General features: G+C 44.1%; 1 protein-coding gene across 1 annotated transcript; it reads right to left on the bottom strand.

Annotated features, from left to right (window-relative positions):
- Nucleotides 1-9,980: 9,980 nt before the first annotated feature.
- ADRA1D (adrenoceptor alpha 1D) lies at nt 9,981-61,525 on the bottom strand. The gene is made up of 2 exons (XM_009471677.2): nt 60,467-61,525; nt 9,981-14,529 (listed from the first exon to the last, which is right to left on the bottom strand). The coding sequence occupies exons 1-2, from the start codon at nt 61,431-61,433 to the stop codon at nt 13,961-13,963; spliced, it is 1,536 nt and encodes a 511-aa protein (XP_009469952.1). The 5' UTR covers nt 61,434-61,525; the 3' UTR covers nt 9,981-13,960.
- Between the last annotated feature and the right edge of the window lie 82,654 nt (nt 61,526-144,179).

The raw sequence follows: 144,179 nt of genomic DNA on the forward strand, positions 1-144,179 counted from the left end.
CAATGAAGTGTCTTTAAAAAATGTGCCCAGCCATCTCTGAGGCTGTTTGAGGGGTGTACATATGGCTGCTCTGCAGCCTGATAAGAGCTGTTTCTTCTAAGGCTATTCAGAGCCTCTCATCATGCCCTCCTGTTGCTTCTCTCCAGAACAAAATGACCGCTGTAAAGCTCTGCATGTCATGGAAAAAGGATGGCATTTCTCACTGGAGCCTCAGAGGAATTTAGCCCAACACAAAACGTAGCCTACAAAAAAAGGGAAGAGCTGTAAGCCTTACACATATGTGATCTATTTTCCACAGGACTGTAGGCTTGAGGAATAAATGAGGTTGAAGGTCTCTGTTTCAGCCCCTTGCTCAACATTGGGCCAACCACAAGGTTGCTCAGGGTCTTGTTCAGTTTAGTTTCAAGTACGTCCAAGGATGGGGGCTGCACAGCCTTTCTGGACCCCTGGTCCAGGGCTGCACTGTACTCAGAGGAAATATTTTTTTCTTTGTATCTAATGGGAATTTCCCCTGTTGAACATTGAGCCCATTCACCTCTGAGCGGAGCCTGGCTCTGTCTTCTCTGCAACCACATTAGAGCAGTACAACCAAATGCCCACCTAAAACCTTCTTTTCTCTAGGCTGGATGAACCCACCTCCCTTGGCATCTCCGTGTGTGCGTGCTCCAAACTCCTGACCGCTACCGTGGCCTCCTCTAGTCTCGCCTGTCCAGGTCCCTTTGCATGGCAGCCCGGCCTTCCAGTGAATCAACAGCCCTCCCCAAACTGCTGGATCCCAGGGACATCTCCTAGAGATCTGTCGATGCGTTGGGATCAATGCCCAGATGTCTCCCTTGGATGGGGAAGCAGAATACTTGTTTAACTTTTCTTTTCCTTGATTATTTATTTGCGGCCTATGCAAATTTGAAGGTCAATTTTTTTTTTCTTTTTACTTTTTTTTTCCTTTCCTTTTCAAGTAGTGATGATATTCTGGCTGCTCTCTTTGATCTAAGACTCTCAAAGCAAGAGGTTCATCCAGCTCCTCTTCCAGCCTCTCTCCCAGTGAGTTGCAGAGCAGGAAACCTTTTGCTCCTTTGTTCTGCGCTCAGCCGAGAGATTCCAATTTCATTTCAAGGTATTTCCAAATCCTTTTTCAGTTATTTTGGTACCTGATCCCTCCATTAGATACTACCTCTTGAAGTGACCTAGGGGTTAAAATATTTTTAAGCTACATTAGTTATTTCTAACCTAGTGCAATTATGGATTTTGCTTTTTCATATTTACCCAAATTATTAATAGGAATAAGCTAGTTCATGCAAAGCCTGAGTTGTATCTGTTCACTGCCCATGACTTCTTTTTTCTGTGCTGCTAATGGTGTTTTTAGGAATACATTGGCACAAGCACCATTTTCTTGTTTAAAATAAATACACGACCCTTTTACTTTGCAATTGCCTGTCACATTGACTTTTGCTATTAGGTTATCCATTGCTCCCACGGAAAGAAGTATTTGAGCTAGTGAAGCTGGCATGGGACACATACTGTACACAGTATCCATACACTAATGGCCTTTGCAAATTCCTCTTGAATGATATCATCCGTTACTCTTCCTCTTTTTCCCATATAGTCAATATTGCCTTCTTTTATGAAGGTTTCATAGTGTTTACAGTCTTGTGTCTAATATTCAGCAGTCTATCCTGAAAAACTTCCTACCTCTCTAAGCTGTCATGGCATAAGGTAAAAGGTCTTCTGTTTTAGAAAAAAGTATGATTAAACAGTCATTTCTCACAGTGGAGGAAGGCTATTAGAAATTTTCTTAAGGTAGTGCTGGGTCCTGTAATAGTCACTGTATTCCAAAAAGATCTGGGAAAACGTGTAAATAGGTTGGTGACAGTTTGCTGACAATCCCTCATTATTCAGGGTAGTCAAAGCTAATGCTAAATGTGAATATTTGTGGAAGAGATGTCATGATATTGGATTAGCAGGTGGTGAAGTTAATACTGATGAATGCAAAATAATGCAGATGAGGAAAAATCTATGAATAGGTGGTCATGCACTCCGGTCATTAGCATTCAGGAAAGAGATGCTGAATCTTTGTGCGTAGCTGAAATGGGAACCTCAGCTCTGTGCTCAGCAGCGGTCAAAAAGGCCAATAACATGTTAGGAATTACTAGGAAAAGAATTGAGAATAAAGAAAAACATCATTATGGCATGTGCATGATGATGTTATGAACTTAATAATATCCCTGGTGGAACTACAGCTGAAACAGTCAGGTTAACTTTGGCCACACGCTCTGAAAAAGGATATAATAGACCTAGAAAAGTTCAAGGGAAGGAGAGCATTGAGAGGTCTGGAAAAACTTCATATTCAGATATGTTAAATAGGTTAAGACTCCTTCACTGGGAAAGAGATGGTGAGGAAGGACATGATGGTCTACAAACCCTTAACTAATTACACCCATCTACAGACAGCAGACAGGGAACAGTTATTCATCTCATGTCAGAGTTCAAAATGGGGAAGCCCTGGGCAGCCTGTCTACAACGGACAGAAGTTACTGCCACAGGGTAACTTGGTCACTGAACGTAGAGGTGGGATAAAAAGGGGATTAGAAAAATTCACTGACCTGAGGCCCATTGGTGACCAATTCTTTACATGCCCTGAGTGTCAAAATCCAATTCCTTGGCTTAAAGAGAGGACAGATAGAGAGAGAGACCTCTCAGGCTGTCAGTCAGGTTCCTTTCTCTGCTAATAAATCCCTCCAAAATAAATACCTAAATGAAAAGAGTAAAAAAATAACTTCTCTGGTGAATTTCCACCAGCTAAAAATAGCTGCAGGGGCCCTTGATAGAAAAATGTAATGCAAAGAAAATGGACGCTAAAAATAAAGTAAGAAATAAACAAATTACCCAGCCAGAGGAGAGGAGAGGAGAGGAGAGGAGAGGAGAGGAGAGGAGAGGAGAGGAGAGGAGAGGAGAGGAGACCTTTCCATCCAGGTTCCTTTGGGTCAGCAGCAGATGCCTCAGCACAGTCTATTTTCTGCTTTCAGTAAAACAGGTGCAATCTTTGGGCAATATTTGGAGCTCAGCAGGACTTGCCAAGTCAGGCAGAAAAACATTTATTTTTAAGGCCAGACAGCATATTTTGATAATTTAGCCTGACCTCCTGTATAAGCAGGGCAGGAGAGAAAATTTTTACATCAAGCCCATTACTTCTCCCTGAGCCAGAGCGTGCATTATAAAACAATTCTCTCTTTTCTTCTCTCCTAAGTTTTGCATTTCAAGAACCTCTCACATTTTTGCGAAAATACGCTCCAGTTGTTAATTACTCCCCATGATAACTTTGTTTTTAATTGTAATTTGCCTAACCTCAGCTGCCTGCCAGTGGATTTACTTGTCCTTTGCCTGTCACATGAAGGTGTCCTGCTTATCCAGATCCCAAGAGGTCACTGCTGTAGATGTGGTCTGCAGAGAGAGGAGCTTGGTTGAAGCATGTGTGATTCTCAGGAATAGCACTGTGCCAGAGGAAGGATGATCGTTTAGAGGCTAATAGAAGAAAGTGGAGACTGGAAAGAAAAGCTAAACCATGTCTACTAGTAAATTAATCAGTGGGGAGAATGTTTATTCCTTTTTACAGGCAGTTTGTTAGCACAAGCGTTCATCCTTGCTCAGTTTTAAAAGATGGAGGTGGGGTTAATACCCATAGTGTAATCAGCAATAGGTAGCCAATTCACAAAACTTGAAAAAACCTTTTTCTAATTCCTCAGGGGTAGGGTAGGGAGGAGAACATATGGAACAGTATAGAATATGGAATGATATGGCTCATAGGAACCTCAGAAGGCTTAAATTGCCCCACCACCTGCAGCAGGATGTGTCCTATCTAAAATGCTACCTAAGACAAATATTTGCCTGAACTCCAGTGATGGAGAATCCACATTGCCCATCTGGACAACTGATTTCAGTAATGCAATATTAGAAAACTCATTATTGATTTCTGTGTCACCCCCGTGGTGATTCAGCAGCTGCACTCAATGTGCTGACTTTTGGGTAGTAGCTTCTGGCTCAGGAGGACATGGGACACAGCCTGGGTATGAAGTTAGCCACAGGCAGAAGAGTGCTTTTGCCAAGAAAGCACAAAAAAATATTTGAAGGACAAAATCTATACATATTTATGTGTGTATCTCTGTATATCTATGTAGACATATTTATTTATACACACATATAAATATATACCTATATAAAAACATATTTATACTCTGTCAAAACTCCCATACCCTAAAGCTTTGAGAAGTAATGTTTAAACTTGCAAGCCTAGAACAGGTTAGAAATGAAAGCGCCACAGCAATCAAAGTTAAATTGGATTTGTCCTGTGAATCATCTGTTGAATAAACATGCATAAAACAATGGCAATTTACTCACAGATTAACATTAGTGCTGTCAAGGTAGCAAGCCTTTTAAACCCATAAAACTACCTTGCTGGGATAAAAGCAGGGTTACCCAAGGGCATTCCCTTTTCCATTAATTTGTTGAGAAATTCCAATCTGTGTCAAGGTGACTTGTAAATGACAAAGAGCTTTTGGGATAACTCAATGTAAGTATAGTTTTGGCTTGCATGTTCTAATCGGTACATGCTGGGCTTTGGGCTTTTTGGGGTCTTGTGGTCCAGTCAGGTTTCTGTATTTCAAACACCTTCTGTGAAACTCTGGAACTGGAAACTCTCCATTTCACAAGGACAAAGGCTCTTGCAGTGGTATTCCTCTCCTGACCGTGCCACCTGAAGCCTCCTGGCCATGAACAGGGACAGGCTTTAGGACCGTCTCTTTCCAAAAACACCCTCCTGCCACAAGAGATTTCTGATCCCTGTGTTATTCTATCAGGCTTTACAGCAACCACAGGTCTAGGAGGCAGCAGTGGGGTTTGAACAGGCGATGCTGTGTCTCTGAGCAGTAATGCTGCTACTTAATTATGGTCAGATTTCAATGAGATTTCAGAATCAACTACAGCGCAGCTGTGGAGGAAGGAATAGTAAATATTCATACCAGGAGCTGGATTGGGCCTTAATTTTTTATTTTACTACCCAAATGCTTTCTTTAAGGTCTTAGTGATATTTTTTTAACATTGGTCAGCTGGACCTATCATGGGCAGAGTCCCTGCCTTGCTTCAGTCTTTTTGAAGGTAAAGGAAAGAAGTGCAGAATTTCCAAACTATGTGAAATGTCCTGCTTGAGGCTGTGTTGTGAAAATGAAATTGGAGAGCTGGGCATAATAAATGGAAGATAATGGTTCCAGAAAATGCATAAAAATTATTTTTGATGTCTACACCCTACCCTCCAAACCCCAAGACATCTATTATCCACCAGCATTGCACACAGGAAATCTTTAAAGTTAGATAAGTTTGGTTTATTGAACTGAACAGAACTGAACATTTTGCTCTAACCCCTTTTTTTCTGGCCTCTTGGGACTTCAAGATAGGTTACTATCTTTGACTTGTCCTACCCGCACTCTTGGCAGGACTCTGTCTTCCAGGCTGCCACAGGGACTGGGTGGTGTGGTCCATCCTGCAAGTCAAGCATTGATCTGACTTTTGATGACATGTTAAACCACAGTAAATATTCTGTTCCGCTGGGGAAAAAGCAGGGATCAAAACTTCAATTTCTGCCTGTTCTTTGCACAACATTTACTTCTCTTCCCAGCTTACAGATCAGGTCCTTCTGCCATGTTCCTGAGTCAATTTTGCACAACAGGTTTTATGTCTTATTTCCTGGCCATGTACAGGTGTCTTGGATAGCCTAGGATGGCTTAAATGGCGTGAAACACCTATATTCAGCAACATTTTTTTTGGCCTATATCTCCATAATGGCATTTAAACATCTGGCTCATACATGAGCACCTTATTGGAGCGGAGATGTCTTAATATGTCAGTTGAATCCCACTGAAGGTACCTAGGAAAAGCAAACCTACCTGTCAGTGGCCTTAATGTCACCATGCATGATCTGTGTCTCCATGGAGGGAGATTCAGAGGTCTGAATGTGGAAAAGAAATTGAAACCTTTGCACAAGATGGCTGAAGTTTCTTGGGAAATCTCTGGGTAACTCCTGGCCCCAGCTACAAGCCTGTCCTCTGTGGAAAGATCTTAAAAGTCAGCCTGTTCAGGAGGTGGTTTTCAACTTCTGAGTGGTGTTCAGCAGCAGAAATTTCCCTGTGGGAACTGGTACACAGCGATGGCAAAATGGTATGACCTTGTTCATCTAAGGTGCATTGGAGACTGGCCTTGAGTTTTCTATATATATATTCTCATTTTAGCTTATGAGCAGAGAAATGAACGATGTAACTGTGGCACTGATGGGCTACCCAACATCCAGATGAAGGGCACATACAAATGGCTGTACTGGTTTGGAGCCTGGATCTTTCTAGCTGAGTCACCACTCTCTGACAATGGAAACTTTGGGAGGGATAGAGGGAAAGAAAAAGCCTACAGTGAAATATCCCTTGAAATATTCTCCCAGCTGATAATAATCACTGCCTCAGGAACTTCTCAGCTCAGAGATTATATATATGTTTCCAACAGCCCTTGATGAACTTTTCTGTCGTGAAGGCACTTAATTGCTGTTCTAACCCCTGTAGACTTCTGGCAGATGCAATATCTCGTGGTGATGAGTTCCACCATTTAAGTATGCACCATGTGAAGAATTACCTCGCTTTGTTCATTTTGATAATTGGGTTTGATGTCGTTTAGTTCTTGTATTATGAGAAACAGTGCACAGTCATCCACTATTCCTCTTCTCCCTGACACTCTTGATTTTATAGACCTCCACTGTGTTCCTTCTCAGTCATTTTTGTTTTCCAGGAAAGTGCCCTTTGATTTAATTGTTCTTTGGATGGAAACTATCCCATATCTTTGGTCATCTTTGTCAGCCTTTTCTGAACCCTTTCTAAGTCCATTTTACCCTTTTTGAGCTGGGCTAATCAGAAAAGCAAACAGTAGTCAAATTACAGGTATGTCATAGATTTATTCAGAGGTGCAAAGATATTTTCAGGGTTATTCTCCATCTCGTCCATTCTCTGTCTCTTTCCCAAAGTTCCCTAACATGCAGTTTTCCCCTGTGACTGCTATCAAATATTGATCAAATGTTTTCATATTATATCCCCTTTTGATTTTCCCTTTTGCTCTTCCCTTTCCTGTCTCAGATATACAACATGTATATATTTATATATCCCAACAGGTGATCCTCCACAAAGCCTCACCGTCATTTTTGGTAAGCTCTTGCAAGTGCTGTGCTGTCCCTGGCAGGTTTTCCTGGTGAGGTTCCCATCTTGTGACGTGCCAGGCTCGGGGTGTGCAGAAAACCCCGTAGGAGGGTGTTGGGGCAGGACCACCTGGCTTTGATCAGCGGTGTGGCAACCCTGGGCTGAAAGCTTCCTATGTGGGGTCAGGCAAACAGATCTGTGGGACTTAAATAGGCAAAACAGCTGAGCAAGATAGAGAAAAAACCCCACAGACTTCGTAGGGTGACATGCTGGCTGTGAGGCTAGCCAGGTCCAAAGACAACTACTGGAGGAAGCACAGAGAGAATAAGATGAGATGAGATTGAGATGAGATGAGATGAGATGAGATGAGATGAGATGAGATGAGATGATGAGATGAGAAAGCAGAAGCTCCCTAGGGGTGTCCAGACATCCCCCCAAACGGGGATGCAGAAACAGAATAGCCAAATACATCCAGGTACTACCAATGCCCAATTTCTAACAATTTGGCTTTTTGCAGTATCTGTGGGCTATCTTCTTTAGCTACCATGTGTCACTGGTAAGGCAATACCCAGGCTATGCGTTAGGCTGGAGTGGGATCTGGAAGAAAGTATGCTTAACTTTTTGGGGAACTTGGGTGGTCAGGCACAGATCACAGGGCCTAGTGTGCTCGATTGCCTTCTCTGGCATCAGCAAGGGTGCTAAATGAAGGAGCCATCCCCAAAAGTATGTTGGTGCTCCCACCTCCAAGGCAGTGTTCAGGCTGTGCCCAGGTTTGGCTCCAGCACGCTGAAACCCAAATACAGCAGCTCAGTGAATGCTGAGCCTCAAATGCTGACAAGTCCATCACAGAGCCAAGAGCAACTGGAATACCAAGTGGTGGCTTCCCTCAAACCTGAATAAAAATGAAAAAAAGAAAATAAAAGTAGTAATGAACTTAGTCAGACAGTTATCACCAAGCTTTTAGGGGTGCACTTTATTGCATTCACAATCAAAGAACACATGCTCCTCATAACTGACTGTTTTGGATAGTGGGCAGCAGTAGGAAGGTGCTTTGCAAATCACCTGCCCACTGGTCACCCACCAGAGCAGAAGAAAGTCCCTTCTGCATCTGGAGGTTGTCTATAAGGGCCGTGACATGGAGAAGGGACACCAAGGCCTCAAGTGAGACAAGGAACTGAACTCCTCCCAGGATCAAGATGTCCCAGCACTCTTCCCCCTCCGAGTGGATCCGTTTGTCTTCCTGGGCAATGTCCAACCAGCACATGGAAAGCGTGAGGAGTCATAGAATGGATTTTGGTGGAAATGAGGAACAGATTTGGGGATGCATGGGGCAAGGAAGAGAAGGAGGCACTGGGAGTTGCACAGGTCACATATGATCATTGCAAGGCTGCATTAATAGATGCACGGTCTTTTATGGGCTGCTGTGAGATGAACCAGATGAGCACCAGCCCAGGCTCTGGCAGACACCAGGACTGCGTAGCCCTGGCCCCTGACCCTGTCTGCATAGCTCGGGCCACACAATGTTCTCAATGGATTAAACTAGGGGCGAGGAAAGATGCCAAAAGCAACATGCCCAGCCCAGCCTTGTGGCTCTGAAGGCTCATTCAGTCCTCGTGGCCACAGCATGGGTCTTTCTTATCATACCTTTGGAGAAGTCAACAGCAAAGCACCTAACGCTTTCTTCCTGGCATCCAAGCAGGGCAGCAGCCTGGCTTGACAGTCATACAGAAGGGAAGGAAATACTTTTTAAAAATGTGAGCAGCATCAGTCAAGAGCATCTTTTGTTGTGGGCTCGCCAGGGAACACAGCATCCATCCGTATTCCCCAGCATCAGTCTGACTCAACTGCACACGAGCATTAGCAAAATGCACAGTGAAGTCATGACAACCTTTCCCTGGAGCTGATGAGTTGCATTTGGTGGCTGCTCGCTTTGCCTCTGCCTGGAGCCATCCCTGAAGCACAGCCAGCCTTGGGCCGTGTTTGGTCATTTGTTTTGCAAAGAAATATTTCTGGGATACTTGTTGTTGGATGTTTTCAGAGCTCTGTTTCTCACCTCGCTACGTTTCAGACTCCGCTCTATGATATTGCTTTAGCGTCCTAGAGGTGAGGCAGGTGTTTTGTCTTCTTTTGCCTTTCTCCCCTTTGGGCTTTCCAGCTCAGAGTCCTTGCATGATACCCAGCCCTGAGACACCACTGCCCAGTAGGTGCCATCAGGCTGCATTTTAGGAAATGGAGTACCTGGAGTGAGATGGGAACATAAGAAATGCTGTTTCCATTTCACTGCAGGTAGTGGTTTTGTGAGCGATGCTGGAATTTTAACTTTAGAAGAAAAATGAAAATTTTCCAGAGAAATCTTCAATGTACTGCAATTTCAGTTTTCATTAGAAAACCCTACTCTGATGGAAATTCTTTCACCAGAGCTTCTTCCTGACCACCAACCACACAACAGCCTTCTCTCCTCCTTCCCTCCTCCACTCCCATGGGTCATGGCTTCATCCAGACTCCTCCTGCTCCAGGGAGCATCCCAGAGACGACACGGTTGGTGTGACCCCTTCATCCCTGCATGGCACAAAGTTGAGAGAGCCCTTTTCTAACTCTTTTTATCATAAATTCTTACATGTGGGAGCAATTATTCTTGTGAAATTACAAAAAAGTCTTTGAGAAAAAAACAACGGCGGGAAATTTGCAGGTTTTTCTTCCTCCATCCCCCATCCCCTACAACCCCTGTTTTAAAAATCAGACACAGCAACAATTCACAGCAACGTTTTAGACAGGTTTGTGCATGTATTTGGTACAAACAAACAAAAATATGTGCATTCTGTTTCATAGAGCTTACATCAGCCTGACAGAACTTGATTCACAAAACAGAAATACTCTGGCTAATAAATACATCTGGGGATGAAAAATAAAAATCTATACATAAAAAATTTCAATGTCTGCTAAAGAAAATGTACACTTATATACACACTGTAAACAATAGTAATGCAACCCAACTGCAGTCCAGCTCAGGCTGACAGGGACCTTCCTTTCCTCTTACATCGGACTTGTGAGAGTCTACTGATGTAAAAACTGCTGTTCACCACCCTACACACTCGGTTTGTCGAAGCAGCAAGGTCTGATGATGCAATAGTGACACGAAGCCAGTGCGATGAGGTGAGAGCTGCCGGATAACCAAAGTATCGGTGCTTTGGAAAATGGCCTGCTTGGCAAATTTGGAGAAATGGGACCATACCCTCAGCTGGTCACACCCTTGTGGGTCCAGAGAAGTCAGTGGGATCAGAACAAATTTACCTCCTGAAGGTCTGTCTGAGCCCATTTTTCCAAACTTGGGAGAGCTTGGAGATTAAGGGAATCAAAGAGAAATGCACAATTTTAGACACTCATGTCATATTTCATACAACATCATTGTCCTTCCTCCCCTGCCAGCAAAGGCAGCCCTGTCTATGCTAAATGAAGTCCTATATGTAGAGCCTCAGAGTCCAGTCCTGGCATTGCCTCTTCTGATGCAAGCTGCTAAATGAAAGGGGGCCCTTGGCTTAGGAGAGAAACAAGTATTTTGCCTGAATGCAGCACAGCAATGCTCAAGACTTTCCTACAGCACCTTCTAGAATATCTCTCAGGGCCTGATCAAATGCAGGCACAGCTGCAATGGAGGAAAATAAATGAGCCAAAGTTTGGGCATTTATGTGTGTGTATGCAGATGTGCGCTTAAACAGATTTTATCCTCATTTCCTCCCTTGTAGGTCTGTAAAAAATTGGGATGGAGAGGCAGTGACCCCCCAGCCTAATCTTTCTTTCCTTTCTGGATGCTTTCAAGGGGCTGGAGGCAGTAAATGTAAATATTTCAAAATTGGAAAAAAAAAAAAAAAAGAAAGAAGTATATTTAAAAGGTCAGGGAGAAGTGTAAGCAATAATTTAAACTCATTCTTGGAAATGAACTGCTTGACAACAATTGCCAAAAGTCCCTGCAAAGTCTCCATTTATAGGAGAATGTCTGCCATTTTGGAGATGAAATTTATATATATATATAAATGTAGTAAAGTGTATATGTGTATCTGTGTGGTTGTGGATGCACACGTTACCATGTGCTATGAGTGTCTGGCTGCGGAGACACACCAGAAAAATCTGCTCCTGAGCATCAGAGAGCATTTAATGGCAAATGTCCATCTTCCCCCTTGACTAGACTTTCTCTTCTGATGATATGTGTATCAGCTTGTCCTAAAATGTGCCCCCAGGTTGCTTACATTATGCACTTGCGTGTGTTAGGCCTGCAAAGCAGTGTCACCAGTGGCCAAAAATGCAGGGCTGGGTGCCTTTACTCCCTCCAACAGTGTCATGTGTGCACATGCATCCCAAGAGGTAGGTGGAAGGCAGGATAAGTAACCTTCCAGGAGGACCTTCCAGGCATCTCCGCTCTTCAGTGACTGCCCTCTCCCTGATGCCTTCTCTGCTACCTCCCTGGTGCCAGCAGTGTGCTCTCCCATCAGGATCCCCAAAACACCCAGGAAACCAGTGGCAGCTGCAGTCTTTACACTGCAAAATGACTTTCTGTGTTACCCCATCTTCACCGTAGGGTCTTGCTTCCCTTGAAGGCCAAACAAATGGGGAAAAAAAAGATGCATCTCCCCACAGAGGTTCCCATGGGACATTGGGTCCTTGCTTTGGTAGGGTTGAACCTCTCAAGCTGGCAACCTCTGGCTGAATTTGCAGACACTGGTGAACGTGCAGGCAGTAATGAGTCTGGGTTCAGTGTAAGTGCAATGCTGCCAATGTGCCTTGGTGGGATTTGCTGCTAGGAGGAAAGTATTTGGACAAAATCTGCATATCTTTGTGCAGTAATTTGTCCAGTTCAGAGTCTTGCATTGAGCAAAGGGCAGAAGGGTGTTAAAGGTGTTGAGACAGGGCCAGTTACAGATATCATGTCTCAGTATGCACTGTACAAAAAGTAAAAAATAAAAGAAGTCCAACTTTTCCTCTGTTTCCATTTCCTTTAAAGCAAATGAACAGCAGAAAGAAAGGTGACATTCTCTTTGCTGTGCCTACGAGCCTTTCATCACCTTTGATAGCCACCCTTAAGAGGATCAGCTAGATGTGCTGTAGGCATATTCATGAAAGACTCCTAATGGGTTTGGGGAACAGTGCTGATGAGGATGAGTTTCCATCCAGGACACGTTCAGTGTCATGTCTCCACCCTTTGACTTCATGTTCCTGTTCTTTACTCACCTGGCTTGAGACCCTGCACCTCAGATCCAGACTTTGCCTCCATCACCTACGTGTCTTGTCTTGTGCCTCTCCCCACAGCTTAATTTAATGATGTCTCTTTGTGGCTCCTTGCCTGTCTGAAATTAGATAAAACCAGCGCCTGAAATACATGGCCAAGCAGAGTTTGGGTGACCATTTTTCTGAGCTGCAAAGCACAAGGTGTGTGAGCTTGTCTGAGGTGGGCCTGTCATGGCTCCAACCTCCCTGTGCTCCCTGGTGGAGGCCACGGTGCCCTCCTGAGGGGAGCTCACACTCTGGGGCTGTGAGAAGAGCAAAAAACCCCCTTATCAACATTGCTTTATCATGCTAGCAGACATAACAAAGGGCAATTGTTGATAGCCACCAAAGGCTTTGATGTATTAGGCATGTGGGAAGCCACTTGGGAGAAGAGTCATGAGCATGGCTCTGACTAGGGAGAAGATGCATCTACACGAGGGAGCTCCAACTGCATGTCAGCTCCGTTTTAGCTTTGACTCTATGGGTAGTAGAAATGGGCCCCAAGCTCAGCCATCCAACCTTTCCTGAGCCACAGCGCAGGTTGAGTATGGACCTGAGCAAAGTCCCTAGGATATGTCTTTATTCCGTGTTGTTTGAGAGAGACAGCAAGTAACAGCAAGAAGGGGAGAGAAAAAGGCCAAGGAAGGCTGACACCAAAAGGAGTTGCTTTCTCTCTGTATCACAGAGGTATGCGCACCAGAGCAAGGTGGGTTGAAAGTGTTTCATTGGAAAGTGAAATGAGAAGTGCATCACTGGTTGGACTTCAAGAAGAGAGACCCACACACCCATTGGCATCAGTGTACACATCTGGACTTATCCTCTGGCCTAAAACCAGGTTACGTGGAAGGGGAAAAGCTGTGGTCACTGCAGACATGATGGCTGAGAGCCAGGATCCCCCCACCCTGCTTGGGAATACCACAGTCTGCTCACCCTCCAAAGCAAAGGCCTCAGCTGGAGGTCCTGCCCAGCCCTGTAGACCTACAAGTTCCCAACCTGTTATCTAAAGGATCAGCTGCCAGCTACTGCTCAGCAGCATCCTTTCTGGGTGCTGCCTCTGGATGGAAACATGATCACATGTACTAAGGCGGGGTTGGCATCTTTTGGGGTTTGATCTTTCCATTAGATTTTGTGGTGGTGTTTTTAAGGCAAAGGAGTTTCCCTGGTTTCCCTTAATTGCACAGCTTCTTCCAAAGTCAAAGATAACCACCCAATGGAGGAAACAGCTCTTGTTCTAAGGCCATATCCACCCCACATCTTCCCCTGCTGCCGTGGCTCGTTAAAATGGGATATGCCATTGGCTCTTATTTGAGGAACCCATAATCCCAGAGAAGGGACTGACCTCCATGTGGGGGATGCTTGTACAACCTTTGGGCAACTGCATTTTATACCTGATTGCTGCTTCCAGTCTGCCTGACAGACCCACAAATGGTATCCCTTCAAGTTTCTGCTAGATACCTCAAAAGAAACCATTGACAGTGGCTTCAAATATCTGTTTCTCGCAGCCCGCAGCAGTCTGTTAAGTCATAGGTTTGATAGTCGATGGTTTCCGTGAAGTCATGAGGGATCCCAATAGAGACAGACTCCACCTCTGTTTTGTACGTGGCTGTCACCCCCGCTTTGCTGGAGCCACCCCGGATTTTATTTGAAAGGCTGTTCATCTTCTCCTTCAGCTGGGTGGATGCTGGTTTCTGGAAAGGAGTGAGCATTTTCCAGCCCTTGAAGCTGAGTGTTCGTCTCTTACTGGCTCTCTCCTGGAAGGAGGAGTTAAATAGGAATGAGCTGTTCAGGGTGTTAATCCTGGGCCTCAGATCTGTCTCAGAGTCTTGCACTGAGCTGTTCACGGAGGCCCCTCGCCAGTGGTGGTCGTAGACACGCCAGATGGGCCGTCTTCTCCGGTGGCATTGGCACTTGAGAAGCCTGATGAAAGCTCGCTTGAACTCTTTGCTGGAGCACGGGTAGATGATGGGGTTCACGCAGCTGTTGAAGTATCCCAGCCAGAAGATGACCTTGAAGACCATTTCGGAGGGCTTCAGAGATGGGAAGAAAGAACCTTGGAAGAGATTAAAAGAAATGGTTAGAGGAAGGGGAAGGGTATGGCAGTGCAGGGTAGCAAGCGTGGCAGTCAGCCCAGTCTGGAAGAGGTGAGACCTGCAGAAAAGGCTGAAGGTGTGATTCTGCTCTTAGATCCTTGGCTAGCAATGCCGTTGCAACCAGACTGAAGATCTGGCCACTGCAGGACTGCAAGGCGTTGACCCTAAAGTGATAATTATGGATAATACTATGCCTTTGGCAGGAGCCTCCTAGCCACCACTGCAAAAGGGTTCCTAGCAATGGACCCAGCACCCTCAAACGTAGCTGTGAGCCATCATGGCAAGCCCACACATCTTGGAGGGAGGCTGTTAATTGTTGCAGGAGCTACACAAGTATGAGAGGTGGTGGGGATGGAGGATTTTTCTTACACCTCTCTCTAGATAACCATCCAGCTAACCCCACCCCCCCCCCAAATCCAGCATGCACTGTGTTTTGAAGGTCATCTACTCCAGAGGAGAAAGTCCTGGTGCAGGAACTCAACAGCACAATGGACAAACCTGTTTACCTCACTGTGGATTCAGCCATCCTGCTCTGAATTGATGCAGGAGACTTGCACCCAAGAGGTGTCTTTCATACCTGGGGGCCAAGCTGCTTTCTGAGGCCCTATAGCAAGGGCTGAGGGCATCATTTTGGGGAACAGGTTCAGTGGTCCCCCTGCCTTCCTGCTTTATCAGCACAAGGCAGCCAGGCCCTGTCTCATTCCAGATCAGAGAAAATTGTTGCTCGGCTGATTTGCATGGATTGGTTCTTGGTGCCTGCCTCTTCCTATGTGTTGCACTGAACAGCTCACCACTGCAACATAAAAGGACAGATACAGCCCTGTCACCTGCCCTGATGGAAGACCAACACCCCTTCACCTCCTACACTCACGTATTTCGGGTCATCAGTGTCACACACCTTCTGTTCGAATTTTGCAGTGATGCTAAGGTGGACACTTAAAGTGGGCTCAGACAATATCCACCACCTCAAGCTTGTACCTGCTACTTGAAAAAGCTATTCTGTCCACCCCAACCCCTATTTACCCTTTTGTGCTGGAGGTTCCCGTGGTTTTCTTGGTGAAAAAGCTGGAGATTTTTTTTTTGTAGCCAGAAGATGTCAGTGTTGCTCCCACATGGCCCCATCACTTAGCATTCCCTGCTCAGATCTGAAATAACTTTCTGACTCAGCCTTAATTTCTTTTAATTTTAGCTCTGGATGACAAATCGTGCTACCATGTGACTGAGCGTTAATTTGTATTTTAGTAAATAACATTAGCTCTGGATATCATTATTATTGTCCCTATGCTCAAAAGCCTGGTGTCAAAACAGTAAAACAGGTGCCAGGAGCCAGAAATTTGGGACTGACACTACATAAAAGCTCCCCAAGCTGTTTGCAGGAGAAAACCAATCATCCAGAAAACTCAGAGCACTGGTTTCAGCAAAGCTTTCTTACACCTATCCCTAAAAAGTGCAAAAATGACAGACAGACTCAGCATTAGGTACGTGGGCTACTCCATCACGGGGACGTGGGAGAAGAAAGACAGATCTCAGCATTTTCTGATGGTTAGGCAGGGAAAGCACAGATGCAGCCATGCAGCTTAAATATCTGCCGACGGCCAACCCAAGTCGTAGGGCTGGAGTACATGCTGTTTGTCAATATGTGCTGAAGGAGGCAGTGAATAAGGACAGTAAGCAGGGCTGACATCTCTGCGCTGGAAAGACCTGGGGCCTTCATGGAAATGAACGGCATTTGCAGTTTAATGAGAAGCCGCTGGTGTCATAGCCTGAGGTTTTGAACAGAGCAATAGCACCGGGGTTGGGGGTTTTCAGAGGCAGTGCCCCTACCTTGGTTGGTTTTGATTAAAGGGGTTTATTCCTTCTGGGGCAGTGGTGAGCTTTATAGGCTGGCGCTGGGCTGCTTGAATCACCACATCCAATTCTAACCACAGCAGAAACACCACCCCTGAGTGTTTAGCCATGAGCTTTTAAACACCACAGTGGTGCTGGGGACAATCCCTCTTTGCATTGCATGTAGCATCTCCTCTGTTCTCCATCTGACCACGGCTTTGAGCCTTCCCCCTTTCTCACACTGCCCCCAACCCACCACCCTGGACTTAGAGGCACCATCTGATGCTTTGGGCAATGATGTGGACCAGTGGTGGGTTTCCAAGTCCAGCATCAATTCTTCTCCTCAATCTCAAGTCTTGACAATAACAGATGGGTCTCTTTTCCTGCCCGGACTCACCCCCTCTCCACCCTGCCCAGGGATCAGCCTCTACCCAGAGTCCCGTTCTCTCTGCAAGAGGATCCCTGGCTGTCAGCCCTAAGATATCACGTTGTCTTAGCTTGACCCTGCCATCACTCAGTGTGAATGGTTGGGGCCAAGACAGATGAAGGACTTCCTTAAGCCTGTAATCCTGCTCATACTCTTGTTGGGGAGAGGTTCTGTGCCTCAGTTTCCCCACTGCAGAATGGGGCTAATTACCATAATCTCTTTCACAGTGTTGTTGTGAACCCTGTTTGCAGTGTGCACTGGGTTCTCAGAGGAGCTGCAGCTTTATGTAGCATTTTTTAACTTTAAGAAAGAGGAAAAGAAAACAAAAAGCTATGGTAACAAAGCAAATAAAAGAAGGGTCTCTTTAGAAATGAGACTAGTAATTACTGCTAGAGCCAGGCTACTTAAAAGATTGATGCTTGCTTAAAGAGCCTGATGGCTGTTAAAATATTAATTTATATCTAGTGTCCAGTGGTTCACTGCACAATGCAGTTTCTGTACTACATGGTTTGTCTTTTGCATCCACATAAAAATACAAATTAAGAAGGAAAAAAAGCTATGAATTCCCTGAATTTCAACTTTGGCTGTTTTTCACCCACTAGAACCTTGTGTACATCTGAAGACAAGAGACTCATTACCATCCTCATTACCATGCAAATAAGCGTGCCCCTTGGAAGAGACGTGTACTGAGTGCATCCATAGTTTCCTCTTTTGATCCACTGGGGTGAACAGAACTAGGCAGGGAGTCCCCAGAACAGGCCCTTGGCTGGTAACTTCGTACATGCTGGAGCATCAGACTCTCCTGATAGGCACTGGGAGGCTGCACGTAAAGAAGAGTTGTGGGGTCTTATTTAGGGAATGAGTGAAGTATGGAAGAAATTAGCTCTTGCTTTCACGCACACAAGTATGCAACAACATTTTGAGAGAGGGAGGGTTTTTGAACTGGGCTTTGTAGTGGTTACTATATAGAAGCATGGATGTTAGGATGCGTGGAAGACAGTACTGTGTAATGAACACTTGAAGAGCTCAGGAAACACAGTCGGGTGCTTTCAAGGTCCAGAAATAGAAAATGGGAGTAAAACATCAGCTATAACAACACAGAGTGATGCGCCAGCACTTTAGCCTGATATCTCAGTGTAAGAGCACTTTTTGATGATCTAGCCCGAAAAGCATCAAAGCCAGAACAGGGCAATATCAAAGAACAGTCAGCCCAAATATTGCAGGACTTGTGTCACAGTACAATTTTGTGAAACCTGGTCTTGTTTCAAAGAGGAGCTCTTCCTAATCACTCAAAATCAGGCCTCTGGACACCGCTCTTGGGCATCCAGCTCAACACTTCCTGGCACAGCTTGGTGTACTTTCCAAAGGAGGAGGTGCTGACACCCACCGTGGGGACATCCACCCATGGGGTGGTCTTGGTGTGGTGAGCAGTGACACTGTGCGCAGTATGTGTGCTGGGATCCAGCGACACCCTGTCATGCTGGAGCATCTGGGACCCCAGAGCCCTCACAGAGGGAGGACAACAGAGACTTGGCTTGCCCTTGCTCTGCTTGAACAGGACTTCTGCTTTTGGGGATAGTGCTCTCAGCAGGGAAGTCTCCATCCAACCTAACCAAATCCACATGTGAAACACAAGGACAGCCTGGGGAGTAGGGACAGACCTCTGAGGTGCCCCTTCTCCACCCTGACTGCCTACCCAGCGGTACTCGCTCTCCTGGTGGATGGAGGATCCTTGTTGTATCTCAGTGTAGGATGTGCCCAGGTAGGGTGGGATGCAGAGCCTTGTCCTTCATATTTCCCACTGCCTTGTTGAGAAGGCTCCATGTTGGCTTATGGAGATCTTGCTGAGGACTTTGTCTTCTCCTAATAAATAAAAATTTTGTAATAATATTGCTGGGAGGCTTGAAAGTCCTTTTGGGGCTTTATTCCTTTCAGCATTTTATGAAAGGTCATTCCATGTCTTGCAGAGTCTGAATCCTAGTGACAGAGCTGGATCTGAGCAAGGACTGCAGGTCCTGTTGTAACCCTAGATAATTATCTTCAGGATCATTAAGAAATTAAGAAATCTGCCAGTGAGCTCAGGGAAAGCTGCCCCCACCATGCAAAGTGACTGGACTCAGTCTAAACATGATCTGAAGATTCAATTTCATTTTTTTTGGTGGTGCAAAAGTTGAACCAATAAGTTATGTGTTTTGAAGTGAAAGCAAAAAAGTAATTTATTTGGTGTTCTTACAATGTGTGTGTACGTGTGTGTGTAGGACGTGCATACGTGTTTGTATGCTGTATGTGCACCTACACATTTTTTTCCCCCTGTGTAAAGTCACCCTGCTCATATCTGGGAAAAAAACCCAGCCAGCTACAAATCTCTGAAGCCATGGGCATGCTCCCCAAAGCTGTGACACCCTGTGTTGGGTGGCTAGTGGATGCAATCTGCCCTCCACACAGCCAAACACATATTGCATTTTTTTAGGTTGTTTGAGCAAGCACAACCTCATGATCTTTCCTCGTCTGTGCTTCTCCACCCTGCCCTCCCCATGACTCACTCGAAGGTGATATCACTGGATTGTTTGGAGAGTTGCTGGTCCCAGTGTTCAGCGCTCAAAAAAATAAAGCAAAACAAGAAAAAAGACAAATGCACAAATGAAAATGGACCCAGTCCAATCTAAATTCTGGCCCTGGCTCCCAGTATGCAGCCAGAATCTGTGAGCAGGCTTGCTTTCTGCCGCAGTTGGCAGGGGCATCTTTACTTTAAAAGGTCCCTGCTTTAGACCATGTCCTGAATAGTCCAGGGCACAAAAATGCTGCAGATGTGATAGCAGGTGGGAAAAACAAAGTGCCAAAGTCATGCCTCAATGCCGTCCCACCAGGAATGGGAAATGCAAGGACCAGCAGGATTGTTCACGCTGACAAGGGGTCTCGTTGTTGCTTGGTGTGGGCTTCGTATGAGGAGTGGCCCTGGACAAAAATAGCTTCTGGAGAGTCACACCTTGCAGGTGTTGGTGGAATGCCATGGAGAAGGTCAAGAGGAAGCTATTGTTCACTGCCTTTTCCACTACAAGGAGCATCACGGGAGATGGAGACTAGTGGGTGGTAGGTTAAAAGCAAAGAAGAGGAGACGGTTCATCTCACAGCATGTTGCTCAGCTGTGGATGTCCCTGCAGCAGGAGGCTGTGGATGATAAAAACTGACTGGCCAAACTCATGGAAAAGAAAAAGATCTACCAAGGTGCAAACCCCTCTGTTCCTGAGTTAGGAAGCTCCAGAAATCCATATATAGGATTAGGCCCGTGGTGGGGACATGTGCCCCAACACCTGAGCTTCTCCTGGATGTGGCCTCACAGGTCAGGAAGAGTCTGAGGACTTCCTAGGGATGTGTCAGAGCAGCAAGTAAAGAGAACTGGAAGTCAAGGAAAAACCCTGATGTAGGAGGTACCATAGCTGCTGAAGCTTACTGTGGGCTCTCCGGGCCAAAGAAACAGACAATCTCTTCCTTCTTTTTTTCCTGGCTCTCACAAAGTAAATTAATTAAACCTGGTCCAAAGTAATAATGAGCTGCCACTTTCTGCTCATTCCCCAGCTTGCATCCCTCCTTTCCAGCTCCTTCCTGGGCCCCCATGATGGACAACCTCCCTGATGTGGCTGCCAAGCTGTGGGAGAATGGGCTGGATATTAGCGAGAATTTCTGCCTATGTGTGGGACTGGGAGTCTCAGCTTCTGACCCATCTTTCTCAGCCTTCTCCTCCATCTGCTATTGACCACTTTCACTGGGCATCTGTAGGCGTTTTAGGGTCCCTAGAGGGTTAACACCTCCTTGCAGCTGGTGGCCTGTCATGGAGTGATGGGGGAGTTCACTGCCCTCCTAGGACGGATCCAAGAACTGCTTGGCGTAGAGAGGAGGACAGCATGTTCGCAGTGACTCCGACATTCTCCCTGGAGGACGATGGCGTTGGGATATCGGGTGGAATTCCTCAGGCCTGTGAGCCTTCCAGCTGACCCCATAAACAATGTCACAGATAAGTGACAGCTTCCGTCACGCCAATGAAAGCCCTGACGAGCTGTCTGCGTGCCTCTCTGTACATAGGCATGACTGCTTGCTCCAACTTCTGCACCCTGATCTGACTGGGAAGAAAAACAGGGAGAAGCCACTCCTCCCCTGCCCATTGCTGATCTTCTCAGCAGTGTTGTATTGTCCCAAGTTGATGGTTGGAGAGGCCGTCCTGGAGAGCCCCCGGCAATGCCAAAGCCCACGGTGGGGTGTGCATATCTGGCATGCAAGGTCCCCATGGGGAGGGAGGGCAGCCTGTGGTGTGGCGGGGCTCAAGGAAGCATGGTTTAGGCTGGGGGTGGTGGGGAGGTTGTAAAGGCAGGAGAGGCCAGCCTGGGGGCAGTTGAGGGCTCCGGAAAACACCAACACTCTCAAGCAGGATCTCAAATTTGAGGACTGAGTGTGGTTTGCCTGTCAACAAGAGAAGGATAATGCAGCAGAGCCTTGTTCGGATAATTTACTGGTCTAATTCACAGTGCCCAAAACTGTCCCCTAACCTCTAGGCAGTATGGTCCTAGTGATGTCTCCAAAGTTTTCCTCTGAGCTGCAACACATCAGTAGGACTTTGGTTGAAATTGCCCTTCATTCCCCTCAAAGCTCACATTGGAGCTTTTCTCAAAGAAATCTCATCAACCTGGACCCCTAATGGGAGTCATTGCCATGAGGATGTTTTCGAGGCATTAAATTTCCTGAAAATTGTGGGTATCTTCTGTGAATCACTTAACTGAATTTAAGTATTTCATAGAATCATAGAATGGCTTGGGCTGGAAGAGACCTTTAAGATCATCTAACTTCAGCCCCCCTGCCATGGGCAGGGACGCCACCCACTAGATCAGGTTGCTCAGGGCCCCATCCAAACTGGCCTTGAACACTGCCAGGGACAAGGCGTCCACAACCCCTCTGGGCAACCTGTGCCAGTGCCTCACCACCCCCTGAGGAAAGAGTTTTTTCCTAACATCTAATGTATTTGAAGAGGTCCCTGGGCTCATCTTACAGTCAATGGTTTAATCAGTAGACTCTGTGAAGAGAAGGCAATGGTACATCTCATCCTAAAGCATGAGCCCATACTGGACAGGTGTATCACACAAGGTCGCAGATATGGACGCAGACTCCTGGCTCATGGGCATCCACATCATGGGCATCCAAGGTTACTTCTGATGGATTTCACCCTCAATGTCACTGGCATGTGGTGGTTTTCTCCTCTCTTAGAAGCAGTCTCCAAAATTTCCCATGCATCAGTTTCTCTCCTGTGCAGAACAAGACTTTCATCACTGAAAGAATTTCACCAGTGAGCACCCCATAGTGGTGAAGGGTGGCAAAGTGAAGAGCCACACAGGTACATCTACACTGTTGCCTAACAGAAAGCTAATGAGTAATTTCAAGTCTTGGATTGTGTGCACAGTGCTAGTTTGCTTAGCATGGTCTGGCTAGACCTCTCCAGATAAATATGGTGCAGGGAACAGTTTGCTCCAGACACCATTCCCAAAAGGCCGTAAGGACTTGACTATGCAGTCCTCTAACATTGCCCCAGCAGGCTCTGTACCCTTAATTACCTCCATATGTCCTCATGCCACATCAGAGGGCATGCAATGCAAAGCATCTGTTTCAGACTGAAGATCCACTTTGGTGGGCTGCCACACAACACCCCCTGCTCTTCCAGAGATTCACAACTCCTGCAAGAGAGTAATTATGTCATAGGACCACTGGGGCACTGCATGGGGCCCAAGAGAGGCTTTGGGCAGGTGCTATAAAGTACTTAGTCTGCTCTAGTCTGCTCTATAGCCCTTGATTGGTGGGCTAGTGATGATAATCTGGGTTTGTTTTTTTTTTTTTCCTCTTTTTTTTTTTTTAGCAGCATAGATGACCCTTAGTAGTTAGCTTGGTTCCTGAGAAAGTTGTAGCTAAACTTGTCATTTGCTAGATATCATTGGGAATGTGCTTATGTGATGCTATAGACAGGCGAGGGGGCCCAAAGAAGGTTCAATACGCCAAGTTTCTTGGGAGGGCACTGACCCTTCATCTGGGGACACACAGCTGAAAGCAGTAGCAGAAAATCCCCAGAAAGTCATCACATTCATTGCATTCTCCTTCCAAGGACTCGGATGTGCCATGCACATGGGGTTTCATGGCCCTGAACTGAATATCCTGCTTTCCATCTTTCATTAGGGATCTATAAAGAAGCAAGTCGTGCTCCAGATAATAAAGGAATAACTAAGAGATTGTGGTTTGATACTGCACAGGGGATGATCGATAGATATATAGAGCACTGGGTCTGTAGAAGGGTCAAGAAGGGATTCCCTTGTTTTCCAAGTCTGTAGCCCTGTGGCATGATGACAAAACCATCCTTTTGAAGTATATATGTCAGCAGGATGAGGATTGAGAGTTTTTCCCTACTTCTTGATTTTTAACAGGAGCTCTGTGGACCCTACTCAGGCAGGACCAGGCAGAGGAAAGGGAGAGAGATTTTTGAAACCACACCTGGGCTTGGATACTGCAAACCAAGCTCACTCTATAACGAAGCTTGTAAAATGGTTAAGGCAATGCTTTCACAAGCAAATGAATAGCAGGACCAAATATCTCCTTTGCATGTTGTGGAAGACAATGTTGGCCCATCAGCTTTCTCATGCCTGTGGTGAAGCCAGGACTTGGGCTGTGTCTGAAGACTGCTGCTGACCATTAATCCTGGGCCACCTGATGAGCTCATCCTCATGAACTCTTTGCTTGCTCTGTGGTGAAGAGCATGGCTGGTGCAGTGTTGAAAGAGGACTGTATAGAGGGCCTGGTAGTCCCAAGCTTGATATTAGACATTGCCCTCTCCATGCCCTCAAACCAAACTGTCCATTAGCTCATCTCAACACTGCCCTGCCCAGGAGTAGTCTTCTTAGCTGCTTGGTTCATCCTCCAAGAGGAAGGGCTGAACAGAAAATGCCGAACACAGCAGGGAAGATGGGCTTTGAAAATGAGTCACAAAATTAAAAAACACAAAGATGTAGGCTTTCATCATCCAGCTTCTAGCACAAACTCCCTTAAAGGTGATGTTTTTGCAGTGTTTCTTATCCTTGGGAAAGACATATATGTATCTAACTGTCTATTCCTTAATGATTCACAGATAATACCCTGACTCCAGCCCTAAAGGGGACTTTAAAACAAATCTTAAAATCATGAGACTCAGCAAAAGGAAATAAATAAAATTAGGAAAAAAAAAGTCTGGAAGATTGGCCAATCTGGCAAATCCAAAGGGAGATATCAGGAAGGTTCTTATTTGCCAGATGCAAATCAAGAAAAAAAATATGTCTCCTGAGAGAAGGAAAAAGTCAGGGTAACTGAGTCGCATGTCAAGAGCTCTTGTCTTGCTGTCTGAGCAGGAAGAAGACTGGAATCCACGTGTTGATGTTAGAGTGAGCACAGCAGAGACCACAGAGCGATTCTTGCCTGGGTGGTTAAACAGAGGAAACACGCTTGGGGCAGTCTTTGAAAAGAAAATTTCCATCTGGCTCAGGATCTGAATCGACACAATGGCCGTGCAGGGTTGCTAGGTTTCCTCCAAGGCAATGCAAAAATCAGTGTGTCATTCAAAAGAGGAGCGCTCCTGTGGCTCTCCATTAAGCAAATGCAGGAGCATCCTGAGCGTGAAGGTCCTGCTGCATCTGCGCCTGGGAGCCTCTTCTCTGCATGACAGCAGCTTGGGCACACTTCTGGGTAATGCAGCCAGTATGACCACCCCTCGGGGAAGGGAAGCATTTATGGACAAGCTGACTGGCTGCCGAATGCAGCAGGAGTAAGCCGTAGGTAGAATGTGTCATGGGCAAATATCCAATCATAGGCACAGGTTGCAAATAATAATAAACAAAGATGCTGCTTAATCAAGCCCTGTGACTCAAACAGTATGATGGCAAATCACATAAGTTCTCGGCCATGGATAACTTTGTCCTTAACTAATGGCTTACATAATGCTCTCTTTCAGTGGGCCATAACTTTGCAGTAGGAGGCTACGTCCTTATCTTCCTGATGCTTGCATTGCTGTCTCACTGGTGTGACTCGGTTCATTAAACATAGGAGGCTAGCATCATTTTAGACACCCCAATGTATCTTGGTCTACTGCTAATGTTTCAAAAGAGTGTGGGTCCTCTGTAAATTGTCTCATATCAGCCAGGTCTGTGCAGGTACCTCAGAGACCCTGGGGTGGTTCAGGTAGCACTAGAGACTGGTGTTTAGGCTACTGAATGGAGCCCTGAATGTCTGGCTTTTAATCTGGCACCAAATCCAGCTCAGCAAAAGGGATCTCGTATGACTGATGACAAACTACCTTGGGTTTTGACCTATCCATCTCCCAAGCAAACCTGTGTTATGCCAAGTCAGTGTTGTGGCCACAAAGACCTTTAATCTGTGTTTTTATGCATGGAGAAGCAAGGGAAGTTGGCTACCATTAACTCCTTGCTTTGGAGTCTTGTGGCAGGTAGTTTGGGAGTGCAGTACGACACAACCACCCCACCACAACCCAAAAGTCTTTCTCTCCTCACTCTGTGACATGAAGGATTGCCTCAAGTGACCCTTTTTTAGGAGACACAAGCAGAAACCACCCAGCAACACAGGACATCACTATCATCAGTGCCTGCTGCAGCTTTCTGTTCCCTTCATGATGGGCTGCAAGATTAGTCGGGAACATAAATTCTCACATGGGATTTCTCAGGAGTGGAGGCAAAATTCAACGTGGGGTTGGTTAGGAATGTGGCCTTCACATTCCTGTCTGTCCAAAGCCCCCTGTAAAAGGAGGTGTGTGAGTTATGGGGGAATGTCTACTTCTTTTGAGGCCCCAACCAGCTTCCATTGGCAATCCAGTGAATCTGTTTTACAGTCCTTTGCCCAGGCATCTCAATGGCTGACCAACCAACCAGCTGAGATAATATCCTGATATACCCTGAAACCATCTTACAGGGTTTAGCTTTCAAAGCCTGAGATAAACAGAGGGAAGAATTCATGCTCTCGTCTGGGTGGTTGCAGACTGTGGAAGGGACAACTGTTGGGAGAGGTTCCCAATAGACCTCCCACAAACGTAACATCTAATCGATATTATGAAATATTGCATGACCTTCTTTGTTAAGACAATGTTCCTTTCACAGACTATTCTAAAAAAATCAACAAGAACTTCATGACCATCAGCTTTGTTATTTAGAGAAATGAAAATATTGTATCTAGAAGACAGAGAACTTAATGAAATACATACTGAACTAAAAACAGTCGCCAATAACCAGGGAAGAGAGGCACCAAAAGGGATTCTGGAGAGTTAGTTGAAGATTCATCACAATAATCTACTTGAGGAAACCCTAGGTATTATGACAAGAGAAGCAATGACAAACTTCCCAGCAAGATGGACAAGTTAGTAGAGGCACTGCTATGACTTAGCCCCGTGATAACTCCTTTGACACATATTTCATGGCATGTCATCAAAACTTTTCTTGCAAGAAAACTGCAAAAATGTTTCTTCAGCCCTTGCCATAAAGAGCTCTCTGCTTCTATATCTATAAATAGTGAATGGACATAGTACAGCGTTTTTGACCAGTGGTTCTTCAACTTTTTTGAACCAAAACCTGTTAATCCTCATTGTTTTTTGCAGACCAGCTGGATCCCTTACAAACTGGTTTTCCATGAACCATTTGCCAAGCCTTCATGGGCCATCAACGTCTGGAGACCATGATTTGGGAACCACTGTTCTAGACTACTGGTTCCTGCATTTATTGGCAGACACAATGGCGCTTTGTGCTGAGCACTCCAACTGGCTTCTTCTATGCAACTCCTTTTAATAGCTTCCTTAAACTTCCCTTTGCAAGTAACTGCTGTTCCTCTGTGGCTACTGCAAACAGAAGCCTGGCTTCAACTCACCTCCAAGATAAAATGTCCCTTTCTATCAAGCTGTCTTCTCCACTCTGGTCAGAAACATTGAGAACACATATTTTTTCCAACTAAAGAGCAAGCTTGGGAAATCCTGTAGAAAAAGAGTGGAGGGGAATGATTCTCAAGCAAGTCATCCAAGTCTTGGAAAAACCACTGTATTTGCTGGGTCAGACCCAAGACTACTCTTTGTTTTTCCAACTCAGAAGTTCTTTTCTTTGCACTTGGTTTTCTAAGAATGTGAACTCACCCGCCCTGTCCTGTTTACAAGCTCGTAAATATGTAGATCTGATTTGGCTGCGGGGTGGGCCATGGAAGGGCTGAATCCTGCTGGGAACACATGGCGTTTTATGTACACCGAGGCCAGATCCAAGCTGCACAAAGGAAAAAGGCAATTTTTCACTGGGCCCAACCCAGGAAAAAATTCTTGCCCCAGAGCAAAATGCGTAAGCCCTGACTTTAATTTACAGTGTGGGGTGAGCAGAACTCACCTTGGGTGTGTGACCATCACCAGGACCCAAACAGAGATAAGACCATTGATCTAGAAGGATGCTGCAATGGAAGGTTTACTTAAACTGATTGTTGGCAAAGCTGGTGGCCCTGAATCTGGAGAACTTGCTAGTGGCGGGACGCCAGTGTTTGGAAAACACGCTATCAAGGGAGGTGTGGGAGCTTCCTCAGCCCATTTCCACCACCCCGGTCCCAAGGACATTCTGTTTATATCAGAATTGGGCAGACAGCACGTCACCGGCCATGGAGCCTGGCACCGCAGCAGTTGCAGCCCGTGCCCCCCCTCCCAATGTCGCTGGCTGTGAAGGATGCTGAACGTCACCCTCCAGAGAGCCGCACCACTGGACCCGGGCGCCGTCACTTTGCAGAAGAAAGGGTGGGGAAGAAAGGCTGGGGGAGGTTGATATTTTCAGCTCTGATGAAAAATCGAGTCTGGCTTTGCAGGCTCGGGAGGAGTTATTCAAGACCAGCCAGCCAACTTCTTGTTTCTTTTCAGGCTTGGAGGGGAAAATCCTCCAACGCCTGCCCTGTTTCCGCACTCAGCTCCAAGGCACAGCCCTTCTTGTGTTAGATTGCATGGAAAAATCTGCAGAGTTTCTCATCGCTCGCCTTCTCTTTCTTTCTGGTGTTTTTTTTTTTTTGTGACAAGAAGGGAAATTAAAAAAAAAAAAATAGTATTTCCTTTTTCTCCCCCAACCTGGAATTATTCAGGGGAGATAGGAAAAAGTTGCTCTGTCTCTCCCCGGCCCTGAAAGCCAGCTTTCATCTGATACCAAGCTCTAAAAATGTTGTACTTCAAAAAAAGATGTTTTCCCCCTCTCAGAAAACAATGGGTCAGTGTAACAGGGCTCCAAAAATATAACAGAAATGCTGAGATAACAACATCCTCATTGCTCCTGACAGTTCCTGAAGCCTTTAACTTGAAGGGATAATGCCTCTTGTTTAGAGCTACATTGGTTGCCTGTGAAGGATCCCTCTTACTCCTTTGCCCCATCTCCACGGGGAGGGTCATGTCATCTGTCTGAGGTGACCAGCTGTACATCTCTTATCTGGTTATTTGGCAGTGATGCACTTAAGCCATATCTCGGTGGGTACAGCAAACAGGGAGAGGATAAGGGACCAGATTTCAACTGAGGGGCACCCAGGCTGTTAGCATGGACCCTGGCATTATTTTGGCATGGACATGGTGCAGTGGGTAGCAGAGACGAGGGATGTATCTGCATGCAGATCCCTGTTTGGGAGGGTTTAGCTGTGGCAATGCCAGACACATGACTAACAAATTGACCCTTATCCCTTTTATTTGCTAGCACTGATGTGATGGGGGGACCACACTTTGTGCTTGGTGCTGTACAAACACAGAGTGCTGGGAAAACCAGTCCCCAAATGGGACTAATGCTGAGCAAGGGTTTCCTGCATGCCCGCAGTACACACAAGGTTTTTACCTCAGGGTTTGTGATCCACAGCAATATGCCTGGCATGGTGGATGGGAGAGACTGCATGGGCTGCACCATGTTAGGAGAGGAGAGAGCTTGCGATGCCTGAACTAGAGCAGGCTCCAGAAAAGCTGGCTCCCTGCTTCACTAACCTGGTCTCCTTCTATGACAAGGTGACCCGCTTAGTGGATGAGGGGAAGGCTGTGGATGTTGTCTACCAGGACTTTAGCAAAGCCTTTGACACTGTCTCCCACAGCATTCTCCGGAGAAGCTGGCTGCTCACGGCTTGGATAAGCGCACTCTGTACTGGGTTAAAAACTGGCTGGACGGCCGAGCCCAGAGAGTGGTGGTGAATGGAGTCAAATCCAGTTGGTGGCCGGTCACGAGTGGTGTTCTCCAGGGCTCAGTGTTGGGGCCGGTCCAGTTCAATATCTTCACTGATGATCTGGATGAGGGGATTGAGTCCACCCTCAGTAAGTTTGCAAATGACACCAAGTTGGGTGGGAGCGTTGATCTGCTGGAGGGTAGGAAGGCCCTGCAGAGGGACCTGGACAGGCTGGATCGATGGGCTGAGGCCAACTGTATGAGATTCAACAGGGCTCAGTGCTGGGTCCTGCACTTGGGTCACAACAACCCCAGGCAATGCTACAGGCTGGGGGAGGAGTGGCTGGGAGACGTGGTGCTTAGGGACAGGGTTTAGTGGTGGGCTTGGCAGTGCTGGGTTAACGGTTGGACTCGATGATCTTAAGGGTCTTTTCCAACCTAAAAAATTCTATGATTCTATGATTCTATATAACCATGCACGCAGTGTCAGGACCTCTCAGTGGGAAGGGGTGACAAGCCCAGAAAACCCAGACTGTCGATAGTTTTTGTCACCTGAGCAATCCAGCTAGATGTCATAGCTAAATAGAAAGTAAAATGACACAAGAGGCAAAAACCGGCTGCCTGGTTGTCATAGCCATAGAGCAGAGCCTGGGATAAGCATGAAGACAATGCTGGGAAGGACCAAGAAATGTAGCAGCAGACCAACCGTCTCATCATGGTGGTTTTGTTCAAGCTTCACAGCCACATGGAGTTTTAAGGAGACATTTCAGGAGAGTGAATGCAAGAAACTTGCTGCATTGCCTGGTTTAATTTAATAGGGCAATGGGATCTCTGCTGAGAAGAGATGAGTGTCTCAGAGTGCCTTATTATGGTGATGAGGCTCATTCTCCACTGACATGCTTCCTGCTCCATCTCTGCCCTATCTCTATTTCTTTCTTAATCACTGATCCTGAAGGGAAAGGATGGAAATTTGCATTCAATTTTCATGGCAATTTGAGTACCTCCCATGAGATATGTCTGCCTCTCTCTTGCCTTTTCGTTAGATAAACAAGCCTTTTTGCCTCCTGTGCTCTTCACTCACAGCTCAGAAGTAATAGACATGGGATCTGGGGTGCACTCCCTGTCTTGATGTGGCCTTGACTCCTAATTAACTTTTGGATATGCTAATTTTGCGTATTCATTTCTCATTCCAGGAAAGTGACCCTAAGTGGACTTTTCACCCCTCCTTAGGAAAGTGCTGCTTTTGTGGACAGCCCCTGTCAAGACAGGAATCATCCTAGGTAATTATTATCTCCTCTTCTTCCATCATCACCAACTAGTTTCTGACTTGCCACCTCCCTCTTAGGAGACTTTGATGGGTCCTCATGTCAAGGGAACAAAAACCCGTGCCATATATAACTTGCTTTGCTTGTGCACTTCCACCAGCAGTCTTGTCTAAAGGCAGGGAGTGTGGGGGTCCAACAGGGGGGCTCCCAGTGGGTCCCCAGGATGTCTTGGTCAGTAGGTCTTCAAGCAGAGGTGTTCAGTCTTGTCTTGTGCAACGAATCTATGGCTAGGTAAAGAGACTCTACATTTGCTGTGAGACAGGACCCAGCTTCCCTACAATGCAGATCCCCTATGAATTGCCTCCAGATATTAAAAACACTGAAAAGGGCAATTTCCTTGGCAACTGAAACCATCTGTCTCAGGCAACACCAGTGATATGCTTCTTCAAGACTATCAACTTGTTTGTACCTAGAGATAAATATCTTGTAATACTGGGTGAAGCTAAGCCATCTGATGATCCCTAATATAAATGTCATGGCACAGATTTTAAACTCTCATTAGACTCCTGGGTATTAAGCATGAAAATATCTTCTGAACATGAGGGTTCCCAGTATTAATCTCAGTGTTGCATACATTACTGGTACTGTCAGTTCTGGATCAGTACTCGTGACTGCCCTGAATAGTAGCACATTGGAACATTTTGGTGAAATGGTTTGTTAGAGGAATATCTTTCCTTCCAGTAACAGTTGATGACTTGCTCTTACAGCTACCTCCCTCACAGAAAGGCTGTCAAGGCTGTTGGCAAAAAAGCATGTGTGATCCACTTAGGACTAGCGTTTCACAGACCGTTAATAATAACAACGCAAGCTCAGATCATAAAAAAGCCCAAGCCAGGAACAGATGAACCAGACCAAGGAAGACTGAAAAATGGAGGTTGCTCATATGGAAAATCATGTCCCATTTCAGTGCCCACAGTGCAGAAAAGAAGCCAAGGAGACAGAAAATGCTCTAGGGAGCTCTACGAGACAACACAAAGGTCTGGAAAACTAGGCTTAACACATGAGATTAAAGGATCTTGATTTATTGGCATTATCCAGGAGAAATTGAAGCAACCTGCTCATGCATTGCGGTGAAATACAGGGGAAGCCATTTCTGATAGCAAAAGTATCTCTAATCTAGGCAAGAATGGTAGACAAGTTTAATGGCCCGAAGCTATAGCTAGATAAATTTACCCTGGAAAGAAAGCAGTCATTTATAATGGCAAGGATATAAAGCAACTGGAAAAAGCATAACTAGAGACACGGGTTCTCTATTATTTGCAGTCCTGAGTTAATGCTGAGTGTCTTTCTAAGGAGAAAACTGTTTTTGAGTAATGGGGGAGTTGAAGAAATTATTGAATGATAAGGGTTGCAGTCATCTGTAAATCACAGCAGATAGCCGGAGCAGTCCCTTCTCACCTTGTGAACTATGACTATGATTAGCAAACTCCATTCCGAAATGCGGTAGGTCTTGAACATAGAAGAGTTGTAAAAAATCATCATGTCACAGAGGGTCTTCAGACATGGTAAGTGCAAGAACTGTTTTGGAAACAGTTGATCTGTTCCAGAAACTGCTTTAATTGGGAATAGCAGTGGACCTTTATTCCCTGCTGCAAGATCTTTCCCTGGGTTTGACACACTTATGCTGTGATGTCTGCTTTTCTATGCATTTGATCTTAATTAGAGAGACTGACAATGAGTCAAACATCTGTGTCAAGGGGTTTAATAGAGTATAATGAAGGTTTTGCTTGTTGGGGATCATGTCACCATTTAATTAATTACGTTGAGCTACAATGTTGGTATTTGAGACCAGTTCGTCTCTCTGCACTCTCACATCCAGAGCTAATATCCTTTGGTGTGCTGGTAATTACCCAGAGCAAACAAAGCTGGGAAGAAATAAGCACCGCAGAGCGCTTTCTTGGTCCTTCCTCTCAAAGCAAGCTGTGAATGCCATGAGCAGAGACCTGAGCCAGCTTTGAATAGTCATTCAGGTCCCAGCAGCATTAAAGCTGCATTTTTTGTGCTGCTGAAGAAATCAATGTGTGACATGCTAATACGGCTTTGCAGCTCTGGCAACAGCCGGCAGGAGCAGCCTTGGGTGTTCTTGCACTGTGCTGTTTGGTGCCTGACTGCCTGCTCTGCCTTGTGTTTGTGGGGCCCACAGCTCACATTGCAGTGGTTCTAAGGACCCCCAAAGGAGCTGGAAGAGTAGATGCATTGATGTAAAACTCCATGAAAAAGAACGTTTCCAATAACACCCCTGTGTCCTGACCTGTGAGCTTTCCCCTCTCAGTCCAGCAGAAAATGTATAACCAAGATCAGGAGAACAAAAATCCCTCAAACAACCAAAATGGCTTGTTAAAAAAAATAACTCCTGTCTCCTTCCTACACCTTGTGCTTTCTCTGTGGAGACTGTCCTAAGGGCCCCAACAAAATATGCCCTGTTCCCTGTTGGGGCAAGCAAATGGCCTCTGCCAGGGACTCCCTCCTGTGCCTTCCGCTCCGTGGTTGTGTCTCACTCTCGCAGGGACAGGTGCCAAAGGACACACGCTCGTTGCTGGCCATGCCCAAATGAGGAAAATCAAACCCAGGGCAGCCCTGCCTGCAAGCACTTGGCAAACTCTGCTGGTTGCTCTGTGGCGCTGGACTCCTGCACAACATCAGCACTAGAAGTTGGGAGGCTTTGCGTCCCCGCGCTCCCATCACCCTGCATTGCTTCTCCTCTTGGTGGTGGGTAGGTGACTGCCTTGTTTCTCCATTCCCTCTACCTGGTTCCTCTCCCTAAGGTGTTTCCACCTTATTTCCTTGGCTTTTTGCTAAGGTTTCCACTTCATTTCCTTGGCTACCCTGTTCAATGTTGGCTGCCTGTGGCCTTTTCCTTTGCCATGCCCCTGCCACCCATAAGGAGTGAGGTAGACATCTACTGAGAACCTCAGAAAGGGAGTTAGCCATGCCAGAAACCAGCCTAAGTCTTCAAGGTAAGCCACAGGGACAAAAGCAAGTGATAGGATGGCATCACAGCTGCTCTCATATTTTTCCAGGAATATACTTGTTTCCCTCAATGTGGATGTCTCAGCCCCATGAAGGCAGGTCAGGAAGAAAGCAAGGAAGCTGTCCTCAAATGTCTTCCCAGGGTGAGTGCATCAATCCCTTGCATGCCTACCCATGTAGATCCATGCAGAAGGAGGTTGTTACTGTTGCTTTTGTCACCTTAGCTGAGTCCTTCGACTCCAGGTGTCAGATACCTTGTAGGAGATATGGGCTTTCCCATAAAAAGATCTCAAATCCCATGACTGTAGCACAGAAGCATCTGGGATATTATTTTCTCCACCCTGCAGGTGTGAGGTCTGAGTCTTCACTAATCACCACCTTGCTTCCATCTTTGAGAGGTCCCTTTACCTCCTGCTGGCCCAGAGGAGAGGGGGCTGCTCTCCTCAGTGACCCAGTTGGGGTGAATATCACCTGGACTTCTCTCTGCAGGATGCTGAGGGAAATCCTTGAGAGATGCCACTTTCAAAACCTGACTGCTCTTCTGGGCTCAGACTGGGCAGCTAGAGCTGGTCCACTTTGCAAAATGAAATTAATATTAGGAAAATAATAAAAAAAATAATATCTCCGATGAATTGGCCAGGATGCTTTTTGGGGTATAGAAGAGACAGGCTGAAAGCCTGAATGTGAATGTGGAAAAGCAGCGGCTGGGACCTGAGACTCTTACGTCCCTGGGAAGCATGTCAGCATAAGACTATGAGAGAAGGGGATGGCTCTTTTTCAGCGAATATCTTGAAAAGCACTGCAGGCCAACAAACACATTTTTCTCGGTGCTAGATCTCCAGCTGGATCTGCAGTGCTGGACTTGTCCTGGATGGCTGGAAAGGGGGGTGCACGAGGCTATGAAAAATCACACCTGTGTCTCAACACTCTTCCTTTCTAGGAGTCAGATCTGTATGTCCTCCTGGCACTTTGGATCTCTCTTTCACCACTGCGCCCCTTTTTTGGGAGGAGCAGACTGTTATGCTGAGGAGCCAGCTGCAGCTCTAAGAAGCTTTGCAGAATTACGCCAGAGCCTGGCCTGGCCTTGCGTCTCTACTGCCTGCCAAGCAATCACTGCCGATGAGTGCCTTAATAAATATACTTTATTCCAAGGGTACCTCGGATGCTGAGCTCTCTGTTGGGCTATGCCTGATGACACACAGAGTGACCTCCTGGCATTTGTCTCTAGAGGAAAGCAGATAAATCCCCTGATCCCAGCCCTTCCAACACTGTATATGCCAATGGATGCTATCTCCCAATTATCCATCAGGCCACATAACATCATTTGGATACCCTGGTCTTTGCAGCATATGCATCCAACTTCCAGAGTGCATGACCCAAGACAGCAGGGAACGGGGCAGTAATTACTGTTTGCAGCCAGACAACTTCTTTGCTATTTAAAAAAAAAATTGCTTTCCTAACTGAACCAAGCTCTTATTTAAAATCTTGATGTATGTGTGTGTGCATGAAGAAGAAGGTGTTTGGTATATCAGCTGTATATGGGGCCCAAAACACAGAGAGCGTATGAGGCTTGGCACTTCTCCCTTCAACCTTGGTATCTGGAAGTGAGGCCTTCCCCAGCACCCCTGAGCATTTTTGGATCCTCCCGTTACACTTGGAAGGCCCAAATCACTCCTCTCCACAGAAGAATTTTCCATGAAAGTAGGGCTTATTTGATTCCAAAACTTCACACAACCACGTGGCTGCCTAATGTCTAATTTCTAGGGTTGAGTCTTTTCAGGTGTATTTTTTTTTTTTCTGCTGTCCTCCAAGCTTGACAGCTCAGTTTAGCTCAGCTGTGCTTGCCCTGGTCTGATAACCTCTTTAATACCTCTTAGAATTAACTACAAAGCATCAATATGCTGCCATTACTAATAGTATTAAGTCCATGTCTGAGCAGAAAAGAAGGCACTCCTTGCCAGGCATGTATTTGAGCCTGGACTGATCCTGGATCCAAGCAAACCCATTTCAGATTTGCGGACAGGTCTCTGCACACAACATCTTGTGACAGATTCTATATCGATGCAGGAATAGATAACCAGGACTGGGCTGAGGTGCGTTGGTAGCAGAAGAGATCATAGCAACAGCAAAGATAATTAGATTGCAGAAAGTGAGTTAGAGGCTCCCGTGTACCTCCATAACTCCCTTGAAGAGAAAAGGTCAGCTTGTAACAGACATTTCAAGATGTTATGTTGCTCAGATTGTTTCAGAAAAAGTGCAGTCCCCAAAATTTTGCTGTTTCTCCAAACTTCTTCTCCTATGAAGTTCTCCCATGGACCTGAATGGAGGCTCAGAGCAACCACACGTTTCATTGCAGGCTCACCAGGCAGTAGGAAGGTTGTCCCATGAGGGCAGTCAGGTCATTCCCCCAGCTGTTTGCTAATGGGGAAGGAGACTGGGGTGGACTCCTCCTGAATTCAGCTGGATTTCGTCCCCTTTGTTCCAGCAAAGCAAACATGAAGGAGCCAAAGATCAGAACTTGTACCACTCCTCTGCAACCTATTTTTCACAGCCCCATGAATGCTATGTAATTGCCCAGTTGGAAATGCATTGGGAGGTGCTGTATTCGACTCTCTTCTGGAAAGCAAAGCAGCAAGCTGCTCAGCAGACATGCCCTTACTCCATGCTTAGAGAAAAACATGGACAAATGAAAAGACTGACATGTCTGAGTCCTGCTTCAGTAAAGAAATGGGAAGCTCAGAGTCCTTCCTTGATAGTGACACATCCGTTTAAAACAAGGATAGGCTCTGTGGATCCCAGTTACCTCTGGAGGTGATGGACTCTATAGCAAAGAGCAGGAGAAGAAAGAGACCTGCACAATGTTCACCTAGGTATACACATAAAGTCAAGGCTCACTTGAACGTGGATTTGTTGGAATAAATACAGGCAATGATATGGAGGGAGTGGACAAAATGTTTGCCTAGACTTAGTTAATCTTCATAGCTGGACTAAAACGAACTGTTTAAAAAGGAGATCCACCTAATGACAGAGAGGAAGCATGAGAGAGATGATTTCAATGAGCTGGAACAGCTAGGACCCAGATTATCAGGGGTCTTCAAGGGTAGGATTCATCTCACAAATTGACACCTAAATTTAGTTATCTGCATGTGAGTGAAAGGCTCAATTCTGATGCCCATGCAGAGGTGCCTCGTGCTGTATGGCATGACACAGGACATCCAAAACTTTCACACAGGACTGGCAACTGTGGCACAGGACCTACAGGAGATCTGCCGCTTTCTGAAGTAGAAATTGGAGGCTAGCTGCGACATCCTAGTGCCTCTTTAATGGAAACAGCATGATACTCCATACCACCCTGAGAGCGGTATGAGAGTTCAGGTACCTACCTCCCATGCAAATGCCTGGACGTGTGCACCTATCTTCTGGAGCGTTACTATGCCAGCCAGTTTGCCCCAGTTGCAATACTCGTTGTCAGTTTGAAGCTTGCCTATGAACATCCCCACCACTGGATCAGACACTTCCATGAAAGCAAAAAGGAGTGACTTTGGCCTGTGCAACCAGCACATGGCATGGTGCAGGAGAGGAAGCTCCGAAGGTCCATTCCCAACAGGTGGCTTGCATGCGCCACCCTGTTTTGAAGGCTAAGAGAGTTCACTAGCTGAGATAAAGGCTGTCATCTGCCAGCTGGCTTCAGCATCTGGGAACTTCCCAGGCATTTAGTTTACTGGTACAGATGCAGCTTACTTCTCTGAAATTCTGAGACATGGGTGGGCATCAACTATCTAATGATATGGGCCTAACATACTGGAACAAAAGGCTGAGAGTGGAATAATTGAAGTATAACAAACAAGGTCAATTATAACTTTGCTGACTTATATGGCTCTCCAGTTGGATCTGACTTTAGAGGCACAGAATAAGCAAGTTTGGAAGGGATCTCTGGAGGTATCTGGTCCAAACACTACTAAAAACATGGCCAACCAAGTGTCTGATCTGAAATTTGGAGATTTTTCTAAGTCACTAAATCAAGCAAGGCACAATAAAGCATGCCATGGTTGAGGGTGGCAAAATCCCAGCATCACAGGAATAACACTATATTTTTAACAAGTGATAATATTCATCAGCTGTACCAAAAAAATAGAATCAAATCAGGCTTTGTATTTAATCTTTTTTAGAAATAAATAATTACTTCTGAATAACAGATACCATGGTTTCATGCATTTAACCTACACATGAGATAATCTGTACTCCGTTGAAAGTTATGCTGCTTGGAAACATCTGCTGATAAACCATACTCTCAGCCAACTCACACTGTAAGACAATCGGCTCAACTTCAGGGAAAGGGTGCTGATGTGTATGTTGTGTGTAGAGGAGTCCTAGGATAAAGAAAGCCAGTTACAAGACTGGGGCAATGGAGCTATTGGGAAAGAGGAGGCAAGCTTTGCAAAGACTGAAGCTATTAATCAGCAGTTGGATTTAGGGTCAATTTATGTCACACAGTTTATAGTTGCACTGCTGTTGGATGGTAGAGCTTTTTGCCTCAATGATAGCCTGTACAGAACAGACATGTAGTGATGCAGATACTGCCTGAATTACACAAAGCAGCAAAAGCAGACTTTCACACTGGAACCAATTTCATAGCACCAGGGTAACCAGAAAATTCCCATGTAATGGAAATACATACTCATTATACAGGCCAGATCCATTTTCTCTGACCTGAGGTCAAGGGAGGGACTAGGTCATCTCTTAAGACAATTTCCATTCCCAATCATCTATATGTCTACAAAGCCAGTGGTGCAAATCCCTGTGATTTTAATGTGACAAGATGGAATTGTTAAGACGCAGTTTTTGCAGAGTGTGTCAATCCATGCTTGGGAACAGAACTATCTGGAAATCCAGATGCCTGTTTTGTGGGAAATTTCAGTGTTTGATATTTGTTTTCTTTCAAAAAACAGAACGCAATAAAAAAATTAATGAAAATTTCCAAGGAGCTATAAATTTAAAAAAATGAATTCTAAAAACCTCCAGTGCGCACTCTTGTCTAAAAGGGATGTATCCCTGGAAACCTGACAACTACCAGCTGACATGGAAACACTTGTTAATCCATGGAGACAACCACACCAACAGTCAGCCACCACTAGATGGATCTGCACCATGGGGCAGTCTCCCCCGTCTGCCTTCTCAAGCCTCCCTAGCCACAGGGTACAGAAGATGCAAAGTCCTTGTCCAGCTACGTTCCCTGGGCTTTCCCTGGGCTGAGCAACACAGGAGATCAAGCAATGGAAGTCCTGCGGTCCTTGGAATTTATGAATCTGGGAATCTGGAGTGTCTTAAAGGCCCCCAAATTAACATACTTGTAGTGGGAAGCCTTGAAGCATGAGAAAATCCTTTCTGAAGCCAGGGTGCTCAGGGCTTCCAGGTTACTTGCGTTGGATCCAGGAGTCAAACCCGGGTTAGCGTAGAGCTGCCAAGGTTTTCACTCTGCTGGTTGCATGGTAAGAAAGCCATGGAAACTTGGCATGAATGGGCTGCCCTGGAGCTATGAGCAGTGATTGAAGTAGAGGTTGTTAAACCTGGGACATTTCCGCTTGGTTTTCCAACTGGCATTTTCCAATGAAATCCTCCTTTGCTGGCCAGCATCCAGACCTGTTACTTGGGAATCTCATGAGTTCAGCATCTGCTCAAATGCTTCACTTACTTTGGGCCCCTGCTCCCAGGAGAATGGCAAGTGCTTTGCAGATGTGCAGGAGGCTGAATCCATGCCCCAGATATTACAAGAGGGTCAAATGTGAGTGATTTGCATTTGCTGCAGGCTCTGGAATGACACTGGAGAGCATAGGACCTTCTGGCGTGACTGCATAAATGAAGGATAAGGGGAGAGGTTGCACATATGGATCTTTTCTCCATCCCCCTTTTAATCTCTGCTTAATGGTTTTCTTCTCTTGTTTGTCACTCGTCCTTCTTCACTTACATAACACATGATTTCCCAGCAATTTAATGCAAAAGTTGCAATCACCTGCAGGCAATTAAACCACCAATTTTGCATCTGTAATAGCCATTTTCAGGTTTGCAAATGCAAATACATACAGGTCTGCATGACAATGCTTGTGCTTTGCAGCAGCATGGATGCCATCAGACATTTCAGCCCTGCACCCCTGACTGCTGTAAAAGCCAACACTTCCATCCCCAGCCATGCTGGATTGGGCACAAAGTAAAGCTGCTGATTTGGAAGTACAGAAGTGATGGAAGCAATAGGAAACAGAGGTCTCTTATTCTTTTGATTGTTGATGAGAAGGGAGGACAAAATGCTTCTGCTCAGACAATTTCACTTTCTGTTTGAAGAAAGACCTTCCAGTTATTGGAGAAGATCAAAACATGCCTTGACAAATGGATGCTGACTTTCAGGTTGTCCCAGAGAGGATTCCCATTCGAGCTCTCTTAAAAAGGTAACTTTTGATTCTCTGCAAAATCAAAGCACAGAGGCATTCTGCTGAGTTGCAGAATATCCTTCACTGACCCTGAGGAGGAGACAGGGAAGGGAGCATGGCATAAGCCACAGTTTCCAGATGACTCCCAGTCACTGGGGTGACATAGCATCACAGAATCATAGAATGGTTTGGGTTGGAAGGGACCTTCAAAGATCATCCAGTCCAACCCCCCTGCTATGGGCAGGGATGTCTTTCACTAGATCAAGAGGCTCAAAGCCCTGTTCAACCTGACCTGGAACACTTCCAGGGAGGGGGCATCCACACCTTCTCTGGGCAATCTCTTCCACTGCCTCATCACCTTCATCTTAAAAACCTTTGTCCTTATGTCCAATCTCAACCTACCCTCTTTTAGTTTAAAACCATTACCCCTTGTCCTATCGCTACAGGCCCTACTAAAAATCTGTCCCCATCTTTCTTATAAGCCCCCTTTAAGTATTGAAAGGCTGCAATAAGGTCTCCTGGAGCCTTCTCTTCTCCAGGCTGAACAACCCCAACTCTCTCAGTCCCTCTCCATAGCAGAGGTGTTCCAGCCCTCTGACCATCTTCATGGGCCTCCTCTGGACTCTCTCCAACAGGTCCATGTCCTTCTTACTTTGGGGACCCCATGGCTGGATGCAATGCTCCAGGTGGGGTCTCACCGGAGTGGAACAGAGTGGCAGAATCATCTCCTGCAACCTGCTGGCTACGCTGCTTTGAATGCAGCCCATGGTACGATTGGCTTTCTGGGCTGCAAGCACACATTGCCAGCTCATGTCCAATTTTTCATCCACTAACACCCCCAAGTCCTTCTCTGCAGGACTGCTCTTAGTGCCTTTATACCCCAGTCTGTACTGACATTCTGTCCTGCCCTTGTGCTAGGCTGTTTAAACAAGAAGAGGAAGAAGTTGAGTGACATGGGATATTCCCCCAGATGCTGGGTGACAAATCAGTCCAGATTCCACTGATGGACTCTGTCCTCCGGGAAGGGCCGGCTGGGAGATTGCTCCCCCGAGGACACCCTGGGATGAGGGTGGTCTCTGTCCTCCTCTCACTCTGGGACATCTCTGCTCCTTTGTTCATTCCTTTCGAGCTCCCTTGGCTTGGTTCCCCCAGAGACCTCCCTGAGGAATAAAGAGGCCTGGTATCAATTAGCTACATGAGACAGCTGGTCATAATCTCCTTTTTGATGTCCTGGCATGGAGAAATCCCTGGATGCTCCCTCTGAGAGAGAGGAAGTGGTCCAGTTTATGGGCTGGCTCTGCAGACTGTCATGGCTTCCTTGGTACTTAGCCTGGGAACCTCCATGGTCACAAATCTGCTCTTGTTCCTCATCTGCTGTGGCACAGGTGTCCCCAGCTGTGGCCAATATGAGGAGGTGTGGGTGATACTGTCTGTGCCCAGAGCCCCAGAGAGGGATTTTGAGGTAACGCTGGGAAGTATTTGGCTCCGTGGCTGGGCCTGACCTGGTGCCTGGCCCTCAATGCTGCTCCCACAGCCAAGTGCATTGACAAGTTGCAGGCGAGGAATGTCAAACTGACCCTTCCTGCCTGGATTTTAGGATAGCTCAAGGGTGATTATTTTTTTAAGGGCAGGGTGACATCCTTTCTTATTCTCTGCCACTACTAATTGTCCACGACTCTCCTTTGAAAGAGGCCACTTTGTCCCCTAAAATGGCTTTTGGGATATACAGACCAACAAAGGTGCATTTCAGTCTGGGACTCATTCTCTAAAAGGAAACTGAAAAATGGGTACGACCAATAAATGTCATGGTTGTTCATAGCAATAACTCATCTGTTTTATTATTCAACCTTCTTAATCATTTTATACACAGAGATTCCCAAGAGCTTTCCGGGCTGTACCAGGATATCGCTCCTGACACCACTCTCATGCAGCCTGCCAGAAAAAAGGACATTTGATGACATCAGGTCAAAAATACATTGGATGGCTATTTCATTCACTGCAAAGCATGCAGATTGAAGGAGACAAACACAAATTTTCATGTAGGCAAACTCGTCAAATTGTTTTGGCCAAAGCAGATGAGAGAGAAAGAGCGTATTTGAAAAACACATGCAAAGTTTCAGTCTTGAAACTTTTCTAAACAAAACTTTTCTTTTGGGGTAGGGAGGAACAGGCATGCCAAGTACTTTGTACTGAAATTTGCTAACATTTAAGTTTACAAACTAAACCCAAACAAAGCACACAGGGAAACAGAGCATTATGGGTCAATTTGAAAAATAGAGTTTAATTTTCTTTTGTTGACCCAACAATTCTCTCTCTTCCTTCACTAGATCCTAAACCTGCTGATAAAAGACCATTATCAGCCTTCTGGATCTCCCTTGGGTGAATCAACCACCTCATTATCCAACTTTTCACTGAAAACATACACTTTTTAATGCTTGATATTCTTCTGTGCATCTGCTGAGGACTACTTGTGATAGTCCCACAACCTAATGGTGGCCAGAGGTCAACAATTTGCACAGTTAAGCTCACAAAATCAAGGCAATAAAGTCTTTAGAGTGAGGAATTACCATTTACTATGGGACTTCCAGCTCCTACACGCATGCTCCTGGATGCAACTGCAGTACAAGTAGATTTTATTAGTAGGAATAACAAATAATGAATTGTTCCCAAATGATAACACTCTTGCATTCTCTGTTGTTTTGTTGTGTTGTTTTTTTTTTTTTTTCTGTTTGCTAATGGCCATAAACAGCTCAGTTTGTTTTTCATTTATAGGCCTTTTCTGCATGTTTTTGCAGGCATTCCCAAATTTAATAGAAACATCTATCTAGTGGGATGCTTTTTGCTCCTTAGCAGTACCAGGGGTAACAGAGGCACAGCTACTGCTTAGCACTGATGTCAGCCTTGGTGGTTTCTTCCAAAATCCATGGCAACCAAACTCCAGTTTACCTGTCAAAACTTGCCATAGTGTTTCTGTTTTGTGTAGGGAATGAAACAGAGCAACATGGAATAGTGATAACGTAGGAGAGGACGAAATCAAGTGAAAACTTGCTAGTGATGAAACTTTTCTGAGTGACCAGCCTAGCACCAGCAGCGTCAGTTGAAAGAGGCATTCAGAGTGGAATGGAGACCAACAGCCACTAAATGCGAAAGGTTTCAGACTTATGAAGGAAGGAAACAAGCTCTGGGTACAAGGATCTGTGCAGGTATCAGGGTGACAACAGTGGTGACTCCAGTGGTAACCCCAAGACAGACACCCAAAGTCAGTGTCTTGCTTTGCAGGGCCATTAAAAATGCCCACACCATTGCCTGGGTGCCTCCCAAAGCCCTGAACAGGATTTTTTCTAACACCAAGGGATAGAGGTGTCCATTGCTATGAGGAGGGGAGGAGGGAGAAAAGCAAAGCCCCTTGCCTGAGGGGCCGGGAGGTGCTTGCAAAGAGAGGTGGGATCCAGGGGACATTTTGGGCAGTGTAGATGGGAGAGGATGGGACAGCATGGTTAAGCATAAACAAAGGGCTAGCTAAGGAAAGAGGTTCCTAAACTTTTCATCCAAGGGGGGGCTTCTAAACTTGAGATCCTTTGCTCCTGTAACTGCTGCAAAGGTGTTTCCTTTTGCTTGGGTGCTGGGTGCTGGGCGCTGGTGGAGGTATGATGCATGATCACCTGTATTTAAGAAAGCCTGTTTTATTGCAGCCCAGGCTAACTTCCAATACCTGCCCACCTGAGAACCTTAGTGATGGAGTATTTGATGGGAAAAGAGTGGGGAAACCAGGTCCTGATACCACCTATGGCCCAGTCCCTCTGTCTCCCTCTTCACAAGCAGTTTTCTCATGGATTGTGAGACCTTTTTCAAACGCGTGTGGTGGAATTGCCTCCTTGATGATTGCAGTTTGGAATAAAATAAACACTCCTTGGTCTCCTGCAAGCTGCTTTATCCTTGAAATGCAGGTCACTCCTGGGCTAGAGAGGGAGAAGGGTGAGAGGCAGGCATTTGGAAGTGACAAGAAATAAATAGGGAGAAAGAAAAATGGACTTTCCAATACCATTTTTCTGAGGTGCTTGACCCAGTCACCATGGTGACCATAAGCGAGTGTTCCAGAGGCAGGATGACTCATATCTGGCAGCGGAGCAGCATTTCTTAATCCACATTTCAGCATTCGCTGATGGGGACCTCGCGTCTTCGAGGTGTGCCCCTTCTAGTGATCTGGGGAACTGTTTCCAGCTAAGTTTGGAAGGAGAGTCCTGTGGAGAGTCCTTTATGTATGGAGTGAAACGGCAGCAGATAAGACCAGCTCATGAAATAAAACCTCTGGTACAATCCTGAGCACACGCTCAGACATGGCAGGTGGCATCCATTTATGTTTTTAGAAAATATTCCTTGGAGATGTCTGTGGCATGACTCAGCAGAGTCCAAACCCAGTGCTGACTTAACAGCCAGAGCACCAAGTTGCATAGGTTGCATGGTGGCAATCACAGGGGACATCCACCAGCACAGTGCAGGTGGTTGCCTTCTCTGTCTCTTCTCTAGGTGGGAGGTGTTATCTGCCACGACTGTTGCTAACAGGGACATCAGGATTACCACAGGACTGCTTGCCCAGACACCCATTTGTCTGGCGCACCTTCAAGAGTTAGAATGTAAAGTACAAAGTTGGTCTCCCAAAACATCCAAACCATCAGTGATTTTCTCCTAAAGGGGAGTGAATCCAGATGGACCAGTGGAAAAATATGGATGATAAAGGCAAAAGGGAATTCATTAGGTGGGATGAATTGTCGCTTGTTCAATGCAGCAAAAAGGAAACAGCCTCAAGTTGTGCCAGGGCAGATTTAGGTTGGATATTAGGAAAAACTTCTTCCCAGAAAGGGCTGTCAGGCCCTGGCACAGGCTGCCCAGGGCAGTGGTTGAATCCCCACCCCTGAAGGTATTTAAAAGCCGGGGAGATGTGGTGCTTAGGGACATGGTTTAGTGGTGGACTTGGCAGTGTTAGGTTAACGGTTGGACTTTATGGTCTTAAGGGTCTTTTCGAACCTTAGCGATTTTATGAAAAAGAGGCTACAGGGGAAGAAGACATCTGACCACCTGTCTGCCAGAAGGGTGAAAGCCAAAGAGATAATATAACTACTTATGGAAGAAGATGATATAGATACAAGACTAAATGATTGTAAATGAGGCATGGATATGTTCCCGCTGCAAGCAAAGCTTCTAAGAGTTGGATGAAATAAGATCCAGAATGGCCTCCCCAAAGGCACAGGCAGCAGAGGGTCAGGGACTGGGACACACATGAAGCTCAAGTCATTTTGAATGGGATCATGCAACATAGTGATCTGCAGCGGCAGTCACTGTTTTCTGGAAATGGTGACAGCTGGCTGTGAGACTTGCACACCAGAGCCACAGAGGGCTACAGATAGGAGGAGAAACAGGGAGAGGAAGAAGAAGATGAAGAGCTATGAAGGAAGAAGGCCCCTGAGGGATTGCCAATGCACTTGGTGGGATGGCAGACGTGATCACATTTCTGGCTATGTTGGTCTCCAATGGCTTGTCTGAATTCTGCTGTGAGTCACACAGTTCTGCTTTGAGCAGTAAATGCCTGGTTTTGGAGCAAATTATTTTTGTTCCATACGTTAGGTTGCTAATTTAATCACCTACAGTTTCTCTAAGTGCATGCTGATGGGTGTGCAGTGAGAGTACACAGAGAGAAGGAACAGACCTTTTCTAGCTGAACGTGTGGAATAAGTCCTGACAGGTTGATGGCTACATTCAATGTAAATAATCTCCACTCAGCCCCCTACCCTTGCTGCCTTTGACTCAAACAGCCTCAGACAGTGGGAAAGTTCTGTTTTGAATGCAAATACTTTCCCTTGCCCTGTCATTGCAGAAGGAAAATGAAACCACCCACATCCTGATTCCCTTGACCTTTGGGGGAAGTTCATGGATCCATCCTTTAGGACAGCAGTAACCGTGCTGCCTGCTGGAGTCATCAAGGGATGCTAATGAAGCCCAGGAAGAGCCTGTGGATCATGTGTGTCCTGCTGTGTGTTTCTGAGCTGGTTCTCCAATCTCAGCATTAGCAGGTGGGCAAAGACCTAAAGCTGTGATGGGACAAGCTTCATGCACACCACCGCATCTGAGGAGAAGGTATCAACACACTAAGATACCAAGCTTCAGGGCACAACCTACACCCCAGTTTACGGGAAAGAGAAAGAAATATTTGAGTGGGCAGGTTACCAGAAGTATTTTCCATGAGGGTGTCTGGTTTTCTTTTGAATTTCTTGGGAAAGTGACCAAGGGTGCAATCCAGGTCATCCTAAAGCAGGCACAGAGGTTGCCTACCTGTCTTGTACCACGGGAGATAAATGCCTTGGGATGTCCCTCCTTGTCTCTGGACATCTAGAAGACTGCAGGGCTTCTCTAGGTCCTGTCTTGCAACCAAAAGCCCCACATGATTCCCTCATCTACCTTAGGGGATCTTGGACAGCACTGAGCATCTCTTAGGGACATAAATTGCACTCCAAATCTGGTTAGCAATCTGGCTCTCTAAAGATGGACAATAATGGGAGCTGAGACATCCAGCTCACATGCAGACCCATAGATAACTATACATAGAAGTTTTCACCGGCGAGTCCCATCCTACCCCTAAGCACTTTTCCTACCTGCAAACCAGAAATAATGACATGCCTCATTTGTCAGAGAGGCATGGATGAGAAGGGAAGCACTAGTAAGGAGGTATTCAGGGAAGCAGACTCAGGGAGGGAGGGCAATGGCCACAGAGGTGATCAGATGCAATGGGAATGGGGCCCTTCTCCTTGGTTGCTTTTCTAGGCTAGCAGAAGCTACCTGCCAATACTTAGACCACAATTTCCTAGTCCTTTGCCTGGATGCTGGAAAACTGCAGCCTGTCTGCATCCAGATATCACTGGGTGTTCTCCTGCCTCCCACATCCATCTGGATCCACCACTTTGAGATCCTCTGGGCTAGAAATAGTATTACTGGTTGTACAGCACCTGACACAAGAGGGGCTGAAATCTGTGACTAACAGGCTTGTGCATTTTTAAGGATCTCAGATAAACTGGCTTGTACAGAGCCCTGAGGTGCTGTAACCATGCGGTGTCACTGGAAGTGAAGCACAACGTGATTAATCCCAAACAACTCCGCTTTTGCAAGGTGGAAGAAAGGGAGAGATGCAATATTTGGAAAACTCTGTGCTTCGCTCCTTCTTCCTCTGTGTCTGCATTCTTGTTTGAGTGAGGAATACACAGAAAGCAAACCCTGTGACGTGAAGTCATTCTGTTTTGTTTCCCCAAATCCCCAGCCTGAGTGCAATATTGAGGGAGGCAGACAAGCCTGTGGCTGGCCGCCAACTCAACTTCACAATGCATCCTCACAGCTTTCCGGATAATTCCTATGGAAGGGACCCCGGGAACAGAAATAGCCCATGGCTGAAAAACTTTTCTGGTGCAGTTTGAGAAGTCCCTCCTAAAGAACTTGGCTTTAAAGGCAGAGGTTCAAGAACTGGCAGCTGCTCTGAACCCAAGGCCTCTGCTGTCTATGCTCAAACTAGGTTGGTGAGCAGCTGATGGTGTCTTCGCTGTTGTGTTTTGCATGTATGTGTGCCCTATGCCCTTCCAGATTGCATTTCTAAAATCACTTGTGGGGTGGAAATACACATCAGGTCTCCCACCTGGGACACAGGCTAGAGGGGTCTCACCTAGGGCAAGAAATAGGACCATTGCCAGCTTCACTTGGCGACCTAGGGCCTTGAAAGTGCCTTTGAGTCCTTGGATTTTGGGGCCAGTGCTCTCCACGATGCCTAGCGTTACCCATGGGCTGTTTCTTAGTGATCTGTGAGGCTGGTCCAAAGAAATCTGCAGCTGAAAAACAGACAGGGATGAGATGGGGTATGTACCCTTTGTGCTGGTTACCTCCTCCCCTCGGTCTGTCCTGGGGTGGCAGTGCCCGGCTCCGGACCATCCTCCCGTTGCTGAGAGGGTTCCCATCCCTTTCCTGGTCATGTTGCCCTAACCCACTCTTGGCTCATTGCCACAAAAAAAGAGCACCATGCCATGAGGATATCCCCACTGTCTCTATACTAGAAATCACCTGCTTTAGGTTACGATATGAATTTCCCTCAAAAATTTCTTTCTTTGTTAGCTTTCCCCCATCTAAATCACAAAGGTCTTGGCCGTGGCAGAAGACCTCAACCCAGCTCCAGCATAGCCCCTCCAGCAAAGGCTGGGGCAGCCTTCTTTCACAGAGGGGGCTGTCCCCTGCTCAATGTTTGCATAATTGATTCTTGCATGGAAGATATCTTGCAGGCCTTCCATATGTATTTTTTTCTCTGTCACGGGCATCTTTTGGAGGATTTGCAGCCTGGCTCTTGTGCTTTCTCAGCACTTGCAACCTTGCATTGCAACAGTCTTGCAGGGGTATGCAGCCTTTTCTTTAATTCAGGAGTTCAGGTGAGATAACCCCTGTGATTTGCTCTAGCCTTTATCTCACCAGGGGAAATGCTGATCCCATTAACTGATAAATAAACAAACTGCTGAACAGAAGAGGGTTTGATTCCACGTCCTGAACACAAGTGGCACCAACCACCTCATGTTCATACTGCTCCAGGCACGCTTCTTGGGCAGATTTGTGTTGGAGAGAGCTGGCTGGGGCCAGTCCAGTACTTGCTATCTCCTGCCGGTCTTTCTCTACTGATGCCATCAATGCACCCACTGTGATCAATGGGAAACACAGCTTGGACTTGTCTGGGGCAGGGATTTCTCCCAGCAGGAATCTCTTGCAAACTTTTGTGTTTTTTTCCAGCTATCGGAAGGGCCAAAAATAAAAGTTGCATTTCAGGGGCCTTAATGACTGAGTTGTGAATTGCCTCGGGTTGGAAACTTCCCAGGAGAAGGAAATGCCCTCTCTTTAGTGAGCTGGCAGTTGGTTTTCTGCCACCAGACCTGGTGGTTCTCTGGCTTGACTCCAAATGCATTAGCTAAGGAGCCCTCTTGGAGAAAGGCTATTCATTAGGAGTAGCTAAAAAGCCATATCCTGTTCCAGCCACTCCAGTAAATCCATCCTTGGGCTAATCACGCCCATAAATTACAGTGCAGGGAGAAGTACAGTCTTCTGTTTCCATGTGACAGTTTTATACAGCACTGAAACAGAGAAAGCAGGACAGGCAGAAGTAGCAATGCTGGACAGCTACCAAGTGACTACAGGTATGTAAGTGATTCCTCAGTTTCCCTAGCCAAAAATTACGACGAACAGTGTTGAAACAGATGGGTTGTCTCCCTCCCTGATGACATTTGTGTGTGTTCCCCTTCTTCCTGTTTAGTCCCTTGAACTATGGAGCTGGCACCACTGGGATAAGGTTGTCCCCAGCACGTTGCGTGGGAAGATGTGAATGCTACCTCTGCCACTCAGGCAGGTTTCCTCACCAGCCCAAGCAGCAGAAAGTCAATGCAACAAATCAATACCCACCAGAGACTTCATTTTTGCATTGCAGTGGCTGGAATTTGCTCTGGAGGAAGGAGGAGGAGGATGATATTTGGCGATGTGTCTTCAGGTACAGGTGCAAGGGGCTGAGTGTTCTCTGGTTGGAAAGTGCTCATAAATGCAAAGCCTTCAGAAGGAAGAGCTCATCACTCAGTCTTCCTAATGGCATTTTTAAGGAAATATTTACAGCCAATAAGAATGGCAATTAGCTGTCAAATCAGAGAGCAGCTATCCTGTGAAAGCAGTCAGCTGCTGAACTTTAATGCTGAAGCTATTCCTCATGAATTACCCTTGCTCCCAAATCCCCAAACCCTTTCAGCTACAACCAAATTAAGAGCAGTTGTGTAAACAAAAACAAAACCATAAAACACATTTGGCCCTTGGAAACACTCTTGTGAGTCTGAGCATTAGGACAGAGAGGGGATGGTTCTGTTTTGGGGCTCAGCAAACCCTCTGTTGTGGGATCACCTCAGGGGAACTTCGAAGCCCTGCCACCTCAGGGCTGCTGGAGACAAGAAGGGCTCCAGCTTTCCCAGCACCTCGCTAGCCTCACCGCACCCCAAGCCTTCTGCTCTTCCTCCTCATCTCCTACCATGCCTTCCATATCTCCAACTCTTTTCCTTGCCTCCCATCACAAATCTTGCATAGAAACAAGCTACAATGAATGAAGGGCTTCACCATAGCTACAGGGGCTTGGCTGTCTCCAACCCCATGGCCACATTCAAGAAGTCTCTTGTGGAGGACGGATGAGTGCTCTCGTGTACTCCACAGAGAAGACCTTGCCCACAGGGAGTTACCACCCATTGGTGCTACACAGTAACCTGGTGGGACAGAGGGTTGGATGGCCCCCATATGCAGGGTCCTCCTGAAGCATAGAGCACTTGGATTATCTAAATCTTTGACAGGTTGCCAACAACTGATATGTTATTGTAGACCCTTTTACATTAAAAATGACTCAAAATAGTAATTAAGTCTTAAAGCCACTGGGACACCTGGTGATGTCTGGAGAAGATCCTGTGTCAATGTGGAAATGCAAGGCTCCTCCAGAGAGGACTAGCCCTGAGTTATGTGGATGTGAGTCACTCTGCACTGCTTTGCTGGAGAAAGTGCAGGATTTGCTTCCTCAAATGGGTGCATTTATCTAGTGGGTAAAGCAACAGTGATAACCCTGAGGTAACACCTGCTGTGAAGAACGAAAAGACACCGTGAACTTTACAGCAGCCATCCTCCTCTGGGGCCTGGCCCATCAGCAAAAGTCACCAATGCCTGCACCAACATTTAACAGCCAATGCACAGAAGAATAAAACACTGGCTATCCTCAGAGGTACTGTTTTGGGTTGATGCATGCAACAGATCTGCCTTGATGTCAACCCAAGTAAAAGCGAATGACAATCTCAGGGTTATGAGACCACACTTAGCCTTGCCTCACTATCACATGACAAGGAAAGATGGTAATTAGTTCACAACATCATAGAGCAGAAAACCACATTTACAAGGTGTAGTTAGTACCAGGCTTTCCTGGGGAAAGGTCTGCTCAGAGAACAAAGCTGATTCACAACCTCCAGAGAATCCACTCAACACAAGAAGGGTTAAGTTATCCTGTAAGGAATGACAGACAAAAAGACCCTCTTTGTACCCTCAAATCTAGATACCTTAGGAGGACTTTGAAATCTTGTGTGTAAAAAGAATAAGGAGATGGAACAGCTTGGGTTGGTCAAAAAAGTCTGAACATCTATTAATTGGAAAACTGGATTTTTCACTAAGTACATTTCATGCCAGAAGCTCTTTACAGCCTTGTTTTGCCCAAACACCAAGCAAACAAACCCTGAAATATTTTCTATTGTCAATGACAATGTCATTCTCCCGAGAGTTGCAGTTCAGTTGCTTTCTTATTACTACTTGTCTGGAGGATGGTATAACCTGTGAGGCAACCTAGGCTAGCGCTTGCATCTTGGCTAAGTTGGAGACAGTGGGGTATACCAGGAAATGTAGACCAATTAGGAGGATCACCATGTAAAGGGCAATAAGGGTAAGAGACATATGAAATATGTACCCAATGATGCCATGCACCATATAGAGATATCCAGGGGTAGAACTGTATTTTCCCGAATTGAATTTATGTGGAAAGAGAAATTTCAAAGAAAACCCCTGTTTTCCTAGGCAGCTCCTGTCCTCATCAGCTACTTGGATTTGGGAGCTTATATTAAAATGTAGACGTTGCTGCAGGCACAACTCAAAATCCCACCAGTGTCCATGGAAAGATAATTGCTGAAAATGGGGTGTGTAAACCACAGCCTTTGCAACTATAGATTCTGGGCTTCAGCTGTTGTGAAGATGTATTTTCTCATACGGAGAACAAATGTTTTAATAGATTTTCACATTCTTTGCTTTTTAATTGTGTTATATGTTAAAAATTGTCTTGTTTACATCTACCACTGTGGTGAACACTGGTTTCTACTGAACACACAAAACAATAGCTTCCAGACAAGTTATGCTGTATCCTGTATAATAACATTGCTAAATGAACACTAAGGAAGTTGCAAAGTTAAGGACTCAAAAGATTGACAAGGTCAAAGTGAAAAATCACATTTGCAAACTTTGGTTTCTTACATTTCAAGAGTTTAATTTCAGGACCATGCTCTCTTGTCTCTGCAGTGTCCCTGCCACACCAGTTGCAAGGAAAGGTGGGTGCTCAATTAAGTAATAGCTCAGTTGAGCTATTCAGTATCTCCTCACTGGTCAGGAGGTGGCTGCACACTTTACAAACTCACCCTGCTCAGCTCCTCTCTGATGACAGAACTATTTGTTTCCTCATGGATATCTGAAGGTACTTATCTCAGTTACAGCCAAACATTTTGCAAACGTATATTTTTCTCTTCACAGGTCTCCAAGGTGAAAAAGGTGCTTTAGAGCCATTTTACCATTCCATCTACAAAGCAATGCCAAAATATGTCTGTATTTTGAGTGTGGATTCCTGAGCCCTTGGTGTTATGGAGCATTCCACATCCTTAAAGCGCAAGTCCTATCAGCTCCAGCTGAAAGTGTGTCAGACTTTGGCAAAACTGGTCCCATATTTGGCTTCACAGTGGGATTTATCTCAGCTAGTTTACATGTGCACTGTGCACCTTGGAGCTGGGGATCTTTGGTCTTCCTCAGATTTACTGAGGAGACACTGGTGCTTTTGGGATGTGACTCATCTGACTGGTTTAGAGAGCAATATTAGGATGAGATGAACTGCAGCCTCAAAATACATATTTTTCATTGTTGGTTATGTAGAAAGCTGAAAAGCAATTAGCTGAAGGCTGTATACTGTTGGCATCCAATGCCAGGGACTGTCTTGACATTGGAGAAGATGGGAACAGTGTGGAAATGAGGAGTACAGGGGACTGCAGAGGAGCAGAAATGCCCATCAGACACCATCAGGTCATTGCTCTTAAAAGCCCTTCCACAGCAAGCTCCAGTCTTGCCAAACTGCCCATCCTTGCCAACACCTCAGAAACATGCTTTCTTCACAGAAGTTGGCCACATTGGTACAGCTTTGTCCAATTCCTGCCCTGTCCTGACATAAAGCACCCCCCAACCCCGATGGAGTAAAACGTCCAGTTTCTGCTCTGACGTATGGTACTGCCAGAGCTTTTTAAACTCAAGGCTGTCCCCATAAGACTTCTTATAGGAACTGAATGTTGTGTTTTTTCCTGTCATCTTTCTCAGATATGGCTATCTCATTTTGTCTCACATTTGGCAGAACAAATTCAGCCTGTTACAAAGACATGGAATGGAAAACTTTACCTAATAGATAATGTTTGGCACCAGAAATTGGGATTTTATTCCAGAAGGGTCCTGTAATGTTAATAGGCATTATCAGCCCTAGCTAGAATACAGCACAGTAGTCATATCAAGTAAAAGTCCCAATTGACTGATCAGAAGGTAATTCACGTTGCTTTCCCAAGGGAAAATTACTCGTTTTCTGAAGAGCCTTGAGCAAAAGTGCTGTATATACTCACTAAAGCGGGCACACTTCTAATTAAAACCCTACAGGTAGCTACTGTTACTTGCTAACATGACAAAGTTGCTAGTACCTAGTGCATGCTGTTTGTTGGGGCAAACCCAATTAGAAACAAGCTGGTAGCAAGAGATTAAACAACCACCTTGTGTGATCATACCAAAGAGCATCCTCACCCTTCTGCTCAATCTTCATTACGTCTCATTAACCAGATTATCAGAATTAACGAGCAAATATTTATCCACATATGAATTAATGAAGATAGATCAGGATAATTGAAAGCTCCTTGCCAGAATATCCAGGACAAAGTTTTGTGTGTGCAAATATAATAAAACTGTCAGAGCCAGCTTAATATAGATGCATTTAATATTATATGGTGTATTTTGGTATTGGTTCCAAAATGCCTGTTGAGAGATTTTATAAAATTTTGCCCACTGGACCACAGTAGTTTTAAATTGTTCAAGATCTATTTTTTTCCTGTTTGTGGTACATCCATCATAGCAACAGCCTCCAGATGCATCAAGACACTGCGATATAAAAAAACGACATTTGGCTTTAAATAGTTTTATTTGGTGGTGCGGTGGGTGGACTGGAAGCAGACTAATCCTGTACATAGGTCATGGGAGATCTGGGTCCTATTCCCAGTCACTTCAATGAATCACTGCATTACTTTGGCCAGGCAGAGGCAAACCATATGTTCAAACTTGGGTGCCCAAATCCTTATTTGAAGTCCACAATGCTGCATCTCTTGTAACAGCAAAAACTGTACTAAAGTCCTCCATCTCTCTCTGGCCTTCTACACAGGGTAATGGGTAGGAAGGGAGCCACACGCACTCATTTGGGCTACAAATAATCCTTTTTTGCTGGCTATTTCCAAACACAGGTAGACAGTTTCACTGTTCTACACTCTGGTGGCTTCTGCACTAGGGCACAAGGAGTGAATCAACACCATCAAGCGCTTTAGCTACATAATTTACTCACAGGATGGTTATTCATGTGCCTATTTGTAATTCTCTCCTGTGCCCTTCTGCAGGATGTCAACATGTTCTCCCTGGAGAGAAACCCAGCTCACAGGTTGCTTTTCCACAGTATTATCTCTAGACAGACACAATCAATGCAGATGACTCCCAGCCAGGTCCCCCGTGCCTGGACTATTCCTCCAGTGCTATCCCAGTGGGCTATACACCCCCGTGTGTCACTGTGCCATGCCCACCACATGCATCCCTGCTATAATGCCCTAGGAATGACATTCTGGTAGGCTGCAACACAGCCCTAATGTTATTGCAGACACTCTGAAGTGGAAAAAGAGAAGCAGAAATCACATTTGAGGGCTGCTTAAGCAACAGTATACTTTGCCTGGGAAAGTAATGGATTTGCCCTCACTGCAGTGCTTTAAGAATAGTCTTGAAAAACAGGTCAGGAATGATTTGGGGTCAAGCGATCTTTCCCTGAGAAAGGGAGATGTGCTGGAAGACCCATCCATCCCCTACGATTTCATGGATTTATGCTAATTTGACATGAGCCCATTTGATGGAAACATCCTGTGGTGCAAAGCAGATGAGAAGAATCTTGCCTCTTGCCTGGATGATGTTCAATAAATCAAACTGGAGCCTGGCACCTAGCAGCTTTTGAGAATCTGTGTTTGTGTCTTTGCTGGCATTTTTAATGAATGTATGGTTCCTGTGGACCAGGATCAATGGGGGACGTGTGGCAGATGGAATAGTTCATTGCAATTGCTCTTGTTCCAGTTTGATTTGATGCTCTGGGCCATAGCTAATTATTCCAAAGCAGTTGCCCATTCCTTTTTCCATGCCGATTCTGCCACTTCCACCATGACTCAGAAAATTTCAGGAGATGCAAGAGACTGCCCTGCCAATCAAAGTAATTGAATGGTCTATCTTTCATCCTCTTCCTTTTAAATCACACTTTTGATCAGGTCCTCCTGTACACAACAAAACTAAAGAAGTTTGGTTTTCCGGGGAATTGTGTCTTGTGTTGGATTTTTACTGAGTATTTTGTGATGTCTAACCAGAGGCTGAGCTCACTCTGCAACCTTCCTTCTGTGAGGGAGAGTATAAAAGTTCCCACTCCTTTACCCATCTGCCCATTTTTACAGGAACTTGGTATATTGAGGGTATTTAGCACTTTCTCAAATGTGATTGAGATTGATGAAAGAGTTCATCAGGTGGTGGGGAAAGGCTTACACACGCACAGGCACAGAGTGATGACATAAGCCCTTTTTCTCTTAGGAAGCCATGGCAAAAGCTCTTCTACCAGAACAGAATTAGATTCTCCACTTCTACCAGAACAGACCTGGTCTCATTTGAAATGTGCTTCTACCTACATTGTCTTCCCCATCATTTATTTTACAAATGACAGTTACCGAAGCCTGAGCACTGCTATGCCTCTGCGAGCCCATCTTCTCCAAAATGTTTTGTGAAAGGACTTTAGCCCTGTGAAAAACAGCATCTACAAAAATATTTTTGTTTTGACTTGAAGGAGACCTTTCTGAGCCTGTTTTGTGTAGCAGCTGCCTTTCTTTCAGGATGCAGGTAAAAAAGCCAGTACACTGTTTTTCTGAATCATAGCTGGAAATGAGTACTAGCTTCCACTGCAAACACGGGCAAGTCACCACCCCAAGGCAAACATAAGACCATGAATACGGAGGGTTTTGCTCATACTGAGGGATCTCTTAAGTCATTCCTTGTCTGGGTAACCTGCTGCTTGTGGAGGGAAGGAAGACTTGGGTTGTTGCCTTCACCCTTGTGTGGCACTAGCTAAGGGTGCTGCTGTGCCTTTATCACACTGCTCTTGATTTCTACCCAAATCCAAAGAATAAAAAACATGGGAGACCACCACCTAGACTAGACTATGCTTCTTAAAAAACAAGGGCCATTGAAGTGTGTAAATCGCCATCCTGGGTACTGCCTAGTGCATCCTTGATCCCAAGGGATGATTGTTTCCTCTTAGATGCTTCTGGGGTGATGATGGAAAAGGTCTTTGCCTCCACTCCTGAGATGGTCCCATTTGGGGTCCCACGTTGTCTTTGCATGGTCCCCAGCCACTGAAGAGTGGATGGGGAACAGGGCTCCATCCCTCCTCCTCCTATTCTTACTTACTTCCTCCTGGATCAGGTCTGAGATCTACCTATCTACGGACTATCTATCTATAGGTGTTGTATAGGGGGTTCTGGTTCCTTGGCCCATTGCATAGATGCCCTACTGCAAGGACAAATCCAGCACCTAACTTTTAGCAGGGTTTTCCATTAGCAGAAGAGCCAGTGAAGCCTCTATGGTTGTGTGACTTAAGAGAGAGTTTCTCTGTCTATCCTCTCTCTCTAATAGAGGCTTGAGGTGACACAGGATTGAGCTTTCTCTCCCCTGGGCATCTTGCTTCCATTAGACTTAAAAAACCTCAGACTAGGATACATCCCACCTCTCTGCAAATCCCTGCTGTGCAGACACCATCAGCTGGTTAGTTGCCCCTGGCTGCTTTTGTAGTCAAGGGAGAGGAAGAGGCAGATTGACACCACAATTCATCTCATCCCAAGGAGTCACACCTTCAAGACACTCTCCTCGGAAAGATAAAGGAGCTTTGGGTGAATATGACTGATTGATCTGGTGCCGGTGTTGCTCAGAGAGGGAGCTGGACCTTCAGAGGTCCCTCCCAACTAGCATCTCCATGATGCTATGACTAGCTGAGATGAAGGCACAGATGTCTGAGACAACCAAAGGGAGACGAATCCTATCCTACAAAACACCCTTAAACTCCTGGCCCAGATCTCTGAGAAGCCTCCAGTTATGTTCTCTTGACAGGTCTTTGCTAAGGGAAGAGGCACCCTGGCATAAACCACAAAACCACCACCCAGGATCCCCAGACAAAGCAGCTTGGTAGAGCTCTACTGCACACCCAACAAAAGATACAACCCATACAAGAATTATGTGGGTAATTACGATTTCACCTCTTGTTGAACAACCAGCTGCTTAAAGAGTCTTATTAGCTACAGAAACTGTTAATTGTGTTAAAACTCCTGGTGACAGCATCTTGTGCTTCAGGACATGTATCACAAACTCAAGAGTGAGCTAAATGACTCAGCTGATAAATAGACTGTAGAGGTATTGAGGAGTTTGAGCTGATTTAAAGAAGAATCTTTGTAGATTATTCAAGGATGGAAAAATGGCTGACAACATTTGGCACATACATAGGTCCTGTTATTTAAAATTATTGGCTATTTCCACCTCTCAACACTGATGTGATAAATATTATTCCTGTGTAACTAACGTGGAAACTATTCTGCAGAGAGTTGCAAAGATGCGTGCAGACACAGACACCGGTGACAGAGCCAGTACAGAAGTTTCTGATTGCTAAGTATAGCTGGGAGGTTTTTTTCACTTGACAAATTTACTTATCCCTAAAATGTATAATCAGACAACAGTCAGTCAACAGTGTAAGTCAATGACAACTTCTTGCAAATTCATGTCAAAACCTTTCGATATTTTCAGGAGAAAATAGATCACTTATTCATTTCATTTTAATGTGACTGTTCATTTTGAAATGTATCTGAGTACTCATTTTTTAATAAACTTCCATTCACTCTTTTCTTAAATTGAAACAATACATTTCACTTCAAAGTGAAAGTGATATTTTTTTCTCACCAGTGTTTCATTTTCATTTAAAATGTGTGTCAGTATAATTTCCAGTTGGCCCCAAATTATTTCACGTAAGTTTGTCTAACAAGCAAATAAAAAAGCCATTCTACTTAACCATTTACAATCTTCTTTTCAAGAAGAATGGGCCCCAGCATGTTTCAGTTCGTGGCTTTACAGTGAACTTTGCTGATTTCTCTGAGTTTCAGACCTGCCTTCTGAGCTGTAAAATCAGAGATTAGACCTCGCAGAAGTTTCTGTTCTCCTTCTAGATAACATTGAATGATTCTCAGATTTGAATAGGAAATTGCAATCAATTAAAGGGGGGTGAAATCAAAGGCAGCATATTTTGTAGTCATAAAATAAATGAACTTTTGCTGTGTTTATATTATACGTATAATACAGCAGGAAGTAAAGATCAAAGCCATGTTTATGAAGAACTTGGCAAGTTGTGTGCTTGGAGGAAGCAAATGGGTTCACGGGAGGTACTTGAAGAATGAAGTTTGGATTTTTAGCTGGCGTAAATCAGCGTATGTCCTTTGACTTCAGTGCAAGGGTAGTGATTTACATCAGTGGAGAAGCTGGTTCAAGGGTTTCAAGGGAGAACAGATATGGTAAAACAAAATAAAACATGTTTTTCTACTGAGAAGTATTTGCCTGGTGTTTGTTCTCTATTTCCAAGTACTGGGAATAACTCACAGGAACAGGATCCCGATTCCCAGCTTTATTAGCTGTAAGGTGTAAAGGTGTGAATGAGGTTCGGAGCTGGGTCCTGCCCTGCTGATCGGCCAAGGGGATGAGTATCAGACTGGGGCTGCCCAGAGAGCTCAGACTTCGGGTACTGGCATCTCCCTGAGCCCTACAATTCCCAAACCGTTTATTTGCAGGCTACAAAAATCCCCCAATGCACCTGATCACTTAAAGGGAAACTGAGGCACGGTCAGACGGGATAATTTATCTTAGGTCTTGTAGTGAGAGAAGTTCACTGCAGCCTTACTGCTCCCTGCCTGAGTCATACCACGAACTCCCATGCTTACATAGGGTGAAACTCTTCACAGCAGTAATTTCACCCTTATGGAGAGCTGAGATAAACTCACCAAATACCACCCTCACCCAGTGAGAGAAACTGAAGCAAAGGGGTACAAGACAGCAGCATGGTGAGACCGGACACCCACAACCCTGATCCACCACCCTAGGGACACCTCAGCTCCTAAGGCACCATTGGTCCTGGTGGATTATCCCACTGGAGGGTAGGTGGGGATTGAGTGGCCCCAATTAGGTGTCTAACAGCCTTGGGCTCCAGCTGTCCCCAGGGGGCCAGCCACCATGCTGGAGGGAGATCAAAACCTCAGCAGGTCAAAATGAGCCCTGTGGTCACGATGCTCTGTTTCCATTGACTTGAGAGGCAGTTTCGAGCAAGAGGATTTGAAAAATCCTGAGAAAAAGTGCAGAACTAGCTATAATGTTTCCCCGGCTGTAGGGTTACTTGGACACAAGTCCCTGGTGGGCTGTGGGATACGCAGGTGCCACCGAGCAGATGGAGTGACAGACATCTCTGCTTTGCTGAGCTCTGCGCAACAGCCATCATCAATAATCAGAAGTTATTTTAGTCTTTTTTTTACCCCTAGGTTTAGCTACACCGTTCCAGAGGGTTAATCTAGTCCCCTGAACTGGATGCCTGCCGTTAGATGAGATGGAGATGAAGAGCTCTGTCTTTCCTGCACTTTATGGGTCACGGGTAGCACTGGTGCTGGAGGGGGATGTTGCCTTGGACAACACATGGCCCCCTGCCTGGTGGGCTCTGTGCCCAGTCAGCCTCCTCTGCACGCAGGGGGCTGCACCCTTTTCACCCGAGCAAACAACTTGCCAAAACTTTGGAGCACAACCCATCAGACAACCCCAAATGAACTCCCCATGACACAGGCAGCACGGCAGGGCCAGGAGCTGAGGGCCTGACTCCTGCGAGAGGTGAATCAGTCCTGGGAAATCACCCAGGACCATCACCCTTGGAGGTAAGACCTGGTCCTGCTCCAGGTCCCTGCACAACATTGTCGTCCCAGGGAGTTGGTGGAACTTATGTTTCAGGCTCTGACATGCTCCTTGGAGGGATCAAACCTCACTCATCTGCATCATCATCATCAGTTGATGATGATGGCAGGGGCGGGAGCCCTGAGCACACAGAGGCAGAACCGGGTGCCTTCCCCCAAACTGGGAGGAAGGGAGGCTGGGGACAGGGACAGCAAAGCTGTTTGGCAACCACTGTGCCATAATTACAGCCTGTTTGAAACAGAACTGCTTCCTCCTCAGCCTGAACTTCATTAATGAAAGTGCTGAATGCAGAATGAATTAATTAAACCAATTATTATGCCGTTATTTTATTAATTTGCTATTTACTTTGATTATATGATTCTGATTAATACATATTGAATAAGTGTTAATTAATTGAATTAATTCATTGCTGGTTTGTTCACCTATCAGTTACCTATCCCTCACCTCCATGCATGAGTTGTGTCCTGAAAGTTTGTCCCAAGAAGCAGGTCCCCAGGGGTTCAGCCACGGTCAGCGGGGCTGGGATGGGGGACGGGGTCACTTACCAAAAGGCAGGACGAAGAAGAAGGGGAACCAGCAGAGAATGAAAACACCCACGACGATGGCAAGGGTCTTGGCTGCTTTTTTCTCACGGGAGAACTTGAGGAGCCGCACGGAGAGGGAGCTCCTGAAGTTGTGTCCCTTGCTCCGAGTACTGGAGAGAGGCTCCTCCAGCACACTGCGGCAGTGGATGCGCAGTACCACTTCCATGGATTTATTCCTCTCCTTCTTGACCCCTGCCTCCAAGCTCCGGGTGGTCCGCCTGGCCACCACGTAGATCCTGAAGTACATCACCAGGATGACCATGAGGGGCAGGTAGAAGGAGAAGAGGGAGGAGAACAGGGCATAGCCCGGCTCCTCTGTGATGCTACAGATGCTCTCATCTGGCGGTGGCGGCTCCTTCCATCCCAGCAGTGGCCCAATAGAGATGACCATGGATGAGAGCCAGACCACCACGAGGATGACCCCTGCCTTCCTCTCGGTCATGATTGTGGGGTACTTGAGAGAGTACTTGACGCCAATGTACCTGTCCACGGAGATGATACACAGGCTCATGATGGAGGCGGAGCAGCACAGCACGTCCACGGCTGCCCAGATGTTGCAGAAGATGCGCCCAAACACCCAGAAGCCCAGCACCTCCAAGGTGGCCGAGAAGGGCAGCACGGTGGTGCTGAGCAGCAGGTCGGCGATGGCCAAGTTGACGATGAAGTAGTTGGTGACTGTCTGCAGATGCCGGTTGCAAGCCACCGAAAGGATGACGAGGATGTTCCCCACGATGGCTGAGAGGATGAAGACGGCCAGGAAGACCCCGACGCCCACCGCCTGCACGTCCAAGGCAAAAGTCAGCGTGGTGCCGTTGCCCTCGGGGGTCTCCTCACCTTGCAGCCCCCAGGACCGGTTGGCACCACTCTGGCTGCCCTGTCCCGTCCGGTTCCCACTCAAGCTGCCATTGCTCAGCTCAGGGAAAGTCATTGTAGAAAAGGTCCGGGCTCCATGGAGGGCGAGGAGAAAGCGATGCCGAGGCTCAGCCCCCCCGGCATGATCCCCGCAACCCCCTCCAAGTGTCTCTCAGCACCTCGCTCCCCCGCTCCGGGCCCAGGCTCAGTCCCCCCCCAGCCGGGATGGAGGGATGGAGGGCAGGCGGGATGCGCTGTCCCCCGCCGCCCCAGCCCGCTTCACGCCGGCCGGCAGCTCTGCCCCCCTCCCCGCCACCGGCTCCCACCGCCGCTCAGCCCCACCGCCGGCCCTCCCGGGGGGGCAGCGAGGTCGGTGTCCCCCCGCTGCCCTCGCATGCTCCGGGGGGGCTGCGCTGGGCAGCGGCCGGCAGCGCTCGGCGGCTCCGTTCGCCTTCCCGCTCGCCCGGGAGAGCTCCGGGAGGGGCGAGGGGAGGGAGGGAGGGGTGGGCCGGGCCGGGGCGGGGGGGGGGTGGCGGGAGCCCCGCACGTCAGGTGCCGCCGGAGGAGGAGGAGGAGGAGAGTGAGGAGGAGGAGGAGGAGGAAGAGGGTGAGGAGGAGGCGGTGGCAGCAGCGCTGCTTTGCGGGACGAGGCGAGCCCGGGGCAGGGTGAAGCCGACAGCAGCGCCGGGCGCTTGCAGAGCCGGCGGGGGGAGGCGGGACGATGCGGGGGGACAGGCAGGCACTCGGGGGGAGCAGACAGGCACTCAGCGGGAGCAGACACCCCCAGGGAGGAGCAGGCACCCCCTCGTGGGGGGTCAGGCAGCAGCAGGGGGGTGCAGACGCCCGGGGGGGGCAGGTACCCCGGGGGGGCGCCGTCCCGCCGCCGCGCCGCCCGCCGCCGCCAGGGGGCAGCAGAGCGCAGGGTTTGCCCGGCGCCGCGGGCGGCCCCGGGTCCCCCCCCACCCCCGGGGGCTGGCGCTGCGCTGGGGGGGGGCTGCACCTCCGCGCTGCTGAGCTCCCGGGCCCTGGGCCCCGGCCCCAGCACCCCGCCGGGAGGATGCTCTGCAAGGCTGGCAGGTCACCCCCAGCCCCAGCATCCCACCGGGAGGGATACTCTGCAGGGCTGGTGGGTTCTGCACCCCCAGCCCCATGATCCCACTGGGAGGGATACTCTGCAAGGCTGGTGGGTTCTGAACCCCCAGCCCCATGATCCCACCGGGAGAGATGCTCTGCCAGGCTGGGGGGTTCTGCACCCCCATCCCCATGATCCCACTAGGCGAGATGCTCTGCAAGGCAGGCAGGTCATCCCCAGCTCCAGCATCCCATCAGGAGGTTGCCCTGCAAGACTGGCAGGTCTCCTTTCTGTCCTCCCATCCTGCCACTCTAGCCCAGGCACCCTGCTCGGGCTGCAAGCATGGGCTGCCCCTCGCTAGTTCCTTCCAAAAGCAGAAGGGACAATCAGCGTCTTGCGTTCAGGGACAGCGTGTGATCGGCAGCTCCTCATCTGTGGCTTAACCCCACCGCAAAACTTGGAAACAGCAGCTTGTGATTAAAACATATAGGCGCATATTTCTGGTTAATTTAAACAAGGTTGGGTTTTTTTCCCACTGATAAAAGCAGATCCTGTTTACACTGGTTTCCTCCCAGTGACCCTACTGTCCTGCCTCCATACATTGCGATGGGGACTGACCCCAGTGTTGAACAGGGGCTCTCCTTCAGCTCCTTTCTACTGTACACAGGAAATATTTCCTTGGAGTGTGTTTATCTATGATTTTTCAACCTTTCCGTCTTAAAAAAATGACTTTAAATGGCAGTCCAAGTGGGCAGTGAGGTGATTTAACTGCTGCTCTGTCAGAGCATGGGAGATCTGTTGATTCACTGGATATGAAAGTGGACAAAAAAATATAATAGTATATTTATTCCCTTATTTTCCTTGACAATCATTGCAGGAAATGACACATTTATGATCTTCCTTATTTCTTTCACGCACGTTTCTCTTCCTTAAGATTTCACCCTCCTTCCTAGGGTTTTTGACCCGTCTGGGAACAAGCAAAGTAGAGCAACGGGAAAACACAAGCAAACAAGAACAAATACTGTACAAAGAAATTGTTCAAAAGGATGGTTTTGCTTAAAAAAGAACACCCCCAAAAAGTTTATTTTTTTAATATGAATTTAAAAAAAAAGCCCAAACAGCCAACACTTGAGGTCAAATTACTCATTTTCCTTATGTTTTGAATAAAACATGTCAACCACCAAAATGAAGTATCATTCTTACTGGGATGCTAAACTCAGCATGGGATGATCTCAGCCCATGGAATTTTGTGGCTGTATCTTTGCAGCTACACAGATTGCTGTCTAGATAAATATATCTCATCTAATCTATCCAGTGACATACAGAGATAAAGAAAACATGTGCCTTTCTCCAAAGTTAAGGCTAGACTGAACTTCTCATGTACAGCAGGATTTTAACCACCTTTTTGGTCAGAAAAGAAAGGTTTTCCCCAAATGACATGATAGCTAATGTCATTAGGGTGAAGATTGCATCTGCTCTGCATCTTGCCCTCCCTAGGTGAGCTCTCCTCCTTTCCTGACCTCTCTGAAACCAGCTTGCCCACGTTGCTGAGAGGCTGGAGCTGGCTTGGACCGCAGGGTTTGAATGGGACACAGGAATGGGATAGCTGAGCTGAAGCTGCACCTTTTGGTGGGGGAAAGGCTGGGGCTTCCACCTCGTGTGCTGCTCAGGACTGATGAACCTGCTCCAAACATGTACAAAACCCTTGAGGTTGCACTGATGCCTTTCCCCTCCCAACCAGGGCAAGGAGAGAGCACGTCCTGTGCCGTCACCACAGCTCAGCTAATGAACATCAACTCATTAAGATCCAGTTACCTCATTGCTTTCCATCTGTCTCCTTGTTTCAGTCTAAACCAGGGCTATTGCGGTTGATTTAAACTAATGAGGAACAGGTTTATACTAACGCATTTAAACCCAAATGAAAGTGTTTGGGTGGGTCTGCATGGAGGAACTGAAGGGCTTGAAGTAAACACACACGGAGATCTGTGAGTGCCTGGGACCTTGCCAATCTGTTGGGCTTGAGCTGGAAGGAGGTACAGCTCCTTCCCCTCTTGACATTTACATCTCTTTCCTCCCTCTATTTTACCCTTTTGGGGCAGGGTTTATCCTAGGACTTGGGTAGTGCCCCGCAGTGATGCGAACAGGGTTTTTAAATAAAGACACATACACCTGATGAACAGTGTTTGTCACGCTGTAATTACGTGTTATGCCTGAGTCTTGAAAAAGGAAGACAATTTTTCTTTGCAAAAGACCACAGCTTAAAGGATTTTGATTACCATTTGCAGGTACTGCAGGTTTTTACAAGGCACACCAAGGAGAGTCATGCCCTGGGTGCACCCTTGCTCTGCAAAGCTGTGGTGCAGCTGCCTGCAGCATCTCCTGGGTCCAGAGCCGGGAGGGATGGAGCCTGCTCACATTCAATGCAGAAGAGTGCTGAAATGATATTTAAGTGATTGTAAAGACAGGCTTGCCTTGCTGTGGGCAGGTGATTCAACAGTCCTCTGGGAAGATGGGGTGGGTCTTTGCTGCCTGTCCTTGTGAGGCCATATCCAGCTGGAGGTCAATTAGCTCTGCTGTCTCCTATGTCCAGCTGAGCCCCAGTCTTCAAGCATATTAAAAATGGGCTAGAAGTGATTGCAAGAGATGATTCAAACCTGTCCTTTGCAGTGCCCAACATGGGGCTTTTGAGAAATTCCAGATAAGGACAGTAATTGGGAGAGGTAATGGGTAAAATACGGACTGGACATTGCCAGAGAGCATTAAAATTGTGGGGAATTTTTTCTTTTAATTGTGGTTAAGGGACAAAAGGTGGAGTGTGCGTAAATTGTCCACCTTTGTCAGTGTTGTGGTTATCTTATTTGGACTTTGGTGTGGGGAATTCTTTTTTTTTGTTGATGTATGTGAAGTTTGTGAAGATTGTGTGATGAATGTACATTTTAATGATATTGTTGTGTTGTTGCAATTTTATTGGAAGTCTAGGAAAAATCAGGCTACAGTTTGAGTGTTTATGTCTTAATTAATGAGGCGAGAAGGATAAGGAGAGGAAATAGCTTATATTAGCTGACTGATAAAGGTGGTGGAAAAGAAAATCAGGCAGTCCTCTTCTGATACCTGCCTAAAATTACCCAGACATGTATTATACCTTCCCTTTCCCCTTGCCTTCCCGGTCCCCCAAACCATCCCAGCCGCTATCACATCAACACCGTTACTACATTTACTACATTCGCCAGTTTTCTCCTTTGTGTGCGAATGTGCTTTGGGTTTGGTTTGGTTTTTAACTGTTTCCTACCTTACTGCAGTTCTGGTGGCCATCAGTGGTCCCCAGACCACATGTGGGAGGGACAGTGGTGATCTGGCCCAAGCCCTTTTACTGAAGATGGAGTTGCCTCTTCCAAACCCACCCTTCATGGTGGCTTTCTCCCCCTGCAGTGGACTCCACTGCCTCGCTATGCTCTCTGTTAGAAAGTTTTCTCTGGTCTAGCCTAAACTTTCATTGCTGTTATTTCATGGCTTGTTGCCAGCTGATGCAGAGAGTAATTTATTACCTTCCTCTTAGGGGTTTTAATTTAATTTTGGGGGAACTGAATAAGAAAAGGCAAAATAAAGTGAAAAAGTAAAAAAAGGAAAGAAAAAGGGTTACCAAGCACATTAACTCCTTTTTTCTGACCATCTTACTGCAATGAAGGTGCTTTTACAGAGCCTGGCTGTGATTAACAGTGAAGACTCTCAGAAGCAGAAATTATTTTGGCTTCCTGAGTGCAAGAGCTGACACAGCAAGTGCAGGAGTGAGGCAGAAGCTAACAGGAGCCACTCCGAACTTGAAACAAGGGGTGGAATAAAATGAGGTGGCAAAGCATCTTTCAGGTCATTGGCAATCAGTGCCTATTGACATTCATGGGCTACAGGCATTTCAGGAGGAGCAAGCCTCTACCCCAAACCTCAGACGGAGCCTAATGCAGTGGACAGGAGCCAAGGAAAGAGGCCAGATTTTTTGTGTACAAGAAGAACAGCTCTGAGTGCCATGCCGATATCTGGGCAGCCAAGGCAGGTGGGATGGGTAGATAGAACAAGCAGATAAGTGTGGTTTATAGGGCTTGTTGAACATGTTTGTTATTTCAGTGGGAATGTTGATGTGTTCAAAATGAAGCATTCCTCGGGGATGTTCTTCTTCTGTCTTTTGCTCTGTTAAGAGCCATATAATAAAATACTTTAATATCGAGCAGAGCATTTTAGATTCACATTTCAAAACACTTTTTTTTTTGTGGAGGGGAGATGAGCAAAACAAAAGGCCAATTACTTCAGAAATTACTAACAGAATTAGCAATTAGCAGAACAATTGCTAATGATGATGTAAAAAGAACAGTCACTGATGCATAGAATTAAATAAATAATAGCATAAAAGATAAATCACAGCAGAACTAAACATATATATAAAAATGCTACAAAAGGTCAAAATTGCAATGAAGGGTTGCTCCATTATCACAGAAAAATATTTTTGTTGGCAGTTTTGTTTCTTTGAGAAATTTCACTTCCCCCAAATGTCAGCATTTATTTGCCATTACTGTATTTTTTCCTACCAGTTAGAAATTCAGACCATCAGCTGCCTCAAATGGCAGGTACAGTTAGAGCCCTGAACCAAAGCCCCTCTGATTTGTCAAAGTCTGCCTCTCATGGTTGACTCTTGCTCATAAATAAAAGTCCTGAGAAGCAGCTTTTGGAAAAGGATACCACACTAGGCCTTGGCCCACAAAGAGAAGTTGTCATGATGTCGTTGCATCCCGGCAACCATAAGATAACTATAGAACTTGAAAAAGTCGTTGTCCCAACAGCTGCTGTTTGAATAAACAGGGGATATAGGAGCTGGATAGAGAAATGGAGATGTCAGGAGCACTAGAAGGAGGTGAGGGTTAGCAAAGAGGATCCTGGGTGTTTGGCTTGAGGACTTCCCTTTGGCAATCAGGAGTAGGGGACGCTTGCAGGGCACGAGGGTCTTTGGGCTTGGAGACCACATGGTGTCCAGCATGGTGCATGCGTGTAAAGGCATCTCTGAGCTTGGTCCTGCTATAGACCTGTCCATGTGTCATCCTGGACATGAGGGCAGGGATGTGGGCAAAGGGGACGGCAGGGAAGGAGGAGGGGGAAAGTGGCCACAAGGAGAGAAGCCCACAGGGCAGAGGGTGACACTGGGTGGCCATGGGGTTGCTCTCTTGGCAGAGCTGGGGCAAAAGGCTGAGTTGACCTATGTGTGTTAGTGTAGGCCAGGAGTGTGCTTTGGAAGCAAATTAGTGATCTTGAGTCAAATGAAGCCTAATAGCCTAAAACCTTTTGGTAATTCAGTTTGCATGATGCATAAATATAAATACAAAGAATATAAATATAAGTATAAATATAAACATATAAATATAAAAATATACTGTTTCTATAAATTCAAGTTACATTGCCATTTCTCCCAGTAGCTTGTTTGCTTTCTTAAGTGAACACAGGGACCTCCCAGGCTTCCACCCTCTAATTTAGCACAAGTAAATACAAACAAATATAAATACATGGCATGAAAATGAGTGGCATAGGCTCAGACTAAAATTAAACTCTGCAAACTGGGTGCTGTCCCTCAACTTTGTCTTCAGTTAGAAATAACTGGAGTTACTTGCCCAGAGAAGTTGTGGACGCCCCATCCCTGGAAGTGTCCAAGGCCAGGCTGGATGGGGCTTTGAGCAACCTGGTCTAGCAGAAGGTGTCCTTGCCCATGGCAAGGGGTTGGAACCAGATGATCTTTAAGGTCCCTTCCAACCCAAACCATTCTATGATTCTGTGATTCTATGATTCTACTTCAGCAGCTACCTCATAACAGATTGAAAAGATCTGGGTTCAGTGTGTGTGAGATTTTGGGTTTTTTTATAGGCCACCTAAAATATTAAAGGATAAGGAATAAATGTTGGGCTCATTTATTTCTGTGGCATTAAGCAAGTTCACCCCCTGACTGGGTCCTTCACATCAAGTCCACCTTGAGGTAAGAGTCAATAAAATGTGTGCTTGAAGCCAGCTACCTGTGGGCAAGGACACCTGGCACAGGTACAGCCATGACCAGGGGGTGGCTGACTGTGAAAACCTCACCTGGAAGAAAAATCTCTCCTGCATTAATATCTTCAGTCACCAGTTTTGTTTGTCTCCTATTTGCTGGTGGTGTTTTTTCTGTTTCCTTTTCAATTTAATGCCTTGCATATTACAGAGACCGAATTTTAAAGAGTGAAAGTTGAGCTCGTACTTAGATAAAAACACACAAGTGTCTTGTCTCCATGAAATGTTTGCAAAGCAAAGGGGGTGTGGGGAAAAAAAAAAAAACAAGCCAATGCATCATTCTTTTTCTTACTTTTAATGCCAACAGTGAGTGGCAGTATCTAATGGAGGCTTGTTCCTGTAGTGTCTCTCAGTACAAATGAGTGCATTTACCAGCCCTCTGGGAGCAAATTCTGACACCTTTTTCCCCACAGAAATAATGCACCATCCTGGTTTACATCTTCTGAGAAATTTGGCCCGATATACCAAGATGCTTTCCAGCTGGCTTTCTTCTTCATCCAGCTCAAACAAAATCCTTCCTGCCAGAGGTTTGTCTTGCCAGTTCTGGTGACATGCAATACCAGCCAGCCCGGGCTTTGCTTGCTTACCCAGGGCTTGTGCTCCAAATGTGGCTGTTTCGGGAACTCGTGTGCTACCTGGGAGTGTGCAAAGGCTGGACTGAGCTTGGCCACCTCTGTGCTTCAAAATCTTAAAGGCATTTTTGGGTCTATAGTGTGGGTAATTAGGGTCTGAGAGAGTTACTTGTCTTCTGTATGCCTGACTTTTTCCTTCTGTTAAAATGTAATCCATCACAAAGTGGAAGCTTATGGCAGCGCTGAGAGCAGGAGGAGGACGTCTCCTTATCCCTGTTTCAACACGTTGTTGATCAGCTCAGCCTTCCCTGACCTCTCCATGAAAGGTCAGAAATGCATCTCTGGGTCTTTTTGCTTGAACCCTCATGTCATTCAGCTCAGCTCACTCCAGTCCCCCCATAAACCAACAGAGTGTCCCCATGAGTGATGCTAACTCAGCAGTTTCCTAGTCTCAGAACATTATTTCCAATAAAGAGGTCACACATGTACAAATATCCAAAGTTACTGAAAGAAGAGGAGAATAGTATCTCTTGCTGTCGGTCCAAGGATTGCAACCTGATGCAACCTACAGAGTTAAAAGTGGAAATGAATTTAGCAACAGGCGTAGCAATGGGCATGTAAAAGCATTAGCCAGATGTTTGTTTTTAGCGTGACACATGCAAGATAGGCTTGTTCTCTTCCTCCTGGCTCTAAAATGACTGCATGACTGCATTCTGATTTAGAGGCCAGAATGGAACATCAGCTTCATTTTGGCTAGTAAAAGTGAGAAAACACTGCTGATAGCTCTCTAGTTTGGAGGTGAACTAGGTCAGAGTAGCCCCATTAAGATAGGTTTTGCTAAAAGAATGACCTTACTGCAATGGCTACGCTATTTGGATGGGAGCATCGGTTTCTTATTAGTTGTTCCCAAGTGATTCTGTGCTGCTTTATCATTGCAGCCAGTGAACTTGCCCTTCCAGGGCAGGGCTTTCTGTTAGCAAGCACAGAGAGGGAGGAGAATGGGCAGTGATAGGTAAACATACACCTTTGGCTCCAGAGCTTGAAATAGTAATTGCTTCGGGAGCCAGTGACCATAAGCAGATGTATTTACCAGATGAATGCCCATCCAAGGATGTAACACATATGATGCCCTTGCTAGGCTTAAATGAGATGCCTTGAATCAGACTTCCCTCGTGTCCACTGTAAGGATGTCTCGTCAGATGGGAAATGGTACAGAGCTGCAGTTCCCAAATTTCTTCACTGGTGGCTTTGTGTTTGGATATGAATACTGTTTCTGCAAATGAACTTCCATGGGGTTTGGAAGTCTTCCATGTGATTCCCAAACCTCATGGAAGTTCAGCAACCTTACCAGTGGCTGTGACACCTGGCTGCTGTAGAGAAGGGGAGGTAGTCATCTCCTCTTCCTCTATGCTGCTCCAAGGTGCTTTAGCCAATACTGGTGGATGAACTTTTTACCAGCGTATTTCTGATGCTGAAACTTTTCAAGAAACCACCTGGTAACTGTAGCATATACCCTATTTTCTGATCTCCCAGGGAGGAGGTTGGGAGATCCAAACCCCAAACGTGGGATCACTTCTCTGTTCCCACTGGTGAAGAGCTAGCCTCATTTACTGACTGTGTCATTCAAATTACACATCCCAATTGGAAGGAAGGGGTTAGAGATAAATTTCAAAAATATTTTACATGTTATCCCCCAGTTAAAAACAAAGAAACAAAGGTATTAACCAGGATCCTTCAGGCAAAGGAGCCAAATTTTCTGTCTCTGTTGTTAGATTTCCTAGATCACCACGGTCCCTGGTGAGCCGGGCTCAGTTGCCCCCGAAGGCTGCAAGTTGCAAAGGCTGGGAGAGTTGAACTTCAGTCTGAGGATATCTTGGCAACGTTCAATGTGCAAACAGCCACCATTTTACAGAGGCTGTTTTTGCTTGGGGCTATCCCACGTACTTCCCCACTTTTTCTTTTTTGAACGTTTCCTCGGATGTCAGAGAGTCCTTGTTGTTGGGACACTGGCAGAGGGTGGCCGTCACACAACATGCCAGCAACATGCCAGGTGTCAAAATAAATATCTCGGGGCACTTGGTAGGGTCATGCTTTCTTCTGGTGATAAATCCATGGGATCTGTATGCATTGCTACCTCTCAAGAGAAATCCAGGTCTGACATGCAAGTCAGGAGCAAACTCCCAGAAGGTACTATCCAAATCAATCTTTCTGATCTTGGCTATTAGGGATCTTGAAATCTAATGAGTCAATCAGACAGAAGACATGACTCCCAAAGACTCATGAAAATTATTTTGGAGAAGACAATGAATAATCTTCTTGCGTCAGCTAGCTAAAGAGCTAAATCAGGTCAAGGAAGATCAGTCATTATTAAAACTATCATTATTATTTTTAGTAGGGACTAGAATATAAGTATACAGAGAGGAAAAGAAGAAAAATACGCTTCCAGAAAAGTGTGTGTTATAAGCAGCTTGACAGTCAGTGGGAGAAAATGGTACAGATTAGAGGCAGCAATCTGGAAAGTGAGGCAGAGAGAAATGAATAAGGCCACATTAAAAAATGGTAGGAACGCACAACCTTTTTTTTCCAGCTCTGTTCCAGGAAGGAAACAGGATTTACTGTTTGCTGTGCAGTGGTTGGATAAAGAAGCATCCATAAAACCCAAAAAGATGTCTTTGTTGCAAAAGTTACATTGCAACACTATTAGATAGGGGAAGCCTGGAACCGTTTTGAAGTTTGCAGCTGCTTCCAGCTTCTGGTTTGGAGCAGTGGCCGATTGCAGACCGTGATGCAGGAGCAAAAAGGAAAGTGCGGTAATCTAATACAGATGTTTCAGCAATGAGTGAATCCTTGGTTTTGACAGCAGTTCCCTGGCATTCAGGAAATTACTGTGGTTAGAGATTAACGCTTTCTACTGCTCTGCTTTCCTTCCAGGATGAGGGAAAATAAAACATGAAAAATGAATGCAAAAGTTATTGAAAGCTGAGAGGCGGTCTTAGAGTTTGTTTTTTCTCCCACGTTTAAAGCCATATTTGCTGAAGAAAGTGTGAGAAGCAAATGTTTGCCTTAAGTTATATTTTTTTATGAAGAATATAACAGCCAATTGCTAGAGCCAACAAAGACCAGAACTCAGGTCCTCGCCATCCAGTGGTGCCTCCTCAATCCAAATAATTCCTTGTAATGGGAATACCTTAGCACAGCAGTGAGGCGTCAGGAGAGATGGTGAATGTGAGCAAAATTAGCATGAACGCTAATAGCTTGTTGAATGCTAGGAAAAGAGTTTGTTTAGGAGAGCTCTTAACACCCATTCCTGTATTTTCAGAATGACAATGTATGAAATCCCCTTTGTATAACAGTGACCCACCTCTGATCACTTCTTATTTTATAAAATAGCTGGTTGTAGTACTGTACTAGTGAGAAATTCTGGATTTTTCTGCACAATGGCTACAGCTTGACAGTGATGGCTGTGGTGCAACTGCCAGGTTATGAATATCTGAGGATGGATATCCTCTTGGCTGCAGATTAGCTGTTAAAGCAAAATGCAGCCACAATTGCCAAGAAATGAGCTAGAGAAGGGAAAAAAGGCTGGTAAGGATATCAGATACAGAGATATTGCCTCTTCCTCTGGTTGGAGGAGGAGTAATACACCTATATATTCTGGCGAGAGTATAGGTAGTATACACTTGCCATGTGTATGGTATGTAAGTGTATTACTACCTACCTGCTCTGCTGTTATGCTCTTTCCTAGGCAGCTTGCTACTGTCAGAGAAGAGTCCTGAATTTTTCTTGTCCCAGCAAGGCCAGTCTTCATGTTTGTGCTGGGGCAAGAGGAGGAGTGAGGCCACTGCATGAGAAGATATGCTAACCTCTTCCCCCCAGGATGTCCCATGAAAATAGAATCAAGAAATAATTGGAGGGAAACCAGAGATACAAGTTGCCACAGTCCACGCAGCAGGACTCTGGTAACACTTAGAACAGACTTCTGGTCTCCTGAGTTTCCAACAGGCTTAATCTTCTTTTCATTGTATTGATGCAATGAAACTTAAAACATATGAAACTGATAAAGAAGGGAGATGATGGCACAATTTAGTGTAAAAAAACCCCTTTGTGTTCATAGTCCGTGTAATTGTTTTTTGAATACTTCCATTGGCATCATCTAATTCTTTAAAAGTAACTAGCTTGATTCAGATTAAGAAAACCTTGGCTTCATGGAGGCAAAACTAATTTTGGGTTTTTTTTATAGCACGCTGGAAGAGCTGAAGCTGAATGTGGTGAGAACAATGTGATACAATCAGCTGAAGCAATGCCTTCAGGTGTCAGCTACAGGGACTGCAGGAATTATTTCCTTTCACACTAGATAGCTAAAAATACAATGAGCTCTTGGGGTTATGATAGATACTTCCATAAATACCTAGAATTTCTATAAAGCAGCCCAAAGCTCAATAGAGTAAAACAAAAAGCGCCAAAAAAGTTAGCAGTGGAAAAGAAAATACAGAACATTATGACACTGTATAAATCCTTAATATTTGGATTTTCCCACATCTCAAATACTATGTGTAAGCTTGGCACCCTTATCTCAAAGGAGGTATAGGAGAACTACAGAGGAGGGCAACAAATCCATGCAGCTGTTAGCAACAGTTTTTCTATGAAGGCTGATTAAGTAGGTTAGGACTCCTCAGTCTGGGAAAGAGATGCTTGAAGATGAGGATAAAAAATCAAGGGGAATGGAGGTGGTGGAGAAGAACCAACTATTCCTGGTCTCTTCCAAAATAAGAACTAGGGGCCATTGAATGAAACTAGTACCTGTCAGATTAAAAAAATACAACAGGCTTCCTTGCCAGGGGATGTTGTGGTACAGGAAGTTTATATGGCTCCTGGAAAAATTTGCATGAGTATTTGAAGAAATAGATTACTAAACAAGAAAATTGCATCAGATTCAGGAGATGTTCTGAGCTGAGAGTAATGGTAGACAGCAGGAATGCTCAGGGAAAATGTCATGTTTTCCTGCCATGTTCTGACTCTCCCTGACTGTACAAGGCTGACAATTTTAAAGCCAGCTCCAGGAACATCACCAACAGGGAGTCCTTCTCAACCAAAGGCACACCTTTGATGCCTCTCTGTCACATTGGAGAGCCATGTTGTTACCCTCAGCGGTGCCCTGTAGGGCTGATGTGCCTCACTAAACTGTGCTGCCCCATCCATCCCCTGATCTACCCCAAAGAATAGTCTAGGGCAAGAGTGACAGGCTCAGTGCTCTGAGGCTGTGGGTGCCAGCACCAGCGGGAAGGGAGATGGACCTGCCATCGTACTCGTACCACTCATGACCCCATGACAGGCTCAGTGGGTGCTCAGCTCTATATGCCAAGCTGAAGGACGTGGGGAGAATCTGGGACACTCTGCTGCGAAACGGCCTTCAAGATCTGTCACAAGGCTAAGACAAAGGGTCTAAAGCTCTTATCTGAAATCTGCCTTGGTCATCCTCCCTTTTCTGGCTGTAAGTGTTTTATTTTCCCATAATGACTGGTTCAGGATCACCAGACTGGTTAATGAACTGGAACAATTTCACAAGAGATGAATCTGAACTGGAATTCAACCAAGAAATGTAAATGGTTCAACTACCTGATTAGGAGATGAGCTTGAGCCAATTTGCAAGCAAAAACAAGGTCTGTGGGATTTAAGTCAATTCTTATTGTGGTCATCATTTCAGGACATGAAACATAAGAGAGATGAATCTCCATGTGGTTGGCAAAGATTGGAAAATGTGTTGTTTCCTTCTCATATGATATACTTAATTCCTAAGTATCTGCTGGACAGCTTGAGTGGATTTTTTGCAATGCTGGCTTTCCCAAAGCAATGCTATATCTTTCAAAACAATGTACTCAAAGCAACATGTTCTTATTAAGAAAAAACTAGACAGCTGAGATATTTGCTTAATTGGAGCTTCTCTCCAGAAACTAGGTCAGCTCCAGAGTAACAATTCACAGTGATGGTCATTTAATTGAGATGTGTAGCCAAAGCAGGGCATGCCAAGCAAGGCCTGTGCAGGGCATGATACATATTCAGGCTTCTGGGACATTCATCCAAATGACATTGAACAAGCTGATGACCAGCCCAATACTTGCTGATTTATTTTGTACTTTTGCCTTGTATGCTTGCCTCTAACTCTTGGCAATCACAACCATGAATCATCATAGATGTCCCACTCAAACTACTTTTTTCAGCTAGATGCATTCAAATCAAGCGGAAGAGATGAGCGTGGCTCACCTAGTAAACCCATAAAGTTGCAAGATTTTGACAAAGTTCATGGGCAGCAACATTTTGCTTAACAGAAAGTAAACTGAAGGCTTCAAAAGGAGGTTTACATTTATGGTTAATTATATCATACAAAAGGGTAAGTAGTGATTGGATTCTGAGATGAAGAAGGGTTCAGGCTGAAATATGTAGAAGATCAACAATATCCATCAAATGAAAATTCTGGCTAATGTTTTCATGTTTCTGATGCAATGAACTTTTCTTGAACTGGATAAAGTTCCTCTTGTTCATAGCAAAAAGCTGTCAGCGAGGTTGTTGAGCTAAGGACCACCATCTTTCTTTTCCTTGATCCTGACTTTTTAAACAGCAGTACATAGCAATATGTCTAATACAAACGTTGTATTTAGTAAATAAGTAAAAAAAAAAAGGAAAACACTCCATGCACACAGTGGAAGGGGAAAGGCGAGAACAGGAATGACCATGTAAATAATGTGTGCAAGTCACATAGCTTAATGCATTACCAAGAAGTTCTCAGACACCATGGCGATGAGCATAATATAGATGAGCATACAGAACAGAAAAAGAAACCAAAGAGATAACCCATGCAATCAGTAACGTTCACCTTTTAAACACATCAAAACAGCAGGATCCAAAGAATTTTCCTTTTATTGTTTCTCTGTCAGTTGAACGCAGAGCCCTAAATTAGAATAAGCTGAGTGTGAGAAAGCTTCTAATTGAAACATTATAAGAAATTTCCTAGAGGATTTTAAAATACCCTAGAATCAGCTTCTAGAGGAAATACAGTGCAAAGAGATTCAAGCACTAATTAAGCAGACAAATAAACCATATTGAATATAAACAATCCAGCCAAAAAACTGGGAAAAAGCTCTTCTCCATGGAGCTTAGCCACAGTCTGTGTAAAACTGCGTATCCAGAACCGCAATCAGTGTTGGTGCCTGGAGTTGGAACAATCTTTGGGTTTCCTATAAAGCTCGGATGAGAATGACCCCAACAAACACTCCAGCAATAGCCCAGTGCTGTGGAAAGCAGCCTTTCCTGCTGTGTGCACCAGTTGGCTTTATTTGATGTTTGATTTGGTTTTAGTGTTTAAGAGAGATGCCAGAACTGGTATGCTTATAGAAAGGTCTCTTGTGTAGCAACAATCCACTCCTTTGCTAAACACAGATTATATCTTGGCGATATGCCACAATCGTCTTCCAGCTCTCAGTGTGAAAGATTCACTTCACAACTTTGAATCCATTTCTGGAAAATTAACAGAATTAGTCACAGTGGTACCTGTTGGTAGCAACTGGGGGATTTGAGAAAGGCATTCCTTGACCCAGACATGTCTGGAAAGAAGAGTACAGCAGAGTATATAAAAAACCCAGAAAACTCTGGACATTAATAAGCATTAATTTTTGATAGGCAACTAAAAGTAACCCAACCAAACGGAAAAGGAGATATTATGACTTTTAATAGAACAGGTAAAATGGACTGAGAACATGAAGATAGAGGACAGCTTGGATGAGAATGAAACAGTATGGATGTGTCTTAGGAAAAGAAGAGAGGATATTGGTAATGGTCTTTCGAAAAATGTATTTCCTCAAATGGCAGTAGTTAAGACCCAGGAGCGAACTATTTTAGGGGGAAAAATTTGTGGAGCACTGGCAATGCCTTAAGAAATTTCTGTTGAAGGAAGACATACAGACTATCCCAACATGAAAAATGGCTTAAGAAAGTTGTAAGAAACCTACTTGACCAAACAGACCTTTAGGGAGCTCAGAGACAGGTAGAAAACACACAAGATCCAGAAACTTTGTCAAAGCACTATGGACAAGTTTATTAGACAAGCACAAATATATAGGGACAAAAATCAGATAGACAAAGAACAACAAAAAAGCATCTGATGAGTATAAGAAGAAGGAGATGAATGTCCATGAAACAGTTGTTCCTTATCTCAAGGGAGAGGAAGATGTCAGACAAAAACATAAAAAATAATGCTATCTCAAAAGTGATTAGATGTTTGGCACAATTAACATCATTGAAAAGAAATGAGAAGTCAGGCTGTAACGGGAGAAAAAAAACTATAGCAGGTAAGTGTTTCAAATGATCCAGACTTGACAACATTCACCTATGTGTATTCTGGAAGATAACTGGAAAAACCCACAGAGATATGGTAATGACCTTTGAGAACATGCAATGGGGTGTGGGGTGTGAAAAGACTAACACAGTGCCAATATTTGGAAAGGATGGGGTGATACAGTGAGTTAGTAGCATTTCAGTTTTCAGAATAATGTTGAAATAAATACTCAGTCTGTAAGTGTGAAGAAGACAACAGAGGGATGAATAACAGCCAAAACATTTTTTTTTTTTTTTAAATAACCTGTGTTGAAGAATTTTTTTTTTTTTTGACAAAGCAATAGGCCTGGAGGGTAAGAAAGAAATCATAGATGTCAAATATTGTGAATTAAGGTCTGGACATCTGGACATTATTTCACTGGTTAGTCTCCTAAGCAATTTTGGGAAACAAGGATTAGATAATGCTACTATTTATTGTATTGGCATTTGACTGGAAAATAGCAAAGCATTAATAACTGTTCTCTGAGGAGTGTCATACCAGAATGATGTATTAAGAAACAAAAGCATGTCTGCCGTAGGACAGCTATCAGTCAACATTTTTTATTAATGACTTTGAGATTCTAAGTACTAATGACATTTGAAATCCACGTGACCAAGCAGGAGGACAAGACTGAAATCCAAAATTGTCTTGACAAATTGGAAAAATTGTCTGGAAAAATAAAGTCCAATCCAATAAGGCCAAATGTAAAATTCTGTCCCTCAGAAGGAATAATCAGCTGTGTGATACAGGAAAGTGGATGAGTGGCTGCAGCCAGCTGAGGAAAACTGGGGCCACAGCAGGCACACAAGGACCTTTTTTGATGAATTCACACTGCTGTGGAAAATGAAACTACCTTGCAGAGATGGGAATGCACCAGGCTGTAAGTAAAAATTGATCAAGTTCATAGCAACTCTTTTTCTCACTTAAACTGTTCTAATATTACATAGCACTCGTAAAGTGTGTGGAATCATATTGCTGTAAATTTATTGGAAATTGATATAATTTTTCCCCATTCTATGATTTTTTTCAGTATTTCAGATATTCTTATTATGTCTTATTACACTTCTAATTTGATATTAACTAAAAAAGGACCTAAGAGAGACAATGGGAAAGTCATCTAATGATATGGTCATGGCTAAGACTCATTTTGGCACAGAAATCCTGGTAACTTTGGTCTACAGAAAGTTTGTGACCTGTGATGAGCTCTACTATTAATTTAGAGAGGAGACGACATAGGACTGTTGATAGTAATGGGTGACACAGGGGCTTTCTTTAGCTCAGTAATGTTGGCCGGTCAGCTGGTCTCCCAGATTCTGGATAGTGCTACACTTCTATGAAGGGGGCCACAAATAGCTCAAGGTGAACAAGGATTTAAAAGTTAGGGACTGTGCCACACTCATACGACTACATTCCTTAGGTCCCAGTCACTCTACTGGGAATGAAAATGTCTGGCCAATATACTGATATTGGCCATCATGGGAAATGTAGTTCAGTTGGAATTTCATAGAACCGTAGCATCAAATTTTAGGTTGGAAGGAACCTCCAGAGGTCATCTAGTCCAACACCCTGCTCAAAACAGGTTTCACTAGATCAGGTTGCTCAGGGCCATGCCCAGTTGACTCTCGAACACCTCAAGGACAGAGAATTGCTTTTATCACCTTTACTTCTGTTTTTCAGTGTTTCTTACAGGGACTGAAGGGGTGAAAATGAAGGTAGTTTCAATCCCATGATAATCCCAAAAGCCAAAATTCAAATGATACAACCTAAAGATCCTGAAAAAAGTGAATTCCAAGTGTAAAATTATTAAAGCAAAGGAAGAAAAAGGATGGGAGGGAAGGGGGAAAGAGTTAATTCCTCTTTTGTATGGATTGCAATATGTACAGACAAAGAGATAATGGGGTGCTAATGTCCTAAGTTCTTTAGTATTTTGATTGGCATGAACAACGTGAATAAGTCAGCTATAGTTAGAGCTTGTTCCTACATGTCCAGACAGCTCTGTAAAAAATGTAGAAATTTAAGGAGGGGTAATCCTGCCAGTGATTACCCAGACATGTTAAACTGTTGAGTTCAACACTGCTACTTTGGTGAAGAAAAGTTTTCAAGACCGTGTGCCAGGCATGTCCCTTAAACAGATTAGTCTGTGATCCTTGGTCAACAGTCTTTTGAAAGCATATCCGATTCCCAGGCCCTTTGGAAACCTTACCTGGCATTAACTCCATTTGTATTTACAAATGCTGTAAATTATAGGTGTCACATGGCCTGATATCTGCAAAAAAGGCCGTTATTTTTCATACTCTATGGTTAGCAATAACAAGTCTGCTTACGGGCCAGAAAGCATGATTTCCCATTTGGAAGAATTTAAAGAATTAATTATTTGGCAGAACGAATGTACTTGTAAAATTAAGCATCAGGACACATTTTGCCCTTTGATTCTCTCTAAAATTCTCAGATAAACCAACTTACCCCAGATACACAAATCATATACATCATCTGTCTAGCAGGGAAAAAGAAATGTTATGCGTAAATGAATAGAAACTCACTGGATTTTTAAAGAGAGGAAGTAACCTGAGTTGCCTGAAATATTTTTCAATCCACAAACAATTTAAAAATATTTGAAATGCATTTTTTTCTTGTTTTTTGTACATGTTTTTCCATGGTTATCAAAAAATTTGTGTCTGGAATACGTGAGAGCTATTCAAGGCGAGTTTGTCAAGAACGACATACATACATCCACTTCTAATCCAGGAATCCAGAAAATATCACAATAACTTGGCAGAACCTGAATTCAGTAAAAATCCTTCCTGCTTTCCATCACCATGTTGAAAATCCCAGCAAAGCATATAAGGAGGATTTATGTACATACCTATATGTATTTGCATATGTATGCATTAAAGAAAAAAATCGTTTTTGCTTTGGATTGATTTACAATAGACTGCATCAAGCAAAATAAATTTTGTGAAACTGGAAAAAAAAAAAGCAGAAGAGCAACTGGAATTCACTGAGGCCAAGAACTCTGGCATCCACACCGCATTTTAGAAACACTAAAGATTCCCAAGACAAAGAGGAGCTCGTTTCTGGGACATGTTACCCAGCTTACAGTTGCAGCAGATATATCTAATAGCAGAGGAAATCTTCCAAACAACGACAGTGATAAGAACAGCTATCCTACACCATTTGTTTTGTGATATATCTCTAACCTGGCTAGTGTTGCAGGAGATAACACGCTGCCTTTTTCTTTTACTTATGAAGTAATTGAACTGGGTAGTTTCAATATTGGACCGCCAAAATTATGACTACATTTAGATGTAGATCAATGCATCGGTACCCAGAGGTTTTTCTCACAGCTCATACTGATCAGAGTGGTTAATAAAGGTAGCGATTGATGAATCAGGTGCTAATAGTGTTTGCACTATGATTACAATTTGGTAATTCTGGATTTTATTTGCATAATCACCCGATGCCAGCCACACTGTGCTGACATTGACAGAACTTGCAATAACACCAGGAATAACCAGCTGATTGAGTTACTGCAGCAAAACACTTCTGTTCGGTAAAATGCCTTCCAGACATGGGTCACACTGAAATGCTTAAAGCCAGAACAAAAAAGAAAGTGAAGCACAACTTCCCTTGAGGGTTTTATGCTTTACCCCATAGCTGGCCATGGGAGGCATTTTTAGTGCTGGGCACAGAAGATAATGTCTCTGTAGCCTGCTGAAAACAAAGTGGGGTGGTGGTGGAGAAGGTGAAGCCAAGGAAAAAAATAAAAGGTGACAGTCTAGGTTTCTATACTGGCAATAAGGCTTCTGAGAACATGAGGAGTTAAAAAAAGCACTCTGAAAGCATCAAGAAATCTTAGCACCTCCTTAGACCATAGTCTGGATAGAGAGTGTCAGGGAAAGGCGGAGGGTATGAAAAACAAACACAGGAGAACTTAGTTCTGTGGTTGCATTGGTATAGCTAAAGAGATTGGAGGAAGGAGGAGATGAGACCAACTTCTTGCTTTTCTGGTGAAAAAAAGGGTGAGGGCAGTCACAGGGTGTCTCTCTCATACTTGGCCTCCCATTTTTGCACAATTTAGGATGTTTTCTGTGAGGGAAAAAAAAAAAGTCTTTGGACATGTAAAAGGAGTTTAGTGGTGCTTTTTATAAAGAAGTTACAAGACACACTCAGAAAATACAATTGTGCACAGTTAACAGTCTGGAAAATTCAAAAGAACTGCAAAAGCATGTTTGATCCTGCACCAAACAAAAGGATGGAGAACAAAAAGCGAGAATAAGCTTCTTCCTTTAGTGTAGTCTGCCTTACATTGTTGGGCCCCTTATAAATCATAAATAAATTATCATCTTTGTAGATATCATTATGTGTAACTGAAAACCAAGAGAGATGGTAAGGAAGACACATCATTTGAATCATCCCTTACAGCTGCAGGAATGGGACCTGTGATGGTCAGGATGCAGATGGTCTGGAGTACCAGAGCAGTGGTTCATGAACATGTTCATCAGAAATTACAAGACTGCACATGGCAGAAGTTTCTATGAACTGCCAACACACTAGATTATGTTCACAAATTCCTTTCAGTTCATAAATTGGGGTCAGTAACATCACAGTGTAAACTGAGGCACAGGTTGCTGCAAAGGCTTTTGCTCAGAATCAAATCTCTGGCTATTTCTCATATGGCCACTAAACTTTGTTGCTACCGCCCCTGACAAATAGAATAGAAAAGAATGGAATAGAATGGAATAGAACGGAATGGAATGGAATGGAATGGAATGGAATAGAATAGAATAGAAAAGAAATATTATTAATAAATAATTAAATGCTAAAACTTAAATGCTAAACTTATTTAGTTTGGGCACCTGGCACCCCGAGAGCACTGCTGGCAGCCTGCTGCTTGCCAGAGAGGGATTAATTCCTGTGCTGATGTGGTGGCTTTGGCATGGATTAACATGAGGGATGTCAACACCAAAATTATATGACCTGGAAGGAGAACAGACTTCCAGAGCAGACAGGCTGTAGCAGGTAGAAGCAAGTCACTGAGATTTTATATGGCCATCTCACTTGCAAAGAAGTTATTCTGTCGTTCTGTTTTTACTCCATGGGCACGTAGTTTAATTTGCCAGAGTGTAAACATGCCAATATTAATTATCCATAATGAGTCAGTCATGCAAAGTAAAACCTGAACACTGGGGAGATATCAGAGGTGATGTACTTATTTTTTATGTGCATATTAATCCATATTAAAGAACATTGTTAGCCTGAAAAGGCACTCATTATTAAAATTAGGCTGAAAGTTATAAGGCAGAAAAGATGGTGAACGATCTCATGTGGCAACGGTGATTTACAAATATTCATTATTAAAAGCAGAGAGAGGTTGTGTTTCAAGACTTTAATTGTTCTGTAAACAGTATCCGATTAACTTGTATTAATCTTATGTTTGCTTGTTTTCTTGAACTGTGTGAATGGCACAGGAATTTATTAGCATTTGTCATTTATATCCATTTAGCAAAGATGTCACGGTGATAGAGTAGCTGAGGTTACAGGGTTGGGAGGGGAAGACATGGTAGCCAATGTCTACTTAGCGGAGTGTACTTAAGCTAAGGAAGTGACTGTGAACCGCAGCCATGCAATGTTTTTCAATTATCTTAAAGTTGTCCAAAATCACAGCATTTCTCGGCCTTCAGTGTGACATCAAGTGGATGACTCCACTAGCACTGAAAACAGGTTTGTTATGTTAATGAGTAATTAAGCTAAGTAAGCTATATATTTGCTGACTTTGAGATATGTAAAGTTCCCCCAAAGGCAAATAAGATAAGGGTATAATCTGAAGTATTTTAGGAATCTTGTGGCAACATGCTTAGATTAGTCCAAACGGATAACCATGTTTCTTTTTTGAACATCCTTTCCTGAGCAGATTTGAGATAACCCTCGTGACTCTGCTCTCCAAGGACAGTGCTATGTCTAATCCATTGCAAAGCTGTCTGTGCCTTTTACTAACAATTTAATAGACCGAGCCCAGCTCTGAAATTTAGAGTGTCGTTAATATTGAACCATGCATTTATGGCTATTAACATAATATGAAATGGTGCCATTTTACAGTGGCTGATGAGTTGGAGAGCAGAGAGTGTCACAGTCCAGCAGAGAACAATAGAGGACTTATAAGAGCACTTCAGTGTACAACCAATAACTATTAAATAGCCAAATACATGGAGCAATTTGCGGAAAAAAACCCACCTTGTCTATAATAATGAGAGTCTCAGCACATAGGAGGTGAAGCTGAAGATAGTTGCGAAAGGCGTTAGGTCGCAGACCACTTAGAGGGCCCATTGTCAAGGCTGAGATGCCTTTGAAAAAGCATCATCTATTAATCAGATTGAGATAGAAAAACTGTAAGAAAAAAGGGCATATCAGCAATGCAGAGCCACAACAAGCTGCCAGCCAGCATAATAGTAACAGCATTATAATAGGGCTTTTGCTCAAAGACTTTGAAAGACTATGAGGTTTAAAAAGACCTAAAGGTTTTTGTGGCAAAAGGCTCATGCCTAGGAGATGGGCTGTTGACTTGTAACTCCGTCTCAGACAATTCTTCAAGCAGCTCTTTAAAGGGCACACAACAGGAGTTCAGTGGAAGGCATAGCAACCTGTCCTGAGAAATCTTGTCTACATGCATGTGGCTAAAATGCAGGTAGGAGTTGCAGTATCTCTCATGAGGTCTTATAGTGACAAGAGAGCTAATTTGAAAATGAGAGTCCTCCTAATCTTTGCAGAGTGGACAGGGAGAAGCAGGGTTCTTGCTGGGCTTCGGGCTGGGAAGATACGCAGAAGAAGGAGAAGTCTCGTATGCTCCATATGGTGGAACCCATGGAAGAGAGCACCATGACTAAGACTTTCTTTCCTCTGTTTGCAAGTTGTGTTCTTGTTGCCAGTAAGCCTAACAACCATTTTAACTAGCAGTCGCAAAGATGAGCTTTGAATAAATCAGGCTCTGGTCCCTGAGGAGCTCAAGAGTCAATATTGAAGCCTTCCGACTCTTCAATGGATGGATGGATGGATGAAAATATCAGTTCACAAATCCAGTTTTAATTTATAAATACTCACATCTTTCTGAGTACACCATTTTTTACCCCTCAAAGCCTGTGTTTCAGCAGTTGACATAGGGCAATAAACACATAAATGACGGTGACCAAACCTCCATGTGAAGAGCCTCAGCTGCCTCATTACCTGGCTGCAGGTGACCTGAGTGTTTCTGGGAGCAAGGTGGAACCTGGAAAGTCCTTGAGACTTCACATGTGCTTTATGCGTCCTTGGCACTTCAGGCACATGGGTAAAACTCAACTTGGTCTAGCAGAGGCAGAGACACACCACCAGGCTGTGAACTATACAAAGACTTTGGTTCCCTGGCATGTGGACCAACAATCTCCTTGAGGTGTCTGAGACCATGAGGCTGAATTATGGATGCATTAGGTCAAGCCTTGAATCTCAAGCATTGCATGGGAGAGTAACCCCTTCGTGCTCTACATGTTTGGAGGATGCATGAAACATCTCAGGCTCCAGCCCTGTCAGCCAAAATGTTTTTGTCCCAACAAAAGTACAGTTTAAAAGACAGCACGGCACACAGCATTCACTTTGTTATTTTAAACTATTTACACGTTTAACATCATGGAGCAGCTGAGCACCAGGACATGGTGTTCACACTAGAATCCATTTCGGAGAGGTTCACCCATGTAGCACTTACAGAGGAGTCCAGAGGAATGAGATTTGATCCAATTGCCTGGGCTACAGAACAGCTCTGAGCAGACCCCTGAAGGGTAAATGACTGGTTACATTAAAAAGCTAGAAAAATGGCTATGTGCCACAAAGGACTGAGCTGTAGTTAGTAGCTGTTATCCTCTGGAAAATGAGACTAATTACTCAGATATGCTGATAATGATTACCCCTGAAATAGTTTTGATCAGCCAGTCCTGTGAAAGCTTTGACATGTATCCTAAGGTCTTTGTCCCTTCCATCAGTCATCCAACCTAGCAATCACGTCCGTCCCTTCAACAGCTTAACCTTTCATAATAAAATGGGGAAATGGACAGGCAACAAAAATGCCCCCAAAACAGTCCTTGAACTAAGCACAGGCTCAGAAAGTTGTTACGTTAAATTTTATTTAAGCACAGTTGTAACGGTCTTTTATTATCCATTTGGGTAAACTCTGAAATGGCAAAAAAGGAGGACAAAACCTGTAGGAAAGCAATTTGAAAGCTGTGCTGCATCATTCCAGAGAGAGCAGGTAATGAGCTCATGCAAGTCCGTGCTGGGATGCATACACATGATGAGATCTACACTTTCAGGTTTCAGTGTTTGCATGCAAGTTCAAGTTCAGCATTTCCTGGTGGGTGAGAGCCTCCTTACTGCTATTGATTAATGTAGAGCCTTCTGGGTGGATTTCTAAATGAGAAAAATAAGGAGAAAAATACCCAAAACAAGTCGAGGAGCTTAATTGCTTCAGCTCTTACATATCTACTGTTTTGCAGGAAAGCGATTGTGTCACAGCACATTACTTCTGATGTCTGCATTATAATACCTCCCTAGGCTAAGGTAGCTGAGGATGTTGTGGAGCTTGTTGGGTTGACTACGGGGTCTAGAGGATGTGGTGGGATGTGAGATCCAGGGCAAGACTCCACGACCCCAGAGGTCCCTTCCTGCCTGGAGTTCCTATGAGAACATCCTGACCTCTCTCTCCCTCTTCTCCATCATCCCCTTCCCCCTCCATCACAGTCTGCACAGGCAGAATTGCCCAAAATTCAGCCCAGCCTGAGTCTATTGTCACCTGAACATGCACCAACGGGTTCCACCAAGGCTCTTGCTAGGCTGTGTTTCACCTTCTGCCTCCAGCCCATCTCTCCTTCAGTAGAAAAGTGGAGAGAGATCGCTTTTCACATATTTTTTGTTTGATAATCTGCAAAAGTCTTGTGTTTTCTTTTCCGAAAGTCAAAATAATTCTTCCCCCTACTTTCAAATAAATATGTCTGCTTGTGGATAAAGTCACACCTTGGGAGTTTTCTGTGGGAAAAGCAGAAATTTAAGGGAGGTCTGAGTAAGGAAAATGGGAAAAGCTAGAGATGTCATTTATATGTTTTTTAAAGCTGTCACTGCCTCTTTTGCTCTTTCTTGCTGCCTCTGAGGAACATTCATCTACAGAATGCTTTATTTTTTTATGTTGATCTATTTTTTTTTTAATCGGTGGATCTCAAAACATTTTTTTAAGTAAATAAAGCAAGATTCCTTACCTCATTTAAGAGTAGGTGAAGTGAATTGCCCCGGTCATGTATTTTATGCCATTGTCAGAGCTGGAAATAGAACTGAGTCTCTTGTGCAATGCACTGCCCACTCTGCTTCACTGTCTGAGAAAGAAAAAATACCCTTTAATCCCCCAGAATATTTTATAAATAAATGCTCCATAACACATTGGCATAAAAATGGTCATTTTCCATGCTGGAAAGGCCCTTCTGGCACTTCGTGATTAGCAGTCCCGTCCAAAAAAAACCTTTGTGTCATCAGCGCTCCATGCTGCAGTGATCTCTGTGTCCTGCCAGGTTCTGCCCATGAACAGGAACTCATCAAGGGGAGCAGCCCTGGAAATGGCAGCAGAATTTGGGCAAGGTAGCTGGAAAATTAGCTTGCTTTTGCACATATGCACAGACCCTGGGGAGATGACTGCTTGCCCGAAGTAGTCACAACGAATGTTTCATGGACCATAAAGATTGTGAGGGGCCATTGCACATTTCTCCCATGAATTCCTTTGCAACACAGGGCAAAGAATAATTTTGGCATGTGTATGCTAAGTACTTTTTGGCTGTATGGTACACTAGTACAGTTGCCTACTTTATTTTATTTTTAGCCTACTGCTGACAGATATCTGAGGGGGGGCTTTTCTGCTTATTTCACACTGTGGCAATGCTTGCCTAACTTAGCTAGCCATGGACGATGCAGTAAAGAAAATGGAACCGAAATTTGGCACACAAGGTTCACTTCAGAGAAGCATTCAGGGGCAGTTAAAGCAGAGCATGGGAAACAACATATCCCCATCTTAAATACACTTTCATTTGCTTTAAAACTCCAGTTGTCACTTCTGTGCTTCCCATTTAATCTACCTCCAATTCCCTGGCATTGTCAATGGTTTTAAATAGAGAGGGGCAGCTCGAACAAAACAACGCTTTCAACGCTTCCAGTTATCTGTCAACAGCCTCTTACAAATGCAATAGAATTCTCTCCCAGAAGAGACGTAGGGTTTACTGGTGATTTGCGTTATTCCCCCTCTCTTGTACATGATGAGAAAATAAAGGCAATATGTGGTTTTGATCTGCTTTTTTCTCCCTTACTTCAGTAGTCTCTAGAGGTAGAAATGAGATGTATAAAATTCCCAGCGCAAGTTCTGCTCTCTGCCAGCATATCGTCAATCCTAAATGATAAATCCTGCCTTTCTGATTTTGGGCTGGCCACCTTTTTATGGCAGAGGTCTTGGGGCCAAAGCTGGAGTTAATGAAAAGCTCCTCGTTGAAGAGTCCATCACCAGCACAGGCTGAAGATTGCCGTGCATTGCTGCAGACAGCCAGGACTTGTTCCAGCCCCTAGGGCACAGCTTGTCCATGTCCATACAGGTTGTCTGTGTCCTTGCACTGTGCAAAGATCTGGTTTAGGAGTGCTATCATGCACCAGTGGATTATATGTATCTGAGTCCCTAAACAATCCCAGGGCACAGCCTCCAGCCCTGGCTCACCATCCTGTACGCCTTGGTGTGCTTTTACCCTGTGCTGGTGCTTTCCTAGACAGCAGAAATTCAGGGGATGCCATCTACCAAGGACCATTCCCAAAAGGCAAGACAGACAAGGCAATCCTGGTTGGGGAGAAAAAAGTGTGACTACAATGTGTGTCTTGCAGCCAGAAAACAGACTCTGACTCCTTTTACTTTCCACCGTATATGCTGAAAATATAGAAATAATTTGTGAAATTTGTGTTTGTTCCTTCTTTACTACTGATGCAGCAATCAGCACCTGTGGGTAACAGGGTGCTCAGTACTGGCTGATCACCTTCAGACTGGGAGTCCGTTTGACTGCACGGCCCCTTGGCAGATGCCTCCCAGTTCAGCCCCATGACATCTCCAAGCAGAGGTGTGCAGGACAGAGCATAGCAAGAGAAGGAAGCCTTATGGCTCAGCTCTGAAAAAGGGTAGACCATCCATTAGGGCAGTTACAGCTACACATCCTATTTTAAGAGTATTGGCTTATTCTGCAATAAACAGACTGCTTCTGCACCTCAGTTTACCCAGAAGTAAAACAGTGACAATCCCAGGGTGCAAGGACTATGCATGCTGACCTGGCCATTTGCAGGATTATTCTGCTTTGGGGATTCTCCAAAATGGTATTATTGATTTTCTGCATCATATGGCAAATGTTTAGTGCAGCTCTTGAACATTTGAAGTCCTTTCATGCTTGGAAGAAAGCGTGACTGTGGGAGTCCCATCCACAGCTGAACAGAAGGGGCTTGAAAACCATTTACAATAAGAAAGGAAATTTTGGAAATGAAACCTTTTATTTTATCTCCTTATGTTTTTAATTTGCCAGACAAGTGGGAGAGAAGTGCTGAGAAAGACAGCGGCATGAATAACAAGGCAAAGATAAAAGCCACACTCTCCTCCTGCTTACGCTTTAATTTTTCTTAGCCTTTAGCTCACATTATGGTGTCTGTAGCATTTTGCCATTCTGGGCTAAAAAGGATCAGCAGAAAATAAAAGCTCTTTTTTCTTAAAGAGCAATACTTGTCATGTGGTTAGAGAGCATCTTGCTCAGATGGAAGACAGATAGAGAGAGGTAGCCAAGATATTGTCCAGCTCTTCTGAGTAGAGAATATCTGATATGAAACAAGCTACAGACTCCCTCAGTCACATCACAGAGGCACTGGGGATCATTTCCACCTAGTATTTTTATGAAAATTTTGTCTTCAATATGACAGAATATCTTTCAGACATTATCCTGCTTGTCAAATTTGGTTAACACAGTAAAAAAGGCAAAAATTGTTTTAGGGTTGACACAGCAAAACAGATAACGTACACAGTGTGACTGTGCAGCATTATTTCCTTAGGAAAACAGGCTAAAAAGCAAGAAACCTGGCTCATAGTACTTTATTCCTCGGTTTCCCTACTCTACAGGGATGCTATAAGATTTCCATTCTTTTCAAGAGCAGTGAACAGAAACTCCCTGGTTACTGCAAATCAATACCACTGAAACGGACTCATTTTATTCGTTCCTTTGGCAAATGAGTGATACCCTCACTGGAGCTCTTCTGATTCATATGTTTGTGAGACATTGTTATAATTACTGAACATCTGGCTTTCCACAGGTCTGGGGACTTCACAGAGCCTTGCAAAAGTTCTGTCACAATGTCTGAGGCTCCAAGAAATCACTTCAAGCATGACATTCATTTAACCTTCAGCATTATTTGTCAGCTTTTCTTTTAAGGCGCTGGTCCTTACTATTTCTGGAGTCATCATAGTAAGTGAATGGATCACTGGTGTGATGAGCACAATAAATCTTATATGCCCAGTTTTCTCAGTAGCTGGAAACTGCTCGTGTCTTTCTTTCCATTTCCTCTACAGAAAGTCCTCTGCCCCTTGCATGCTGTCAGTCATGTGGGAAGCTTCAATTGCCTACAAATATGAACAATTAATCACTATCTAGACCATTAATGATGCTCTATAAATGGTGTGAAACAAATACTGTCTGATACTAATGACCTCACAGCTGCATTGGTGCTATTAGCATGCACTGAGCATGTTTTTGTGCTGGGTCTGAAGAGTGACAATTTGGAGATGATCTGAGAGCAAATTAATAAATGATGTTTCAATGAGATGAAATGCAAGGAGGTGAAGCTACTCAAGCCCTCAAAGATGTTTCCAAAACCAGAGCCCCATATGAGGGCAAAGAACAGGAGATAACAGCAAAGGTAGCCTGGAAAGCATAACACTTAGAAGAGCAAATTGCCTTTGTGCTGCTAAAACTCTTTTTGACTTGGGTGGGGAGGGAAATCCTCCATCATGTTCAGAGCTAGATGATGGACCAGAAAGCAGGGATAGGGAGAGAGAAAAATCTGGTCGTCAGAACAGGGAGAAATTGAAGATGGTGTCTTACACTGGGGATCCAGGTATAGGGAAGGCACTGAACTCAGCCCCTGGGAGGACAACAACCTGTATACCTCTACCTGCAGACAGGGAAAATCTCCTCAAACAACAGATGATGGATGCTATCCACAAGGCCAGCTAGCTCCCTTTTGCATGACTGGATCATAGCTAGGGCTCTACCTGTCCTGACTGCTTCATCCAAGGAAAGCGAAAAAACACAGGACAGGGCTAACCTCATGCCAGCCCAAAGGAGGCAGGGGTGACAAGTACCACCCTAAAAGTGGTCCAAGGTAGCTCATGACATTGCAGATCAATATGAGTTGAGTTGGTGGTCATGCAACAGTGGGGTGGAGGTCACTTTAGATACTGGCACTCTTGAGCTGTTGGGGTATATCAACCCTCAGTCAAGGGGTAGGCCACAGCAGCCTGTGCCAGACTGGACTAGTGCTGTTTTGAGTCCTTCCCCGTGTTGCAGAAAGGACGACAGGCCCAAGAAAGTTTGTCTTCTAATTCTGTCCTGAAGAGATGCATCAAGGAAAGGAGAAAAGCATGTGCTTTTGAAGAGATGAACGGATCAAGGAGCTGTTTGATGGTTGATGACAAGGATCAGAGAGGAGGCAAGATGCCTGCAGAGAGGCATCTGGGGCAGGGATGGGTTGTGTTGGGTTTGGAGAACCACGGCTGCAAGGGGAACAGGGCCTGGAGACAAGCATGCCCAGCAGACATGCAGCATAATTCAGCAACCCACACTGCAAGAGTTTTAAACTTGTGCTGGTGAAACCCTGGTGTTCAACACAAAACCTGACATTCCACCTTAACCCTCTTCCCCAAACAGATTAAGCGGGGAAAAAAAGAAACAACCCATGATTTTTTATTTTTCCAAATAAATCGTTTTGTTCTGAAGTGGTGGAAAATGTTCTGATTCTATACTCTTCCTTAAAAAAGACAACGGACCCTTCTTTCTCCTTGTGAAAAAAAAAGAGGCGATGCAAAATGTAAGTGAAAAAGACAGAAGCTTAAGCCTTTTATATTGAATGCACTGAGCAAAAAAGAGAAAAAAGGAAATTTAGGGCTATTTTCTCTCATTTTCATCCCCTGTTCCTGTTCTGAGAAAACAAACAAGTCCATGTGATCAAAAAGACATGTTCAGAATGAAAATGTAGGGATCTGATTCTCTTCTCACTAACATTCATCTGAGAAAGCAGGAGCTTAAAAGGTATGTCTGTGCTGGTACATGAAAGAGGATCAAGGAGCAATCCAGAACCGTGAGTCCAAATGATGCAACCTTGCCTTGTGTCTGCACTTTTTTGTGTTAGTCCCATCTTGAACAGACCACGGCCATACTACAAAGTCCTTGGGGGAAATTTTTATTAATAATGCCAAGTGGAGGGTCTGCATTTCATATCCTGAGTTATTGCCATGGGAGGGTCCCCAGGGATATTTAAGGATACAAAGCCAGGCAGTAGTGTTGGAAAACTGTACAGAGGGAGGAAGATGAATGCCAAATCTAGTCTCACTCATGTTGCCTGCTGGAGAGTTCCTTGCAGTAGGCTTTGCCTTGCAGAGAGCTAGAGTGATCCAAAACAGAGCCCAGGATGAAACTATTGATTTTTTGGTGTGGGCAGCTGGGGAACAGGCCTCAAGTCCACTCCTTGGGAGAATTTATTTAGCAATGTTGATAAAACTTATCACGCCAGGGCTGCCAAATAGCTGGAGAATCACATGCTAGAGGAACCTCACACCTTGCATGGGAAATGTATGATACAGAAAGAGAAAACTTACCGTTGGAAGAAAATGTGGATTGTGACTATATTTATGTCTTACCTGGTGATCCCTCACTTACCAGGTAAGTAAATTAATCCATCTGCAACTGCTGGTGCCTGAAGAAAACTAGCTTATGCACCCAGGGTAAGCACAGCCCAGCTGGGCAAAGCTGCACCATCCCATCAAATGAAGCAGCAAGCGTGACCTGTGGAGGTTTGATCACCACATCAGTTACAGGGGGGAAAACTCCTGAGGCAGAAGAATTCCAGGTATCCCTGTGCCTTACTTGGAGAGGTCTGCCTATTTTCAGGTTAACAATGCTGAGCAGGGAAGAGGGGTTGCACAAAAAGCAGAATATGCAACTTGTACAGCAGTGCGCATGCTCCTCTGTGACCTGTGTCTGCAGCCCACTTTCTTCATTACTTCAGGAATTTTCCTGCACACGGAGGTGAGCAGCAACTATTAGTTCTCAAAAATTAACCCACGATAGGAATTCAGGTGTTGATGAATGGTCTCTTACTTTAGCTGCTCACAGAGGAGCTGTGTTAGATAGTATCCTCCCTTGCTTGCTGAAAAAGAGAAAGAATAATTGTTGCAACCCAGGCTTTGCCTGCTGGAATCATTAGGCAGAAACAACTTCATCTCCTCCAGTTCCCCTGTGCTTCAAGAGGGTTTGAGTGTGCTGCATTTCAGCCAACTCCATCCAATAGTCAGGATCTATCTCTGCCTCACTGTCTCTGCAAAGACTGGGTCCACGAAGGCTCAGCAGTTTGGATTCATCACTCCAGTATGCTCAATTTTATACTCCTCACAAGTTTCTCACTTTACTGTCCCCAGGTGGTTCCTTGTCTGGGGGCTCTACCTCTCTTGGCGTGCTGTGACACAAGCTATGGGCAACCAGGCAGGCAGCGTTTTCCCCATGCTTAGTTTGCAACGTGCATTTACACTTCGAAAGCAAGGACTGTCCTGTACAGCCTCACACCTTGTCTGTGCTGGCTAATGGTCTCTCCTCTGCAGCTCAAATAAGAATGCGTTCTACCTGCCTTGTATGAATGGGGATTATTTTAATATCTTACAGACACCCTAAGTCTACGCAAGCAAAAGCAACTTATGCGAGGTGGCAGTGGAGGGAAATTCACTGTTCCAGCAGCAAAATGTCTGAGGCACAAGGGAGCAATAAAACCACTTCTGCTTGAAAAGCAATGACATTTCAGTTACAAGGTAAAGATGAAACAGTAACAGAGAGGGCATGAAGCAAAAACACATCTGATAACTGGTAGCCCATGAAAATCAGCACCGGTTGTAAAATGACATTGAAAAGCACTCAACAGCAATAGGCATCTCAATCCCAGATCTATCATTTCTGCTGGGAAGTTTTCACACCACCAAGAAAAAAACAAAGTGCTCAGTGTTTTTCACAGAATGTCACAGCAGAAAAAAAAGAAAAGTCAGAGCTTGTCAATTGATGGCAAGAATTGCAAGAGTACAGCTATCCTGCAGGGGTTGTGGTGCTCTAGGAGGAAGAAATGCACCATGCCCTGAAATATTCTAGTTAAATGACAATGTTAGAATTAACAGTTCACCACAGGGTAATGCTGATTTTTGTAATTTCTGCACTTTCCCTAGTGCAAAAGTTCTCAATATTTTTTTGGCTTGTAGGTATCTCAGTGTTTTCTGCTGAGTATTAGATCCCTGAATAGCAAACTTAAGCTTGCTGACAATAGTTTTGATTGCTTAATTATTTTTCATGGGCTCAGAGGCAGTCCAGAGACCACATTTCCCCCTGGGATTTATAGACAGCAGCCTGAATGCAACTGATAAGTTTATTAAAGTATCTGCTGTTACTTTGAAGCCATGGAGTTCCTATTAATAGCCTAATGATACTGCATATGTGCTTAGGGGGAGGAAACTGCTCCCCCATCATCTACTCTCGAATAAAGTTAGTGGGACTCTGACGTTGTTCATATGTCTCTGCGGAGGACGGAGCATTGCAGCACGAGCATTGTTTCATGCTATTATGGCTGAAGAGCTTTGGGAAGGTAGACAACTCATGCCTCATCAGCCTGGACTAGTGGCAGAGCAAGCATGTGACTGTTTACCCCAAACATACAGGCAATTTTGCAATATTTAATCACAAGAGCCAACAACATGTCTGCTTAGCCTTTAGCTAACAGCAGAGAAAGTACTTCCTCTGTTGACTTTTGAACTGAGACCAGTCATTTTTTTTTCTTAAGCAAGTACTTTCAGTTACGTCATTTAGGCGTAATAAGTGATAGTAAGACTTCAGGATGAAGAAGCCATTTGCCATAGCCCTTCAAAACTTGTCTTTAATTGCTGCTATTATAAAAAAGAAACCAAACCTTAGTTCTTATTCAAAAGCTCTCATTTTAATTCCAGAACCTAATTATGCCTCTTCACAGAGTTAAAAGATAGGGTCAGTATCTTCTCTCTACTAATGTAAGAACACATTCAACATTCTCATTTTGATCTTCATTTAGATTAAGAAGTACTTTCAGATCCATGGGGTGTATTACTCAGACCCTGTGATGAAGCGAACAATTTACTCTATTGCAAGGGAACTCTGTTCTCTCAGGAACAGCTGATATCTGTTTTTTCTCCTCCACTTTTCTTTCCGTGCCTTATGGCATAAATCAGCACCAACCTCAGTGGGTCAAAGTAACGAGAGGCACACATGGAGGAAGAAAGGGTATGGATGTCCCTGGCTCTGCTCTCTGTGTCAGATTCCCCAGTGCTTTGCACCTGGAGCAAATCCCAATGTCATTAGCATCACTGCAAACCAGTTGCACTTGTGGGGTTGATATTACTCTGCCCTTTTACCAAGGAGGCTCTGAGGAGAAGCTGGTCTAGCAAGGGCATTGGATGTAGCAGCATTCCCTGCTTTTCTGGTGCAAGCATAAACAACTGCAGAAAGTATGTTAAGGAACCAAGCATGGTGAGTCTGGTTCCTAGGATTTTGGTGATCGGTGCCTCTATTGGGAAGATCTTCAGCTAATCTTGGTAATTGCAAAAAAATAGATATACTTGGGGATCTCTGCCCCATTTAAGTTTCATAACAGAATTTAATAAATGAAGGGTACAGGGGGCTGTAGTTGAAAGGAGGTTATATTATCAAGTCCTAAACAAAGAATCTTATTTCCTTAGGCTGTGGCTCGTGTAAGAGATAGCATCTTTCCCCAGGCTCAGCTATTACTGGATGGTTTAATAAGAAAGAATCTTTTAGGACCTGGAAAATGGGCTGTTGGCCACAAACATGTTTTTGTTTGTTTGTTTGTTTCTTTTCCAGCTGCACTAGCTGGCCTAATAAAAAAACATTGCCACATTGCCAACACTTACAAACCTTGCTTTTTCTATGCCCTGTGGCCATTGCCTGCGCTTCTACCATCACTTTGCCAATGATACCACTGCCACTGTCCTACAGTGGACTACCAAGCAGTGCCTAGCATTATGAGTCTCACAACTTGGACTTCGCAAGCGAGTGCATTAAAAAGCCTTTTGCCCAAGAAGGAGGATGCTTTTTCTTCCCTCGTCTTTCTCTCACTGCACAGACTGAAAGCATGAGCCTTTGTCTAACATGGAAATGGATTCTGGAAAATGTATTGCTGAGAGCAATTTTGCAGTGCTGGGAGGAGTATCAGTAAGAGATCAGCTCTTTCCCGTCTATATATTCTATTATTCAGCATCACAAGCTTGATTTTTCTAAAGCTCTCGGCCAAATGCTCACCTGTTCGTCACCTACCATCAAAGCAAGATTTTTCAGAAGAGTTCATGTGCCATTTAGACTCTGAAACAAATTTCCAGAAAAACTCCTCTTTTCCTCCCCTCTTCTAAGCCAACCCCTTTAAAAACCAGCATTAGTGCTGAAGGAGAGGCAAGGCTATCTGAAGAGTCTCCTGGAAGCCAAGGTAGGCAAACTTTTGGGTGTATATTGGAAAACGTGCAGGGATGGTTTTCAGTTTTCTCACCATTTCCCTTCAGCTGGAGTGGCAGCATTTCTATTTCACCCCTCTTTATTTTCCTGCAATAGTTACCACATCCATGCATGTTTGGGGTGACAGCTGTGGGGAGAGGTTTCATTCAGGGTGAGCAAATCTCAGCCTGGTTTTCCAATAGTGTAGGTGTCCTGAGGCCTCTGTGACCTAAAACCTTCCTCTGTCACTTCAGAATAAATTCCTACTTGTAAGATTTCCAACTTGAAAGGGAAACTAGTCTATTACTCATGAAGCAGGAGCAGAAGTCCTTGGTTTTCAAGGGAGCTGAAATGGTAGAAAGCATTGCTGGAGCATTGATAAGCCCACATCTGTTTGTAGTTAACAGGTCCCAAAACACACAATAGCATAATCAATGGTTAAAAAAGCCCAAAACCCACCAGCCCCCAAACCTTGCTGCAATTACAGGTGGATGTAGTGAGCCAACTTCAAAACTGCTTTGCCCACTCACCGTGTCATCCTCCAGGCTGAGGAGGAAATATGAAATTTCTTGTATATTTTTCAAGAAATAAGTAGCAATTCCCAGATCAAGGCCAGGGTTATGTTTTCTGGGGTCACTTTTTTGCTGTACCTGGGATGAAATATCACCGGAGGTAACCTTCCCCCTCTCTTGTATCTGCTAGCCTTGAATACACACTGCAGAGGGAGATCATCACAAGAATGTCAACAGCCTGGTGTTTCCAATGCCCAAAGAAATCCTTAATCATCCTTGGTTATTTGAATTTGGCCTGAACCCTTTGAACTCTGAGCATTAAACTTCAAGGCAGCTTTTATTTTTCAATAGGAAGTGCTTGCGTATGGGCTAAAATTGTTGCCATTTTCCTTGCTCTCCTATCGCTGTGTTTTCTCTGCTCATGCAAAATAGAAATGAGGAGCTGAGTATCATCATGAGGTTGTTTGTTTCTGGGATAATACAGTCTTTGAGCTATTCTGACTCAAAACACTTTGGTTTACATCATAGTGAATAATTTTGTTTTGGTGGCTTCCATACTCTTCTGTGTCCATGTAAACAGGAGCCATTATTCAGGTACATCTTGTTGCAATTCCTTGGTGTTTTCTGGCCCTCACAGTCAGACTGCATCTCCTGTGATGTCCTACAGCCTCAAAGGCAGAAAGTCTTCCCTTTTGGTAGGGGGAGGCAAAGAAACAGAGGGATGTTTTGGAAAGCAAAGGGCCACCAGAAGTCCTTGACTATAGAGAATAATATTCATAAGAGGTGTTCAAATGCAAGTCTTGGTGTATTTGCCAAATGTTCCAAAATAAAATAAAAAGTAGTTTCCTACTAAAACTTGTCAGATTTTTCTGCACAGGATATCCTTTGTGTGATCATTAGGAGTTGTTTCAACTTAGGGTTGAAATCAAGCTTGTATACAAACTGGCATTTCCCTAACAGTGCATCTAATCACAAGAACATGTCACTTCTCCCTGCTGAAAGATACTTTTCATTTGCTGCTTCCCTTTCCCTGAGCTAGAGGGGTTCCTGTTACAATCCTTTCCTAAAACAGGGGCTGCAATGAACCCTGCTTGTCTGGGTGTAATCCTGATAATGGCAGCTGTCATTCTTTGTGCAAAGAAAGCTTTGTCACTGCTTGCTTTGGTTTTCATGTGAAATGTTTTCCTGGTCACCACTTCCATTTGTGCTGCTGATTATATCCCACAACTGTATAAATCAAATGTTTTATGCATTGCTTGTATCATTGGTGCAGATTTGGTTTTCAGATGAGGACAAAAACCCCAAACCCACAAACAAACAACTTAGTAATTAAATCCTAAAGCCATCTGGATTTAAAGGCAAAAGCCAGACAAACCTTAATACCTGCAGTGGCTGTCCCATGGGGATAAGGAATAGCTCTGATTTCCCCTCCACCCTTCCGAAGCCAGTTAGAAAACTCACCCTAAATTACAGGGACATTGAAAATGAGAGAAGACGCGAAGAATAGCCTTCCCACGAAGCCAGTCCTCTGCCCAGCAATACTCACTCTCCCATCTGGCCCCGGCACGTACAGCTCCTGTGAGCTATGATCCAGCTAACAACTGGAGCATGCAGGTGGGAGCTAGTTAGCAGAGATACTCCTCTGAACAGGGTGGTCAGGCTACACAGAGTGGTACCCAACAAGCAAGTGGGAGGAATGGGTCCAAAGTCTTGTGAATCAACGCTGAGACTATATTGCTAATTCCTGGAGTAAGCACATAAAACTGAAGGGATGACATGAAGTTTTAATCTATGCTGTAAAAGTTGGCTGGAGATGGGTTTTTGCTTTTATGGTGATTCCAGAGAGAGAAATGGGGATTATTGCATGCCTGACAAAGGCAGAGGAGCTGAGTGTGTGCAGGGTGGTATCTCCACCACAGATAGCACTTTCCTGGAGATCTCCAGACCATGGGGATTTACAACAATGCTGCAAGGCTATGTGAATTCTCTTGAAGGCATGCTAGTGCTTGAATATTCTCTATATCTTCTGGTCAAACTGTACAAGACATGGGGGTGGGTGAGAATATAAGCTGCCACAATCCATCTGTGCCCAACAGCAGCGCACACCCTGTGACAGATGAGAAACTTGCATGCAGAACTTTGACCTGCTTGTCTATTTGTATAGGCTATCCAAAACATAGTTTGCTTCTGACACAAATACCTGCAAAAAAAGCCCCAAAGTAGGATTTTCTGCCTTGGTATATGAATTACCTCCAAGTATCCTTAGAAATACTTTTTCCTTTTGATTTTAAGCATCTATCTTATTTTCACTTGCATTTTGTACCCATGCACATTTTGTGCCAGCATAGTCTATGGATTGGCACTATCATAGTTTTCTTGCATTGTTACTTTATTTACTTTTTGCATTGTGAAATTTGTTGTTAGATAAACCTCTTATTTCTTGGGGTAGAAACCTAATCTCTTTGGTGGATGGTCCTTGAACTCTCCTTGTTCACAAACAGTGCCTGGGATTCAAAAAATATGACCAACAAAGTCAATCAAACTACAAAGAACATCATACTGTTGTCAGTCGCACATCCCATACACTGAGTTATCACTAGTTTGGTTTTAGTTGGTTTTTTTTTTGTAAGCTAAGTTTTTCAGGAGCTGTAGGTTGAGAAGATGACAGTGCAGCGTGGTGCTAAACAAGTTATAACAGTGTGAAAGCATTATTAAATGGTAGTTCACATAGGAAAAAATGGGCTAAGTTCTTGGATGTTTCAGTAGATCAGTACTGTGATATCTGATGACAGCAGTTATAAACTTACTGCCTATAGAGGAAGCCCTGATGCATTGTGTGTTTGGCTACATAGGTATCGGTCTGCAAAAGCTGTGTGTTAGAAGTGAGATATTGTTGCCTGGGAATGAAAATGTATACATGTGCAGATATTGAGGAATTACTGTCAATCACACAGTACTTAATTTTGTGCTAATTTTCAAATCTATACGTACCATTAGCTACTGGGAAACCAGCGAGATCTTGTCTGTGTTGGTTTCCTATTCCTCTATTTTACCCATGCTGAATCTTCTCTGTGTTGTCTGTGTTACATTCTCTTGGTCGTTTTACAGATTGGGTATTTTATTGATGTTTTGCTACTTCTTTTGTTTTCATGTCATCAGTGAATTTCATAGTGCCTGATCTTCACAAGAAAATAAAAATCATGGAAAGGCAGTGCTGAAAACTTCTTGCTGTTTGGGGTGTGCTCAGTTAGGAAGTACCCAGGATTATAGGGGACAGGATTACTGGTTCTGTGCCCAGACTTGGACTGGGCTCTGGATTGGAGTGCCACTGTTTGAACACCAATGGCTGCATTTCAGGTGTAATAAGAGCAGTTCTGCTACAACAAAAAGGACTTGTTGGACCATAAAACACCCCTGAAACAACTCTGAGAAAGTGATTGTCTCTTTCTTCAATCCAGCATTGAGGATATCTATGTTTATGGAGAACCTTCACCCTTTGCCATGCAGATATGGTCTGCCATAAGAGTATTTACAAAGTATCCTTGTTCATCAGGATGTCAAGCAATTTAGAGGAGGTATGCACAACATCCATGGGAAACAAGGCCAAAACACAGCACAGGACAGTGGATGTGAAGTTGCTTGGGTGATCACAAACCATCTGGCTCCATCAGGGAGTCATTAACATGGAATTCTCAGAGCAAAACAGCCTCTGAAGCTGTATTGCTGCTTCTCTGCCTCTGCAAGCATTTGGTAACCTTGTACGTCTGCCAGACATCAACCTGTTCCCCAAACAGGCCAGGTATTCCTGCATGGAGTTTCATTTCTCCACATGGGATAGACCCTTAGCGAGTGTGCCTCTTATTTTCAGCCCTGATTACTTGGAGGAGGGTGCTTAAGGAGAAATTACCTATTCAAAGTGGGGAACAGAATGGAATCTGACCATGTGGCCTTTTCTTCTGTAAGGGAAAAAAGGTGTAATTTTGAACACATTAAGTAGTGACGCTGAACTGCAGAGTAGGTAGTTATAAAAAGATATGGAAAAGTTCTCCCTGCCTGTTTAAGTGGGGATGTCTAGCTCTTCATAGTCTCACGGAACAGTAAATGGTTAACACTTAGTTTGCTTTTAGATCATGGACATGCAAGGCAAGGTCTGGCGGTTTTCTGAGCCTTTTCTATAGAAACCTGGACATCCAGCAAATAACACAGGATCCCAACTTGAGTAGCACCAGGTGTCAGGGGAATCAGACCCCACAGAGGATGCAGGAGCAAGGAGCAAAGGCTTCTTTGCCTCCACATGTGAAAAGAAAAGGAGTGAGGTCATGGAGCAGCTGGGCAGCCAAGAAAGAGAGGAAAAAAAGGTGATTTCACAAAGGTTGACGATACTTGGTGAATGACATGGCTAAAAGTTTCAGCAAAGGCCAATACGAACACAAGGAGGAAACAGGATGGTGAAAGGGAATGAAAAAGTCAAGAGAGAGCCAAAGCTCAGAGGTTTTACTTATCATCAAGAGATCATTCCAGAGATGATCTCTGAGATGATCAGAGATGATCATGATCCCAGAGATCATTATCCCAGAGATGTGGAAGGACTGCCACAGTGAACTGCAAATGAAAAGGTACCGTAAACCCAAGCCTGACTTTTGTAGCATAGGGAAGGTTTAGCAGGACATGGTACTTCTGACTGTGGTGCTGCTTGTATTGCCCTGCCATTCTCTGCAATATTTCCTGACCTCTTCTCCTGGTGCAGTAGGCCCTTCCATGCAGCAGCCCTTTTGAATGTCATACCCCAGGGTCTACCACTACAATGATGTTGTTACTGATGTTCCAGTAATGCATGGTCACATTGGGACACCTGTGTTTAATACTGTGCAGACATGGGAAAAATGAACACTCCTAACCCCCAGGAGACAGACAACCAAAAAAGGGTGCAAGAAGGGAGAAGATAAGACCGTTACTAGCAGAGAGAATTACCCCATGCTCTGAGGGATGCCCTCACATGATATGCACTGCATTGAGGTGTTAAAAGCCTGAGACATCCAGAGGCAAAGGAAAGAAGATAAGTACCATTGCCTTTACTTTGTTGGTGTGGACTGGGAAGGTGGAGGATTAAGCGAACTACCCGTCCTCAGTCAATGGCTGAGTTTGTAACTGAAACTGCCCTCCACAAGTAAGTTTGGTGACAAAAAGAACTGGGTTTTTTTTAGCGTGCACAGAGAAAATCAGAAACTTTAACTTCATCCTATTGCTGCATCTCCACTAATAAGCTAAATGGAGACAGGACACAGCCTATGATTGGCCAAACTGCCTAATTTTTAATATGCTTCTTCGCACATCTTCAGCCTATGCCAACTAAGAGTCTTCCATATAAAACTGGGAAAAGTATAAAACTGACCTGTTTTGGGGCAGTAGGTTCTTAGACTAGTCCTGCCTTATATTATTTATTATAAAAGGTTAAATATCAAGGGCTTTGCAAAAGTCTTGTTCCTACTTAGCTATTGTGGTGTGATGCTGCTGAAAGCTGCAGTGTGAAATCTAGGCCACACACAGTTTAGCCATTCAGAAAAGACTGATGATCCCAGGAAGATAATGACCTGCAGCAGTAGGAGCTGCTATTGTCCTGGAGGCTTGGAAATATTCTTTTTTTTTTTTTTTCCCCTTGTTTTCTTTCTTTCTTTCCACTTTAGAGATTATATTTGAAAACCTCTAAGGAAGTTCTTATAATAGGTACAGAAAATAAGAACCTAAAGCTTCATCTCTGCCTATCAGAGTTGTGAGACCTTGTTTTCTTAAGCAAGAAAATGCACAAGGATGATATGGTTAAGAGTTGTCCTTAGGACATTCCTCACCACCCAACCTGCCATGCAGATTTACGGTTATAAATAGACCACACACAAAATCAAAATATAAAATTGTCAGTTTAATAATGTCCAACCATTTCATGTTCCTTCTTAAAAGGAGGAAATTCCTTCAAGGGGAATGTTCAGCAAAAGCACTCAAAATAGGACCTTTTTTTTTTTCCCTAACCAGCCTTGGCTTCAAGCTTCGGACTCCTCCCAAGCATATTTCATGTAAGGTTCCAGGCAGTCTCGCCCCAGTAACTGGGCACTTGATTGCTTGGCTCGGTTGTCTATCCCAGGCTTGTTTGGAAAAACAACAGGTAGACAGACAGGCCAAGGGCTGCAGTCCAGAGTCCCTTCCAAAATCCAAGGGTACTCTTTCCTCAGCGAACGTGTGGTCTATTGACATTAATGAATTGCATTATATGCAGTGAAATGAAAACTAGCTTTGTTTGGGCAATGGTATCAAGAGATTAGCTCATGGGTGATAGAAAGTACTGAACACGAGTCATCAAGGTCTCATGCAGTCCTTTGCATAATGACTACGTAACTAGAATTGCAGGCTCGTATGTGCTGAAATAAATAGTTACGCCAAGGCCAGCTTATCAGGTACAACTGTTCTCTGACCCTGTTTATGAAGCCATCTTTGTTGGACACAATTTTTGCCAGTCTCCTCAGAGGCTGAATAAAATATTTTTGCAATTTGTTCTGCCTGAAGCCATGGGAAAGCTTTGCAGTTCTGGAGAGATGGGAGCATCAGGTGCAAAAAAGAAATGCACAGAAGCTGAAGAACTCCAAAACCTGTGGAAGTGACAGAAGTGGAGAACTTCTGCAGAAGAAAGATTTGTAGGACCTGCAAATATGGAGAGGATGATTTCTAGCTTTAACACCTGTACCCCTTTTTCTGTGGGGATAGATCGAGATTGTCACAGAACAGAAGAATCTAAAGCAACTGTGCCAAGTTCAGATGTTCTTGATACTCACATCCATCAGCATGAGAGGTGCTAGCTAAGGTGGTACTGCTTAGAGCCAGGGAGCTCCAAAACTCAAAATCAGCCCCAAATGAGGGCCTTTGTCCCAAATGTACTTGGAGGGCCAAAAGAGGACTGCTCAATTGTATTTACATGCTCATGTTGGAAAAGAACATCCTTTGTTGTGAGAGGTCCATGGGTCTACATCTGTATGACACTACTGCACTTTTCTTGCACAGACAGCCCATGCAGCTATTGGGAAAATCAACTCTATTTGGCTTGTGGGACTGAGGAACTGGGGGAAATCATATAACTGCACTGCAAACATGCATGTACAAATAACAAAAGTGCTAGTTTTATAGTATATGTTAGGATGTGAGGATGATTGTATATTCGTTGCATGCACAAACCTGAATGATTTCCCAGAAGAAGAGGAGGGACGAACATAGCACCCTGGTAAATCTGTATCTGCCTGCCTGTTTATCTGCCTGTAGGGTCTGCATAAGTCATCCTGCTTTTGTGGATTATGGAAGAGGAGAGCTATGACTTTACAGGGATCTTACAGGTCTTGAGAAGAAGCCCTTAGCCACTTATTCCAGCCTTGGTTTCCTCGATTTCAGGACATGTTGCAAAGCCCAATCTGGAGGTAAACCTCGGAGACTTGAAAGGTGTTTCAGTCTGCTGGGTTGCAGAGACTTATTGACAGATAATTCTTTGGGTGGGAGGTTACAAGGAAGAAATGGTTCAGTATAAATGCTTTAAAGTGTGCCCTTTGACCAAAGAAAAGCTGGGAGTTTGTCTTGAACAAGGATGCATGGCAAAAGTAAAAGAGGGTTATCAAAAAGGGACACAATTGGCTGTAGCCATCTTGGACGGCAGAGGTGGGTTGTCCCCACTGTCTGACACAAATCAGATGCAGGAGTGCAGCAAGGTCCTTTTCTCTTCTGGATGACAATATTATATGTACCTATTCTCAGATTAGGAGCAGACTTTTGTTGCTCCTATAGATATCAAGGTACCAGTCTCTGGTGGGATTTCAGAGTGCTGCTGCACTCCTGATGAATGAGGACCATTCCTTTGTTGTTCCCTATAAACAAACATCATCTCTCATCATGGATGAAGGCATCATTTGGAAATTTCCACCTCTTATTGTCTCTGCTGGTCATTTCTATGTATTTTGTCTCCAGTGAGCAACCCGAGCATCCTGACAGCAGTTGAGATGTGAGCTATGAAAAAAACTGTGTCTTGGGATATTAATCTTCCTTGGGACATTTGCTTGCAAACATCTGCCTGTTTGTGCAATCTGGCTTCTTACAGCAGAAAATTTGTTCTTCAGAAACATTTTGATGAACCCTGGGACTCTGGCATGGGTGGTTTTTATGTCCCCAGAGCGAGGGGAGGGATGGGAAAGGGGGGTGACTCTGGCAGATGCAGGGAAACTAGCTCTGACCTTCCCATCATTTCAGGGTAGGATATGAGCAGAGGGTTTCCCTTGGGCTTCATCCACACCACCCCTGCCTCTCTGCATTGACAACAGCATAAACAAGAATGGCTCTGAAGTCAGAAAACTCGCAGCTGCATCCTCCAAGGGCATATGTTAGTGAAGTCACCTTGCAGGTTGTTGTGGACAGAAGGCAGCTGAAGCAAGGCATGTCTGGCCAAGAGCAGGGCTGCCTCCTCATCCCACTGCAACCTGACTCACCTTCAACCAGTCCTGCCAGCTGCACACCCCACTTCCCAGACCAGATGCACCAAATACACCAAATAGACTGCTCTCTAGCTGAGGGGCAGAAACCCCTAGCAGCAATGGGAGTGGGTGAGCAGACTGGTGAAGGGGCAGGTGCACCGTTGTGATTCTCCTCCACCAGTTCAGGATTGGAGGAATGATGTCCCAACAGGGGCAAAGTGAGTGCTAGGTGACCTCCTAAATCATGGTCATAATTAAAGGAGGACCTGAAGGCTCCCCTCAAGACAGGCTCCAGGGAGCAGCGGCAGCTGAGGTAGGGACTAGCTGAAGACGACCTGCTCTGTTAGTTCCCTGCCACCTCTCACCATTCATCTGACAATAAGATTCTGTCCCTGCAGGCTGGCTCTGAACAATGCACCACAGCACGGCTGCTCAGCAGTCCTGCTCTCCTGGCCAAGCACTCCTGCTCACTGCAGTCCTGAGTATCTTGCTTTGCAAATCTACTGATGAGATTAAATCTCGTGAGCAAAGATTTATCTATCTTTGTGAAAGCTGGGGTGACATACATCATTATCAAGAATTTCACAGTCTCCCATGAGGTTTTCTTAGTGCCTTCAACCATTCTCTGCTGAAGCTTCCCTGAGTTGCATAGAATCATTATTCTCATTTTACAGATATGGCGCCAAGGAGAGGTTACATGGGGGTCTTCATCTCCCTTAACTCTTAGAAATCTAAAATGAGATGTCTCACTCTAAGCCACTCACTGTGACCTTCAATTAGAGTGAAAAAGGAGAAACTAGTGCCTCCAGGGGAAAATTCATCCAACAGACTGACGACAATCCAGGAGGAGATGCATCACCCTCTACTATGTTGATATAGCTTTTCACGGATGCTAAAGAGATCTGAGCGTGACTAACTTGCACCACGCAAACTGATGATTCTCACCCAGACTCACCTGATGAGTCTGGACAAGACCTAAAAGCCCCCAAATCCTCATCCTTATTTTCCAGGACTACTCAGCTCCATCTCAACAATCAACATTATGCTTGAAGATTTATGTTGAGACAGGCATTTAGGCTCTACTCCCAGCTGACTCAAGTCAATGGCTGTCTTTTATCTTGTTAATAGAAACTAAACTGAATACAATACTGGAAATATGGAGAATAAGGATTTGTGTAGTCTCAAGTGTTATGTCAAACTGCAACAAACAGAACTTATTTCAACAGAAAGCACCTGTTATTACATGCTGAGCAGTTATGCTCTTTGTCAGTGCAACACTCTCTGCTTTGGTACTGGTTTCTTTGCTGGTGCTACCTTGGGATTATTCTGCTTTACTCTGAGATCTGACACAGCCTCTCGTGTTAAATCAAAACCTAGGAACTGTTAGCTTTGACAAAATACTCACTTGGCTCACTGCAGGGAAGCATGGATTTATTCACTGTGGAAGGAGAAAGAGGGAACATGCCTCCCTTTTTATGTTTTCTGCCTTCTGCTTGGTGGGATGTGTTGGCCTGACAGATGCAGACACGAAGGCTCTTCCTCTTTCCCCCAGTATAGGACATAGTTGTACCTGTGCCAGGATCCCCTGGATGACTACATCACCCCTGTGACCTCAGGGGTACCTTCTTAGAAGAGCATGGAAAAGCCCTTGAAAAAGACCCATCCAAGCAGATGTAGCAAAATAAGAGACAGATTCTGTCTGATTTGGTCATAAAATCACAGCCAATTCCTAAATAGCCTCACTGTTTACAACCTACCTCCAGCTTCTGGTCTGTCTTCCTGCTGTTACTGTTGATTCTCACCAGATCCTTCTCTTCCACTAGCTTGGACTTCACTCCAGAAGTCTTTGCCTCCCTCTGTGTCCATACACAGGGGTGGAAGATGTCCATACTGCTATGACTGCTTGCCCCCTGCCTTGCTCTTAGCCCCGGATCATTTGAAAACAAAGAGACAATTTAATTGTTGATACAGGCACCTTGCACCTTCTTTCCAGTTAGAACAGCTCAAGAGTAGCCTGAGTGAAGGAAGACACAGAGACCACGCAGCTAAATGGGCAACGGTTGCATGGTCCAAAGATGACAAATCATGTGAAAATTTATATAACTAACATCTCCTCCTCCTCAATAGTTCCTGCTCACTCCATCTTCGTCTAACTGAAGTCTACTGGGAGTCACTGCAAAGAGGAACTTGAGGACAATTTAAAAGCATGAGGTAATGACCTTAAAGGTTGGGTCAGGTCTAGGACATCAGCGAGCCAAGCAGAAACATTTTTATTTGCTGGGAAGGGTTCAGTGACAAAGAGTTCAAGTGAAAGAAGTGCTGAAATCCAAGCACGGGTGACTGACGCCCTGGCTGGCTGGTCGAGTAGAGTGTGACTGGAAAAGCAAACTGATATGCGCGTTTTCCCACTATCTTCCCAGCTGGAGGAGTGTTTTCTAATCCCGCCCTACTTTTGCATTTTTCAAATGGCAATGCTGAAAACATCAAAATACAGATTAATGTGGAAAGCCTTGGAATTAAACTTTTCATTGTTATGAAGTTCCCTTTTGAGGTCAAATTTAACTTTCAGCCAGGTTTTCTCTTTTATTCTGGTTGTTTTACTACTTCTAAAAACTCAACAGTTTTTTTTCTTTAATTTGTTACGTATTTGGCAAAAAAGGAATGTTTGTAATTTACAAATCTGAGTTACAGTAAACCAAAATCAAGAGGACTCATTAATCTTTTCAACAGCTGTGGATGAAACGTACTTTCAGTAGATGGAGAAGTATTTTATTATTTTTTTCTTTAATGTACTGCAGAAAACATCTGGCCTACATCAGGGAATGCAAACCCTGCTCTTACATAAGGATCTGGCAAAGCAGACTTATAAGTAGTGCATAGAGTCTAACTTGATTAGCTATATGTAAAACTCGGTGAAGATTTGAGTGTTAATATACTGACACCAGCTTGGAATGAAAATCAAGACCTTGACTATTCCTGTTGTATCTGGTTGGTGCAACTGTTCCCATCAGCTAAGGAAGAGTTGTCCTACCCTGACAACAGAAGCTCAGCTTTATATAGAGATCTCCCTAGGACACAGTGCATCAGTCAGAGAGGAAATTACCAAGCTTGTTCTGCTGACTTGTCATATGCCCAGGCTTCCCTGCTCTCTTCTGTCCAAGTAGACTGCAAGGTTTTTAAAGCACAGTCCTTCCTGTCCTTCCTGCCCCTTCTAAGGGCTCGTAGGATGAGATCTTGGTATAGTTTTGGTCGTTTTTTGGTAGTGTCATGCCATTGGTGTGACTTCAGGAAAGAACCAAAGCATTATAAGAAGCTGAAGGCTGAATGTGAGCTTCCAGCTCATACTTCTCAGAGCTGGAAGAAGGATGAGCTGGGATGAGATGAGAAATGAGCACACTCCCACCTTTATGCCCTTTTCCCCTAATTCCTCTTAAAGCAGAGCAAAACTCATCACAATGATGGTTCTGTGTTGGGTGACTCAGGATTTTGTGGCAGAGAGGGGGAGACACAGACCTTCTGGCTCTGTGCTGCTTTATGTACTTTTTTAAGCCAAAACCAAATCAGAATCAGCTTTAACTAACTTTGCCTACCCACAAATTGTAACTTTTGTTTAGCGTGCACCAAAGCTTTGTGTGTAAAAGGAATTGCAATCTGGAGCTGGTTTTTTGACAGCATGGTATTTTCTGCTCTGTCTGGGTACAAACATGACAGTCCCCTTTCAGAGGAACAAGCACCAAGTGTTGGCTCGGATCCAGTTTTTATGGTGTGGTTGCGTTCTCTGACACACAAATGAACGGTGTGCTGATAATGACAAGCTGCTTAATCGATGAGTAGTCACTGTTTGACCTATGAGAAAAGAGCAGCACTTTCACCTACAGGTAATGCAGAAATTCAGAGATGAGCCAGAGGCACCATCCTCATTAAATAATGTTTCCCATTGACAGACAAATGCTAGGGTGAAAAGTTGCTCTAAAAGCTGGACCCCAGAGCTAGTCTGCTTAGAGCTGTCTGTGAGGTGGGCTGGAGTCTTTGGTGCCTGAGCCCCCTCTCCTTTGTGAGACAATCCCGAGTTGGTGAGGAGGGGAAGTTTCTGAGATGGGCAGCCTTCATGGACCTTTTAATAGAATCACAGAATCACGGAATCATTTAGGTTGAAAAATACCTATAAGATCATTGAGCCCAACTGTTAACCTAACACTATCAAGTCCACCACTAAACCATGTCCCTAAGCGCCACGTCTACACATCTTTTAAATACCTCCAGAGATGGTGACTGAACCACTTCCTTGGGCAGCCTGTTCCTGTGCTTGACAACCTTTTTGATTCAATTAGGTCCCAAATCTCCAGTTATCCTGTGTCATTTCTATATCTTCGTGGGGGCAGTAGCCAGTTTGAGTGGGCCTCTGGTTTATCAGGTTGGAGGACTGGGGTGTATTTGCAATCACCTCTCTAAACACAACTGTGTGCTGCCTGATTTGATATCATCCTCTCCACAAGCCATTTCCTCCCCGGGATGACTGTCCCTGAGCTTTCTGTGCAGCAAATCTTCTAGCGAGGCTTTTGCCCAAGAAGACTGCAGCATTATTTGCAGTGCAGACACTATTTTGGAGGTATGTGGCCCTGCCCACAAACCCAAAAGGACGTGAGAAAGGGGATTTGAATGTCAGTTGGTACTGGGAGGATGCATGCTGAACTAAGGTGGATGTTGGTGCAGGAACTGATCCACTAGCTATGGTCTCACCCAATGTAACCCACTTGGGATGCAACCTTGTCTCTCCTCAGCAACTTGCGCTTTGACCATTTTTCTTTTGTGTTGCTTCATATTTTAGAGAATGAGGCCAGTTGCACACAGGGCTGGAGATCATATTTTGTTTGGTGCCACCCCAATATCTGTGGGCTGCTTCATGCTAGGTTCATAATTAGGAGACTAACTTCCTTTGGCTGGGGGGTAAAAGGGCTGCAGGTGGTGATTCAGGGCAGATGAACCAGACTATGATTCTCCCAAATTCCCCATTCTGAGGAACAATTTTCTTCTACAAATAACAAGGAACCCACTTATCTGCATTTGTTAACTGTCTACAGCGGGCTTTGTAGCATATCTCCAAGAAGGAGCTTTCTTCACCATGAAGAAATTTTCTGGGGAAAAATAAAGTTCTACCAAAAAATTAGTTCACTAAAAACATTTTTCCATTGTAGAAGCCCCTGTGGTAGAAGCAATGATGCAATGTGTCAGAGGCACTGTAGCCTGGCTGATTCAGAACAAGGTTGTTCATTTGTTCAGTCTGTGCTTCAGGGTAGCCTAAGGGAGAAATCCTCAGACACCCTCCAGCTTCTCTCTCTCACTCAAACACTTTTTGTCCAAAAAAAAGGCAGAGCATTTGGCTTTGTGCCACAGTTTTTCTATTCAGCCCTTTGGGTGTATGAACACTGAAATGTACACAAAACTGTGGACTTCACTGGTGCTATGAGAATCAGGCCTGCCAACTTGATCGCCTGATTTATTGACCATTGCTTGGGTAACATTGACCCTAGACGCACTGTAGCTCTGCAGCAGTCTTGTCTGCCTGGCAGATGTGGCTTCTTGATTAAACATGTTGTGTTGCATAGCTGCGCATACAAAGAACTACACGAAGGCAAATGATGAGATCTTTCCTGATACAGCCAAGGAGAGACAGCCAAGTCTGCTGACGTTGAAATGGAGTACTATCAGCTTACACCAGCTGAGCATCTGGACCTTGTGATTTCCAACTTTCTCCAGCTTGCGCAGCTGTAAAATTACATTAGTGGAGTTACAGGCATCTGTGTTATGAATTTCAGCTGATTTACAATAGGTAAGGATCTTTCCCACACCCACCGGAGGGGTCCATGGACTACAGCTGGAAACCACTAATGAGTCAAGACTAGTGGTTCTCTACTTTCACTGACACTAATACTAATCCAAACAAATGGAAGACTTCCAATTTTACCTGGAGTAAACAAAGGGAGACACCAAACCCCATTATTTTCTATGGCTCTTTGTTCACAGAGTATTTTTAGTCCAGTTGATGATATTTTTATATATCCAGAATGTTTAATTAAACACATTCATCAAAGTGAAGACCCCAAGGAAATTTTTGTAGACATTACTCCATCTAGCATGTCACCTCCTTGCAATGCTAATTTTACATGTCACTCTGGGAATCCAGGCATGGTTTTGTTACCTTATTTTATTATCAGAGTTCAATAATTAACAAAAAAATCATCACATCCCCCTTTCATTTCTGGAATCAAAGCCCTTCTCATCTGTGGTCACTACAGCTCTTCTCATCTGTGATCACCAGGGAAGCGTGCAGGATAAGTAGAGAGAGGAGCCACCATATCTGCTTAACAAAAAATCCTGTACTTTCAGGAGGCGTTTATGATGCAAGAGGTGCTTGTTATGCCACTTGTTGCTTTCCGGACTGTGTTCCAACCCCAGATCCTCTTCATCTAGTCCTCAGGCTCCTGTCAGTTTGCTGAAGTGAAGACCTGTAGGATAGAGAGGAGATCATATTTCATTGTGCCCCCTAAATCTCAGGATCCTGTTGAGCAAGAGGGAGAAAAACTGTCTGCCTGGGTCCGAAGCAGAAGGGATGCACAGAAACAGAGCAGGAATGTCTGGAGGAACATCAGAAAAAGCAGCTGGCCAGTGGGCTAAACTTCTGCAGTAACTCTACACCTAAATGCTTATAAAGAGATGAAGAGCAGACATTATGTGATGTGACCACAACCACAGATGATGTCTGTGGTAGAGCTTGTAATGCCTCCCCATCCCAAACTGGTGTTTACACATCCACACAATTCATTTAACATATTCCTACTTGTAAATTCACTGGATCAGATGTGGCAAGTGTTACATGTCAGACACAGAGGGAGTTTCCTCTGTGGTCCGACTTCACCACATCCCAGAATGAAGGGCAAGAAACACCCCTGCTAGGCAGTAGAGTTGCCCATATGTTGTTACCACTGCTGTTGCTAGGTTCGAATTTGGAGAGGGACACAGGATAAGATGAGAGGACTATGCTCAAAGGGCTTAAATTCGACCTAAACCATCTTACTGCCATTCACGGGCTCTTCACTAAACTGGCTTGGGACTTTAATATCCAAAAATAGCCCATGACATTGTTTGAGTTTTAAAAGTCCTCTTTTTTCCTTTTGGAATAACTTGAAAATTCATTTTTAAAGCTCTAAATCATGAAGCCCCATCTCATTCCTTGAGACTGTGCTGCTTCTGAAGCAGTGGCACATGAACTATGGCAGGGGAGGGAGTGAGAGACTTCCCTTAAACATGATCTTGCTGACTCCACTGCAACCATGGAGCAATCCAGATTAAATCACACCCCCTCCCCCCCCCCCCCTTTTTTTTTTTCTGGAAGCCAGAAAGCCAGGCAACAGCACTAGTGTTCATTTGTTTGAGTGAAAGCACAAGATTTACTCTCTCCTGAGTTTAACTTCCAGGCTGTTTGGAGTTCTGAAATCACAGCTTGGCAAAGGGCCAGCTCTAAATAATAGCTCATCACTTCAGCTTGTTTCCAAAGAGAAAAAAAGCATAAATAAACAAAACAAGAAAGCTCCACCCATCCTCTCTGTAATTCCAGGCATTGAATATTCAGGGCTGGCTTCTCCAGACTTTCTAGCAGGCGTTAGAACACAGCAGATATATACAGAGGGGACACCGGTGTTCTTTGCTCTGCCATGTTTCCCAGTAACTTTACATTGAACATAAGAACATGTAATGGGTTCTCTCTTCTTTTTACCTCATGTGGAGTTCAGTAGGTGGATAATAAAAACACAGCACAAAGTCCAGCTCCCGGAATATGTTCATTTTCAACTCATAAAACTGGTATCTCCTAGAAGATGTCTGGAAGTGAACAAGACCACTTGCCCTGCTACATATTGAAACACCTCATCAGAAGGTTAAAACTCCCCTCAGCTCCTCATCTCCCTGGCTCTTGCAGAGCTCCAGAGTGTCAGCTGGGATCAGGTACTTATACAGCCCTGCCACCCGAGGGATTTCAGCTGCCAGGGTGACAGGGCCACGGTTCAGTGACAGAGCACTAGATGGCCCCTTTGCATGGTTGAGAGAACCTATCTCTGTGCTTCCTGAGTGTTGCATGCTTCACTTCACAGCTTTACTGTTGGATTAGCATTGCCTTTTCATGAGCAACATCTGGTACTGGACTGGTGAGCACGGCATGAAGGGCCTCAAGAGACAGGGCAGGCAGGAAAGACTGAGGAGCTGGACATAATGCTTTTTACCTTGAAGGATCCTGAAGCACTTTGAGGGCTGTAAACTGTGCAGAAATGCAGCTGCCCCAGGGCTAGGAACTCCAGAGAAGAAAATCGCAAAAAACCAATCCAGTTAAATCCTAAGATCTAGGGTGGAAGAACAAAATATCACATAGTACAGTGATTTTTATTTTCATTTCAGAGTAAGGTTGGTAGCAAGGGTGGGTGTTGAATGGGTCTGCTAGGGGTTTACTGGTGCAACTCTCTGCATATAGTTCAAAGCTGTAAATTAACTTTGCAAATCACAGGCCAGCTGTTTATCCTTGTTTCAACCTTTAAATGTAGGTACTTGTATGAAGCAGAAGCTGTTTTATCATGAAAGTTTGCTCCATGTGAGAAAACATCAGTTTTTCTTTTGGAAGTGTCAAAGATAGAACGCATAATATCATAGAGTTTCCCTTCTGTTTAAAAACTAGGCAATTCACTGAAATCAGGTGCTTCCTGTAAAGAGTTTTGATTGCACAAAATTGGTGTACTCCTGAAAAGAAATCCAAAATAGCCTTACTTTTATCCAGTGGGATTGTTGTCTTTGGCAAAGTTTGATCAACTGAAACATCGAATAACAGATCAAAAAAAAAAGCCACTCAGTTTTGTGTGGAACAAAGTCCTGCTTCAGCAATAAATGACCAATTGGAATAATTTTGTACAATATTTTAGTTCAGCTCTTATGCCCCTAAAATTGGTAGTTCATTGAGGTCATCAAGGTGTCATATACTTTGAAGGAGCACAGTGCTTCCTCTGCAGATGTGTAATGTGTCACCTGGAATAAGGAGGCCACTCAGATTTACAGCAGCTGTAATTTTTTGTCCTTTTCTTTATGGATTTACAACACCATCTATCTATGTTTTTCTTACATGGCTTTGTGGTGTAATTTGAGTGCCTGGTCTTTGCAGAGGCCTCTTAGTAGGTCATGTTTTGAGGTGAACTGGGGTATTGTCTGGCAGTCAAGGAGTAGTTTGTGGGATGGAGGTTGGTATAGGTTGTGGAAAAGGAATGGTCCATTCAAGGACATGGGTGGGACAAGAAGGACCACAACGAACTTGAGGAAGTTGGTTAGGTACCAGGCTCCATGGGATGAGGCCTGATGGTAGGGGGAAAAGGCAGCAGAAGGGTGGTATGAACAAGGAGGAACACGTCTGGGAGCACAGCAAAGGTGAGTCAAAAGGATATAGCAGAATTAGGATAACACTCTTGTGATAGTGGGACCACTACTCATTGGAGCTGAGGGTTTGCATTAATGAACCCAAGAAGTGCCCTCAGAAAAATGGAAAGGGAATATCAGAGGGATTTAGAAAGTCTGTGTAGAGATGGATGTATGTGCTTGCATCCCTATACCTGGTAAGGGCAGGAACAGAAGGTCAAAAAGTGCAAGATACATAGAGGTCAGTCTGGGCCAAATGGGAAAAAAAAAATCTTATTTTGTTCAGAAAAGTAATTGCTGTTTGCTAAAGCTGCTGCCTGCTTCCAAATCCACTCCAGCCTTCAGGGATGACGGCTCCCTCTCTTCTGCTTGCTTTGCTGCAAATCAGAGTATCTCCTCTTGATTTCCTAGGATCCCATCAGGAGGCCCAGATGCTTCTTCTGGCAACTGCAGAAATACTAATGCTAGTAATTACAAGCCTCAGCTTTGTCCTCTGAGCAGTTCACTGGTCCCATTGTGCCTACAAACACAAAAGTGCACCACCAGCTTTTGTTTTTCCTTTGCAACATAAGGGGATGAAGACAAGTCAGTTGTTCAGTCACCAGAAGACTCCTGCACCTGGGAAGGATCAACCTCATGCACTCCAGGCACCAGTACATGCTGGGGGCCACCCAGCTACAAAGCAGCTTGGCAGAAAAGGACCTGGGGGCCCTGGTGACAGCAAGTTCACCTCGAGCCAGCAATGTGCCCTTGTGGCAGAAGGCCAATGGTGTCCTGGGCTGTGTTAGACAAAGTATTGCCAGCAGGTCAAGGGAGGTGATCCCTCCTGGAGTACACTGTCCAGTTCTGGGATCCCCAGTACAAGAGAGACATGGACATACTGGATAGAGTCCAGTGAAGGGCCACGAAGATGATGAAGGGGCTGGAGCACCTCTCCTATGAGGAAAGGCTGAGAGAGCTGGGGCTGTTCAGTCTTGAGAAGAGAATGCTCTGAGGGGGTCTCATCAATGTCTATAAATACCTGAGGGAAGGGAGCAAAGAGGATGGAGCCAGGCTCTTTCCAGTGGTGCCCAGTGACAGGACAAGGGGCAGTGGGCACAAATTGACACACAGGAAGGTCCCTCTGAACGTCAGGAAACACTTTTTTATTGTGAGGGTGACTAAGCACTGGCACAGGTTGCCCAGGGAGATTGTGAGTCTCCCTCCTTGGAGATATTCAAAAGTCATCTGGACATGGTCCTGGTTAACCAGATCTGGGTGGCAGTTCTTGAGCAGGAGGGTTGGACCAGATGACCTCCAGAGGTCCCTTCCAACCTCAACTATTCTGTGATTCTGTGCCTTAGTTTCACACAGCATCCCCAACCCTCTTTCTTCAGACTGATTGATGTCTTTGCATTGATACTCTCAAAGCACACAAATGATATAATAAGATATTAACATAGAAAATACTAAGCTTATTCAGATCTCAATTCTACTGGCATAAATCTGGAATTGTACTACTGAAACCTGTACAGCAAATAACTGAGGTGAGAACCAAATCTGACCCATTCAACTAACATCCATCTGGTACTAAAAAGGTGCAGTGTTATTTTTTAGTTTCCAAATCTGAATGTTATTTTCCTTTCTTTTCTTCTCCTTGTCCTTCCTCCCCCATCATCCCCTGAATTTCTGGAGTAGAGCTAAGACAGTTCAGAGGGACATCTGTGTGCTGTGGCTTATAGTGTGGGTGTGATATATGCATACCACGCAGGCAAATAGGTATATAAAAAATAGTATAAATAAAACACTGACAGACTCCTTTTGTAGCTTGCTCCATCGCGTCTTTCAACTTGGTAAGATTATTTCTCAGAATGACATCAGTTTGATACACATTGTTACCATGGTGACAGGTTTTTCTCACACTTTTTGTTTTGTTTTGTTTTGCTTCGGTTATTACTTGAAATATCTTATTCTTCTTCAAGAACCAACATTGTCTCAGGGATGTTCACCCCCCTCCCCCATCTTTTCAAAGGAATTAAGCTAATTAGTGAAAACTTCTTAGCGTAAATGATATCACATCCTCTCATCATTTTCCAGTGTTTTTCTCTTTTCATTTGACAATACGAAGTAAAAAGACACCCCCCCCCAACCTAGCAAAAAAACAAAGCAGCCTGCTAATCTTAGTGCATTGAGGGGAAGAGCTCACTGAACTCCATGTGCAGAGGCAAGGTAGTGTGTTGTGCTATGGACTGGGACTTGTGCTACCCCTCATCTGCCACTGATTTAAAGCCGATGGAAAACAGGGAAATGCCTTGTTAATACCAGGATTTGGGATTTTGGCCCCTTGGTCAGGGCAAGTACATGGCTGCTCTGGTTTATCATGTTCTGACCATGCAAAGCTTTCTCCTTAAATGATATCTCATGATACCACGCTTTCACACTTCATCCCCTAGCTGTTACTAAGAATAAACCCTGCTCTTCAGCAACAGTGCAGACTGCATGGAGTTGTGGGGCACATATGAAGAAGTTTATTTCACGACACTTTAATGTCTTTTTACAACCTATAGGCTCACACTGCCTCCCTTCTCTGCCTCTGGTGGTGTTGCATCAGAAGGAGAAATACAGCAACAGGGTTCTTATGTTTCTGTGAGGAGACAAATACACAGCTCATGTGACTGCATCCGTCAGCAGGAATCTTCATCACAGCACCAGCACTAAGCAAAAGGTTGTTTGTTTAATGACCTAAATATGAACTTGGGACTGTGAATGGGATAAGCATGCCACCAAATAGCCAGGCCTGAGGATGCCTAGGGATCCATCCAAAGTGTGTGAAGGGGGCAGATACCAGCAGGAAAGGAAATGGTGAGGGTGTCCCCTTGGGTCCAAACACACAGTGTATCAGGAAATGTTTCATGGCAGTGAAAGCTATTTGGCTGCAGAGCCAGCTCCCAGAGGAAGTCCTCTTGGAGGGTCTCCAAACTATTACACGGGGCTGCACAAGCTGCACAGGAACACACTTTGGATAATGATATTATTGATCATGTTTGCCGTGATGGCACTAAAGAAACCAAACCAGCATCCAGTGCAGAAAAGGCCCTGTATGAATGCAAGGGCTAGAAAGAGCCATAGCAAGGGTGGACAGAAAGGGGCTATGCAGCAGCACAACCCTCCTTCTCTCATGCTTTGCCAGATTTGTGAATACACTTCCCCTAGGACATCCACCCCAAACAGATCAACAGTCACATCCCTGCCCCCCCCCAAAAAAAGCAGTCTGAAGAGGTCTGTTGAGGTTTGAAGAGCCTTCTCCTGGCACTCATAGCACGCCCTTCAGATGCAACCTTAGGAACCTGCCAGCAGTATCCAGGTTTGCAGGGTGGGATGACTGAATGCCTCTGGGAGCTGATACTTTTCGGGTAACAAGAACAAGTTGCAAGTAGGAACTGGGTGAAATATTTAGGAAGAAAAAAGGATAAAAAAGAACAAGAGGGTTTTAAATGTGGAAGCAATTGCCTTGCTGCAGTAACCATCCTCTCGGGCAGGCGGAAACCTTTTTAGCAAATGTCTTATGGCACTCTCTTCTTTGCATGTTATGCATCTTTCCATGGCGGTGACTGTGATTATAGCCTCATCCCCAAACTCCTCAGCACGTGGGCAGAGTTATTCTCAGTCTCTCAAATCTAGCTAGGAGGTCCCTTGCTCTAACTAAGCAGTTTCAGTATGGGTAATGAGTAGAGACTGTAGAGAAAGGTCCCTCAAGGGTCTGTATTGGGGCCAGTACTGTTTAATATCTTCATCATTGACATAGAGAGTGGGATCGAGTGCACCCTCAGCAAGTTTGCAGATGACACCAAGCTGAGCAGTGCGGTTGATATGCCTGAGGGATGGGATGGCATCCAGAGGGACCTAGACAAGCTTGAGAAGTGGGCCTGTGTGAATCTCATGAGGTTCAACAAGGCCAAGTGCAAGGTCCTGCACATGGGTTGGGTCAACCCCTGGTATCAATACAGACTGGAGGATGAAGGGATTGAGAGCAGCCCTGAGGAGAAAGACTTGGGGGTACTGGTGGATGAAAAATGAGCCAGCAATGTGTTCTTGCAGCCCAGAAAGCCAACCGTACCCTAGGCTGCATCAAAAGAAGCGTGGTCAGCAAGTTGAGGGAGGTGATTCTGCACCTCTACTTCACTCTGGGGACACCCCCCTGGAGCCCTGCGTCCAGCTCTGGAGTCCTCAGTACAAGAAGGACATGGACCTGTTGGAGTGGGGCCAGAGGAGGCCACGAAGATGATCAGAGGGCTGGAACACCTCTGCTATGAGGAAAGGCTGAAAGAGTTGGGGTTGTTCAGCCTGGAGAAGAGAAGGCTGTGGGGAGATCTTATTGCAGCCTTTCAATACTTAAAGGGGGCTTATAAGAAAGATGGGGACAGACTTTTTAGCAGGGCCTGTTGCGATAAGACAAGGGGTAAAGGTTTTAAACTAAAAGAGGGTAGATTCAGACTAGATATAAGGAAGAAATTGTTTACAATGAGGGTGATGAAACACTTGCACAAGTTGCCCAGAGAGGTGGTAGATGCCCCATCCCTGGAAACATTCAAGGTCAGGTTGGATGGGGCTCTGAGCAACCCAATTGAGTTGCAGATGTCCCTGCTCATTGCAGGGGGGTTGGACTAGATGACCTTTAAAAGTCACCCAAACTATTCTATGATTCTACGCTTATTAGCAAAAGATAAAAAAAATAGAACTCCTGTGCATAGTAAGTTTTGTGCTTTTGCAAGCTCATTATTCCCCTCACATTCTCCTCCTTGCTATTTGTGAGAAGTGATGAAATCAGCTGCTACATTTAACCCCAGAATGACGATTTCTATACAATTTTTGAAAGCTCACAGGACAGTCATAAGACAAGAAAAACCAAAAAAGATCTCACACTAATGGTGTGATGGGGCAGGAGCTTTGTATTCAGCAATTTGCCTTTTCTTTTCTCTTCTTCTCCAGCTTTAGGTATTTTCATTATGTATTGTAAACAAAGGCTCAGAGCTTGGTATATTGCCTGCCACTTTTTTTCCAGATAAATGAGAAAGATGAACTTTGGAGAATGAAACTAGCTGGATTTGAACCTTTCAGTGCAGTTGCTTAAATCCTCAGGTTGAATCATTTTCATGGTTTTGCTTTTAACACAAGCAATTCAGTTGGTGTCCTTGTGCCTTCCCAAAATGGAGAGTTGGTTCAAAGAGAAACTTAACAGAAGACATGCTCTGTGTAAGGTGTTCTTTCATGTCCCCAGGGCTTGCTTCAAAAGCCATTCACCCATCCTTGATACTGACAGGGTCCTCTTAATGATGGGCATGACCAATACTCAAATGGCATCTATCCTTGCAATACTCTTGTAAGGTAGAGCAGAGCAAGAACTTCAGCAGAGGTATCACTGAGCATTATAGAAACCAAGAAGAAAGCCCCTGGCTCCCAAAGGTACATGCCTAAATTTTGCCTTTGCATTTTTAGGCAACTAAATGGCCATGAGGGGGGTTATTTTTTTTTTTCTCAGAAAACCTTCAACAATTTAAATTCTGCTTCTCAGCCTAGCTGGAGACATGATTGAGGAACTCCACAAAACAATATCAAGCCTAAATACTCCAGGGGTTCGCAGAGTAGATCTTTCTGCCCAGGCTGCCCCATGGATGTGACCATATCCCCGTTACAACTGACAGCACTGAGTGGAGCAAAGAACAGTAGCTATAATCCCTCTCCTTCAAGCCATATCCAAGAGTAAAGGCACTGGTCGCCTTTTTGTAAGCAGTGGTTTGGGTGCTGGAGCTCTCCCCTGTCTGAGAATGTCCTCCTTAGCCTTGAGCTTTTAATCTCTGTCTCCAAAAACAGTGTCCGGGACACTGGACATCAATAGGCTGGAACATAGTTGTGATCCTTTCTGTCTATTAGAGTGGGCCACCAGCCATGAGAGACTGAAGAGGAGAGAAAGAGAAGCTGCAGAAACAAGACCTCTTCCTGGCCTACCTGCACACTGTAGTGAACCCTGAGAAACTTTGACAGAGCTAGCAACAAAAAATGAATGTATTTTTCCATCATTTGTTTGACAACTGCACATCATCACAGAGGTTGCTCGACAGCTAGTTCTGGTGAAGATGGAGGCATGGGGACACTTCAGGAGAAAAACAGCCAGGAAAGGAAAAATGAAAAAAAAAAACAACCAAACCCTTGTTAATGCATCCAGGATTTATGAACAGAGAAGGATGAACAGGAGTTGCTTTCAGTCTGTTTCTACCTGTGAGTTATCAACCTTGTTTTCAGCAGCTTTTTCCCATGGCCCAGCACAATTTTAACTAGCAAGCCTCCTCTACACGCCCACATTTACTGGAAAGAGTTCTATAGCACCATGGTGAATAGGTGTTTTGCAGCCCCCTCCAGATTATGTCTGCCATGGTTCATGGCATCACAGGATGTTTGGAGTGGGAAGGGACCCTGTGCAAACATTTTCTGTGTAATAAGATGCAAATAGCTTCTGGCACAAGTGGACTGATCCAGCTGAACAGTGCAATGTGAATACCACCAGCAAGCCCATCTTAAAGCTAGTGATGTGTCCTGGCACACCCCCTTCCCTAATTTCTGTTCACAGATACATCATAAAATTTACCAAAAGCATCCTGTGCCACAGTGAAATAGTTGAGCATGTGCTCTTCCCAGGTCCTTTAGGGCTGATCAGCATTTTGGAGGGGCTGGCACAAAGGGATTAGAGATGCCGCTATTGCAAGATATTAGAAAAGAAAATAGCTTTAGGACCTGCCCCTAAGAAAGCATTTGTCTTTTATCAGGACAAAGAATATTAGCAGTTTACTAAGACACATGCAACCTGGGCTTTTGCTAATCCATCACACGGGTGTGAAAATAAATTCATCCTATAATACAGGACATTACGACTAGGTGTGACTCATAGGTTTTTATCTTCCTTTGAAGCAGATAGCACTGATCAGAGAATGAAGCCTAATAACAGTGGTAGGAGTCTGGAGAGGAGAAAAGAGGGGGCTTTCTGAGAGCCTTCATAGATTAATTACACTGAGAACAGATTTTCTTTTTGATCTTCCATGCAGTGAAGGTGCTGTGTGACTTTAAATCCCCTCCTATTAGTGTACCATCTGTCTTTGCTTCGAAATTCCTCATTTACAGCAGCCTTGATAGGTACATAGTAAGATGGCTCAGGTTTAAAGATCAGAGAAAGCAACGTCTGTGCCATTTATGACTTGACTTCGACCAAAATGAACTTATTTGTCTAAATTAGGTGCTACAGCCAAGTATAAATAGATCCTGTCTAGACAGACAATGTAATAGAGAAGTGAGATAAAAGGTTTTAACAGTACCAGGCTCCTGACTTTAGTATACTGATTCAGAGGCATTTCCAGACTGAATGAGGCTATCAAGAAGGGCAAGTGGAAATGGTTCACTCCGCATTCATCTGTTAGGTTTCTGTTTCTTGAATTAAAACAGTCTGGGAGACTAGACCCAAAATAAATGGGAGTCCACAAAACTACTGCAATAACAAAGGTAAAGGGAAACAGCGTGCTGGGTGACTGCTTCTGTGCCCAAATCCCCACGTCAAGCATCATCTCAGTGTAGTACCATGTCACCAAAAACACAGTGAAGAAATGGCACTGCAATGTCTCTGCTGATTTAAATTAAAGCATTTCAGATTTTAGGCAGCCGAAGCATGAGGTGAACTATCAACAGGTTGATGAACGTGGTGTTCCCATATAGGTAGGTTTTGTGTGGCCAGGCCAGATCACCTTTCCAGGCAGTTTCGGGGCAGGCACTTTGCCATAACTAAACAAGGAAAGACAAGAACAGTAACATCAACAAACTTGGTGTCATTGAACCCTTAAATACAACAAGAGGTTTGAGGCAGTAGGATCAAGCTTGCATCTTCTTCCAATTTATCTTCCACCCATTCCCAAAGAGAACTAATACTTTCTGTGTTTGTGACTTTATTCCACCCCTGTGGGAAACAGTATTTTCTGATCTACAAAGTGCATAAACACCAGTATTTTCCTGCGTCTGCCTGGTTGTATGAACCATTTCCCTCTGGGGATTTAAAAGTGCAGCCCTAAAGGGGTCAATAGCATCTATGAAGGGTTATAACAAGGCCATGGAGGAGAAACAGTTGAGTAGCATGAAGCTGTTGCATATATGGCCAATGCCATGCTTTGACATACTAACAGAGGATTATCAGATAGGTTGTATTATCTTGAACACAGCCTTAATTGGACAATTACAGATGTATTTACTCAAGCCTGATATTTATATTTCAATGAGAATACTGAAAAAAATGTAAATGGCTTTTTAAAAAACAGCAAGAAGTGGTCTTGAAATGACAACTTTAACCAAGAGATTTAAAAACATTATCTCTTCAGCTTCACCATGAGAGTTAAGAGTTGACTTGGTTTCATTTCTGCAAGTATGTCTATAGAAATACCCTTCCTGAGAAAATACAACTCTTTAATCTAGGAGAAAAGGACACTGTGATAGGTGGAAATCAGGCTAGAGTGAACTGCTGGAGAAATTCAGACTAGAAATAAAGAACAGATGCTTTAATAGTGAAAGAAATTAACCATTGGAACAACTTCCCTAAAGAATTCATAATTCTTCATCAGCTGCTTTCTTTAAATCATAAGGGAAAGGTCTTTTCCTAAAAGGTATGCATTCACTCAAGGGGAAACTGTAGGTGTTTTATCACCTTCCTATGTTATCTTGTATGGGCCAGGTAGTGTTGGCTTGAATAAAGACACAGGTTTTTAAAACAGGTAAGATTGCGTAAGTCAGAAATTGCACCAGGTGCTCCAGGAGTGGTCATGTGTGAAGTAGCAAAGATGTTAGCATGGGTCTTGTGTTAGGAGCTTTGCTCATTTTTGCCTAACCTTGAGTGCATGTGAAACCTGGCCTTGATTTTGCTTGCATAGATAAAAATATGAAACCAACTTTGCATTGCCTTTCAAATATGTAAAGGCAGCTTTTACTTTTGGAGGGAGGAAGCACTGATTACCAGAATAAATTAGAGATGCAGTTGTAAGACAAGAAAGAGCAAAAGAGCCACAGAGAAAAGGAAGGTTTATCTCCTGGCAGGTTTTAACTGCAAATCAAAATCAGCTATTAAAAAAGTATATTGTACTTTCATAAGACACAAAAAGTAAAAAGTCTCATTTTTTTGCTTCAGCTTTTAGTCTGGGCAGCCAGGAGTAGTAAAATCACTTTCTGATGTGACCACACTCTCCAGATTGCATGGTATTGTGCAGATAAGGTGGAAGGCAGGATGACTCACTCATCAGCCAGTGCGTAGGATCGTGCATACACAAACAAGTGATAGTCCCAGAAGACATCCTTGAGATGGAGATTTAAAAGTCAGTTTATTTCCATTTAAAGTATTCTCAACCAGATTGTAAAAATAGTTCTATACCTGGTCTTGCTGGAACTCTTCAGAAATCCAAGTGGGCTAACAAACATCATCTAAAAGTGATTTATTCAGAAAGTTTTTATCCTGATAGCAAAATTGCTTTGAACATGTAAAGTAATTAGGAGATGTGGGGTTGATCCCCCACCACAGTAAGCACTGTTCCATTTGGCTGTTGAAATGATAGTTACTTTTAGAAAGAGCAAATAATTTACTATGACACATTTACATATCCCTGATTGCCATAACATGTACAAGATCAGCAAGTGGTTAGCATGGGGAACAAGCTGATTCTGGGTATTCAAGAAGAAATTTCCCATCAAGAAAAGTGAAGCCTGCTTTTAAATTATTCTGGAATCTTGGTTATGGGAATAGATCTGAACAAAACCGACTGATTATTATTGTATTCAGCAAGATGACGACTTACCAGTGAAATTTTTTAAGTTTCCAAAAATCAGCTGGCATAGTGTCTCCGAGGAACGTACAAAAGTTTTATAATTGATTTCACAGTGTCCTGCAAGGCTCTGTTGCCCAAAGCAGTTCTGGCAATTTGCGATATGATCTGCAGTGGGGAAGGTCCTTGATAGTTGGAGGTATGTGAGCTGTCTTCCCAAGCCCATAGGTCTTTTTCAACCCAAGTGTCAACAACAGTAGTCCCATTGCCTGAGCTTGGACTATGGTTGCAATTACTGTCAGGCTCTGAAAGCATCAGAAGAAGGCTAAAAACCTCAGTCAAGTCAAGGATAGTGCTGTACCAGCATTGAAGGAATTACATGGATTTAACCCAACTGAGCATCTGAAAAAAGCTTTTGTTATCTGTGCCTGTTTTTTGAGGGAGCTGAAGGTTTTGTTTGTTATTACACAGTACCCTTTATTTAAAGGTAGGAGAAGAAACAGAAAGGACAAGATGATGGATGAAATTCTGAAGGTTTGGAAATCCTTCAGAACTTCTGACTTCCATGGAGACAGGATTTTACCTCTGATATGCTAGGCAAAAAAATGGATTTTATCATGAGAAACTGTAGCAAACACTTTACAAAACCAATGCTATATATCACCTTTTATGTCTGATTTTGAGGTGTTTTAATCTTAAAGATGTGCCTTCCATCTGAAATCTCAAGTGCAGAGGTCTTCAGGGTTATTTCTCCTTCCCCCGTAAACTTGATGATTCACCAAGCAGGGCCTTTTAGAGACTTGTTACTTCAAGCAAATACTTTTCTTCCTCTGTTTAGAGGGAGAAACATTTTCCTTTTCTTCTGCTTGGTTGTAGGAAATTAAAATGTATTTTAAATTCATGTCTCATCAACAGGAACTATTGAAGTGTGGCAGGGTATTTTTAGGAAGGCCGAGAGGTTAATTTTAGAATTCTCTGTCTAAAAATACCCCCATGTATTTGAAACACTGCAAAATCTCGGCAGGATTCATAAATAGAACATTTAACCCCTGAGATCCCCTTCCTGACAGAAACCATTGAAAAGAAACCTGCCCTGTGAGCTATTCATGACTGAAAACAGGATAAGCACAGCAGTATACGTGTGCCAGATCAGGCACTGAGCTTCAGGTAAACCAGGGTGTGCCCAAGTTTGGCCTTGTTTGCTCTGTGAAGTCCTTATTGTCTTGAAACTGTGTTCTAATAAATCTAAATTTCACATGAGGGTTGAATGTCTATGGTCAACGGGCCAAGTTCCACAGTGGTCTGAGGAGAACAGCCTTGCCACACAAAACATTATACTTAAAGCTACTTCTACACATCTTATGAGCTCAAAGTGCTTTTAGCCATGCTTTGTCCACATTCAAGTCTTAATGTCTGAGGTTAAGCCCTAAACTCTGGTCTTCTGTGGGTGTCTTGAGGCAATAAAGGCTTCACACAAATCCCAGAGTTTCCTCCATTGCTCTGCACTGGCTTGAGGCTCTTGCTGAGCTTGATGGGCAGGAGCTGAGATTGTGAGAGGGGATTGTACCAGGAGCTGCAGATGAAACATGTCCACTGCTACTGGGAGTGCACCAAGACATTAGATCATTTTCTGCACCTGAAGATGAAGCCTTGCAGTGAATGCCTACCACTCTTGTTCCCAAGAAGGTCTTCAGGGTTTCTGCAACCCTCTGAAATGGTTTACCTGTTATATAAAGACGTGCTAAATGTGCCTTCCTATTTCCATAGGCTGGCAGTGCTTTCCTGACTTTCCTTCCCTTCTGCAGCATCCTTTTGTCTGTCTGCTTGCCCTTCCTCCCCTGCCTGTGAATGTTTTTGTTGGATTTGGAGATGAATGGATTTCCTCTGGGAGCTGCTTCTCCTTCTACCAGGGTCTCCTTTCCTGAAGGTCTCACAGTCTCATGTCCAGAAGGGCTGTTCTGCTGGAGAAGCCATTTTTGTATCCCCACAACATTTTTGCATTCATCTTATTTTTGGGAACCGTGAACTGTGGACTCATTTGCAGCCCTGGATACAATCCAGGCAATTGCTTGATGAATTGCCACCCCTTTGATGCTTTATGGTTTCCTCAGGAGTTCATGTTCCCATTTAACAACAGCGGTTGTGTTTTTGTGCCATCACAGGATGCTCTTGCATCCAGACAGCTTTGCTTTGGCCAAGCACTGTGTTTGTAGCAAACCAGGGGGATCCTGGGACAGAGGCAATCTGCTTTTCCTTCCCCAGCCCTTACAAGGTTTCTTTCCCCTTCTGAGAGGATAAGGCTTCTTATTTGATCTCTTTTACTTTTAAAAGACTATCAGGAAAATTTTCCAACAAGTCACTGTACAGTGACAGAGAAGAGGTTTACTGGTGGTTTAGCATACAATAAAGTTCAGATTGCTCTTTGGCGCTCCATCTCAATGTTGTAGATCAAATATTCAGACACATGTACAGATAGGGAAGGAAGGATTTATCCCAGTTTACTGTTACTATGTCTTGGAAATCTGATGATCTTACCAGATTTCTGGAAATAGTTAGAAAAGTGCATGAGAAGGGAATTTTGTTCACATTTGTGAGGCCATTTTAATACAGCTAGAAATAACCTGCCAAATGACAACTGGGCATGAAAGAGCTTGTGGATATGATACTCCATACAGAGCAGTGATTATCATATCTCTTTGACAAAAAGTCTTAAAAAGTCATTCAGAATATCCATGGATGAGGGATTCCCAGTTATTTTTCAGAAGTGCAGTAATTGATCACCAATCATGTAATTATTTTAATTGGAGAAAATTACATGCCTGGCACCTCTTTGCCTTACACCTGCCACAAACTGTTAAGAGTCCTGTGGTCTGATTCCAAGTCTGCTTCATCTAAATCATGAATATTCAAAAACATCACTGCATCACATCAGACCTCTATCGTTTTTGGTTTTGACTCTAGCTTTGTTGTGCTGTATTCCTGCGAGAGACGCAGCCTCATATTTTCCCTTCTAGCCTGCTGATGAAATTTTTGTTTTCAGAAGAAAATAACTTAAAACATGTAGTAGAGTCTCTACATGAAGTAGAACACAGTTCCAGGACTGGAGATAGCTCTCTCCAAAACAAGCCATGGCTGAGTGCCAGGAAACCTGTATCTCTAAGAAATTACTACAGTGAGATGCAGAGGTCAGTTCACAAGTAAGGGAACAGTGGAGCCTGGTTTGCTGATGTGTGGCTTTTTGTGAGCACTTGAGTGGGTTCTTCTTTCAGAGAGGACATAAAATAGAATCTCCCTCTTCTGTGTAGTCACATAACTATAAAGCATAAGAAGTCATATCTGAGACTGCTCTCCGCCCATAACATTTTATTGAACTTGGCTTATATGTTCAAGAGTTGTAGGATAGGGGGAGTGTCTGTCACTGTTAGTTTCATCCACACATTGGGCTTCCATGAGTTGTTTTCCAATGTCTAATCCAGTCTAGAAGAATTGACAGCTCTGAGGCATTTATTCCAGAGACATGTAGGATCAGTTGAAACACTTGTTTTCCCTAATACAGTTACAGCTTTTTCTTAGTTCAATATTGCATTAAGCAGCGTATAAAAGAAAAAAAAAAAACCAGTTTATCTCTTAATTTTCATAAGTTTCACACCATTTTTACATTTCTGAGTTATACAAACAACTCAACTAAGGACTAGCCAATTTTTGTCCCCAGGCAGCTTGAGTTAAAGGTTTTAAAGATATTCCCAAAACCGTTGCATGGTTTGCAGTGCATGGTTTTCATAGCATGGTTTTCACGCTTTGGGTAGTCCTTTCTACACCTGGGCAGTGGCAGAGTTGGATCTGGGTATACCAACATCCCCACTGATGATCAGTCATTACTATGACTGTCTGGAGAACATTGTGAAAGACCCATTGTGGTGCCAAATCATCAGGATGCAGTGTCATCTATAGAAATGGACAGTGTGAGAACATCATTATTGCTGTGTAGATGCTGAAACTGTAAAAATGCGCCATTGATCTGCTGAAGAAATAGAAAAGACTAAAACAAAAACAATAAAAAAGTGTATGCTATGAAGCACAGCAGGAGAAAGGGAGTCTGAAAGACTTACTATGTAATTATAAACTCAAAGAGAATTTTAAGCAAGGAAGGGGGTGTGCATACAGATCTGTTCATGCGTGAATAGAGAAACCTTTGTAAAGAAGCACTTTTAACCATAAATGAAGAGCCATCAGTGGACCTGCAGATATAAATTTTCCTTACTTCTTCAAGGATAGTGATACCAAGGGATGATAAAGGTGCAAGTGGCACAGGGTTCATATGTGGATAATGAAGTGCTGAAAGGGGTGGGGGGAAAGTGAAGGTTCAGGAAAGAAGAGATGCAGGGAGAAGCTAGGATGTCTTCTCTTGAACTTTCACCTTTGCTTTCTCCTCTGCCTTTCCAGCTTTTCTTTATCTTGCCGTCATACTCTGTTCATTTTTGGTATAACTGTAAGAGCTGGGAGGAACAGATCTCATCTCTACAGGCAGGACAGTGCAGTGTGAAAGACAGCCCATCTCTCCCTGCTCTGATACACCCCCTAGACATGGGTACTTGCAGGAAAGGCACGTCCTGTGTGCTCCAGCACCTTTTTACATCTTCACAATGTAGTCATCATGGAAAATGTAGCAATATGTCTCTGGGGTTTGAGATGGAAAATCTTTCTCTTGAGCTTGTTTGAATGGTGTAAGCATCCAAGACACCCCCCCGTCCACAACCATAGGGAAAGTTCCCTTTTGGCAAAGCAGGGACTGTTCCTGTGATAGCCTTGGAAAGTTCATCCACAGTTGTTGTCAGGTGTTTTTACTTGTGGATATAAAGTGTCCTGGCTGTGTGGTCACCACACTGCCTGCAAGGACAGAGACTGAGTGTGAGACAGTTGCCTTCAGGACCAACATTTCCCTTCCTGCATGGACAGTTGTCTCTTTACAGTTTTGAGGTAGAGCAAGAGTTGACTTTTTGGTAGGGTTGACCATGAAGGATAAAGTATGTATTAAGGTGGACATTAGACTCATTATCTCAGTTCTTGTGTTCTTTAATCATCTGAACAATGAGACTCTTGATGCTTCAGTAGAAATATCATTCTTTCTTTATAAGGACACTGTGATAGAGAAAGTCATCCTGATGGGCAATACTGCTACACTGAAATGTAAAAAACCATACGTTGTTTTCAGAAGAACAGGGCAAGTTTTTTTATTACTGCCTAAAGACTATATCTTGCTAGATTTTTTCAAAGAAAATAATCATTACATGCAATAAATTTCTCTATAAACAAGGCAGAAAGATCATTTCATCTGGGAACAGAATGATGTGCAGAGAAGCAGTCATCCAAGCGGATGACTCTGAATATGTATTTTGAGCAAATACATGTGTGTTCTTTAAAGGTCATGCTTCTGTCCCTTTTGCATTCAATCTCTTTAACATTCAAAGATTTTTATGTGTAAGGTCAGGAGTCACCTGGACTGACTGACCTCTTGCAGAACAAAGGCAGGAGGGGGAATTTCACTGTGTTTTAAGAGAACTAAATTGTTGAGCTACGTCATGTTGTTTTAGAAAACTAACCTGCCTTGATTTAAAGACTTAAGAAAAAGTGACTTTGCTATGTGCTGTGGTAAACTGACCTAATGTTTAGTTACTTCAGAAGGCAAAAATAAGAGTCTTGATCTTCCATCTGAATTTTCTCAGCTTTCCTGGCAGATATCTGATCTTGTTGTGAATCTTTCTGATAAATGAAAGTGTGCAGTCATATCAGAAATCTTTACTCAGCTTGGCCAAAGACCTAGTATCAGGAGGGCTTCTAACTTTCTTCTGGATAAATTAAATTGAGCATCTATACTCTCTGATATCCATGAACTTGAATAACACTTGAACATTTAGAGAAATGCAGAGAAAAATACACAATAGCCTGGGTATTCCTTTTTTCCTTTTTAAGAATGGGAGTTATGTTTCCTCTTTTCCAGTCAGTGGGAATTTCACTGAACTGCCACGACTTCTCAAATATGATGGATAGTGGCTTAGCAGCTTCATTTGCCAGTTCCCTCAGGACCCGTGGATGCATCTCATCAGGTCCCATGGACCTGTGCACCTTCAGGTTCCTTAGATGATCTCGAACCTGCTCTTCTCTTACAGTGGGCAGTTCTTCATTCTCCCACTCCCTGCCTTTGCCTTCTGCGACCTGGGCAGTGTGGCTTGAGCACTCGCCAATGAAGACTGAGGCAAAAAAGTCATTGAGTACCTCAGCCTTCTCCATACCCCAGGTAACCAGGTCTCCTGCTTCCTTACAGAGAGGGTCCACTTTTTCCCTAGTCTTCCTTTTACCACTGACATATCTATAGAAGCTTTTCTTGTTGCTCTTGATGTCCCTGGCCAGATTTAATTCTATCAGGGCTTTAGCTTCCTTAACCTGATTCCTGGCTTCTCAGACAATTTTTCTGTATTCCTCCCAGGCTACCTGTCCTTGCTTCCACCCTCTGTAAGCTCCCTTTTTGTATTTGAGTTTGTCCAAGAGCTTCTTGTTCATCCATGCAGGCCTCCTGGCATTTTTGCCTGACTTCATCTTTGTTGGGATGCATCACTCCTGAGCTTGGAGGAGGTGATCCTTGAATATTAACCAGCTTTCCTGAGCCCCTCTTCCCTCCAAGGCTTTATCAAAATGAGATTCCTCAAAGCGAGTCCCATGGTCTAAGTAGCCGAACCCCTGGCTGTGGCACCAGTCCTGTAACCACTTGTTGATTTGCCAGATTCATCTGGCTCTTTCAAATGCCTTCTGTTTGACTGGGAGGATTGATGAAAAAACTGCCTTCACTCCAGAGCCCCTTACCGCCACTCCCAGGGCTCTGTAATGCTTCTTGATACTCCTCAGACTGCTCCTGGCTGTATCACTGGTGCCCACATGAAACAGCAGCAGCGGATAATAGTCAGTGGACTGTACGAGGCTTGGTAGTCTCTCAGTGACATCCCTGATATGAGCCCCTGGTAAACAGCACACCTCTCTAGAGAGTGCATCAGGTTGGCAAATGGGTGCCTCTGTACCTCTGAGAAGACAGTTGCCTACTGCTATCACCCGCCGCCTTTTCTTAGTTGCGCCGGTTGTTACACAGGGAGCAGATCGGGCTGCCTTACTCAGCTCCAGCATCTCTCCTGGTGTGGTGGGTCTTTCCTCTTCAGTCTGCAGAGCAGTGAAGCAATTCTGCAAGGTCACCTCAGGCTTTGGGGGAAGTCTCTTCCTTCTGCTGGTCCTTGCTGTTGCAACCGTCCATTCTTCTGCATTATTGGCCCCCCTACCTTCTGCGTGTGCCGATGGGGGAGCTTTTGGCTGTTTGGCTCTGGTTCCACTGCAGACTGCACTTGGAACCAGCTATCTAAGTCCTTCTCAGCCTCCCTGATGTTACGCAGCCTTCTCACCACCTCCTGCAGCTCAGCCACCTGCTGCAGGAGGTCCTCCACCTGGGCACACTTTTTGCTTAATGTCAAAATCCACTTCCCCTGCCCCCCTTACCCTTCAAAACAGGAGAAGAGCAGGAGGAGGAACAGCTGCTATGGTACGTCTTTTTTGGTCAAGCACGTACTGGGCAAAGCTAATTCTGAACTCACCTGACTGCTTTCAAAGCAAGGTCTTTTCAGTGCTGTGTGTTTTCCAAGTTTACTCTTGTGATCTCTCCGGAAAGGAAGATGCAGAAAAAGATGATGCATTTTTTCAGGAGTTCGACTTTGAAGGCGTTGGTGCATTTCAAATCAAAGTGAATCTCAGTCCTTACTGCTAAATGCAAAAGAAACCTTATAATGGTGTGCAAAACTTAAATAAATGCCAAAAGCTGACAATTCTGGATTTCTATTTGTCTCTGTTCTAGCATGGAGTGGAGGTAAAATAAAGACTTATACTTTTTAATAAAACTTTTTTCATGATATCATCTGAAAGAATATGAGTTAATCACAGATGCGATTTCTGACTTCAAAATTTTTAAAGAAGCTCAAGAGATTTTCAGTCACTACAGTTGTGGGCCCACATTCTGGAGCAAGGCAACTGAGCGCCAGTCCCTCTGTGAAAATTTCTGTGGATAAAGAAAGAAAATTAATTGAAAGCTCTTCAGTCCTGTAAGGCTTAAATTGCCTATTTTTCCACAGACTGCAATGTGGAAAAGTTTTCCACCTTACCAGCTTGCTTCAGTGTCCCATCTTGGGAAAATCAGCTAAGGCTAGAAGTACAGCAGACCAGGTAAGAAAGACAGGGGAGTTATCAGAAAGGTTATTTGTCATAATTTTATCTGTGGTTATTTTCTTATTAGGTGGATATCTGTGCACCAGAACTTGGACTAAGGTAAAATTATTTTCAAAGTATGACATATATTTTGGAGAAGGGGTCATTGTTAGTTAATTTTCTATGCTAATTTGCACAGACATGCATTTCACTAAGGGGTGTAAATGAATTTAAATCCATTACTTTCCTCAGTTGCAGAATACTGTTAAATCAGTTAGGCTGATTGCTGATAAAAAGCAGACCTCAAGCGATAGCCAGTGATTCTTCAATTCTATTTTTTTTTTCCAGGAAAATATTTCCAGGAAAACATTTTCCAGGATCAGTTCATTTTCCAGGATCAGTTCAGAGACTCCTGCATGAAGGAGAATGTAACTGCATTTGGTGGATGTTTGTGCTAATGATTAACTATGCTTAGAGAAAAAACCCAACTATATAATGTCACATTGGAGTTCTGCTAGCTTCAGCTTTCAATTCATTACTACTTTACAGAATAGCAGATTAGCAGAAAACTAGAGCTTGATTCACATCTGTGTACTAGTGAGATCCAGATCCAGCAAATTCTAGCACCCACATGATAGAGGAGGATTAAAATTTATTTTCCAACCTTAGTCACCTGACCTTGGTCAGAGTTACAAAGGTTAACTTACTCTGTCACGTACATCACTAAACAATGTTATTGCTCTTCTCCCTCCAAAAAACTGGAAAGGGAATATCAGCTCCTTAATGTTTTTATTATGATAAAACACTAATGAACTACAAATGGATAATCTTCAGCTGTCAGTGAACTGCATATTTATTTGGACAGGTCTCACTTTTTGAAATGTCTGTGAGACGCTTCCAAGGAAAATGCCCTGCTTTTTTGCTCTAACATTAATTCATGTTTTCATCTCCTTGTCCTCTTTGAAATACAATACAGAAAACTCTGTCAAGGATCAAGACTCCAATAAACTAAATGTTGAACCTGAAATCACTTAAACAAACACAAAGGCCATGTGTACATTTAGTTTTTATGCTAGAAGTCTCAGCTCACAGCTGCCAATGGAAGACCCAAGAATGGCTGAAAATCTCGGAGTTGACTAGGATGTATCTTACCCTAGGATGATCTTCAGACCTCTTTAGTAATGCAACTCATCCATGGAGAGCAAAGCATCCTTCAAAGTGATCTACACTTAATAGGAGATGGAGGACTGCAATGGTAACCCGTGTAACGGTAACTGGAGTCTTGATGTTTCTTCTCCTCTCCCCCCCGTCTTTAAAGATATTTATCTCAAAGTGATTCTTTTTTTTTAATCATTGCTGTTCCAGCAGCCCCAAGAGCATTGAGCAATGTGGAAATGGCACACAGTGAATCATATGGTACGTTTTAGCCAAGACGCTTAGTAAACTCCATGGCTTCTCCATAAGGTCTTTCCATTATCCGGGGATTGTTCTCACGCTATACAAGTGGTAAACTTAAAGTCACATCTGCTTTGCTGACCTTGCCTGAAGACTGAACATTGTTTGCGTGTTCTCTGAGTTGGAACACGCTGTGTAGCTCCTGCGCCGAAGTGGGAAGGAAACATTTTCTCTATTTCCTGTGTCCTGTGTGAACTTTTCCATTGTAAAATGTGTGCTATGTTTTTAAAAAAAAAAAAAAAAAATTGACTGGAAATCAATATTTTCCATCTGATACAACCATTTAAAATTCACCCACAGGAACTCTGTGGTTTTCAGTTGGTACGGGAACTTTAATTATAAAGCAAATCAACAGATAATGGAGAGGGAGGAGACTTGGGAACAGCCATAATCATCGTTCATTGGATAACGTATCATTTGTGATACTGAAGTGCCTACTGCAAAAGACTTCTGAGACAAACTGAAGGCTATAGGAAAGATAAAAGCAAAATGTCTTTTTTTTAAAACAAAACAGGTTATAAGTGACAAATGCACACCTCCAGCCTGTCACCTTTCTAAGATTCACATGCTTTTGTGCCAGCGAGTCAGATACACACTTACTAAAAGGCAACCCTACCACGGGAAAATTGTCATCTAAATAGAGAAAACAGGCAAAAATCTGGGTGAGCTCAGTCATTTCTTCCATTCTTATAAAAGCCTCTCTCAACAAGTTAAATCCAGCAAAAATTAGGTGCTCTTAGTAGGATTTATCTCACCTAAGTAAAACTTCTTGATGTAAGACACTGAGTCTGATATAATCTTTGAGAGGCTGACTGACGGGGAGAGAGAGAGAGAAACCTCTAGACAGTAGCAGTACTTCACCTAACTTAGGCTACAACCAGTCGTACCCTGGAAGAGCGTCTTTCTACACAAACCTTAGGTTAGATGACAGTCTTTGACAGAAGGCCTACTTTAAAAGGAGATTAATAGGTGAAATAACACCAAACAGTCACAACATTTAACTTGGAGTTTCCTGACTCCTGAGCTGGTCCCTTCAGCTTCAGAGCCTTAATATGCTCAGGAAAAAGAGTTGGCTCCAAAAAGGATATTTAGTGTCTGGCAGACTGAGGGTGGTAGATGTCAGAATAACCTCTGAAGTGTCTTAAACTCTTACCTTTCCATAGGTTTTGTGTGTGGCTCTTACACACAAGGAGACCCTTACGAACCAGGCTACCTCTTCTAGCACTAATGTGTACGTTTTTGCTTTTAAAAGAATGAAACAGGCTCTATCCACTCTCTTCGGGTGCTGCAGAAAGAGGAGATAATTGCTGCCCACTTTCAAGCATATTCTGGAAAGTGGAAAGCCTTCCAGCCCCTGTCACCTGTGGAGGTTCAAACTCTCCCATGAGCTCCACTAATGGCTTTGTCAGCAGACAGCCTACGTGTTGGGGAGACAGGGGAGAGCATTCTTTGCCTGTCATGCTGAAACTGAGTCTTTATGCAGCAGATCTGGGATTAAATCTCCCCTGGATCAAAGAGGGGTAGCAGGAAGGCCATCTGCTAGCCAAAGCAATAGGGCCGTCACCTGAAATGCGGAGGCTGGTTTCCAGTTCCTGTTCCAAGGGCTATTTATACTTCTTTATCTAGTAACTTTTAAAAGATTGATTACGATTATGTGGTGTCCTTCCTATGCTCCACAAATAGGTTGGAAAGCCTGGAGTTAAGATATCGGCCAGTCCATGATGGAGAGGCAAAAGCTGGAGCCAGCTTGGAGATCAACACCAATTCTTTCTCCATCCGACTGTAATTATGTGACAGAGGGGCAGGAAATCTCTCACTCTTGGATTTTCAATCTAGCAACATTTGCTGGAATAAAACCAAGTTGCACTTAGAGGCTGGAAGAGGTCACATGGACAGAAGCTGCAGGAACAAGTTTCTTTCCAAAGTAAACCCTTGTGGAATGAAACTTGGTTTTCCAGTCATGGGAACTTCTTATACAGTAAACTCTTATAGAGTGGGAGACATGGAGATGTTGGGATGACATCTCCTGCGCCTTTGTGACATGGATCTGCAGTCTAAAGGCTGTCATTTTCCTCTTAGGTTAAAGACCATTCTGCTTCTCCTTTGTTTATCACATGAATGAGAGAAAGTTAGAAACCCATCAACCAAGTTTATCAGACCAACACTGAACAAAGCAACTGTTGATCAAATCTTGCTTTCAGTGAACTCATCTTGAAGATACCTAAAGTCTTAAACAAAATTAAACTAAAAAAAATACATGAATGAAATAAAAAAAACATGAGTGTTGCTTCATCTCTGGGACTCTGTCCGCTGGAAAAAGCCAAACCAAACCCAACCAAATTCTGGAAAGATTTATTACCAATTTCACAGGTATAAAATATTTGCCACACATGTTCACATGTGTATTTTCCTGCTAATGTTCAGTGAGTAGCAAGCTCAAAGCTAGGCTTTAAAACATATTAATTATTGAACTTTTTCTGATTTCAGGTTACATGGGTCTTGCCTGAGGTCCTTGAAAACTTCTACACAAGATGAGCAGTGTGTATATATGGAGGGCAGCTCTACTGTATTGTCTTGCTGTCCTGTGCAGGGATCTTTGAGAGACTGGGAAAGGGTCTTAGAGCCACATGGAGAAACTGCAAAAATAAATTATTTCCCTTTGAGTTTGGAAGGGGGAAAAGTCTGGGCACTGTGGAGGAAAACTGAGGTGGAAGAAACCCTCTCACCCTACGCAGTGTGATGCTTGAAGAGCGAGGACCTCCCCAGGCTGTGTTGAAGCTTGGGGAATGAGGGAGAGTCTCGAGGATGGGACCCGAGCACACCCTGCCAAAGGTCCTTTAGATAGGAAAATCAGCTGGTTTGGAATCAGGCAGGTATGCTCAGGAGAACAGTAGTTACCATTCAGCAGCAAATTTAAAGGCAAAAATATCTGAATTTCTTTACTGATTTTATACAGAATAGCTACAGGTAACGCAGAGGTGCTGAAGAGTAAGCTTAAATTATATTTCTAGAACAACTGTAGGCAATATCAGGATTATACTTAGGCTTACTTTATCTTTTGAGCACCTAAAGATGATTTTTATCTCACATCTATTGTAAGATTAATATTGGCTGTATGAAACACAGTATCTAAGGGATTGTTAGCTTACTATATGGAGAGTACAGTTTATCTTCAAATCCTAGTTCTCTCTGTTCTTAAAATTGTAAAGTGTATCATGTCCATCCCTAGCACAAACAAAACAGGCTTGCATAAACAGATTTAGATTAAAGGAGCCTGTTTAATAGCACCTGTTAAAGTTCAGTCACAAATCAGAATTAATTGTTCCTGTAAAAATTTTATCAATTAACTTAAGAAGAAAAACCTGTTTGAACGTGAGAGAGCTGCTAAGTACCACTTTCAATAGTGCATTCAGGCTTGTCATAACTGAATTCTTTGTGAAAGCATTAAAGAGGCACATCATTAGAATATTGTCCTTTACTTTCACATATATGTGCGCACACACACACACAGAAAAACAGTTTTATTTTTCTCTCACCCTAGAAAGATAATGGCTCTACACTGAGGATGCACGTACTTGTTCAGATGGAAAAGCCAAAAATCACTTGGGAAAAAAAAAAAAGGCTGGCAGGAAGCCATAGGGATTGTTTACTCTGTCCCCCTTTGAGAGGTGTGACAAGCCTGTCCGCTTTCCAAGGGATTCCTCTCACTGCTGGTGCTCTGACTCCCCGTAGACACAACTTTACCCAGAAGGGTTTTGTTGAGCCTCAGGGCAAATGAATTCTTAGGCTTAGAATTTTGTTCATGTTTTGTTTTATGACATGTCCTTTCCAGTGACAGGAGCATAGTTTTACCAATTAAAGTAATCTATGGAAGCCAGGAAGCGAGGAGGACTCCTTGTCCCCATGGCTCTCCCTGTCCCTGCTGAGGTTTAATAATGTCAAACATAGCTGTGGTGCTGTGGCTCCCGCAGGGTGGCTATTTAAACAGCTGCAGACTCCTGGGAAAGGCCATCTATACAACTCATCTGCCACCATCTGACCAGAAATATTCGGAACTGGGTGACCACAGTCAATATCAATTAAGATGGACACTGCCAGTTCCGACCAGATGAGACGTGCTCCTGAACAATTGCTGCTTTCTGCATGGCAGGTCCGTTCTCTCTTCACGGAGGACGTCAGACTATGGACGGACTATCACCCATACCACACCTACCCCTAAATGTCCACATTGCAGGATTCCCCAAGTCTCCCTAAGCATTGGAACTGTCAGGAAAAGGGTTTGGTATCCTACTGATTGTTGGAAATTGAGGAAATGCTAAATTCCTGCTTTCTTCTTCTCAGTTCATTTAAACAGGATTCACACAGTGGTGGCAATCTGTAGATTACTGGCTGGCTTATAAATCTAAATAATAATAATAAAAGTTGGCACTTTCTAAATTCAGTCTCCAAGCTTTTATATGTTATCTTCAACTTGTCTAAAGACAATAGGCACTCACTGTAAATAAATAATCTGATTGTGTTTTGCAGCAGAAGCCCATAGAGAAAGGTGCATTTTCAGGTGAAAACTGATCTTCTGAAAGCTGAAGGTGCCCTCTCACTTATTCGAGGCAGAAGATCAGACACGATAGGACACCTTTATTAATATTCTTTCTGTCAAGTAAGTACAATCAACTGGCAAATGAAAATTGTTCTGCCATTAGCACTGCCTCATCCATGTGCTAGTTTTGCTAAAATTGACCACAATCACTTTTCATCTCAGAACGTGCAGAACAATATTCTCTTTAAAAATAAATGAAGGTATATGAGCTTAGCTATTTGCTGTGTATCATAGTCAGTCCTTCTCCACAGGGTATAAGTACTCAGATACTGTAATGGTTAGGTCATGGCAGTGTCTAGATATACCTTTAGACATATTAAGCATTGTTTTATACATTTCAGAAAGTCTGTTTGAGTCTTTCTGTGTCTATCAAGTGTCCTCACTTATTCCTACTATTTCCAAGAACTGGAGCACAGGAGTCCATCGTGCTGGGCAAGCTAATAACAGCAAAGGATGACTTTTGTCCATGCTAATATGAGATGATCAACTCGTGCAACACCAAGAGAACTAGAATGCTGAGGCAGATATCCTCCAGTTGGAAGATTTTAGAGAGAAGGAGAAGGTAGAGGGGTTTACTCATACCAGTGTTTTTCCAAGTCCAGGAAGACAAAAAGAAACAAAACAAAGAAACTTCAGAGGATAAGCTGTATAGTGCTAAAGTATTCAGCAGACCCCTTCCACATTTCAATTAGTCCATGCTGAGCCAAAATCCAATGCTCTTGTCTGAATGTATAGTTTATCAACCAAGAGCTAAAAATTCCTCTCAGTAGATAACTTAGGGCTAATATCATCACAAAACAACTCTTTGGGATTTGAGAAAAAGTAGCCTGAAGCAAAATGCCATTCTCTCTTTTCCCCTTTTATTCAGTGAAAATGCAAATCATTCAAACAAGTCTGTTCACCAGTAGCCACAAAGAACCAACATGTCCCATGGCCCAGAGGTTTTTCATCACTTTTCTTCCTGCCTAATATGGTTGAAGTCAGAACTTCTTGATAGGAAATGATTCAAAATGATTTTCAGATCCTTTCCACTACTTTGTGCACTCGCCTCAGGAAGTCCTGTGTCACGCAGTTTCTTTGCTGGTCACAAGAGCCAAAGGCAACGAAGACCACTTTGATTCATGGATCGTTGACCAGCTGTGGCTGGTGTTTGTGGTGATGAAGTGGAAAACAATCTGTAGAGCTGTGCTTGCATCTTAGGGGAAAACTGCCTAGAAGAACCTGAAACTCAGATTAGTGAGACCTGCTCCACCTGTAGCTTCATGCCTTCTCTCCTCCTCTGTTGTGTGATCCATGTAGCAGACGCATCCCCAGTCAGACAATGAAACTCAATGCTTTCTCTGGCACAGGGAAATGCAAAGCTTGAGTGGCCTTACTGGGTTGTATGGTTAAAATAAATCATAACAGGAGGAACGTTTGAAGACATATTTACATAAAATATTTAAACTAACCTACAAATCCTGTATAATTTGCCTTTTTCGCCAATAGGTGGTGCCAATAATTTATGCATTCATGTCTTCTGCTGGGCAAATGACTCAGAATAGATAATTTAGCTGCACTGACTGCAAGCAGACCATCTGTAAGGAACAATTTTGATCCAGTAAGCTGCTAGGAAAGCGGATTTTGTTGAAGTAGCCACAGCATACAGGTGGAAAGCGGTGAGGAGAAAACCCGTATGTTTCACGGCAAGAGTCATATGGCTAAACTAGAATATGCTTCCTTTGCATGATTCACAAAAAAAATTAAAATCTCTTCTTGGCAAGGCATACATCATTAAGTGTATTAATCAGCATGCGGCTTTCAGAAATGCAAGTCAGCCTTAGCCCTTCCTTTTGCACTAAGTCAATAGTGGTATGTCAGAGAAGGCAAGAAGAGAGGTCCAGAGAGAATGTATTCATTCATTGAAAGTAAAAGTATCAAAAAATATCCCTATATCAAACCTTTTTACATTAAAATCCCACAGCTGGCATTTCTGCTGGGGCACACATCAATTTTAGCTGGACAGGAAAATGCCAAGGCTTTCTTCTTCAGGTTGGATATTAAATTCCCTGTTTAAAATACTTGATATTATTGCATTGTGGTTATTTGGTTTTTTTACATTCTGCTGGGTTAGACTTCTTCTTGACCCCTTCCCATCGTAAATTTGTGATCTTGGATCAACGGTATAGTGGAATGAAATGTCACTAATTACATAAAAGGTAAGATAACCTTTGAAATATGTTTAAGCAGCTTAAATATATTTTATTAAAAATATCAGATTTCAAGGCAACATATTCAATATTTGATGGGAGAAGAAAGGACTGGAGGATGCCAGGAGATAACTCAGAGTGCCAGAAAGCACATTCTAGAAGCCAGATCATTAACTTCAAAATTAAGTCTATTTGGCTTTGGCAAGTATATATCATTAAAGGTCACTAAGTATAAATTGAATGAGGTACACTTGGGTGTTTGTAGAAGTGATGCCATTCCCTGGCAGGAAGAGGCATTAGACAAACTCTCAGCATCCCCTTAGCAGTACTTGTGTGTATCACAAAAAAAAGGTACAGTGAGTTTTGCCCTCCCAAACTGAATAAGGAGGAAACCCTCTCCTCCATAAACCTCTGACTTTTTTTTATTTGGAAATCCTGTTTCTTTGATTCCCTCTCACAGAAAATTTCTCCTTATGTCTTTAGTGCCATTTATTAAAAATCAGTGTCCTAGCTTGTGTGCTGAGTGTCGGAGAGCAGGGGAAACTGTGGTCCTGTGTCTTGGCCAAATCATATTTACTGGCCCACTGCCTTGATTGGCAAACCTGGAAAACATAGCAGTTTCTTTTTTTGTTGTTAATTTACTACTAATACAAGTTTTCCTACTCCCTGTGGCTGAGTCGCAGTGTACCAGGTCGCTTTTGCCAGCTATTTTTATGTCACACTCACAGCAGATATACTTTTTGAAATAAAATTGTACATTCACAGTGGGAGAGTGGCTCTGGGGAACCAGGGCCTGAACTCACAGCCACCAATGCAAGAGTGTTTATACCGTTTAGGCAATGGGTCTAACTGTTAGACAAATCACGACCAGGATGAGATACAGGTGGAATTACAAGAGACCTTGCAATAATGATTAAATCAGTACATCTATTTGTTTCTGCCAGTATTTAATAGAAATCTGTAAGTGCCTGGTCCATGTCCTAAATAGTTATTCCCTATTTCTAAACATTTCAAAGACGGGGGAAACAGATCTTCAGGGGATGGGTCACATCTCAGTCTCTACCATTCTTTGGTTTCTCCAGTCCTTTCCTTTACACTCGCTAAAGTTAATCCATGCACTAAAGTCATCAGTGCAGTATCAGCCTCCTCATGCTACTGTGACCCTCTGTATTCAGACAGCACAGTAAATTTGGATATCCAACAGGTGTCAAGAATTTTTGCTTCCCCCTCTTCCAGTTCCTGACCCCAGCTGTAATAAAGCACAATATTTCTTTTCTCACAGTTGAACTCCGGAGAATTTTGGCACTATAACCTCACAAAGCTTCCAAAATGAAGGCAATCTGATGTCCATGGCTGTAGCAGCAACCTCCACAGACATGCTCTTAATTAAAAAGGAATTAATTGAAATAGAACTTTTGAGCATTGAATTTAACAAAGTTTTCCTTTTACACAGCTACAGGTCTGGTCCAGTGGCCATTGTTTTAATTCATTTTGGCTGGAGTGCATCTTGCTAACATGGTGTACTTTTCTGTGTTTACATCTTATTTTTAAACCATGTTTGAAAATATTAATAGTTCTTTATCTTTTAAAAATGCCCATTTGTGTCAAACACATGTGAAAATTGTCTGAGTTAATACTGAATTATTTCTTTTGGATAGACTTGGTGATGCTACAGCTACCTCACATTTTCTTCAAATATTGATCTCTCTGCAGCTCCCAGAGGAGTTGTCTAGAGAAAATCAATGAGATTCAACTGAAGAAAGGAAGAAGAGACTGGAGAGGTAGTGTTTTCATATATGTAAATTGCCACATTTGTTCATCAGAAGGAAGAAAAGCAAAGAGTAAAATTAAAGTCTATAAGAACATAGTTTACAAAATCAAATGAGTCTTGCTCCTGTGGCAAATAATACATAAGAGGCTCATGGAAGAAGGAGGGAAGTCATCATAAATGCAATTTAATTCTTTCTTCCACAGAAAAGCACTGATCATAAACTTTCTATTTTAAGTGCATAACAAAAGTAACAAAATATATGCACAAGAAATATCTTTAGTGGGTAAACTTTTGCATCCCTAAATATAGTAACTCAGTACCAACTCTATTAAGCCTGTGATCCTTATCTGGAGCAACCAGAAGATGGATAGTCTCAGTCCCTCATATTTTACCATCTCAGGGACTTTATACAGAGCAATAATTAGCTGTTGACATGAGACAACACTAGAATCCAGTTTGCAAAGTTCCCCAGGAGCTGTATTTGTCCAGAGCTGGGCTGTTGGTTTGTCTGGGGACTGTTTTCTCTTCCAACTAGCAAGATGTGCCAGCTGCCTTTGGAAAGCCTCAGGCAGCCCAGTCTCTGGCTTGAGCAGCCCTATAAATCCTGCCTTCGGTGGCTGCCTCGTGACTTCCAACCGTCCTTGCGGTTCTCTCTGAAAACATTCACTAAACATTTGCTGGGTTGCTCTTACAAATGTGACATCTATATAGTAAAGGTCTCTTTCAAACCTAGGAACGCATCAGGCTAGTGCAGTTGTTGTTAGCATGTCCTATCTCCTTTAACCTGCAGGGCTGAATCCACATCTTTTTGCAATGGTAATGATTGGGAGGAGTTATAGGAAGTAATCATAAGTTGTCTACTGGCCAATACCCCAGGGCATCATCCTGTTGTACCAAGCTATTTATTTTTTTCTGCAGATGAATATATCTTGTTCAGTTAAAGTTGTTGCTGAGATCTACAGACCGAAACACCATTTAAGAAACGGTCCTATAACAAGGATTATATGTGTGTGAGCACATCTATGAAATATTACCGCTTCCATTTTTCAAAACCTTACAAGCTCCCAGCTCTGCTTTATCATGATTAGCAGGAGTATGAACACTTCGCTTTCTGTCACTTATCGTGAGGAGCAGGAGCACGAATCCCTGTCTCCCATCAAGCAGTTATTTTCTACTCCTTGTCTTTTTGAGCTAAGCTGCAAAGAACTGTTAGAAAATACATGCATATTGGCTCTGAGTTTTTTGATTAAACATCCAGTAGCATAAGGATTGAATTTGTACCTGCAGCATGGCAGTGCACAGCACTGTGTTGTGACCCTCTGTTAGATGTATGCTACATGGCTCCCAGCATGGCTGTATTTACTG

Source organism: Nipponia nippon, unplaced genomic scaffold (assembly GCF_047370975.1).
Source record: "Nipponia nippon isolate SJK-2023a ecotype South Korea unplaced genomic scaffold, ASM4737097v1 scaffold_6, whole genome shotgun sequence".
NCBI lineage: Eukaryota > Metazoa > Chordata > Aves > Pelecaniformes > Threskiornithidae > Nipponia > Nipponia nippon.

Excerpts from the sequence above, each read along its gene's own strand:
- ADRA1D (XM_009471677.2), bottom strand. The coding sequence starts at position 61,433 with ATGACTTTCCCTGAGCTGAGCAATGGCAGCTTGAGTGGGAACCGGACG. Across the intron at positions 14,530-60,466 it reads CTTCTTCGTCCTGCCTTTTG|GTTCTTTCTTCCCATCTCTG; the intron begins GTAAGTGACCCC and ends ATCTCTTCCAAG.